At 37.4% G+C, this 144,179-nt stretch overlaps 3 protein-coding genes and 1 non-coding gene across 8 annotated transcripts in view; 1 reads left to right on the top strand and 3 right to left on the bottom strand.

The window, feature by feature from the left end:
* Positions 1–16,227: 16,227 nt before the first annotated feature.
* Positions 16,228–16,334, bottom strand: LOC124075671 (U6 spliceosomal RNA). The gene has a single exon (XR_006846125.1). It is a non-coding gene; the product is annotated as a U6 spliceosomal RNA (small nuclear RNA).
* Positions 16,335–57,587: 41,253 nt separating this feature from the next.
* Cstf2 (cleavage stimulation factor subunit 2) lies at positions 57,588–81,885 on the top strand. 4 transcript variants are annotated; one of them, XM_058571260.1, is made up of 15 exons: positions 57,591–57,754; positions 59,031–59,109; positions 59,468–59,637; positions 60,230–60,366; positions 60,837–60,956; positions 61,251–61,388; positions 64,022–64,145; positions 69,114–69,173; positions 71,760–71,819; positions 72,467–72,608; positions 73,941–74,116; positions 74,386–74,678; positions 78,448–78,543; positions 79,331–79,456; positions 81,678–81,885. In XM_058571260.1, the coding sequence occupies exons 1-14, from the start codon at positions 57,697–57,699 to the stop codon at positions 79,451–79,453; spliced, it is 1,776 nt and encodes a 591-aa protein (XP_058427243.1). In that variant the 5' UTR covers positions 57,591–57,696; the 3' UTR covers positions 79,454–79,456; positions 81,678–81,885. The 4 variants fall into 4 exon arrangements, with proteins under 4 accessions (XP_058427244.1, XP_058427243.1, XP_046275154.1 ...); XM_058571261.1 differs by lacking the exon at positions 61,251–61,388 and having other exon boundaries at positions 57,588–57,754; XM_046419198.2 differs by lacking the exon at positions 71,760–71,819 and having other exon boundaries at positions 57,594–57,754.
* Positions 81,886–84,375: 2,490 nt separating this feature from the next.
* Positions 84,376–100,515, bottom strand: Nox1 (NADPH oxidase 1; the record flags this gene model as incomplete). The annotated part of the gene is made up of 13 exons (XM_046419199.2): positions 84,376–84,935; positions 87,130–87,254; positions 87,426–87,572; positions 88,001–88,163; positions 88,377–88,612; positions 89,403–89,495; positions 91,802–91,934; positions 92,019–92,200; positions 92,304–92,452; positions 92,761–92,845; positions 93,236–93,346; positions 98,202–98,297; positions 100,444–100,515. Coding segments are annotated over 13 exons (1,719 nt in total), but the record flags the coding sequence as incomplete, so codon positions are not given.
* Positions 100,516–140,381: 39,866 nt separating this feature from the next.
* Positions 140,382–144,179, bottom strand: part of Xkrx (XK related X-linked) — a 13,229-nt gene continuing 9,431 nt past the window's right edge. For both annotated transcript variants that reach the window (XM_046419163.2, XM_058571264.1), the window contains one exon: positions 140,382–141,990. In XM_046419163.2, coding sequence (XP_046275119.1) covers positions 141,245–141,990 — 746 coding nt within the window. In that variant the 3' untranslated portion in view covers positions 140,382–141,244. The remainder of the gene's footprint in view (positions 141,991–144,179) is intronic.

The following is a 144,179-nucleotide window of genomic DNA, read 5'->3' as shown; positions in this document are numbered from 1 at the left end:
AATTAGAAGATAGTGAAGGCATCGATAAATTTCTTAAGTCATATGATCTGCCCAGATTGAGTCAGGAGGATATAGACAACCTAAACAGACCAATATCAATTGAGGAAATAGAAGAAACCATCAAAAGACTACCAACTAAGAAAAGCCCAGGACCGGATGGGTATACAGCAGAGTTTTACAAAACCTTTAAAGAGGAACTAATACCAATACTTTTCAAGCTACTTCAGGAAATAGAAAAAGAGGGAGAACGTCCAAATTCTTCTATGAGGCCAACATCACCCTGATACCTAAACCAGACAAAGACACTTCAAAGAAAGAAAACTTCAGACCAATATCTCTAATGAACCTAGATGCAAAAATCCTCAATAAAATTCTGGCAAATCGGATACAAAAACATATCAAAAAAATTGTGCACCATGATCAAGTAGGATTCATCCCTGGGATGCAAGCCTGGTTCAATATACGGAAATCAATAAATGTTATTCACCACATCAATAGACTTAAAAATAAGAACCATATGATCATCTCGATAGATGCGGAAAAAGCATTCGACAAAGTACAGCATCCCTTTATGTTCAAAACTCTAGAAAAACTAGGGATAACAGGAACATACCTCAATATTGTAAAAGCAATCTATGCTAAGCCTCAGGCTAGCATCATTCTGAATGGAGAAAAATTGAAGGCATTCCCTCTAAAATCTGGAACAAGACAGGGATGCCCTCTCTCTCCACTTCTGTTCAACATAGTTCTCGAAACACTGGCCAGAGCAATTAGACAGACGAAAGAAATTAAAGGCATAAAAATAGGAAAAGAAGAAATTAAATTATCACTATTTGCAGATGATATGATTCTATACCTAGCAGACCCAAAAGGGTCTACAAAGAAACTATTAGAGCTAATAAATGAATTCAGCAAAGTGGCAGGATATAAAATCAACACGCATAAATCAAAGGCATTCCTGTATATCAGCGACAAATCCTCTGAAATGGAAATGAGGACAACCACTCCATTCACAATATCTTCAAAAAAAATAAAATACTTGGGAATCAACCTAACAAAAGAGGTGAAAGACTTATACAATGAAAACTACAGAACCCTAAAGAGAGAAATAGAAGAAGATCTTAGAAGATGGAAAAATATACCCTGTTCATGGATAGGCAGAACCAACATCATCAAAATGGCGATATTACCAAAAGTTCTTTATAGGTTTAATGCAATGCCAATCAAAATCCCAACGGCATTTCTTGTAGAAATAGATAAAGTAATCATGAAATTCATATGGAAAAATAAAAGACCCAGAATAGCAAAAACAACTCTAAGCAGGAAGTGTGAATCAGGCAGTATAGCTATACGAGACTTCAAACTATACTACAGAGCAATAGTAACAAAAACAGCATGGTACTGGTACCAAAACAGGCGGGTGGACCAATGGTACAGAATAGAGGACACTTAAACCAATCCACAAAATTACAACTATCTTATATTTGATAAAGGGTCTAAAAGTATGCAATGGAGGAAGGATAGCATCTTCAACAAATGGTGCTGGAAGAACTGGAAATCCATATGCAACAAAATGAAACTGAATCCCTTTCTCTCGCCATGCACCAAAGTTAACTCAAAATGGATCAAGGGGCTTGATATCAAATCAGAGACATGGCATCTGATAGAAGAAAAAGTTGGCTACGATGTACATACTGTGGGGGCATGCTCCAAATTCCTCAATAGGACACCCATAGCACAAGAGTTAATAACTAGAATCAACAAATGGGACTTACTCAAACTAAAAAGTTTTTTCTCAGCAAAAGAAACAATAAGAGAGGTAAATAGGGAGCCTACATCCTGGGAACAAATCTTTACTCCTCACACTTCAGATAGAGCCCTAATATCTAGAGTATACAAAGAACTCAAAAAATTAAACAATAAGATAACAAATAACCCAATCAACAAATGGGCCAAGGACCTGAACAGACACTTCTCAGAGGAGGACATACAATCAATCAACAAGTACATGAAAAAATGCTCACCATCTCTAGCAGTCAGAGAAATGCAAATCAAAACCACTCTAAGATACCATCTCACTCCAGTAAGATTGGCAGCCATTATGAAGTCAAACAACAACAAGAGCTGGCGAGGATGTGGGGAAAAAGGTACACTTGTACATTGCTGGTGGGACTGCAAATTGGTGCGGCCAATTTGGAAAGCAGTCTCGAGATTTCTTGGAAAGCTGGGAATGGAACCACCATTTGACCCAGCTATTGCCCTTCTTGGACTATTCCCTAAAGACCTAAAAAGAGCATACTACAGGGACACTGCTACATCGATGTTCATAGCAGCACAATTCACAATAGCAAGACTGTGGAACCAACCTAGATGCCCTTCAATAGACGAATGGATAAAAAAAAGTGGCATTTATACACAATGGAGTATTACTCTGCATTAAAAAATGACAAAATCATAGAATTTGCAGGGAAATGGATGGCATTAGAGCAGATTATGCTAAGTGAAGCTAGCCAATCCCTACAAAACAAATGCCAAATGTCTTCTTTGATATAAGGAGAGTAACTAAGAACAGAGTAGGGACGAAGAGCATGAGAAGAAGATTAACATTAAACAGGGATGAGAGGTGGGAGGGAAAGGGAGAGAGAAGGGAAATTGCATGGAAATGGAAGGAGACCCTCAGGGTTATACAAAATTACATACAAGAGGAAGTGAGGGGAAAGGGAAAAAAAACAAGGGGGAGAAATGAATTACAGTAGATGGGGTAGAGAGAGAAGAGGGGAGGGGAGGGGAGGGGAGGGGGGATAGTAGAGGATAGGAAAGGCAGCAGAATACAACAGACACTAGTATGGCAATATGTAAATCAGTGGATGTGTAACCGATGTGATTCTGCAATCTGTATACGGGGTAAAAATGGGAGTTCATAACCCACTTGAATCAAAGTGTGAAATATGATATATCAAGAACTATGTAATGTTTTGAACAACCAACAATAAAAATTTTAAAAAAAGAATAAAATGGTGGAGGATGAGGAGCCTTTGATCCATAGTATGAAACTACAGCTGCTCTGCATTCAGTTGCTTAATGTAGGTAGAAGTTACCAATGGAATTTAGGAATAGTGGTAGACCCAGCTACTGAAGAATTGGTTCATTGGATGTACAAGGAAATATAAAATAATAAGAAGCATGCTAAATACAGTTCTGTGTTTATTGCTATTTGTAATAGCTTAAACGGAAGTACTGGATTGGACCTTGAGGCTGGACTGAGCTCAGATATTGGACTGATTGAGCTCAGGCCACCAGCCTCAATGCCATCCATGAAGGGGTAAGTTATGCTAGAGCAACAGAAAGTACTTCTAAGACCTTTGGTCACAAAGAAGATAGTTAATTTGGAAAAGGGCAAAACCAAAAACTATGAAAAATAGAAGGTACTATGTGAAGAAATTATCTCATTTGGTGAATCAGTATCATCAGCTCCCTGAGAACCTTTTACAAAAATGAATTGAGAGTAATTAATTTTAAGAGCAATACCTTTTTTTAAAAAATGGTGCAGAGTGAAAGAGCATGTTTGGGTTGATATGTCACCCCTGGCTCACAGTGGAACAATCACAAATGGCTGTATGTGATACTGACACACAGAACATTGTTCCTGAAGAAACATTCAGCCTGTTGGAATGGATGAAAGCCACTGCCAGATCTGTTTTCTCTGAAATAGGGAACTCAACCTGACTCAACCTATAAATGCCAAATAAAACACTCCAAATGAAGCAGCTGATATGCTTCCTATGCAAGCCACACAGGACTGGCTTTATGATGACCAGGATCTTCACCCACTAAATATGCCTGTTGCCAAGGTTATGGTAAATGCTATGGTTAAGGACAGGTTCTTTAATATGGACTTCCCATATAACCTTACTGCTGCAAAATGGGAAGACAGTTCAAAGAAGCCTTTAACTTTACTGTCTTAGCTACCTCTCATGGGTCTTACAGATGCTAATAAAAGCATTTGGTGGGGCTGGAATAAATCTCAGTGGTAGAGTATTACCTAACATGCATAAGTCTCTGGGTTTAATTCCCAACTCTGCAAAGGCAAATAAACAAACAAACAAACAAACATGAGGTTAATTAACAAGAGAATGCAGAAAACCAAACTGGAGTCACATGACTCATCCTAAGAAGATGGAAATTTTAAAACAGTTACCAAGAAATAAGGTGAATAAAGAAAGCAAGATAGGGTGAAACAAAAAGAAAAAAGGAGTCACAGGACTCATCCCAGCAGAATGGAATAATCTTTAGATGATTATTAAGAAATAGGATTAGTATAGTAGAAGTTTGTGGAGTTAAAACAGTTAGTACTACTGAAGTTTCAGTGGACCAAAGGGAGCACCTGCTAGTCTTCCAACATTAAAGGGTTCCAAAGAAGTTTGCTGCATCTACCCCAGTTTAGAGAAATTTAAAAATTCAAAAGCCAAAGATTAGAATGAGAAATCTGATCTAAAATTTCCTGGGGCAATAGCCAAGCAAATCAATCAAAATTTTAAAAATTTAGGACTGGGGTTGTGGCTCAGTGGTAGAGCACTTGCCTAGCATGTGAGAGGCCCTGAATTCGATCCTAAGCACCACATAAAAATAAAGAGATAAAATAAACGTAATGTGTCCAACTACAACTAAAAAATAAATAATTTTGAAAAATTTAAAGAGCCAGTGAAGCCAGATTTAAAGTTAGGTAGTCAGTGTAGTTAGGGAAATCGGGTCTAATATGGAGTAAGATCCAAAATGGAGGCCATGTTGAGAATGAATTCTGGGAAAAGCAGAACAATTCTTGGAATGTTAATGAAGTCCCAGGGAAAAGCAGGACAACTCATGTTAATGTCCCCAAGGCCCAGAGCCCATCCCAAAGAAATGTTAATGAAACAGCTCCCAGCAAACTTGAAGATGCTGACCCAAAAGTCCTTCCTGACCAGATTACTCCTTTGACCCACCTGTGCCCCACCCTTAACAGAACAAAGGACAGGAATGTGACAGGAATGCAAGAAGACTTTAGCTATACAAAGGGGAGACAACCATTCTTCCATGGATTCCATCTCTTGGGTCTCCTTCTTCCTCCGGGAGAAGTCTTTTCTGCTGTCCTTTAATAAACTTCTACTTTCCACTCTGACCTTGTCTCCATGTGCTTATCTGGTGTTATACATCAACATTGGGGAAGCAAGGACTCAGCAGTCAACAGCAGTAACACCAGGATCCCTTGGCTAAATCCCTGATGGGGACCCAAAGCCTTTTATGCAACAGAGGACATACTGGCTGGTCATGTTAGCACATACCTGTAATCTGCAACTGGGGAGGCTAAGGCAGAAGGACGGTAAGTTCAAGGCTAGCCTCAGCAACTTAGGGAGACTGCATCTCAAAATTAAAATTAAAAACATAAAAAGGACTGTCAATCTAGCTCAGTGGTAAGACATCTTTGGGTTCAATCCAAAGTACAAAAGAGAGAGAGAACACAAGTTCTAGAGGTGGGGTAATACCTGGAACTAGAACATAAAAATATAAGAGTTGATAGGATTATGAGAGTTTGAATGCTAAACAGGCTTTTTGTAAAGGAGTTGTATCTCTTTTACCTAAATATTTTATCAATGGATTTTATGTCTGACTGTGGAACATCATTTCCCTTACCAGTATTGTAAACCATGAGCATGTTATCACTTCCCACCCTCTTCATTGTTTTGTTAAGAGAACAATTAGCATAAGATTTACTCTCAGCAAATTTTTAGGCATAATATGCAGAATTGTTAAGGATAAGCACTGTGTTAAACAGAGATCTCTAGGACTTATTCATCTTTTGTAACTGAAACCTTTTCAACTTTGACTATCACCTTCCCATTTCCTTTTCTCCTTAGCCTCTGACAACCACCATTCTACTATCTGCCTTTGAGTTTGAATATTTTAGATTCCTTATAAGTGGTATCATGTAGTATTTGTCCTTCTATGTCTAGATTATTTCACTTAGCATAATGACCTCCATGTTTATCCTTGTGTTACAAGATTCCCTTTTTTAAGGCTAAATAATGTCATTTAGGTTGCTTCCATGTCTTGGCTATTCTAAACAATGCTCCAAGGATGAATATAAGAGCACACATATCTCTTCCAGATCCTTATTTCAATTTCTTTGGCTATATACCCACAAATGGGATTGCTAAAACAATCTAGAAATTCTGTTTTCATTTTTTTTAGGAAACTCCATTTTGTTCTCTATAGTGTTTGCATTAGTTTACAGACCCCTAACAGTGTGCAGGGTTCCCTTTTCTGTACATCCTCATCAGCAATTGTTATCTTTTATTGTTGTTATTGTTCTGTAATAGCCATCTTAACAGGTGTGAGGTGATACTTCAAGGTAGTGTTGATTTGTATTTCCCTGATGATTAGTGACTTCTTCATAGATGAATTGACCATGTGTATGTTTTATTTGGAGAAATGTCTTTTGTTCCTTTGCCTATTTTAAAAATCAGGTTATTTGGAGTTTGCTATTGAGTTGTAGGAGTTTCTTACATATTTTGGATATTAACCCTTTATCAGATTGTTATAGTTTGGATATAATGTGTCCTCCAAAAGCTCCTGTGTTAATGATGGAATGTCCAGAGGTAAAGTCATTGGATTGTGAGAGCCGTCACCTAATCAGTCCATCCTAGTTTGATTGGACTGACTGGGTGGTAACTTTAGGGAGATGGTGTATGGAGTCTCTGGGGACATGTCCTGAAAGGGTTCATCCTCCCTGTAGCCCCTTCCCCACTTCTATTTCTGCTTATTGAATAGTCTTGAATGGAGTAGCTCTCCTCCTTTACACCCTTCCACATGATGTGCCACTTCACCTTGGATCCAGAGCAATGAATTGGCCCACCATGGACTGAATCTCTGATAAGTAAACCAAAATAAACTTTTCCTCTTCTAAGTTGTTCTTGTTGGGTGTTTTGGTCATTGCAATGCAAAGATAACTAATACACAGATGTACAGTTTGGAAATATTTTCTCCCATTCTATAGGTTGCCATTTTACTCTGTGAATGCTTCTTTTGCTATACATATTTTTAGTTTGATAGAGTCCTACTTTTTTTTGCTTTTTGTTGTCTTATATCAGTATCTTATCCAAGAAATCATTGACAAGACTAATGTCAAGAAGAATTTTCCCCCTATGTTGTATTCTAGGATTTTTTATAGTGTTAGGTCTTACATTCAAGTTTTTAGTTTATTTTTGTGTATGTGTAAGATAAGTGTTCAATTTCATTCTTCTGCATGCAGATATGGTATTTTTCCAACACTACATATTGAAGATGTGTTTGTACCTGTTTTGTCACTCAAAGCCATATCTATTCTTTGTGCAAGGGAAGATCTCTCTCTCTCTCTCTCTCTCTCTCTCCCTCCCTCCCTCCCTCCCCCTCTCTCTCCCTCCCTCCCTCTCTCTCCCCAACACAAAGGATGTACAAAGTTCTATAAGTCACCACAAAATCAGAAAGTGATGTTCATTCATTTATATTCCTATTGGAACCTAAATTATAACATTGGTAGCTACCAGAAGCAAGAAAATGAGAGTGATAAAAATGTATAGTTTGCCAACATAAAATATGCATAGCTATCACAGTGTCCAATTGTTGAGAAACTAGGCAGTAACCCCTCATCTCCTTCCCTGACACATACAGAATATCAGACCACCTCTGCATATAATCCTTTTAATAAACACCCCTGGGGCAGTTGCTACACAAACAGGTATTGAGCTTTCTTTGTATTAACAGTGTTATCTGCTCCAAATCCAAGGAGAGTTAGACCCAACATCACATGAATTAGAGAGGAAAAATAACTGACCCGAGAGAGAGCTTATACCCCAATAGAGTCAGAGGACCTCATCAATCTTTATTGACCAAAAACACAGGAAGCATATAAAGAAATGAGTCCTAAGGATGTTGAACAAGAGGAAAGAAATAATTCACTTGATAGGAGTAAATTCATTGACATAGGTACATTCATCCAGAATTCAAAATTTAATTTTCGAGGACTAGAGTATATTTTAATTGTCTGTTAAACTGGCTAAACAAAACCTGTACTCAGTGATGGTCTGCAGTTACTGAAGTCAAAAGTTCTGAACTTTTCTGATTTCCTATGGAATGAATACAAAAGTTTTGGGAAATGTATATAATAGAATGTATCAACGTACAAATTGCTTAGCTATACCCTAACCAAGCCTCCTAGGAACACAGTAGTTTTGAAAACTACTAATCATTAAGGAAATGCTAATCAAAACCACAATGAGATATCACCTTACTCTTGTTAAAATGGATAATATCAAAAAGAGTAAACATAATTGCTGGCAACAATGTCAGCAATTCTAAAAAAGAAAAAAAGAGAACCATTACACAGTGTTGGTGGTAATGTAAATCAGAATTATGGAAAACAGTATGGAATTTCTCAATAACTGAGGGAAATGAAGTCAGCATATAAAATAGATACCTGAATATCTATCTTTACTGCAGCACTGTTCATAATAGCCTAGTTATAGAATCAGACTAGATGTCCATCAATAGATGAATGGATAAAGAAAATGTGGTATATGTACACATGGAATGTTCTTCAGCCATAAAGAAGAATAAAATTATGGCATTTGCAGAAAAATTAATAGAACTGGAAATCATCTTGTTAAAATAAGCCAGACACAGAAATACAAATACCACGTTTTTTTCATATTTGTAAACTTAAATAAATGAATAAATAAATAAGGCCTGAAGCCAGGCACAGTTGCGCATGCCTGTACTCCAAGTGGCTTGGGAGGCTGAGGCAGGAGGTTTGTGAGTTCAAAGTCAGTCTCAGCAATTTAGCGAGGCACTTAGCAACTCAGCAAGATTCTGTCTCTAATAAAATACAAGAAACAAGATCTGGGGATGTGGCTCAGTGGTTAAGCACCCCTGGGTTCAATCTCCAGAACCAAATAAACAAACAATAGGACTGAAAGTACAGGAGGAAATATTAGGAAAGAGCAATGAAATGAAGGAAGGGAGAGAGAGGGGCAAGCGAGAAAGGATAGTTGGGAGGGTGCATGTGATGAAAACACTATACATGCATGTATGGAAATGTCATAGTGAAACCCATCAATTTGTACAATTAATATCAGTTAATATTTATAATTTTTAAGTTATATAAATATTAATAAACTATTTATTTTCATCTTAAAAAAGACTAAAGATAACAAGTGTCGGTAATTATGTAGAGAAAATTATTGCACACTGTTGGTGGGAATGTAAATTAGTATAGCCATTATAAAAAAACAGTGTGGTGGTTTCTCAAAAAATTAAAAATAAAACTACCATATGGTCCAGCAACTCCACTACTCAGTATATATCTAAAGGAAATAAAAATCAACATGTTGAAGAGACTTCTGCACTCCCATGTTCATTGCAACACTCTTCACTACAATCAAGAAATGGAAAACAACATAAGTGTTCATCAACTGATGGATAAATAAAATATGGTACATATATACAACATTATATGATTTGGCCATAAAAAAGTGAAATCCTGTCATTTTCAACATAGATGGAACTGGAGAACATTATGCCATGCGAAATAAGACAGGCACAGAAAAATAAGTACCATATAATCTAACTTACATATGGATTCTAAAAAGAAATTAATCTCATAGAAGTTGAGAATTAAATGATAGTTACCAGAGTCTAGGGAAAATAAGGAGGAGGGATTGAGAAAGGTTGACCAGTGGGTACTAAGTTACATTTAGATAGAAGCAATAAGCTCTGGGTAATATTGCACAGTAGGGTGACTATAGATAACAATTATATATACTTCAAAAAGCTAGAAAGTTTTAACCCTGAAGAAATGATAAATGTTTGCATATATAAATGTTTAACCTGGCTTAAATATTATGTAATGCATACATGTTTCAAACACTACGTGGCATCCCATTAATATATAAAACTTTTATGTTTTTGTATATGAGTATAAAAAGAGCAAATTAAAATATTTTAAATTGTTATATTTAAAGTAACATGCACATGCACACACACACATACACACACACACACACACACACACCTGTCCCAGAAATTGTAGGATTGAATGAGTATCTAGGGAAAATGGAGGTTTAGAGGTTATTCAGAACATATAAGAAGTAATGTGCTGTGTGTAAGTTACAAAATGATTGATGCTTCAATTCCACACTCCAAATGTCCCACAAGAATCTCCTGTGCCTCACTCTAATAAGAAATATACAAAAAAGATAATTCTAGAAAATGAATTTCAGCATAATTTACAAACTAATTTACAAAGCCACCAGAGATGATAACATGAATCTAATCATGAAGAAATATTAGAATAATCTAATTTTGGAAACAATATACAAAATAATTATAATCTTCAAAAGTTTCAAGATCATAAAATTTAGGGAACTAACTTTTGACTGAGGAACCATTTCACACTAAAAAAGAATAAAATGACATTATAATTCAATTCAGTATGTAATTCTGTCCCGAATGCTTTTGCTATGAAAGATAATTGGCAGAATTTGAATGGGGTTTGATGATTAGATAGTAATGATATATCAGTATTAATTTCTCAATAGTGATGGTTTCCTTGTAGTTTTATAGGATAATATCCCTTTTGTAAGAAATACCTATATATATATATATATATATATATATATATATATATATATATATATATGGGGAAATGGATACCTAGGTATTTGATAGTGAGTAGGTACAGATTAGCAAAATATGTCTGAAGAGTCCTGAAAAACAACTTGTCTGTTCTTGCCATTTTTCTATTTATATTCTGTTCCTTTATGATTGCTTTAATTTTTTCATTAGTAAAAAAATATGCATTGGTAAGGGGAGCACCTATATTCTTGAAGAGTACAGTGGCCATACTCTGAAGGTCAGAGATGATGAGGTTAATATTGCACAGTAGAGTGACTACAAAGGAATTGGGTTCCCTGACAAAGGAATTGGGTTCCCTGATCCCAAATGGGAAAAAAATGGATTCCCAAAGTAGTCACTGGCTGGTAGACAAGATTGGAACCAACACCACATTAAATACATAGAGAGAGAATGTTAATCTGGGTGTTTCATTCCACAAGAATCTGTGGCAATGGTTAATTGATCATAAGATCTCTAGAAATAAAATATATGATTAGTCATATTGACACATTTCAATAGTCAATTTTAGGCATGGACATTCCTGTATTAAGGGATAACCCAATAGCTGATATAGCATTATTTTTCAGGTTATTTCCAGAAAAGAGATTGTCATTTGAATCAGTGGACTATTAAAAATCTACCCTCATCCAGATATGGGTAGATGCCATCCAATTGGCTGAGAGCCTGGCTAGAACAAAAAGACATAGGAAACATGAATTTACACTCTTTCACATGCTCTTTCACACTCTCTCTCTCTATCTGTAACTTATGGAAATGTAATACCTATATTCTCAGACTGTTGGGCATAGTAACTCAAGCTTTTCTGGCCTTTGGACTTTACAACTTATACTGATAGACCCCAGATTCTTGGGTCTTTGGCCTCTATCTATCTGTCTATCTGGCCTATTGGTTCTCTTACTCTGGAGGACCTTTGATCAAGGGAAGGACCTTACAGTGTAGCCATTAGGTATGTACCAAATCTTCCCTTGAAGGTCTTGGGGCAATTTATCAAGAAAATTGTACTAGGGAAAGAGAACTATTCAGACCTCCTAGAAACTATTAGAAAATAGCTCTGAATATATGCTGATCCCTAAACACCTACCAGAATAGGGTCCTGTGGAATATAGATTATAGAGCCTTTGTCTGAATATGTCTTAAAGCAGGACTAAGGACACATCCTATGGTTATTTCTCAAGAATAATCATCTGTTGTAGGAATAAACTTATTTTTTAATTGGCATAATTCCAAAATGAGAAATAGGGATGAAGTTCAGTGGTAGACCTCTTGCCTAGTATGTGTGAGACTTAGGTTTGATCCCCAACACCACAAGAAGAAAAAAAGAATTTCCAAATTAATTATCTGATCCATAGTGTGAGGGAAAGTATTATAGGAAAATTTAAGAGGAAAACCCTGCAACTGACCTACCCCTGCTATGATAGCCAATCAAAAACCATATTCTGTCCCTGGGGCACCTTCAGAAATCAATGCCTTATCAAAAATTCAGAGGTGCTCTAAAGGCAATTTCTATCAAATCCCTGTTTAATTCACTTACTTGGGCACTGCCAGCCAGAAGGTTTATGAAAAATTAGAGTGAGTAATCACAAACTTGATTGAATGATACCAGTTCCAGCTGGCTTTCTATATGTGGCATCTCCGTTAGTACACAGTTATTGAAATGAAAAAATGCATTCTTTTCTGTTTTAATTAATAAGCAAAATTCAGAGACAGACTATATTGACAGAGTTGGGACAATAGGATAATAGTATACCTTTATTATTTCCTCATTTCTACATCAGGTCTTCTGATCACTATCATAGTCCAGAGGATATTTGATTTTCTTGATATCCCAAAAAGCATCACATTGGTTCATTACATCGATGCTAATGTGGTAAGTGAATTCTGCAAACAGGAAATAGCAAGCACCTTAAATACATTAGTAAGTCATATGTATGCCAGGGAATAGGCAAAGTTCAATGGCTTGCCATATTGCTGAAGTCTGTAAGAGGTCAAATGGTATGGGATATGTGTGCATATTACTTACGAGATATAAGTCCCTGCATTTATACATTTATACATGTGTGCATATTACTTATGAGATACAAATCCCTGCATTTATACAATCCATGAGGAAAAAGGACAAAATACTTGGCAAGACTCTTTGGATTTTGAAGGTAACTCTATCACAAACTGATATGTCACTTAGGTTTTATGACTGAACAGACCCAATGCTACTCAAAAGTCATGTTGAGACACTGGGGTTGTAACTAAGTAGTAGAATGCTTGCCTAGCATGTGTGAGGCACTGGGTTCAATCCTCAGCACCACATTAAAAATTAATTAATTAAAGACATTTTTTAAAAGCACTATACTTTTTTAAACAAATCATTTCTATTGCAGGCAAAGAAACCATACAAATCCCCTGGTGTTGTGTTTTGGATATAAGGTGACTCCCAAGAGCTCCTGTGTTAATACAGGAATGTTCAGATGTGAAATTATTAGATTTTGAGTGTTGTAACCTAATTAATCCATCCTAGTTTGAATGGATAACTTGGTGGTAACTGTAGGCAGGTGAGGCATGGCTGGGGGAGGTAGGTCACTAAGGACATGTCCTTGGGGATATCTTGTTCCCCTGGTTCCTACTTCACTCTTTCTGCCTCCTAGCCACCATGAGCTGAGTAGATTTCTTTTGCCAAACCCTTCTGCCATGCCCATCTACCATGATGTTCTGCCTTACTTCAGGCCCATAGCAATGGAATCAGCTGACTATGGACTAAACCTCTGATACCATGAGCCCAAAATAAACTTTTCCTCCTCTAAATGTTCTTGTCAGGTATTTTGGTCACAACAACAAAATCTGACTAATACACATGGAAAAACCCAATAGGAAATCATGTGAAGATCACTATGGTTCATGGGTAAGAACATGCTTTCTCCTCTGTTGATAACCTTTCTCCATCTGAGAAATGGCTACTGATTTACTACTTGGTCCTGATAGAGACTGAACACCTGATCATGGGGCACAAAGTAACTATACAGCACAAATTTGTTTTCATGAACTGAATGGTACTTGATCCAAGAAACCATAAAATTGCTCACACAAAGAAGTGTTTTATTAAAGATGAAAGTAGAGAAAGAACTGGTAAAGATCATTTTTAAATAATCATTTGAAGTCCCTGGAAATTTTCCTAAGGGCAAACAACAAATGCAGAAATATTTCTTCAAGAAAATCTATTAACACTCAGTAAGAACAAGAATCTATTGCAGGTCAGTCAAACCCATTTCCTCCTTCCCTATCTCCCAGAAGGGTTAGTTGAAGTTCCATTCCAGAAGAATGTGGTCAAGAAGGTCTTTCTCACTTCTAAACTCCAAATCAAATGTTACCATATCTCATTGGGAAATGCAGGTCACCAGGATTTTTCATCTTCTCTTTCTCCAAGTTAAAGAAACTAAATTTCTGATGAATACCACTGAGAGATTGAGGATCCTTTTTTTTTTTCACCTCACAGAAGCCTATGTCAGTGTGGCAGGCCTAGTGTATTGGAGCCCCAATTGTCCTTGCTGTAGGAGGCTACATGGCAGGAAAAGCAAGTTGATATGATCAGAAGCTACTGCATGCACCCAGTAAACAGAGAATGGTTCAGAGATTTTTACTAGGGGAAGAGAGGCAGCCTATATGAACAAAGAGCTCCAAACCTCTCCCCATAGGAACTGATGTTATTTGAAACAGCATGTGGGAAAGTTCAAGCCTAAGAGTACTCTCAGAAACAATAGTTATTTTGGCAATAAGCAGTTAAGCAGAAGTGTTAATTCCATGCAAACAACAAGATAAAGTGTAGACCAGCCAATTTACCAGCTTGAACCAAGGATAGATAAAGCTACAATTAGATATCCCAGGGATCAGAAAAAACTTCAAATATCAAATACTGTCCCTGAAAGAGGCTCAAATTAATTGGATTAGGTCATGAAGTAAATTACATAAACCAAAAATTAGAGCAGCCTAACAACTGGGTTTGATATCAACAGATGTATTGAGCTCACAAGATAGACCAGAGAGACTGGCATTTAAAGACAAACCTGCTGAAATCACTGTCTTTCCAGAGAGATGGTGGTGTACTCAAGACTACACCTTCTGATCAGCAACATCAAAGGTTTCATACTGCACAGAAAAACATTTCACTAAAATAGTCTAGTCAAGCTAATCAACAACTAAACAAGTAAGCAACAAAGAGAAGCCACAGATATAATGGGAAATGAGTATCCAGACTTAGTATAATGTATTACCTAAAATTGAAACAGCCTGAAGTTGGGGCCTCTTCTATAACTGAGAATAGATTCCTCATATTGAGAGAAAATGCTGGCAACTGTGCCCTCTGACCTTAGTGATACAAATAAAACAGAATGAAGCTGGGTGAAATGGCACACACCTATAATCCCAGCTACATGGAAGGATATTTTTTAAGCAAAAAGTTTCTGCTACCTTCCTTCAAAGCTGGCTTTGAATAAAATATATTTTCCTACAAATTTTTAACATTTTTATTTATTCTTTTTAGTTATATATGACAGTAGAATTAATTTCCATATAATTGTACAAGCATGGGATATATCTTATTCTAGTTAGGACCCCATCCTTTTTTTTAACTTTATTTTATTTACTTATATGTGGTGCTAAGGATCCAACCCAGAGCCTCACACATATTAGGTGAGCGCTCTATCACTAAGCCACAACCCCAGCCCATGCACCCCATTCTTATGGATGTACATGATGGTAGGATTCACTATGATGTATTGATATAAGTGCATAGGAAATTATTTTGGATTCATTTCACTGTCCTTCCTTTTCCCATCCCTTCTGCCTTCCCTTCATTCCCCTTTGTCTAATCTACTGCATATCTATTCTTCCCCTCTCCTCTTTATTGTGGGTTAGCTTTCACATATCAGAGAAAACATTCAACCTTTGGTTTTGAGAGACTGGCTTATTTAACTTAGTATGATAATCTCTAGGTCCATCCATTTACTTGTAAATGTCATAAAGTCATTCTTCTTTATGGCTGAATAATAATCCCTTGTATATATGTACCATAATTTCTTTATCCATTCATCTGTTGAAGGGAATATAGGTTGATTCCATAGCTTGGCTATCATGTATTGAGCTTCTATAAACATGTGGCTGTGTCACTAAAGTTTACTCTTTTGGGTATAGACCAAGAAGTGGGATACTTGGGTCAAATAGTGGTTCCATTCCAGATTTTCTGAGGAATCCCCAAACTGCTTTCCAGAGTGGTTGCACCAATCTGCAGTCCCACCAGCAATTTATGAATGTACCTTCTTCCCCACATCCTCACCAACACTTATTGTTACTTGTATTCTTGATAATTGCCACTCTGACTAGAGTGACATGAAATATCAGTGTATTTTTGTTTTGTTTTTAAATATGGAATGCTTCGTGGGGCTAGGGTTATAGCTCAGCAGCAGAGCACTTGCCTCGCACATGTAAGGCACTGGGTTCGATCCTCAGCATCACATAAAAAATAAAATAAAGTAAAAAAAGAATACGGAATCTTTCATGAATGTGTATGTCATCCTTGCACAGTGACCATGCAAATATTCTCTGTATCATTCTGATTTTAGTATATGTGCTGTCAAAGTGAGAACTCAGTGTAGTTTTAATTTGCATTTCTTTAATTGCTAGAGATGTTGGACATTTTTCATATATTTATTGGCCATATTTCTTCTTCTGAGAAGTGCCCACTCAGTTCCTTTGCCCACTTATTGGTTGGATAATCTCATGATGTTTTTCATAGAAATAGAGAAAGCAATCATGAAATTTATCTGGAAAAATAAGAGGCCCAGAATTGCCAAGGCAATCCTTAACAAGAAAAATGAAGGAGGAGGCATCATAATACCAGACTAGTATAATTTAAGAATTATACTACAGAGCTATAGTAACAAAAACAACATGGTATTGGCACGAAAATAGGCAAGAAGACCAATGGAACAGAATAGAGACAAACCCCTAGACAAACCCACAAAAATATAGTTACCTTATACTTGACAAAGGCACCAAACACATGTATTGGAGAAAAGATAGCCTCTTCAACAAATGGTGCTAGGAAAACTGGAAATCCATATGTAGTAGAATGAACTTTAACTCCTATCTCTCACCTAGCACAAAACTTAACTCAAAGTAAATCAAAGACCTAGAAATTAGACCAGAAACCCTGCACATACTAGAAGAAAATGTAGGCCAAACATTCCAACGTTATCAACTCAGGAACCAAATTCCTCAACAAGACTCCTAAAACGTAAGAAGTAAAATCAAGAATCAATAAATGAGATGACACAAAACTAAAAAGCTTCTTCACAGCAAAGGAAACAATAAAGAATATGAAGAGAGAGCATAGAGAATGGGAGAAAATTTTTGCCACCTACACCTCAGATAGGTCATTAATTTCTAGGATATATATAGAGAACTTGAAAAATTGAACACCAAAAGTAACCCAATCAATAAATGGGCAAGGAACTTAACAAACACTTCACAGAAGATATACAATCAATCAACAAACATATGAAAATAGTGTTCAACATCTCTAGCAATTAGAGAAATGAAAATCAAAACTACTCTAAGATTTCATCTCACTCCAGTCACAATGGCAATAATCAAGAATACAAGTAATAATAAGTGTTGACAAGGATGTGGGGGAAAAAGTACACTCATACATTGCTAGTGGGACTGTAAATTGATGCAACCACTCTGGAAAGCAGTACAGAGATTCGTCAGAAAACTTGGAATGGAATCACCATTTGACCAAGCTATCCCACTCCTTGATTTGTACCCAAAGGACTTAAAATCAGCCTACTACATTGATGCAGCCACATCAATGTTTATAGCAGCTCAATTCACAATAGCTAAACTGTGGGACCAACCTAGATATCCTTCAACAAATGAAAGGATAAATAAAATGTGGTATATATATATATATATATATATATATATATATATATATCCAATGGAATATTACTCAGCCTTAACGAAGAATGAAATTATGGCATTTGCAGGTTAATTGATGGAGCTGGAGAATATTGTGCTAAGCAAAATAAGCCAATCCCAGAAAACCAAAGGCCGAATGTTTTCTCTGTTAAGTGGATGCTGATCCATAATGGTGGGGGATAGGGAAGAATGTAGGAACATTGGATTGGTCAGAGGGGAGGGAGGGAAGATGTGAGGGTGGGAAGGATGGTGGAATGAGACAGACATTATTACCCCATATACATGTATGATAATATGACCGGTGTGAACTCTTTACATATGTATAGCCAGAGGAAGGAGAAGTTGTGCGCCATTTGTGTACAATGTGTCAAAATGCATTCTATTGTAATGTGAAATTAATTAGAACAATTTTTTAAAACAAACTTTGGGGGGAAAAGGGCAAATTTTCTTTCCCCTGTGCATGTAGGAATATGTGACAAATCTATTATGTATAATACACCAATAAAAAAAATTAAAAATAAATTAAGGAAAAAAGAACAAAAAGAGAGAGCCTACAGAATGGGAGAAAATCTTTGCCATCTACGTCTCAGATAGAGCATTAGTTTTCAGGATATATAAAGAATTCACAAAACACCAAACAAATAACCCAATAAATAAATGGGCTAAGGAACTGAACAGATACGTCTTACAAATTTGACTCTTAATATTTGTGGAGCAGTAAGCAGTATAGCCTAGAGTCTTCCCTTGTGCCACCCAGTAACAAAATATCCAGTTTTCAATAAAAAAATCATGAGACATACAAAAAAAACCAAAGAAAAGTGACCCATATACAGGAAAAAAAGCAGGAAAGAAACTTCTTAGAAAGTGACCACATGTTGTATTTAACAGAATAAAACTTTGAAGTTAGCATTATGAATATGTTTAAAGAACAGAAAGGAATCATGCTTAAAGAAATGAGGTATGATGAAAACATGGCATCAAATAGAGAATCATAAAAAAGATTCAAGTAAAAATTCTAGAGTCAAATATACAATAGGCCCTGGGTCAAATCCCCAGCTCCACCAAAAAAAAAAAAGTGCAATAGCCTAAATAAATAGTTCACCAGAGGTGCTCAACAATAGTTTTATATGACAAAAAGAATCAGAAAACTTGAAGACAGATTGATCTTAGGGAATCTCCAAGTGAACTTTAAATGAAAATGCACTCAGAGCAAATTCCAAGTGAGTTTCAGTAAATTCCACATATGATAACTTAAAAATCGCTCGTATCAAGACACATCGTGGTAAAAACACTGAATGTGAAAAACAAAAGAAAATCTTGCAAGAAAAAACCAATTTAACAGACACATTGGAAACCAAAAGATTATCAGCTGACTTTTCATACAAAACAATGAAAGCCAAAAGTGTAAAAGATAACATGTTCAAAGTGCTGAATGAAAAATATCTGTCAACCAAGAATCATATCTTAGTACAATTATCCTTCAAATGAATAGGAAATACATTCCAAGATAAAGAAAACTGAGAATTCATTTCCAGCAAGCACATCTTATAAGAAATATTAAAGTAAGTACAGTAAGCTGAAAGCCAGTGACCCCAGATGCACCCAAAAAAATTACTGATGAAGGCAACTATGCAATTATAAAAGATAATATAAATAATAATTTCTTCTCCTATCTTACCTATTAAAAAGCAACTATAGGGTGGGGGTTGTGGCTCTGTGGTAGAGGGCTTGCCTAGCATGCGTGAGGCACTGGGTTCGATCCCCAGCACCACATAAAAATTAAAAAAAAAAAAAAAAACAAATAAAGGTATTGCGTCCATCCACAACTAAAAAAAAATTTTTTTAAAAAGCAACTATATAAAACAATTTGCATATAATTATATTGTTGATCTATTATGCACAGTAATGCAACATATATGATAACAGCCTAAGGAGGTGGGTAGGAGAGAAGCTGCTCTGGAGTAAGGAAATAACACTAGATTATAACTGAAATCCACAGGAACAAGTGAAGACAACCAGAAATCACAAATAAGAAGGTTAATATCACAAATTTTATAAATACATATTTATTCTTTCTTTTCTCAGCTTCTTTAATAAACACAAAACTATGTAAACTAATAAATATAACAATGTCCTCTTGGGTTTGTAACATGAATGTAATATAACAACAACAGCATAAAAAGGGAGAAAAGGAAACAGAGCTATATAGGAGCAATGTATCAATATCTCACTTGAACTAAATTAGTATAAATCTAAGTGGATTCTGATAGATTAAAGTGTATGTGTTAAGTCATAGAGCAACACTGAGAAAACATCCCCAAAACATAGTAAAAATTATTAAAGGAACTAAAATGTCACATTAGACATATTCACACAATGTGAAAGAAAGCAATAAAAAAGTAGTACAGTAACAAAAACACAAACTTGAAGAACACAAAATTTCAAGTGGCAGATAAAATCCAAATATATCAATCATAAGAGTAAATATGGATAGAATAAACAATCTAATCAAAAGGCAGTATTGTCAAACTGGACAAAAATAGGTTCAACTACATGCTTTGTAGAGGGGACATTCTTTAGATTCAAAGATATATATAGCTTGAAAGTAAGTAATGGAAAAAGATGATATCATTCAAACAGCAACCTTGTGAAAGCTGGAGTAATGATACTAATACCAGAAAAAAGCAGACTTTAAACAAACAAAAACATCTCTAGGGGGAAAGAGGACCATTTTACAATAATCAAATGATCAATCCACCAGGAAAAGACAATAATTATAAACATATGTGGATGTAACTAAATTAGATAAAGCCAAATCTGATAGCAATGAAAGGATAAATGCACAATTAAATGATAAAGACTTCAATAACTCAGCACAAATAATGGAACTTAAACTAAAAATAGATGGATTATGGGCTGGGGATATAGCTCAGTTAGTACAGTGCTTGCCTCACATGCACAAGACCCAGGTTCAATCCACAGTATCATGCAAAAAAAGAAAAGAAAAGAAAAGATGAATTATAATTGTTGAACACTATAATATCCTACTTTCAAAAATGGGTAAAACTAGACAAAAGCTCAACAAGAAAACAGAACACTTGAACACTATAAACCACCTAGATCCAACAGATATCTATATAACACTGTATCCAACAACAGCAGAATACATATTCACCTCAAGTACACATAGAATATTCTCTAGGATAGACCATATTCTAGGCCATAAAACAACCCTCAGTGAATTTAAAGGAATTGAAATCTTAAAAATATGTTCTTTAATTTTAAAAAAGAGTAACACAATAACAGAATAAATGTGTAAAATTATCAAATATGTGCAAATTAAACAATATAATCTTAATTATTGAAAGAAAGAATTATAAAGGAAATTAGAAAATGCTTTAAGATAAAAGAAATGAAAAGACACATTATGCCAAATTTATGGGATACAGCTAAAGTAGTTCATGGGGGAAAATTTATAGTGTAAATGTATCCACTAAAAAAAGAAAATCAAACCAGTATCATAATGCATCCATATTAAGACACTGGAAAAAGAAAGAATATTAAATATAAAGAAAATAGAAGAGACTAAATAAAGATTACATGGAAATAAATGACATACAGAATAGAAAAACAATTAAAAATGAAGAAAAAGGTAATTTTTGGAAAGACTGATAAAATTGATAGATATTTAACTAAAGTGATCAAGACAAAAATTTAAGAGACTCAAATTTGTAAAACCAGGAACTACAGGTGTGCAATGGTGCACACCTGCAATCCCAGTGACTCCAGAGGCTAAGGCAGAAAGATTGCAAGTTTGAGGCCAGCCTCAGCAACTTAGACCCTGTCTCAAAAAAAAAAAAAAAAAACTGGGGATGTGACTCAGTGGTAAAGTGCCCGTGGGTTCAATCTCCAATACCAAAAAATAAAAATAAAATATAAAAATCAGGAACTATAGAGGGGAAAAAATCACTGCTGATGTGATAAAAATAAAAAGAATTAGAGAATATTATAAAAAACTCTCTGCCAATAAACTAGAAGAAATGAACAAATTCATAGTAAGATGACTACCAAAACTAACTCAAAAAAAACTTGAAAATCTGAATAGCACATTAAGACATTAAGTCAGAATTTAAAACTAGCCATAGAGAAAAACCCAAGTCCAGATAGCTTCATTGGTAAATTCCACCAAAAATTTAAAGAAGGATTAATATAAATTATTTGCAATATCTCCTTAAAAATAAAAGGAGAGAATAATTTGTAACTCATTCTTTCTGACCAGTATTATCCTAATACCAAAGCCAAACAAATTTTTGCAGAAAATGAAAAATGATAAACCATTATCACTAGTGAATACAGATACAAAATTCCTCAACAAAATACTAGCACATGAATCCAGCTAGATAGAAAAGAATTATACACCATGACCAAGTAATACAAGGTTAGTTTAACATCAGAAAAGTAATTAATGCAATATTGTACCAACAGAAGTAAAGCACAAAAACTGTATGATCAGGATGACAGATGCAGAAAAGGGATTTGACAGAATTTATCCCCCCTTCATGAAGCACTCAACAAATTAGGAATAGAAGGGAATTTCCTCAACCTGATAAAGAATATCTATGAAAACCCACAGCTAACATCCTGCTTAATGATGAAAATTTAAGAATGAAATTATGGCATTTGCAAGTAAATGGATGGAAATGGAGAATATCATGCTAAACGAACTAAGCCAAACTCAGAAACTCAAATGTCAAATGTTTACTCTCATATGCAGAAGCTAGAGTAAAATAAAGGAAAGAGTGGGAGAATGATAAGATTACATAAAGAACCAATCATATCCAAACTAATAGAAAAATGAAAGGAAGTCTAGTAGAGTAGAAGAAGGAGAATGGGAGAGGGAAGGGAAGACAGGAGAGAAAAGTCAGGACCATGAACTGAAATCAATTTCCATGCATGTATGACTCTATTGGGATGAACACAACTACGATGTATAATGATAAAACTCTAATAAAACAAAAAGAAAAATTAGATGTTTCCCTGGTAAGATTGGGACAAGACAGGATATCTGTATCTGTATGTGCCACTTCTACTCAAAATGTACTGGAGCTGTAGCCAGAAAATTAGGTTTGACAAATAAAAAAAGAAACATGTTTTGAAACAAACAATCTCTATTCATAATGGTATGATCTTATATAGAAAAAAAATTTAAGAAATCAAAAAATAGCACTTATAAGTGAATTCAACAAGATTGCAAAATACAAGAGACCAATATGTAAGGATAAATTATTTCAACACATTAGCAGTGAATGATGCAAAAATGGAGAAAATAAAAAAGAGAAGAAAACAATTCTATCTATAAAAGCAACAAAAATAAATATTTCGGGATCGATTTAACAAAAGAAATATAAAACCTATTCTCTAAAAACCATAAAATATTATGAAAAGAAATTAAGGAATTCTCTAAATAATTGGAAACATATCTGTGGTAGGGAAAATAATATATGTGGTAGGCCTCTGTATTATTTGAATATGATTTGAATGTGTCCCCCAAGGTTTCCTGTATTGTAAGCTTTGTCCCTAGTATGTCAGGTGGTGGAATCTTTATTAAAGATGAGGCCTACAGATATATCGTTAAAGCCTTACAGGAACTGCCCTTGGAAAGGACTAAAGTAGCTCTCATGGAACCCCTGAGATCTTACAAAAGGGGGTTATTACAAGCATGAGCCCAACTCCTGAATCAGTCTCTGCCTTCCTGTCTGGCAAGTTCATCTCTTCCTCTTGCACAAACTTAACCATCCATCATGAGGTCCTCACCAGAGCTGAGGTGATGCCAGTGTGGTGCCCTTGAATCTCCAGAACAAGATAAAACAAACTCTTTTCTTTATAAAGTTAGCCTACCCTAGATGTTATGGTTTGGATATGGAATGCCCCCCAAATTTTCTTATGTTCAAAGGTGGAGGTATGGGGAAGTGATTAGATCATGAGGGCTCTGACCTCATTGGTGGAATAATCCATTGACAGCTGAATGTACTTCTGGGAGGTGGGACCTAGTTGGATGAAGTAGTCCCTGAGGGTATGGCCTGGACTATGTTCATAGCCCTGGCCCCTTTCTCTCTCCTCTTCCTTCCCTTCACTCCCCTCCCCTCCCCTCCCCTCCCTTCCTTTCCATTTCCTCTCTCTCTCTCTCTCCTTCCAGGCTGCCATGAGCTGCTTTCCTCCACCACATACTTCCACCATAATGTCTCTGCCTTAGAGCCAGAAGACCATGGACTAAATCCTCTGAAACTATGAGTCAAAATGAACTTCTCCTCCACTTGTTATTCTTGCCAGTTATTTTGGCTGCAGCAACAAAAAGCTGACTAACACACCAGCAATGAAATGGTAATTAATACAACACAGTAATTTGAAATGTACTAATACAACCCCTAAAGATGTCCACACCTCAATTTCAAAATCCTGTAAATATGATGCCATACATAAAAATGGAACACTATAGATAGGAATAAGTTAAGAAATTTTGAGATGGGAAAATTGTTCTGGATATCTGAGTGGACCAAATATGATCACAAGGTGTCTTTATAAGAGGGAAGCAGAAGTGTAAGAGTCAGACAGAGGAATTAGAAGATGCTACACTTCTGGCTTGAAGAATGGAGTAAGGCCCATGAGCAATGAACCATGAGGAGTGGAAGCATCTTCTAATAGCTAGAAAAGGCAAAGTAATGGATTATTCCCCATCATGTTTTCAGCCCAGTGAAACCCATTTTAAACTTTCTGAACTGCAATACTCTACAATAACAAATTGTGGTTATTTTATGTCACTATATTTTGGAATTGTGTTATATCAGCAACAGCACACAGATGCAACAACCCATGTTCATGGATCAGCAGACTTAATTTTGTTAATATAGCAACTTTCCAAATTTAATTCAATCTCTGTCAAATTTTCCAGGTATCTTCTCGGAAGAAACCAACAAGCTGACTCTAAAATTCATATGGAAATACAATGAACCCAAAATATCCAAAATAATATTGGAAAAGAACAAAGTTGAGGACTCACATTTCCAGGTTTTAAAACTCACTACAAACCTACAGAATCAAGACAGTATGGTACTGGTGTAAAGACAAGCATATAGATTAATGGAGACCAAAAAAATTCAATGGAAAAACAACAATCCTTCTGACAAATGATGCTAGTACAATTGCATATCTGTATGAAAAACATTAAATGAGGTTTTTGACTGACCGCAGCTCATTCAGCCATAGAACAGGTAATTTCAGGCTGCAATTCGCCTGCGGCTTGCAGACAGATTGCTAGGGTTCAGCGCCTGGGTGCTTCTTAAAATCTGATCTTATCGGAGCGAACACCGAGCGCGGGGCGGCTGAGTTCCGGCTCCCGGAACCGTCCCGGAACCGCCCTGGCTCAGGGCTGCGGAGCCTGCGGAGGCTGCTTCTTGGACCCTGCTACTATCAGAGCAAACACCAAGCACTAAGCAGCCGAATTCCGGCTCCCGGAACTGAGCCCGCGGGGACTGCTTCTTGGAGCTTACACTTATAGGAGCTTACACCGAGCACGGAGCGGCCGAGTTCCGGCTCCCGGAACTTCCCTGGACTGGGGCTAGGAGCCCGCGGAAACTGCGTCTCGGTCCGGGTCCTGCTGAGGGCCGGTCAGGACTCACCCGTTGCTTGGGTTGCCCGGCAAGGGGAACGAAATGCTGCCATTCGCATAGGATACCAACATGGCAGAGATCTGATGGCAGCAGAAAGCGGTGGAGGAGAGATCTTCATCAATACCAGCGGTGACATAAGCAGTTGGTCTCCTGGTAAGGGGGGTGAGGCTCAGTCACCCAAGTCTCCTCAATTTGTCCTCGAGCCAGAGGGAAGGAGCCGGGCCGCCGCCAGCCCCCGGAGCAGGCCCAGCGGCTCGCCAGCGTGGTGACCGCGTGACCCCAATTGGAGAGGGGGCGGAGCGGAGCCGCCACCCACACCCGCCAGGTGGGCAGACCCACGACCCAGTAGTACATGGGCGTGGTAGGAGGGGCAGGGCAGAGCCGCCCTTCGCGCTTGCAAGGTAAACAGACCTGTGACAGCCTGGCGGGTCAGGCCCAGTGGCCTGCCAGTGTGGTACACACGTCACCCCAACTCGAGTAGGGGCACAGCAGATCCTTCTCCCACGCCCGGATCAGGCCCTGCTGGTGTGGTGGTCAGGTGACCCCAATTGGAGTGGGGGCGGAGCGGAACCGCCACCCGTGCCCGCAGGGTGAGCAGACCAGTGATCAACCTGCAGATCAGGCCCAGGGGTCCGCAGGCGTGGTAGGAGGGGCAGGGCAGATCCGCCGCCCGCGCCTTCAAGGTAGGCAGACCTACAACAGACCAGCGGATCAGGCCCAGGAGCCTGCCGGTGTGGTACAAACACCACCCTAATTGGAGTAGTGACAGAGCAGAGTGGCCTCCCTTGCCAGGAACAGGCCCAGCGTCCTGCAGGCGGGGTAGTCACGACACCCCAATTGGAGTAGGGGCAGAGCAGAGCCTCCACCCGTGCCCGAAAGGTGGGCAGATCTGCGACCGACCAGCGGGACAGGCCCAGTGGCCTGCTGGTACGACAGACACGTCACCCCATTTGGAGTAGGGGCAGAGTAGAGCTGCCGCCCGCGCCTGCAGGGTAGGCAAACCTGCAACCGACCGGCGGATCAGGCCCGGTGGCCTGCCGGCGTGGTACACTCATCACCCCAATTGGAGTAGGGGCAGAACAGAGCCACCACCAGCTCCCAGAACAGGCCCAGTGACCTGCTGGCGTGGTAGCCACGACACCCCAATTGGAATAAGGAGAGAGCAGAGCCGCCGCTCGCACCTGCAGGAAAGATACGCAAGCAGTATGAAAAGACAAGGAAAGAAAGGACCACAAGCAATGCAGGTCAACGCAACTTTAGAAGAGGTAACAGCTGCAGCAGATGGAATGTCAGATAAAGAATTCAGGATATACATGCTTCAGATGATCTGGAGTATCAAAGAAGACATTAAACAGCAAAATCAGACAATGAAAGATCACTTCGACAACGAATTACGCAAACAAATCCAGGAAGCAAAGGATCAACTATACAGGGAGATATAGGTTATAAAAAACAAGCAATCAGAAATCCTAGAAATGCAGGAAGCAATAAACCAACTTAAAAACTCAATGGAGAATACTACCAGCAGAGTAGAACACTTAGAAGATAGAACATCAGACAATGAAGACAAAGCATTTCAACTGGAAAAGAACATAGACAGCTCAGCAAGACTGTTAAGAAACCATGAGCAGAACATCCAAGAAATATGGGATAACATTAAGAGACCAAACTTAAGAGTCATTGGGATACAGGAAGGTACAGAGCTCCAAACCAAAGGAATGAGCAGTCTATTCAATGAAATAATACAAGAAAACTTCCCAGACTTGAAGAATGAGACAGAATCCCAAATCCTAGAAGCCTACAGGACGCTGAATGTGCAAAATCATAAGAGATCCACACCTAGACACATTATAATGAAGATGCCCAACATACAGAATAAGGAGAGAATTTTAAAAGCTACAAGAGAAAGGAAGCAGATTACATTTAGGGGTAAGCCAATCAGGATAACAGCTGATCTTTCAACACAGACTCTGAAAGCTAGAAGATCCTGGAATAACATATTTCAAACACTGAAAGAAAATGGGTTCCAACCAAGAATTGTGTATCCAGCGAAATTAAGCTTCAGGATGGAGAATGAAATTAAAACCTTCCACGATAAACAAAAGTTTAAAGAATTCGCAGCTAGAAAACCATCTCTTCAAAACATCCTCGCCAAAGCATTACAGGAAGAGGAAATGGAAAATAACAATGAAAACCAACAGTGGGAGGTAGGACAGTAAAGGGGGGGGGGAAATAATCAAAGAGGAAAACAAACAATGTTTAGTAACAGAAATAAACAAATATGGCTGGAAGAACAACCCATATCTCAATAATAACCCTAAATGTTAATGGCTTAAACTCACCAATTAAGAGACACAGGCTAGTAGAATGGATCACAAAACAAGACCCAACAATATGCTGCCTACAGGAGATGCATTTGATAGGAAAAGACATACATAGGCTGAAGGTGAAAGGTTGGGAAAAATCATATCACTCATATGGACTTCGGAAACAAGCAGGAGTGTCCATACTCATATCAAATAAAATAGATTTCAAGCCAAAGTTAATCAAAAGAGATAAAGAGGGGCACTACATACTGCTTAAGGGAACCATACACCAACAAGACATAACAATCATAAATATTTATGCCCCAAACAATGGTGCAGCTATGTTCATCAAACAAACTCTTCTCAAGTTCAAGAGTCTAATAGACCACCACACCATAATCATGGGAGACTTCAACACACCTCTCTCGCCACTGGACAGATCTTCCAAACAAAAGTTGAATAAGGAAACTATAGAACTCAATAACACTATTAATAACCTAGACCTAATTGACATATATAGAGTATACCACCCAACATCAAGCAGTTACACTTTTTTCTCAGCAGCACATGGATCCTTCTCAAAAATAGATCATATATTATGTCACAGGGCAACTCTTAGACAATATAAAGGAGTAGAGATAATACCATGCATCTTATCTGATCATAATGGAATGAAACTGAAAATCAACGATAAAAGAAGGAAGGAAAAAGCATACATCACTTGGAGAATGAACAATAGGTTACTGAATGATCAATGGGTTATAGAAGACATCAAGGAAGAAATTTAAAAATTCTTAGAGATAAATGAAAACACAGACACAACATATCGGAATCTATGGGACACATTGAAAGCAGTTCTAAGAGGAAAATTCATTGCTTGGAGTTCATTCCTTAAAAAAAGAAAAAACCAACAAATAAATGATCTCATACTTCATCTCAAAATCCTAGAAAAAGAAGAGCAAAACAACAGCAAAAGAAGTAGAAGGCAAGAAATAATTAAAATCAGAGCTGAAATTAATGAAATCGAAACAAAAGAAACAATTGAAAAATTTGACAAAACTAAAAGTTGGTTCTTTGAAAAAATAAACAAAATCGACAGACCCTTAGCCATGCTAGCGAAGAGAAGAAGAGAGAGAACTCAAATTACTAGCATACGGGATGAAAAAGGCAATATCACAACAGACACTTCAGAAATACAGAAGATAATCAAAAACTATTTTGAATCCTTATACTCCAATAAATTAGAAGATAGTAAAGGCATAGATAAATTTCTTAAGTCATATGATCTGCCCAGATTGAGTCAGGAGGATATAGAAAACCTAAACAGACCAATATCAATTGAGGAAACAGAAGAAACCATAAAAAGACTACCAACTAAGAAAAGCCCAGGTCCGGATGGGTATACAGCAGAATTTTACAAAACCTTTAAAGAAGAACTAATACCAATACTTTTCAAGCTACTTCAGGAAATAGAAAAGGAGGGAGAACTTCCAAATTCATTCTATGAGGCCAACATCACCCTGATACCTAAACCAGACAAAGACACTTCAAAGAAAACTAGAGACCAATATGTCTAATGAACCTAGATGCAAAAATCCTCAATAAAATTCTGGCGAATCGGATACAAAAACATATCAAAAAAATTGTACACCATGATCAAGTAGGATTCATCCCTGGGATGCAAGGCTGGTTCAATATACGGAAATCAATAAATGTTATTCACCACATCAATAGACTTAAAAATAAGAACCATATGATCATCTCGATAGATGCGGAAAAAGCATTCGACAAAGTACAGCATCCCTTTATGTTCAAAACTCTAGAAAAACTAGGGATAACAGGAACATACCTCAATATTGGAAAAGCAATCTATGCTAAGCCTCAGGCTAGCATCATTCTGAATGGAGAAAAACTGAAGGCATTCCCTCTAAAATCTGGAACAAGACAGGGATGCCCTCTCTCTCCACTTCTCTTCAGCATAGTTCTCGAAACACTGGCCAGAACAATTAGACAGACGAAAGAAATTAAAGGCATAAAAATAGGAAAAGAAGAAATTAAATTATCACTATTTGCAGATGATATGATTCTATATCTAGCAGACCCAAAAGGCTCTACAAAGAAACTATTAGAGCTAATAAATGAATTCAGCAAAGTGGCAGGATTTAAAATCAACACGCATAAATCAAAGGCATTCCTGTATATCAGCGACAAATCCTCTGAAATGGAAATGAGGACAACCACTCCATTCAAAATATCTTCAAAAAAAATAAAATACTTGGGAATCAACCCCTAACAAAAGAGGTGAAAGACTTATACAATGAAAACTACAGAACCCTAAAGAGAGAAATAGAAGAAGATCTTAGAAGATGGAAAAATATACCCTGTTCATGGATAGGCAGAACTAACATCATCAAAATGGCGATATTACCAAAAGTTCTCTATAGGTTTAATGCAATGCCAATCAAAATCCCAACGGCATTTCTTGTAGAAATAGAGAAAGCAATCATGAAATTCATATGGAAAAATAAAAGACCCAGAATAGCAAAAACAATGCTAAGCAAGAAGTGTGAATCAGGCGGTATAGCGATACCAGACTTCAAACTATACTACAGAGCAATAGTAACAAAAACAGCATGGTACTGGTACCAAAACAGGCGGGTGGACCAATGGTACAGAATAGAGGACACAGAAACCAATCCACAAAACTACAACTATCTTATATTTGATAAAGGGGCTAAAAGCATGCAATGGAGGAAGGATAGCATCTTCAACAAATGGTGCTGGGAAAACTGGAAATCCATATGCAACAAAATGAAACTGAATCCCTTTCTCTCTCCATGCACAAAAGTGAATTCAAAATGGATCAAGGAGCTTGATATCAAATCAGAGACGCGCCGTCTGATAGAAGAAAAAGTTGGCTACGATCTATATTCGGTGGGGTTGGGCTCCAAATTCCTCAATAGGACACCCATAGCACAAAAGTTAATAACTAGAATCAACAAATGGGACTTACTCAAACTAAAAAGTTTTTTCTCAGCAAAAGAAACAATAAGAGAGGTAAATAGGGAGCCTACATCCTGGGAACAAATCTTTACTCCTCACACTTCAGATAGAGCCCTAATATCCAGAGTATACAAAGAACTGAAAAAATTAGACAATAAGAGAACAAACAACCCAATCAACAAATGGGCCAAGGACCTGAACAGACACTTCTCAGAGGAGGACATACAGTCAATCAACAAGTACATGAAAAAATGCTCAACATCTCTAGCTGTCAGGGAAATGCAAATCAAAACCACCCTAAGATACCATCTCACTCCAGTAAGATTGGCAGCCATTATGAAGTCAAACAACAACAAGTGCTGGCGAGGATGTGGGGAAAAGGGTACACTTGTACATTGCTGGTGGGACTGCAGATTGGTGCAGCCAATTTGGAAAGCAGTATGGAGATTTCTTGGAAAGCTGGGAATGGAGCCACCATTTGACCCAGCTATTCCCCTTCTTGGTCTATTCCCTAAAGACCTAAAAAGAGCATGCTACAGGGACACTGCTACATCGATGTTCATAGCAGCACAGTTCACAATAGCAAGTCTGTGGAACCAACCTAGATGCCCTTCAATAGACGAATGGATAAAAAAAATGTGGCATTTATACACAATGGAGTATTACTCTGCATTAAAAAATGACAAAATCATAGAATTTACAGGGAAATGGATGGCATTAGAGCAGATTATGCTAAGTGAAGCTAGCCAATCCCTAAAAAACAAATGCCAAATGTCTTCTTTGATATAAGGAAAGTAACTAAGAACAGAGTAGGGACGAAGAACAGGAGAAGAAGATTAACATTTAACAGGGATGAGAGGTGGGAGGGAAAGGGAGAGAGAAGGGAAATTGCACGGTAATGGAAGGAGACCCTCAGGGTTATACAGTGGAGGGGGTAGAGAGAGAGGAGGGGAGGGGAGGGGAGAGGTGGGCAGGGGGGAGGGTGGATGATGGGAAAGGCAGCGGAGCACAACAGACACTAGTATGGCAATTTGTAAATCAATGGATGTGTAACTGATGTGAATCTGCAATCTGTGTATGGGGTGAAGGTGGGAGTTCATAACCCACTTGAATCAAAGTGTGGAATATGATATGTCAAGAAATTTGTAATGTTTTGAACAACCCACAATAAAAAATTAAAAAAAAGAAAGAAAAACATTAAATGAAACCCCACACATTAATAAAATTTAGTCAAATTAGTCAAATATATATATAAATGCTGAAACACTTAAACGCATCAAAGGCAACATAAAAGATAAATCTTACCTCTAGATCAGGTCATGGTTTCTATACATGACACCAAAGCACAAGCAACAAAAAATAATAAATAAATTAGAATCCATCAAATTTTAATTGTGCTTCAAGAAAGGGGAAAGACAACATATTTAATTATTGTATTATTCAGTTCTCAAATTTCCATCTGGTTCTGATGAATAGTTTCTGTTATCATGAATCATTGCCCTGATTCTGTTTTGCTGGCTGGCTGTGCTCTCTTTTAATTCATATTGAGCGTCCTTATGATGGTCATTTTAAATTATTTATCTGGTAATTCATATATCTCTGTTCCTTTAGAGTCAGTTTCCAGATACTTAGTTTGTTCTTTTAATGGTCCTATCTCCCTCTTCTTTTTTATGCCTCATTATCTTCTGTTGGGACTTCAGCATTCAAAAATCAGTCACTTCTCAGTCTTTGGAGTCTGATCTCATGCAGGGAGGATTTTCTCCAGTCTGTCTGGAGATTCTGGAAACTTCTCAAGCTTTTCCAAGGGATCCATTGTCTCTGATTTGCATGTAATCTAATTCAAGAGATTTGCTGTTTTGTACTCACGTGCTCACCTGGTGTCCATCTTTAGTTCTGCAGCCTCTCTGCTGGCCTAATAAACTGCAGCGCTGCACCTCCACCTAGTGTCTATGTGTGGTACTGCTTACCCCAGGTTCATATTGATCCTTGTTTATAGCAGCCCCCAACATGGCTTATCATTTTTGCCAGCACTCAGCTTTAGGTAAGACAGAAACTAGTACCTCTGGCAACCCCTGAAAAGGTCAGAATGTTGGATGTATGTTCCATTTTTCTCCTTCCCTGCTTAGGAAGAACTAGAGAGTTGAGTGTTTTCTCCCAGTTGCACCTGCTTATCTAGAAGGGGCTCCCCGTGAGTGTCACAATTTTCTCTCAGGTTTCAATGTGTTTGGCTCTCTGTTGGCCTGGGATGCAGGGACCTGTTAACTGGCTTTTTAAAGGTAATTGATCCATGTATTGTTATTTTGGGAGAAGTAAGATCTGGTGCTTCCTATTCTGCCATCTTGCTGTCACACCTCTGAATCCAACTTTCTCTTTTTTAATGGATTTCTTGAGTTATAATTCAAATATTTGGGGCTGGGGTTGTGGCTCAGCCATATTGTGCTCACCTAGCAAGTGTGGGACACTGGGATCGATCCTCAGCACCACATAAAAATAAAATAAAGGTATTGTGTCCAACTACAATTAATACATTAAAAATTCAAATATCATGCAATCCATCCTTTAAGGTATATAATTAAATAATTTTTCAAATATTCATAGATATGTGCAACTACCATCACAGTAAATTTTAGGACATTTTCTTCACTTCAAACAGAAACTATACCATTTAATTATCATTCCCTTTTCATCCCTATCCTTAAACAACCATTAATTTACCTTCTGTTTCTATAGATTTCTCTATCCAGGACATTTCTTTTTTATTATTTGTTCTTTTTAGTTATACATGACAGTAGAATGTATTTTGACATATCATACATACATGGAGTATCAATTCCCATTTTTGTGGAGTTACACAGGTCATGAATTCATATATGAACAAAGGAGAGTTATGTTCAATTCATTCTACTGTCTTTCCCATTCCCGTCCCCTCTCTCCCCCCTCCCGTGTTTCCCCCTATCCAACCCACTGAACCTCCACTCCTCCACCCCGGAACACACACACCTATTGTGAATCAGCATCACAGAGAACATTTGGCCTTTGGTTTGCGGGGATGGGCTTATTTGACTTAGCGTGATAGCCTCTAGTTCCATCCATTTACCTGCAAATGCCACAATCTCATTCTTCTATATGGCTGAGTAATATTCCATTGTGTATATATATTTTCTTTATCCATTCATCTATTGAAGGGCACCTAGGTTGATTCCATAACTTAGCTATTGTGAATGGAGCTGCTATGAACATTGATGTGGCTGTGTCAGCGTAGTATGCTGAATTTAAGTCCTTTGGGTACAAACCAAGGAGTGGTATAGCTGGGTCAAATGGTGGTTCCATTCCAAATTTTCTGAGGAATCTCTATATTGCTTTCCAGAGTGGTTGACCAATTTTCAGTCCCATCAGCAATATATGAGTGCACCATTTCCCCCACATCCTCACCAACATTTATTGTTGTTTGTATTCTTGATAATTGCCATTCTGATTGGAGTAAGATGAAATCTCACTTTGTAGTTTTGATTTGCATTTCTCTAAGTGCTAGTGATGTTGAACATTTTTTATATATTTATTGATAATTTGTATTTCTTCTCCTAATAAGTGTCTGTTCAGTTCCTTTACCCATTTATTGACTGGATTGTTTGTTTGTTTGTTTGTTTTTGGTGTTAAGTTTTTTGAGTTCTTTATATATCCTGGAGATTAATGCTCTATCTGAGGTACAAGTGGCAAAGATTTTCTCCCATTCTGTAGCCTGTTTACATTCTTGATTGCTTCCTTTGCTATGAAGAAGCTTTTTATTTTGTTACTATCCCATTTATTAATTCTTGATTTACTTCTTATGCTTTAAGAGTCTTGCTGAGGAATTCAATTCCTAATCTGGCATGATGGAGAGTTGGGCCTATTTTATCTTCTAATAAGTGCACTGTCTCTGGTCTAAGACCTAGGTCCTTGATCCACTTTGAGTTGAGTTTTGTGCAGGGTGAGAGAAAGGGATCTAATTTCATTTTGTTACATATGGATTTCTAGTTTTCCCAGCACCATTTGTTGAAAAGGCTAGCTATCTTTTCACCAATGAATGTTTATGGAGCCTTTGTCTAGTATGAGATAACCATATTTATATGGGTTTCTCTGTGCCTTCTATTTTGTACCATTGGTCTATGTGTCTGTTTTGGTGCCAAAATCATGCTGTTTTTGTTACAACAGTTCTGTAGTATAATTTAAGTTGTGGTATTATGATACCTCCTGCTTCACTTTTCTTGTTGAAGATTGCTTTGGCTATTCTGGGCCTCTTGATTTTTCAAATGAATTTCGTGACTGCCTTTTCTATTTCTGTGAAGAACATCATGGAAACCTTAATAGGATTTGCATTAAATCTGTATAGTGCTTTTGTAGTATGGCCATTTTGATGATATTAATTCTGCCTATCCAGGAACATAGGAGATCTTTCCATCTTCTAAGGTCTTCTGCAATTTCTTTCTTTAGTGTTCTGTAGATTTCATTGTAGAGGTCTTTCATCTCTTTTGTTAGATTTTGTTTTATTTTCTTTGAGGCTATTGTGAATGGAATAGCTTTCTTAATTTCTCTTTCAGAGGATTCATCACTTATGTACAAGAATGCAATTGATTTATGGGTGTTAATTTTATATCTTGCTACTTTGCTGAATTCATTTATGAGTTCTAGAAGTTTTCTGTTGGAGTTTTTTGAGTCTTCTAAATATAGAATTATGTTGTTGGCAAATAGTGACAGTTTGAGTTCTTTTCCAAGTCATATCCCTTTAATTCCTTTCATCTGTCTAATTGCTCTGGCTAGAGTTTCAAAGACTATGTTGAATAGAAGTGGTGATAGAGGTCATCCCTGTCTTGTTACAGTTTTTAGGGGGAATCCTTCCAATTTTTTTTTCCATTTAGAATGATGTTGGCCATGGGTTTAGTGAATATAGCTTTTACAATGTTGAGGTATGTTCTTTCTATCCCTTGATTTTCTAGTGTTTTGAACATGAATGGATGCTATATTTTGTCAAATGCTTTTTCTATCCAGGACATTTAATATAAATGGAATTATATAAGACATTGTCTTTTTTACTATCTTATATTACTTAGCATATGTTTTCAAGAATCATTCATGTTGTTTTATATATATATATATATATATATATATATATATATATATATATATAATTTAATTATTTATGGCCAAATAATACATTCTATGATTATACCACATATAAAGAAAGCAAATACATAAATGTCTTTTATGTAATTAAATGCAACAACAGTCAACAAAATATTAACAAATTGAGAGGCTGGGGTTGTGGCTCAGTGGTAGAGAGCTTGTCTGGCATGTGTGAGATGCTAGGTTTAATTCTCATCACTGCATATAAATAAGTAAAATAAAGGTCCACTGACAACTAAAAAAATTAAAATAATAAATAAATAAATAAAAATATTAACAAATTTAAACCAGTACTGTATAAAAAGAAATGTATACCAAAACCAATTTCTTCAAAGTATGTAGAGCTGATCCAATATTTGAAAACCAGTCTTTGTAATTCATTATGTTAACAGCCTAAAGAAAAAAATCATATGATATCAATTCATTCTGAAAAACACTTGATGATTCAATACCCATGTGTAAATCTTAGTAAATCTGTTTTTAAAGTCTCAGGAAAAAAGTCTTAGCAAGCTAAGAATAGAACTGTTACCTTGTTGAAGAATTTTGTATTTATATTCATAAGGAATATGGTCTGTAGATTTTAATGTTTTTATTAATGCATTATAGTTATACATAATAACAGGATTCATTTTGATATATTCATGCAGCCATAGAGTTTAATTTGCTCCACTTCAATATCCAGTATTTCCATTTTCCCTCCTCTGTTCCCTCCCCATGTTCCCATTCCTCTACTGATCTTCCTTCTATGTGTTTATTTTTAAGTGGATATTTTGTAGATATACATAAAGGTGAATAATCACAATGATATATTCATATATGTACACAGCATAATTTGGTCAATTTTATTCCATCATTCATCCCTTTTCCTGTCTCTTCTCCCTCTCCTTCCATTTCCTTCCTCTACTCCATTGATCTCTCCTCTATTTTCATGGTGTCACCTTCCTTTTTCCCTTATTTTGTTCTAGCTTCCACGTATGAAAGAAAACATTTGACCCTTAACTTTCTGAGTCTTAAATATTTCACTTAGCATAATGTTCTTCAGTTCCATCCATTTACCAGAACATTTCATAATTTTATTCTTCTTTATGGATGAGTGAACTTCATTGTTCCTATATAATACGGTTTCTTTATTCATTCATCTGCTCATAGGCAACTCAGCTGTTTCCATAACCTGGTTATCGTGAAATATGCTGTTATAAATATTAATAAGCCTTATCATTATAGTATGCTGAGTTCAGTTCCTTTGGATAAATGCCAAGGAGTGGTATAGCTGGGTCGTATGATGGTTCCATTCCTAGTCTTCTGAGAAATCTCCATATTGCCTTCCAAAGTGGTTGTTCTAATTTGCAGTCCCACCAACAGTGTACAAGTGTGCCTTTTTCACATCCTCACCAGCATATGTTAGTATTTGTATTCTTGATGGTTAATCTAGAGTGAAATAAAATCTCAGTGTAGTTTTGATTTGCATTTCTCTGACTACTAGGGGTGCTGAATATTTTTATCTTATATTTATTTGCCATTTGTAATTATTTTTTTGAGAAATGTCTGTTTAGTTCTTTTGCCCATTTATCAGTTGGGCTATTTGTCTTTATTTTTCTTGGGGAGTGTTCTTTGAGTTCTTTATATATTCTAGATATTAATTCTCTGTGGGAGGAGTAGCTGGCAAATATTTTCTGCCATTCAGTAGGCTTTCTCTTCACCTTTTTTTTATTTTCTGTACAGATGCTTTTTAATTTGATGCCATCCCACTTACTGATTCTTGGTTTTATTTCTTGTACTTTGGGAGTCTTGCTAAGGAAGTTGGTGCCTATGCCAATATGTTAAAGTATTGACCCTATGTTTTCTTCGAGTAGTTGCAGTGTTTCTGGCCTAATTTCTAGATCTTTGATCTACTTTGATTTGACTTTTGTGCAAGGAAATAGGGATATAGTTTCATTCTTCTACCTATGAATATTTATTTCTCCCAGCACCACTTGTGAAAAAGGATAACTTTTACCCAATATGTGTTTTTCACACCTTCATCAAGTATCAGATGACAGTATCTATGTGGGTTTTGTCTCTGCATCTTCTATTCCATTACATTATTCTTCATGTCTATTTTGATGCAAATACTGTGCTGTTTTGTTACTATAGTTCTGTAGTATAATTTGAGATCAGGTATTGGGATGCCTCCTACATTGCTCTTCATGCAAGAGTCATATTTATATTTGAGGTGTTCCCCAAAAGCTCATGTGTGAGAAAATGCAAGAAGCTTAGAGGTAAAATGATTGGGTTATGAGAGCCTTACCCAATCAGTGAACTAATCCCCCTGAGAATGATTAACTGAGTGGTAACTATAGGCAGGTAGGTTGTAGCTGGAGGATGTAAGGCAGTGGGGGCATGCCTTTGGGGCACCATTCCACCATTTGTCCCTGGTGAGTGAAGTCTCCCCCACCCCCGTGCCATCTTCCCAACTGCTTTCCTCCACCACACTCTTCCACCATGATGTTCTGCCTCATCTCAGACCTTGAGGACTGGAGTTAGCCATTTATGGACTGAGACCTCTGAAACGTGAGCCCCCAAATAATCTTTTCCTTCTCTAATTATTCTTTATCAGTTCTTTTGGTCACAGCAGCAAAAATGCTGACTAAAAGAGAAATTGGTACCAAGAAGTGGGTCATTTCTGTGACTAATCTGACCATGTAGTTTAGAAACTTTTGGAGCTTTTTGGAATTTGTGGGAGGAATTTTGTAAATTTGGTGATGTGAGCTGGAAGAGCTTTAGATTGTTGTAAGCAGAGGTTAATGGGTAATTCTAGAGGGAGCTCAGAAGACCAGAATGCCAATAAGACAGTCGACAGTGAAGATGGGACTCATGAGGTTTCAGAGGAGAAGAAAGACTCTATTGGAAATTGAACTAGAAGCTATTCCTGTTGTGTTCTGGCTAAGAAGTTGTTTGCATTTTTCCCATATTCTGAGACTTTCTGTGAGGTTGAATTTAAAAATGATGAACTAATTAATCTGGTAAAAAAATTTCTAGGTGTACAGCATTCAGGCAGTGGCATAGATATTGCTGGTTGTTTCTAGCCAAGTTTATTGTGATAATCAGGAGCAGAAAGACTTGGAAAACGTGCAATTTAATTAGAGTAAACTGTGGCTAAGGAAAGCGTGGTTGTTAAAAACATTGCAACCACTAAAGAAACACTAAAGGTTTTACCCAGAGACAATAAGAAAGATGGATGGAGGGCATCCTCCATGGATGGAATTGGCAAGACCACACTCATCTCAGTTTCAAGGGAACCAATTAGAAAAATTCCTCTGATTAGAAACCAATGGGGCACCACATTTGCACAGAGGGGCCTAGGAGGTTGTTTCACCATACTCAGCCAACCAGGCACTTGGAGTTGCCACAGCCATGGTCCCTGAAGGCTTGGCTACTGCTCAAGATGGCAGTGCAAACCTTGGAGGCGACCATGTGGTGCTGTTTCTGCAGGATTTCAGGATGCTTGAGTTAGGGGGTCATGGAGGCTTACACTGGGATTTCAAAGGAAGACCTAGGAGGCCAGGCAAAGTGTAACAGGGTCAGAAGCCTTGTGAGAAGGCCCTGATAGGGGATGTGAGGAGGTAGCTGAAACTACAGTGGAGAGACCTTAGATTTTAAAAAGCCAGTACCGTGGAACATCTGCCAAGGAAAGCTGCAAAAACTGAGAGGCCATGTGGACTGCAACCAGCAAGGCAAAGGTGTGGATCTATAAGCCCTTTGGATAGTACATCACATTGCCATGTGCACAAGATGCTGGATTGTTGAGAGCCACAGCTGAGTTGGGATGGCGCCTAGCATTTTGCCAGTACTTTTGAGTTCTCGCGGAGTTCCCGTTGAGTTCCGGTTGAGCTCTCGCGGGGATTCCTGAAGTTCTGGTGGTGGGAGTTCCGGTTGGTGTGTGGTGTGGCTGGAGGAGCCGCGTGGGTGGAGTTTGGGAGAGTTCCCGGGGAGTGTGCGTGGAATGCTGTGGGAGTTCGGAAATAAAGTTTGTTCCTGCTTGAGTGGCTCGTGATTTGTGCCCAGCCAGACTGCGGCACTGGATATGAAACTACAGGACTTGTTTGCCCAGGTGGATTTTGATCTTGCTTTGGTCCCATCCCTTCTTTCTATGCCCCAATTTCTCTCTTTTAGACTGAAAATGTTTACTATGTACCTTTATATATTGGATACATGTACCTTGTTTTTTATTTTTACAGGAGCTCACTCTGAGTGTTTGCTTTGAGTCTCAGAGGAGACTTTGGATGTGGACTTTTAGGTTTCTTGGAACTGTTGAGACTATGGGGACTATTGAAAATGGACCAAAAGTATTTTGCATTATGAGATAATCATGAGCTTTTGGTGTTCAAGGGAAGAATGTTATGATTTAGGTCTGAAGTATCCCACAAAAGCTCACTTGTGAAATAATGCAAGCTTAGAGGTGAAATGATTGGTTTCTGAGAGCCTTAATCCAAGCAGCAAATTCATCCCATGATAAGGTGGTAACTGTAGACAGGTAGAACTAGAAAAAAAAGTCCTAAAATTCATATGGAAGAATAAAAGATCCAAAATAACTAAAGAAATGCTTAGTGTTTTAGGCAGCTGTTCACAGCTGTAACCAAAAGACCTGATAAGAACAATTGAAGGAGGAAAATTTATTTGGGGACTGATGGTTTCAGAGTTCTCAGTCCATAGATGGGTGCTTCCATTACTCTAGGCCAGAGGTGAGACAAAATATCATGGTGGAAGAGTGTAGCAGAAGAAAGAAGCTCATAACATGAAACCAGGAAGTAGAGACAGAGACTCCTCTCACCACTGACAAAATATATACCTCCAAAGCATGCCCCCAACGACCCACCTCCTCCAAACATACCCCACCTGCCTACAGTTATCACTCAGTTAATCCACATCAGTGGTTTAATGTGCTTATTAGATTAAGGTTCTAATAACCTGATCATTTCACCTCTAAGCTTTCTTGCATTGTCTCACACACAAGATTTGGAGGGACACCTCATATCTAAACCATACCATATACCCTTGCAATATGTTATAAAAGCACTTGGTGTAATGCTTCCATCTTTGTGCTTTTGGGGCAATATTGACTTAAATATTCAGAGTCTTTTGTGGTTCCTTTGGATTTTAGGATTTTTTTCTATTTCTGTGGAAAAAGTCATTAGAATTTGGTAGGGGTCACATTGAGACTGTAAATTCACTGGTTAATATGGATACATTTTTGTGGTGCAAGATATTGAACACAGGGCCTCATAAATGTTCCGTAAGTGTTTTACCACTGGGCCACACCCTCAGCTCAATGTGGACATTCTATCAATTTTATATGCATGTTCTTACTAATCCAGAAAAAAAAAAATCTAGGGACAGGCCAAATAACCACCATAATTTGAAGTAGGGATAAGTATAATTGATCTTTTGAGATACTATCAACAGCTATAATGTGATATGAAAATATCTTTGCTCTGTGTTAGTGACAAAGTTGCTGTTTTTGTTAAAAAGACTGTGACACGTTGACTATATTTAGTTGGAAATTGATCAAAATAAAGATGTATTTTCCCACTAAAGTCCATAAGTTAACCTGAATTCTATCCATAAAACTCAAGGTTAAAAAACATTACAACAGAGAGTTCATTCATAAGTAAAAGGGAGTTGGGGTTGTGGCTTAGTGGTAGAGTACTTGCCTCATATGTGTGAGGCACTGGGTTCAATTCCCAGCACCACATATAAGCAAATGAATAAAATAAAGGTACATCAACAACTAAAAAAATATTTTAAAAAATTAGTAAAAGGTGTGTAGGAAAAAATATTTAATTGGTGAAATCATGTTCCAAGTATGTAGAATAAGTGGCTGGTGGTGTAACTGAGTGGAAGAACTGTGCTTAACATGAACAAGGCCCTGAGCTCAGTCCCCATCACTCCACCAAAACAAAGTAAAATGGCTAGGAATATTATACAGGTGCCTCCACCCTTGCCTGAATAGCATATAAAAATTTGACAAGTCAACCCATGTCTCAGCTTCCTTTGGAGTGCCATCTAGGTCTCAGATACTGTGCGGCCCTATGCCCAACCATGTGGTTTACACCTGCCAAATGGTCACCCATAATAATAAATGTTGTGTTTAGCCAGAACAAGTTGGGGCAATTTGTAAGACAGCAAAAATAACTAATATGTGGAGGATTTTCTTGACCCAACCAGAAGTTAGGATGATCTGTTACCATAAAATTAAGCTATTTCAGGTGAAACTTTCATGAAAAGAACTTATAGGAGTTCATAAAAATCAGGGAGCATGTACTTGACCCGGTTCATAAGAAGAAACTATATGACTGTTTTTGTCCCTCATTGCTATTAATTGTATGCATCATAAAATTTAGTTTGATAAAATAATGAAGGTAATTACTTTCATTTCAATATTCTACATAGTAAGAAGGTTGTGGAAGAAGTAATGTATAACCCTCACCAACTTCTAATCTTCAGAATCTATCCAAATTTATCAAAACTGAGTTTTGGTAAAGGCATTTGTGAAGGTTTGCAAGGCACTAGATAACCTGACCTATATAACTCTCTGAACTCCTTCCTAACAACCTATTATCACTTCTCTACAACAAAACTGGTATTATTCCTTTACTAGATATCCAAACAACAAAGTACCACAGACTAAGTAGTTTAAACAACGAAAATGTGTTGACTCATATATCCCTCAAACATCCTGAGGGATGTGAGAAAGAATCTGTTCCAGATCCATCTCCTAGCTTTTGGTGGTTTGCTGTCAATCTTTTGCATTCCCTTGGCTTGTAGAAGTCTCTGTCTTCATTTTTGCATGGTGCTCTCCCAGTGTGCATGTCTGTATTCAAATGTTCCCCTTTTATAAGAATACTCAGCAGAGAATCCTGGGACAAGATACAGTCTAATGCTATACCCCCAGTGATATACCTTCCTCAGCAATTTCCACCTTCCCACACAGTCACCACCCAGTAAAGCATTCAAATTATTAATCCATCAAATGGATTAACCCCACTGAGGAGGTTATCGCTGTCATCATAGCCTAAAAGTCCCACCTCTGAACCTTGTTATATTGGGAATCATGCTGCAATCATAAGCTTTTGAGGGCATTCTAGATCCAAACTTTGCCCTAGACCCTCAAATGTCATGGCAATCTCAAACTGAAAACTACATTAAGTCCATATCCAAGAGTTCCCATATTTTAACAGTTCCAGCATTGCTCAAAAGTCCAAGTCCAAAGTCTCCTACAAGACTCAAAGCAAAGTCCTAGTTGTGATCTCCAGTATAAATCAAAAGTTACATGCTTCCAAAATACAATGGCACAGAGTAAGCACTGCCATTCCAAAAGGGAGGAATTGGGGCAAAGAAAAAAAATGGGACCAAAGCAAGACAGAAAATCAGCCAGGCAGGCGTGCCCTGTAGCTATTGGTCCAGCATCCAGGACACAAGGTGATCAAATGAGGTGTGGGCTTTGGCAGCCCTTCCCCTTTGGCTTTGCTGGCTGAAGCCCCCATGGCTTCTTCTTTAGCCTGGCTCTGCTCACTTCTTGTAGCTTTCCCTGGCTGACAGTTCACATTCCTGACATCTCTTAACTTGTGTAATCTGCATTGCAGCTTCACTTTTATTCTCACAATTTCACACATCACCCCTCCAGGGGCTGCTGTAGGGATCCTAATCCTTATACATTTCACCTGACTTCTCAGGCCTTTCTTTCAAATCTGAGTGAAAGCTTCAGTGACACCCTAACCACAGAATTCTGCATTCTGGCATAATCAGCACGACATAGAAAATGTCAGGGTCTGCCACCAGCTCAAGCAGTAGCTTGGCCCCCTTGAACAACTACTATAGTATACACACAGCAAAACTCCCCTTCTCAGTATCAATTTTTTTTTGTACCAGGGATTGAACCCAGAAGAGCTTTAGCACTGAGCTATTTTTATTTTTTATTTTGATGTAGGGTCTCACTAAGTTGCGTAGGGCCTCACTAAGTTGCTGAGTCTGACTTTGAACTTGCAATCCTTCTGCCTCAGTCTCCTGAGCTGCTGGGATTGCAGGCATGTGCCACGTCACCCATCATCAATTTTGTGTCAGTCAGCTTTGCATTGCTGTGACTAAAATACCTGAGAAAAACAACTTAGGGAGGAAAAGTTTATTTTAGGATCATGGATTCAGAGGTCTCAGTTTATGGATGGCTGACTCCATTGCTGTGGACCTGAGTCAGATGAGAAAAACAACTTAGGGAGGAAAAGTTTATCTTAGGATCATGGTTTCAGAGGTCTCAGTTTATGGATGGCTGACTCCATTGCTATGGACCTTATGAGATGAGGCAGAACAACATGGTAGAAGGGCATGGTAGAGGAAAGCTGTCCAGCTCACAGCAGCCAGGAGAGGAAGAGGCTGGGGACTAGATAAACCCTTCCCTGACATGCCCAAGTGACCTACTTCTTCCAACTAAGTCCCACCTCCAAATAGTTCATTCAGCTACTAATGGATTAATCCAACAAATGGATTAATTCACTGATGAGGTCACTGATGAGCTCTAATTATTGCCTATAAGCTCCACCTCCAAACCTTGCTGTATTGGGGACTTGCTTTCAACACATGAGCTTGGGAGCATTCCATATACAATCTATAATACATCTCATATGTCACTTCCTTGAAGAGGCCTTCACTGACCACCCCATTTTATGTGTCTCTCTCAGAATGTAAGTTTCATGGTGACATCTTATTTACTTCTGTGTCAGTCCATAACCAATGTCTGTTTCAGTTCAAATATTTAATAAATGTTTATTACATGTACAATTATGTATTAACCAAAGAAGATAAATGAACACAGATCATACAAGCTTTGTAAATACTTACATGATATACTTCTGTAGATATATATATATATATATATATATACTATTATATAAATTTATTGATTTTATGATATTGCTACTTCAATAAAATTTAAATTCCATGAAAAGTTAAAGAATAAACATTTCTTGAATGAACAGTGATTGAATGCTCACTTTGTTCTCTGACTGAGTCTCTGGAAAGTACAATAGAATCAAGTTTTCCCTGAGGGAAATGGTGCTTATCTAAAACTCCTGAAGATACCCATTTCTCTCCTCCTTTGAATAAATCAATCTTATCTAAGGGACCAATTATAAAACAATAAAATAATTTTACTCCTTTCTCCAAAACTTACCTGTTTTCACTCTACTTGTACTACTAGGAAACCACCTGGCAGCAGCAGAAATAGGATCAACGGGAGAGAGATCAGTTCCAAGAAGAGATATGTTTTCAGGCTTTACTCAAAGATTGTCCATCACCTGCTGTCTCTTCTGCCTTGCTAGTTCTTTACAGGTCCAGGAAGCACACATCAGTGGGCCTGACTCGACTACTTATTAGGAAAAAAGAGAATCCCTTCCATTGAATCAACAGACTCAGAAAAGGCCAAGGAACTAAGAGGACTTCCATCTAAGATTTTAAAATGTAAGACCTTGAAACAAAGCAATGGCTATATTTTGTCCCTCATAAGTTTTTTTTTGTTTTTAAAAAATTTTCCACTTTGAGTTCTGGCCTGCCTGAGAATAGAGAGGTGAAACCTAAACACCTCCTAGCTCCAGACTGTAGGACCTATGACAGGTGCTAAGATAAATTGATATCTTTTTTTAAACATTTTTTAGTTGTCAATGGACCTTTATTTTGTTTATTTATATGTGGTGCTGGGAATCGAACCCAGTGCCTCACACATACTAAGCAAGCACTCTGCCTCTGAGCCACAACTCCAGCCCTAAATTTATCTTTACAAAGTCTCTTGGCATTTTTTCATTGGTGTTTGTTTTCCCATCTCCTTTACAATCAAAAGAGGCTTCTAAATGACATCTTTGATGTTTAACTAACTAAAATTGGGCCTTTCCTGTAATAAAATTGGAGGGATTGTTTGTGAAGATTCAGGCAAGGTCGGGAGGAAAGTTGATTTTAAAAAATCCCTCCCTTTAAAGGTAGGGAGGAAGTTTGATGTTTAAGACCTACTTCCCTTAAAAGGCAAATCTTCTTCGCTGGGTACAGTAGAGCATGCCTGTTATCCCAGCTACTTGGGAGGCTGAGGCAGGTGGATAACAAGTTCAATGTCAGCCTTGGCTGCTTAGCAAAAAAATGTCTCAAACAATAAAAAGGCTTGGGATATAGTGCAGTTGTAGAATATTGTTGGGTCCAATCCCCAGTACAAAAAGATAAAAAAGACAAATCTTCTAAATAAAGGGAAAAAGGAACTTAAACCATTTTTTTGAGATCAGTTCCCAACTTTCTTCCATTGAGTCTCCCCCAACCTGTTTAAGTCAGTGGTTTTAAGTCCTTGTGGGTTGTGGACCCCTTAGAGCAATGCACATAAATCACCTGGTAATCCTGTTGAAATGACAATTCTAAGTCAGTGGTTCTGGGGAGAGAATTGGGGTGAATCAAATGGGTCTTTACTCTTCCCCCTTTAGGCACTTACTTTGGCTTCAGTCCATTTCCCAATGCCCAACTCACTCCTCTTCTGCTGTTTTTCAGAGTGCTCTGCTGCAGCACCCTATTCTAACTACCTTTTTTGCCAGTGCATCTGTTACAGATCTTTATGGTTTTGCCTCACCTTCAAATTGACCTCTCCTAGCTTCCTTTCTCTCTAGACATGCTCTGTGTGAAAATATGAGAATGGGCTGATGAATTACTTCCCCCTCTCTCTCCTGGACAAAAGAACAACTCCTCACCCCTTCACCACCACAAGGTAACAATCAGGAGTTGAGGAACAGAGACAGAGCTTGTCAGCACTAGAGCTGAAAGTAAAAGGATGCCATCAAGTCAAATAGAGGTCAGGAAAAAGCAAGATGGTGAAGGAACAGAAAAAATATAGAGAAGAGAGGGAAAGGAATCCATAGAAAGGAGAGAGGAAATCCACCTCAAAATATGCCCCATTTTTTCTTGTAGTATGTTGAGTTGTTTCTGTTTTTTAAGTTACAGGGCACATTCTAGGGCTGTGGTGAGGAATATATACAATTAGCATCTTATAGTAACAAAAAATAAGGAATTGCTCAAACAACCAAAATTATGGGGGCAGGCCATAGGGACACAGAAGCCAAACTGAAAGAACTCCCAATGATGTCTGAATAGTACATTATAGTTTTGTTATGTAATATTTTACTTTTTCATTTTTGTTTTCTTTTTAATTTTTTCCTTTTTTTCTTTTTTTTCTTTTTTTTAACTCTCTGTATATATATTTTCCTCTCACTTATCTGTTTCCCCAGAGTCTCTTTCTCTCTTTTCTCCTGCTAAGAGTCAAATTCTTTTGATTTCTCTTTCACACTTCTTATGATCTAATACCACTATATTCTCACCTCATACCTAATGAACATCACATCCTACACCACCCCTGTTCTTTGTCTACCATTAGAAATGGTAGATCCTTTTGCAAACCTACTGTTTATATTGTAGACAATAATTGAGCACATAATTTCTGTTTATTGTGACAAAACTGTAAATGTCTTAATAGGTGCTATTTGGTTTAAGGCTGCATATTGTTTGCACTGGGTGCTGTTAATATTGATCTCCCCCTTAAAGGTGAGGTATTGGAAACCTACAGGGGCACTATAAGTCTATAGGGTAGAAACAGTTATACCTCAGATCCACAATGCTAGATGGGAAGACACACAACAACATGAAAAAACAAGAGAATAAAGTGTCCCAAACAAACCAAGATGCTACAATAATACATTGACAGTAGAAGAAATGCCAGAGAAGGACTTCAGAATGTGCATACTTAAACTGATCTGCAAAGTAAAGAATGATGTAATGGAACAAATACAGGTAGCAAAATATCAATTCAATAAAGAGAGATTCTGAAAAAAAAAAACAAACAGAAATCCTTGAAATGAAGGAAACAGTAAACCAAATTAAAAATTTAATAGACAGCATCATCAAAAGACTAAATCACTTGGAAGACAGAGCCTCAGACAACAAAGACAAAATATATAATCTTGAAAATATAGGTGACCACACAGTGAAGATGGTAAGAAACCATGAACCAAATATCCAGGAATTATGGGATAACATGAAAAGACCAAATGTAATATTTATTGGGATAGAGGAAGGCATAGAGATACAAACAAAAGGAATTCACAATGTCTTCAATGAAATAATGTCAGAAAATTTCCCAACCCTGAAGAATAAAATGAAAAATCAAATATAAGAGGCTAACAGGACACCAAATGTACAAAATTACAACAGATCCACACCAAGTCACATTATAATGAAAATGCCTGGGATACAGAATAAGGATACAATTTTAAAAGCTGCAAGAGAAAAGTACCAGATTAAATATAGGGGAAACCTCAAAACTAGGAGGTCCTGGAACAACATATTTCAATCTCTGAAAGAAAATGAATGCTAATCAAGAATCTATTATCCAGCAAAATTAAGCTTCATATTTGATGACAAAATAAAAACTTTCCATGATAAACAAAAGTTAAAAGACTTCACAGTTAGAAAGCCTGCACTACAGAACATGCTTTGCAAAATACACCTTGAGGAGGAAATGGGGGGGGGGGGAACCAGCAAAGGGAGGAATTACACTAAAGGAAAGGACAATCAAAGAAGAAACTAAGTCCAGTTAAAAACCAAAAATAAACTAAAATGACCAGGAATACAAATCATATCTCAATAATAACCCTGAATGTTAATGGCCTAAATTCATCAATCAAAAGACATAGACTGGCAGATTGGATATTTAAAAAGACCCAACAATATGCTGCCTTCAAGAGACTCATCTCACAGGAAAAGACATCCACAGACTAGAGGTGAAAGCATGGGGGCAAAAACATATCACTTGCATAGACTGTGTAAACAAGCAGGAGTTTCCCTCCTCATATCAGATAAAGTGGACTTCAAGCCAAAGTTAGTCAGAAGGGATAAAGAAGGACATTTCATACTGCTTACAGGAATCATACATCAAGAAGACATAACAATCATAAATATTTATGCCCCAAACAATGGAATATCTATATACATCAAACAAACCCTTCTCAATTTCTAGAATCAAATAGATCATGACACAATAATAATGAGTGACTTTAACACAGCTCTCTTATCACTGGATAGATCTTCCAAACAAAAACTAAACAAAGAATTATAGAACACAATAATACAATCAATAATTTAGACTTAATAGGCATATATAGAATATTTCATCCATCAACAAAAGAATACACTTTCTTCTCAGCAGCACATGATCCTTCTCTAAAATAGACCATATGTAATGCAACAAAGCAACTCTTAGCAAATACAGAAAAATGGAGATACTACTCTGCATTCTACCAGATCATAATGAAATGAAATTAGAAATCAATGACAAAATAAAAAATAGAAGCTATTCCAACACCCAGAGACTAAAAAATACACTATTGAATTACAAATGGATAATAGAAGAAATCAGGGATGAACTAAAGAAATACATAGAGGTAAATGAGGATAGTGATACAACATATCAAAATCTCTGGGACACCATGAAGGCACTGCTAAGAGGAAAGTTCATTGCATTGAGCTCATTCATTAAAAGAATAAAAAGTCAAGATATAAATGACCTAACATTACATCTCACAACCCTAGGGAAAAAAGAACAAATCAACACCAGAGTAGTAAACGACAGGAAATAATTAAAATTAGAGCTGAAATCAATAAAATTGAAACAAAAGAAACAATTCAAAAAGTGAACAAAATGAAAAATTGATTCTTTGAAAAAAATAAATAAATTGATAAACCCTTAGCCACACTAACAAAGAGAAAGAAAGACAAAACTCAAATTACTAAAATTCATGATGAAAAAAAGAACTATCACAGTGGACACTATTGAAATACAAAAGATAATTAGAAACTATTTTGAAAATTTATACTCCAGTAAAATAGAAAATCTCAAAGACATCAACAAATTTTAGATACATATGATCTACCCAAACTGAATCAGGAGGACAACATAATTTAAACAGATCAATTTCAAGTAATGAAATAAAAGAAGCCATCAAAAGCCTACCAACCAAGAAAATCCCAGGACCAGATGATTTCTCACCAGAGTTCTACAAGACCTTCAAAGAAGACCTAATATCAATTCTCCTCAAATTATTCCATGAAATAGAAAAGGAGGACACCCTTCCAAACTCATTATATGAGGCTAGTATCACCCTTGATACCAAAACCAGACAAAACACATCAACGAAAGAAAACTTCAGACCAATATCCCTGATGACTATAAATACAAAAATTCTCAGTAAAATTCTGGAAAATCACATATAAAACCATATTTAAAAGATAGTGCAGGGTCTGGAGTTGTGGCTCAGCAATAGGCACTTCCCTAGCACGCATGAGGCACTAGATTGTATCCTTGGTACTACATAAAAATAAAATAAAAGTCATTGTGTCCACCTACAACTAAAAAAATTTTTTTCTTTCTTTTTTTATTTATTTCTTACATACATGACAATAGTGGAGTGCATTATATTCATAATTATCCATTCACAGCACAAGTTGCTGTAACTCTGTATATAAAGTATGTTCATACCAAATTATGCCATTATACATGAGCACTCTTATTTTTTGCATACATATAATACACCTTTATACCACCATTGATAAACGTTGACACCAAATTCACATCTTCATACATGTATTTTGTATAATGATGACCCTCTCCTTCCACCATCCTAGCTATTCCCCTTCTCTCTCCCTTTCCCTCCCACCCCTATTCCCTAGCTAGAGGTAATTTTCCTCCCATGCTCTCCCTCCCTACCCCACATTGAGTCACCCCCTTATATCAGAGAAAATATTCGGCATTTGTTTTTTTTGAGATTGGCTAACTTCACTTAGCATAATCTTCTCTAATGCCATCCATTTCACTGCAAATGCTTAAAAAAAGATAGTGCACCATGATCAAGTGGGGTTCATTCCAGGGATGCAAAGTTGGTTTGACATATGGAAATCAATAAACGTAATTCATCACATCAATACACTTAAAGACAAGAATCAGATGATCATCTCAACAGATGCAGGAGAAGGGCTGGGATGTAGCTCAGTGGCAAAGTATCTGCCTTGCATTCGCAAAGCTCTGGGTTTGACCCCCAGTTCCAACAAAGACCAAAAAAAAAATAGAACCCCACCCAAAAAAAATAAGATAAAAAATAGATGCAGAAAAAGCATTTGACAAAATACAGCAAACCTTCATGTTCAAAACTCTAGAAAAACTAGGGATATTAGGAACATACCTCAACATTGTAAAAGCTATCTACACTAAGTTCAAGGCCAACATCATTCTAAATGAAGAAAAAATGAAAGCATTCCCTCTAAAAACTGGAACAAGACAGATATGCTCTCTTTCACCACTTCTATTTAACAAAGTTCTGGAAACTCTAGCCAAAGAAATTATATGGATGAAAGAAATTAAACAGATATGAATATAAAAAGAAGAACTCAAACTATCACTATTTACTGAAGACATGATTCTATATTTAGAGGTCCAAAAATTTCACCAGAAAACTTCTAGAACTAATAAATTCAGAAAAGTAGGATGATATAAAATCAATACCCATAAATCAAATTCATTTCTATACATCAGTGATGAATTCTATGAAAGAGAAATTAGAAAAACTACCCCCACTCACAATAGCCTCAAAAATAAAATGTTTGGGAATCAATCTAACAAAAGAGGTGAAATACCTCTACAATGAAAACTATAGAATACTAAAGAAAGACATTGAAGAAGACCTTAGAAAATGGAAAGATCACCCATGTTCTCAGACAGGCAGAATTAATATTATCAAAATGGCCATACTACCAAAACATTATACAGATTTAATGTAATTTCTATTAAAATCCCAATGGCATTCCTTATTGAAATAGAAAAAAGCAATCATTAAATTCATTTGGAAAAAATTAAGAGACCTAGAATAGCCAAAGCAATCCTTAGCAAGAAGAGTGAAACAGGAGGCATAACAATACCAGCCCTTAACCTATACTACAGAGCAACAGTAACAAAAATAGCATGGTATTGGCACCAAAATAGACATGTAGACCAATGGTACAGAATAGAAGATAGAGAGACAAACCCACATATATACAGTTATCTTATAATAAACAAAGGCACCAAAAACATACATTGGAGAAAAGATAGCCTTTCCAACAATGGTGCTGGGAAAACTGGAAATCCATATGTAGCAAAATGAAATTAAATCCCTCTCTCTCACCCTGCACAAAACTCAACTCAAAGTGGATCAACAACCTAGGAATTAAACCAGATATCCTGCACCTAATAAAAGACCAAGTAGGCCCAAAACTTCATCATGTCAGATTAGGCCCCGACTTCCTTAACAAGACTCCTAGAGCACAAGAAATAAAATCAGGAATCAATAAATGGGATGGATTCAAACTAAAACCTTCTTCTCAGCAAAAGAAAACAATAATGTGAAGAGCGAGCCTACCAAATGGGAGAGAATTTTTACCACATGCACATCAGATAGAGCACTAATCTCCAGGATATATAAAGAGTTCAAAAAACTTAACACCAAAAAAACATAAAGCCCAATAAATTAATGGGCTAAGGAACTGAGCAGACACTTCACAGAAGATATACAATTGATCAACAAACATATGAAAAAATGTTCAACATCTCTAGCAATTAGAGAAATGCAAATCAAAACTACTCTAGGATTTCATCTCACTCCAATCAGAATGGCAATTATCAAGAATACAACCAACAATAAACATTGGTGAGGTTGTACATTGCTGGTGGGACTGCAAATTGGTGCAAGCACTCTGGAAAAGAGTATGGAGATTCTTTAGAAAACTTGGAATGTTTTGACCCGCTCCTTGGTTTATTCCCAAAGCACTTGAAATCAGCATACTACAGTGACACAGCCACATCAATGTTTATAGCAGCTCTATTCACAATAGTTAAACTATGGAATCAACCAACTTAGATGCCCTTTAACAGATGAATGGATAAAGAAAATATAGCATATATATATATATATATATATATATATATATATATATTCATAATGGAATATTACTCAGCCTTAAATAAGAGTGAAATTATGGCATTTGCAGGTAAATGGGTTGAGTTGGAGAATATCATGCTAAGTGAAATAAGCCAATCCCAGAAAACCAAAGGCAAAATGTTTTCTCTTTTATGAGGTTGCTGATCCATAATTGGGCGGGGGAGCAAAAGAAGAAGGGAGGATCTTTGGATTGGGCAGAGAGAAGTAAGGGGAGGGGAGGAAGTATACAGGTGTGAAGGATGGTGGAATGAGATGGACATTATTATCCTATGTACATGTATGATTACACAAACAGTGTGACTGCAACACATACAGCCAGAGAAATGAGAAGTTGTGCTCCATTTGTGTACAATGAGTTGAAATGCATTCTGCTGTCATATGTAACTAATTAAAACAAATTAAATTTTTTTAAAATAAATAACAAATATTGGCAGAGACATCAACAAATTGGAACTTTTTGCACTGAACAGTGAAAAATAGTACAGTCACTTTTGAAAATGGTATGACAGTTCCTCAAAAATTAAAACATAAAATTACCATATGATCCAGCAGTTGTACTTCTGGATATAAACACAAAAGAATTCAAAGTAGAAACTCAAAGTACACCCATGTTCGTAGCACCTTTAATCACAATAAGTAGAAGTTGAACAAACAATGGATAAAATATATGGTACATACATATAATGAAATATTATTCAGTCTTTAAAAATAAATAAATTTGGACACATACTACAACATAGACAAACTTTGAAGACATGCTCAGTGAAATAAGTCAACCATAAAAGGACAAATATTGTATGATTCCACTTATATGAGGTACCTAGAGTAATCAAATTCACAGAAACAGAAGAATGGTGGTTTCCAGGAGGTAGGAGGAAGGAATGGAGAGTTAGTATTTAATGGGTATAGAGTTTCATTTTGGGTCAATTTTTTTAAGGTTTTAGAGATGGATGATGGTGACAGGTGCACAACCTTGTGAATGTACCTCATTCCTAAAAATGGTTAAAACGGTAAATTTTAAATTTGTGGGTGCATTTTACCACAATAAAAAAGATAGTCCTACTAAAACTATCTCAAAGGTTTTGCAAGAATCAAATTCGATCCATGTAGATAAGACTTAATCTATACATCCTGTCACAAATGTTAGCTCTTAGTCATTATCACTCTCTTTTCCCCAACCGGATAACATTATCCACATGCTCTACCTAGCCATGCTTAACAAGCAGCATGCTGTTGGAGTTTGAGTGCTATCTGGTGATATTTACCTTCATTTTGCTAAACCCTGGATGCTATGTCCTAGGTAACAATATCCCAGAGTTCTGGTTCTGAAGCAGAACAAAATCATATACTCTACACTTTTCCCAAAAATGGTAATAAAATACCTTGAGTCATTTGCAGTTTCTTGGTTATACTTGACAATAGATACAGTAGTAAAGCAGCCTCTGGCACCAGAGCAACCTGTTTAAACCATGCCTTAGCTGCTTGTTGTGGGGCAAAAAAAAAAAAAAAAAAAGGTACTTAAACTTCTTTAAATGTGTTAATCAGCAAAATAGTAGTGGTAGGCAGAAGTTGAGATGGCCTCCAAGAGCCAGGCACAGTGGTGCAAACCTGTAATACCAGCAGCTTGGGAGGCTGAGACAGGAAGATAGCAAGTTCAAAGTCAGAGTCAGCAACAGTGAGGCACTAAGCAACTCAGTGAGACCTTATCTCTAAATTAAATACAAAATAGGGCTGGGGATGTGGCTCAGTGCCCCTGAGTTCAATCCCCAGTACTGAGAGGGGGGGGGGAGCTCCAAGATTTCCTGACCCCCTGATGTATTTGCATGCATAATTCCAAAGATCTCACATGATTATAATGGATTTTACTCTCATAATTTGGTTGATCTCAACACAGGAAGATTATCTGGGCAGGCCTGACCTAAACACAAAAGCCCTTTAAATACAGAATACAGGGTTGATATGTACCTCAATGGTAAAGCACTTGCCTAGCATGTACAAAGCCCCCGGTTCAGTCCCTAGCACCACAAAAAACTAAATAAAATAAAATAAATAAAAGATTACTCCCCAGTTGGTTACAGAAAAGGAAGCCAGAGATTCAAAGCATAAGGTTTCAATGCGCCATTGGTGGTTCTGAGATACAGTAGTAGCAGTCTGCATACAAGGACAGAGAGAACCTTCTAGGAGCTGAGAAACACTCCCCCTGAAAATAATCAGCAAGGAAACAAGAACCCCAGTTCCATGATTACAAAGAACCAAATTCTGCCAATATATATGAGGTTGTAAGCTAATTCTTTCTTCAGAGATTCCAGATAAGAGTCCAACACCCTGATTCTAGATGAGACCCTAAGCAGAGAACCAACCAAGTCTTCTGACTAGAACCCAGACTTCCGATCTAAAGAAGGTAAACTAATAAATGAATGGTGTTATAAGCCACTAAGTTTGTAGAACTACATTACAGAGCCATAGAAAACATATAATGATGCTGGGTGCAGTGGCACACACCTGTAATCCCAGTGGCTGGAGAGGCTAACGCAGGAGGATCACAAGTTCAAAGCCAGCCTCAGCAACAGCGTGGCACTAAGCAACTCAGTGAGACCCTTTCTCTAAATAAAAGTACAAAAAAGGGCTGAGGATGTGGCTCAGTAGTTGAGTGCCCCTGAGTTCAATCCCAGTCCAAAAAAAAAAAAAATCTAATACAATGAGGGTAGGACAAATGCTCAGTAATTTTTTTAATTGGGATCAGTTGTAAGCTGGTTAAAATACAGATTTTTTCCATGCAAAAGCTGGCAAAGCAAGAAGGCCTTCAGATCCAAGGTCCATTTGATCTAGTATGGCTTGATATTAACAGTGTTTTTCAAGGGGAGAGAACATTATTTGCATTTGATGGGGTTAAGAGGCTCATTAAGTAGGATCTGCCCTGATCTTCCAGTCCACTTACCATCTCTGGAGAAGAGTTCCCAGTAAGAGTGCTCATCAGTTCATTGCAACAACCCAAAACACCCTTCCAAACAAGGGAGCTGGACTGAGAACATTGAGAATTGCTGTAAGGGAAGTTTCCTTAAATGTGGTTGTCCTGGGCTGGGGTTTTGGCTCAGAGGTAGAGCACTAGCCTAGCATGTGTGAAGCACTGGGTTCAATCCTCAGCACCACATAAAATAAAATAAAATAAAAATAACTACGGTTGTCCTAAATTTTACCATAAAAAATGTAGTTGTCCTAAATTTTACCATAAAGCTATCTCAGTAATTGCAATGCTACCAAATTGCTTGAATCTAAGAATCACCAGGGGCACCTATTTAAAACAAGGACTCCCAAGTTTCTTGCCTGGAATCATTCCACAAAACTCAGGTGGAACCATGCAGAAATCTCTAATTTTAATTAAACACCTCAGGTGAACCTTCTGTTCATCCAAGCTTAGAAAATACTAAGTTAGAAATATACTTAGCCATACATACATTTAGCAAAACACACACACACACACACACTGGAACAGTGACTCACACCAAAACTCTTTGAAGTCATGCCTTTTATAGAAATGTAAATCTCATACTGGACAATTCTATTATACAAGATGTTCTCTAGGTCCCACAGCAATTGTAAATGGTACTCAAGTCATGAAAATGGGAGTCCTCTTCCAAAACTTTCTTCACCAGAATTACTCCTTGAAATGATATGCTCCATGGTGTAAAGCAGCACTTAAGTTTTTCAAAATATTTCTCACATTTGAAGCAAGAGCTTATATACACTCTTTTAATATGTCTGCTATTTTTAAAACGTCAGTGCCTCAAATTCTGTACCTATTTTACTATCTCTGGCTTTCTCTTTTCGGAGAGCAAAATATAACTCTCTAAGCAAAAAGATGCTTCCCTTTCTTTACGGTCTTGTAGATTTTCCACAATATCATTGAGGGAGTTAGACTAGCCTTCATCTTCTATGTTTTTCCCTTTTCATTATCAATTATCTTTTTTCCTCCTCTATCTAACCCAGTTCTCATTAGGTATTCTACTCTGGATTTCCTCCAACCCCCGCAGTTACCCAGATTGGTAACTACAGCAGTATGCCATATCCCAAAAAGATGGATGGGCACCAAAGTATGATAACACCAGTCAATAATGTTTTCTGTTCTATTTCCAAACCCTGCCTTCTAATGTGGTCTCCTGCAGCGCTCCACCACTACAAACCCCAGGAACCCACAGGCCACATGAGAAATACAGGGGTCTGTTCTCTCTCAGCATCCCCATCTCCTCACTAATGTTGGCGCAGACATTTGTGCCATGCTCCTTCTCAAAATTCTCTTGGCTAGCGCAATGTTCATCTCACTCCGTAGTCACAACTTCTGCAAAATAATAGGACGAGCGCTTCTAGGGCACACGCCTCTGGGCGGACCGAGCATTACCCTCCACCAATAGGACGAAACTAAAATGAAAGTGTCAAGGATAAAAATGACTTCTCTGTTACCAAGGCAAAGCTGCTGCCTCTCTATTTATTATGGCCGACTAATACTTGCGTCAGCCAAACAAAAAACGAATAATAACAAAATTCTGCAGACCGAAAGCCTTCAAATTCGCCTAGACCCGCCCAAATCCCGTTTGGAACGGAGTTATTCACAGAACGCAGCCAAGCCCTACAGAAGGTTAGTCCTTTCGAGCAATTACGCCAGCCTGAGGCTGACAAAATGACGTCAGGGGCGTGGCTCTGCGTCCGCTTCATTCAGGCGCTTCCGGTTCACGCGTGGTACGGAAGCGTGGTCGGCGCTCGGCTCACGCGCTGTACGGAAGTGTGTTTAGGCGCACCGGAAGCCACCGGAAGAGAGCGATGGCGGGTTTGACTGTGAGAGACCCTGCGGTGGATCGTTCTCTACGTTCTGTATTCGGTGAGAGGAATTCGGTGGAACCAAGCATCTGGGAGGGACAGAAAGAGGCAGGGGAGCAGCAAAGAACCCTGCACCTCCCACCTCCTGGATCGCTACGAAAGCCGGCATTGGGTCGGGCTTGCAGGGCTCTCTGCCTATCCAGTGGGGGGTCAACCTGATGGACCCGTGAGCAAAAAGATGCTTTTACTATCTCTGGCTTTCTCTTTTCGGAGAGCAAAATATAACTCTCTAAGCAAAAAGATGCTTCCCTTTCTTTACGGTCTTGTAGATTTTCCACAATATCATTAAGGGAGTTAGACTAGCCTTCATCTTCTATGTTTTTCCCTTTTCATTATCAATTATTTTTTAGAAGCAGGCACATGGCAAAAGCGCCTCAGTGTTCTGTATTCTAGAATGGAGATACCAGAAAATAGAGTATATGCGGAGAGTATAGATTCCTGAGCCCACTTCCCGCCCTTTAATCAGGACTTAAATCCTTTGCTTTTTACCCATAACATTTTAGTTCATCCATAGTTCTAACGGCCACCTGGCATCTTGAGGAGGATTGCAAATGAATAAATGAATGATTAAGACTTTGTCCGAGGAATCTTAAAGAGGATTAAAACTATTCTGAGTAATATTTTCTGCTGGAATAAGTTAATTTTAAAAAATACTTGTGGTGGGCTGGTGCTGTGGCTCAGTGGTAGAGTGCTTGCCTAGCATGTGTGAGGTACTGGGTTCAATCCTCAGCACCACATAAAAATAAACAAATAAAATACAGGCATTCTGTCCATCTACAACTACAATTTTTTTTTTTTTTTTTAAATACGTGTGGTGATTTTAAAGCACCTTTTGAAAAGTTCATGACAAAACAGTTCAGAATAATTTCCTCCACTCTATTCATGGTTATTCTCCTGTAAGTGTGTGTACGTGTAGATATAGGGACATTATGTACCTGTTTTAACATAATGTGTTTTTAGTAGTCACTGTTAAAAGTTGAAGACCTTCAGGTACATACCAGTCCTTAAGTATTTATTTTTGTCAAAGTTAAGGAATATCTAACACTGTTAGATCTGTTGGAGAACTCCTTGGGAGTATCTACACTTTTTGTATTTAGTTTCAGTGGTTTATTTCCCTTGTTAAGAGGTCTGAAGAAACACATGGAAGTGCATTTTTGGAGAACACTATTTTGAGCCAGTTGTTTTATATTCAGTGAAAGTAGAAACTCTACTGTTTACTTTCTCATTAAATATCTAGGCTACAAACTCAGAATTTTAATATGCTATCTGTTCCTTAGTGGGTAACATTCCTTATGAAGCTACTGAAGAGCAATTGAAGGACATCTTTTCTGAGGTTGGACCTGTTGTTAGTTTCAGGTGAGATCCTCTTCTTCTTGGTGGGAGAGTCTTATAAACCACCACAAATTTGGCCTTTAGTAATAATGGCAAGGGTTTTTTTTTTTTTTTTTTCTTTTTACTGGTAATTTTCACATGCATTTTATTTTTGTTAGCAACTTTATTGAGACATAATTTAGGTACCATATAATCCACATTCATTCTTACCTAAAAGATATGGATTTTCTTTTTTTATTTCAACTGTTTTAAATATACTTCAATGATGCAGTCTGTTATAAAGCTGTTTATCTTACAAAGGGCCATATTAAAGCATGGCAGTATTAGCAAGAACCCTGTATGTGTGTAGCATTTGTGCCTGATACTTGGTTTTGCTCTCCAGATTGGTATATGATAGAGAGACAGGAAAACCAAAGGGTTATGGCTTCTGTGAATACCAAGACCAAGAGACGGCACTTAGTGCTATGCGGAACCTGAATGGGCGTGAATTCAGTGGGAGAGCACTTCGAGTGGACAATGCTGCCAGTGAAAAGAACAAAGAAGAGCTGAAGAGTGAGTATAATCCCAGGATGTATGCATTATGAATTAATACATATGTGGCAATAAAATTTTTTCCACTTATGATGTTTTAGAATATGCTAAAATGGTTAGCCACACAGCTTTGTTTGACCAGCCTGAGGTACTTGAATTAGGAAAGTACATATCTTTGAGAAACAAGGTAAAGTTGACTTTAGAAATCCTTCTGTTAATTTCCAGTTAAAGATGAATTCAGGTCCACCAAGATAATAATTGTGCTGTGTCATTACTCCTGTGACCATGTATGTTGTCAGATCTGTAACTGGTAGGGGTACTAAGGCTTTTTTTTTTTTTTTTTTTTTGGCTTTTTTATCTCTTTAAACCTTTTTTTCTTTTGAAAGAGGTCAGTATGCCTGATTCCTTAACATTGACCATCTAAGTGATCATGGTCCCAGCTGTCTGTCCTCTGAGAACATAGAGAATATAGACGAGATTTTTAAATCATTTATTTCTCAGCTCCAGAGAATTTATCTATTGGTTCTTGTAGCAACCATGGAAAATAAAAATAAATACTTAAAATGATTTAGCTGTTTTTCCCCTAACTTTCTTGTACTTTCTTCCTGATCAGGCCTTGGCACTGGTGCCCCTGTCATTGAATCACCTTATGGAGAGACCATTAGTCCTGAGGATGCCCCTGAGTCTATCAGCAAAGCAGTTGCCAGTCTTCCACCAGAGCAGATGTTTGAGCTGATGAAACAAATGAAGGTGGGAAGAAACATTAGGTTATGAATAAAGCAGTTCACCTCAGATTTTTAAGGAGTTAATTGAAATTTAATGGAAATAGTTTCGGAGCTCAAATAGAATTTGTATGTAGATACAATTTTATGCATCTTCAATATGCCATGTGTGAACAATATACTTTACATTTTGTACAGAGAGCTTTCTATTTATACAAAAACACCTACTCAAACAATCCAGCTTGTTTTTTGTAGCCCCCGTAGATATCAGATATAGATATTAAAAATACAGCTTTATCCTAAATGATAGTATTATGGTATTTGAAATGCCTCTTCCTGCCATTGCTAAGATTTTTGTGTGCCATATAAAAACAAATGATAACTTAAAGAGCCCCTTGAGTATTACATTTGTCAGATGTAATACACAAGCTCTAAATCACCATCGATTTCTAAGTAATTAAGTATTGAACTTAATAATGAATCTGCTTATCTTCTCAGCTCTGTGTCCAGAATAGTCCCCAGGAAGCACGGAACATGTTGCTTCAGAACCCTCAGCTGGCTTATGCTTTGCTGCAAGCACAGGTAGTGATGAGAATTGTGGACCCAGAGATTGCCTTGGTGAGTGCTTCTGATTCTTTTATAGAAATGATAGGGTAGGTCTGGGGAATATAGCTTAGTGGTAGAGGGTGAGTTTAGCATGCATGAGGCCCTGGATTTGATCCCCAGCACTGCAAAAGAAAGAAAGAAGGCTGGGGATGTGGCTCAGTGCTTAAGCAGCCCTGGGTTCAATCCCTGGTACCAAAAAGAAGAAAAGAAAGAAAAATTAATGGCATGATAAACCTTGAGTGGGGTAGGGACTGCCTGATTGCTTTATTAAACAGACAGCTCATAGGTTTGTCTTTTCATTTTTAGAAAATTCTGCATCGCCAGACAAATATCCCAACGCTGATTACAGGCAACCCTCAGCCAGTCCATGGTGCTGGTCCTGGCTCAGGATCCAATGTGTCAATGAACCAGCAGAATCCTCAGGCCCCTCAGGCCCAGACTTTGGTAGGGCTTTGTGCCTGTCCCTTTATTTTATCTGTCTTAGAATCTCATTTTTTTTAGGAGAATATATTGAAAGAAGAATGGTCAGAAACCAGAGATGATAATTTTAACTTCCAGACATAAAAGCAGTTTCCAGGTTGCAGAAGCACATGGCATCTGACTGAATATAGATTTGGTTCCAAGTTTGTAAAACAAAGTGATTTTTCCTGTATGCCCTTTTCTTATAAGCTAACTTACAAGAAATGTGTATATGCATGCCTGGCTTTGTGGTTGGCACTTTGTTTTTCCATATGCATTATCTCAATTAGTCCTCATAACAGTTGCATAAGGTAGGCACTCATATTTAAATCTCTCTTTTTACTGATGAAAAAAGTAAAACTTTCTAACCATGATACAATACCCTGAACCCATACGAAATTGATAACGTTTAAAAACTGAAAAAAATCTGTATTGAGGAAGAGAAGTAAACATCAAATACAAATGACAAAATAGAGGAAGAATTTGCCAAACATAATGGACAAGAGGCAGATTACTTGATTAAAGTTCATAATTGTGTTAAAAAATGTTCATTGCCACATTATACTAGTGAAAATTGGTAATATCCTAAATGTACATCTCTGTAAGAATGAAAAATATGTGGTATATTTATCCCATGGAATACTTTAAGCAGTTAAACTACATATTATAACATGAATGACTTTCAAGAACTTAAATCCATGTGGCATTAAGATGAACTAGAGCTGGGCATGATGATGTACACCTATAATCCCAGTGGCTCTGGAGGCTGAGGCAGGAGGATTGCCAATCAAAGCCAGCCTCAGCAACTTAGCAAGGCACTAAGCACTTCGGCAAGACCCTATCTCTAAATAAAATACAAAAAATGCCTGGGGATGTGGCTCAGTGGTTAAGAGCTCCTGGGTTCAATCCCTGTTACAAAAAAAATTAACTAGAACATGTGGTATTAACATAGATAACTCAAAAACATAACAGTATAAAAGTGAAACTAAGTTAATGTGGAATGTGGAAACATTTCCAGCATGTGGGATATATGTGTCTGCATAAATCCCAAAAATACATTGAGTGAGATTCAAAGAACATATTCAGAATATAATGATTCATATAAAATTTTTAAAAATCTATGAGAATTCTTAGTGATTATCTAATGAGATGGGGATCTTGGGTATATTGGGGAAGATCATATAGATTTTCTTAGTATATATAATTTATTTCCTAAGATGAGTGGTTATAGCTATAATTTTTCATAATAAACCAAAAAGGACTCATGAATTAGTGAGAAAATTGCAAATAATTCAGTAAGAAAATGGGCAGTGGACATAAACAGTTCACAAAACAGAAATCTAAATACATAAAAGTGTCTAATCTAAAAATAAGGTAAATGTAAATAGAAACTACAGAAAGGTACTCTTTTTCACCTATCAGATTGACAGAGGTAAACAACCTAGATGTGTCCTTCAAAGTTACAGTGCAGGGGATGGCAAAGAATTAATGTAAATGACTAGATAGCAAACATGTTTGACTTTATAGGCCATAGACTTTCTGTCACAACTACCATAATAGTATGAAATCAGCCAAAGACAGTATGTAAACAAGTGTATGTTGTTGTGTTTCAGTAAAACTTTATTTATAAAACCAGTTAGCCATATTTGGCCCATGAGTCATAGTTGACCAGCCCCTTCTCTAAATAAATAAATATTTTTTCAGAGATGGGAAGGAAACGAACTAAGACTAAGGTTAAATGGTCAAAAAATAGAATTGTATGTGGCGAATGCAGGTTCTATACTTGGTCCTTTCTGACCTCGTAGCCTGTTTTCTCCTAACTACCTCGCTACATGGTTTCCTGTCTTCTGTTTTAGACTTTTGTTTTCTAATTGCTTATGTGATTTTGTTTTTTATAACTTCACTTTTATTCTTACTGAGTTCTTTCTGTTTCAAAGGAGGACTCAGTTCTCTAGGGAATTCATGGCAAAAAATCATATTCCTCCCCCCTGCCCCCAAACAAGAATTTTGTTTAAGGACAAGAGTAAACTTGGTCAAATGAAAATTATTTTCACTGGTTTTAAAAATATTTTTAGCTGTAGATTGACATGATACCTTTATTTTAATTATTTATTTTTATGTGGTGCTGAGGATCAAGCCCAGTGCTTCCCATGTGCTAGGCAAGCACTCTACCACTGAGCTATAGCCCCAGGCCTATTTTCACTTTTAAAAAGTGGACTACCAGCAGTTGCTTTTAAAAAAAAGTCCCAGCCCCTTCTTTGTCTTCATGGGTTCAAGACACTTTTTTATTGTAACTCTTACTGGTAGGCCCCAGTGATGAAATCAAGAATAGTTGCTATATGCTTCCTTGCCACACAGATAACTTGTCAATCTCTGCAGCAAGGGTATGTTCCATTTTAACTGTATTCACATAACAAAACTCATGGCACATATCATAACTTGCTTCTATGGAATTGAAAGTGTACAAAAAATATAATGTCACACAAGACATGCTATATAAAAAGGATGTTTGATAGACTATTTAGGCCACCAATTTGAAGAGGTCTTTAAGATTGTAGACTTAAAAGTATTGAATCTGTATAGAGGCATGTACCTACTTTGATTTCTCTCTTGTTCAGGGTGGAATGCATGTCAATGGTGCTCCTCCTCTGATGCAAGCTTCTATGCAAGGTGGAGTTTCAGCACCAGGACAGATGCCAACTGCTGTAACAGGACCTGGCCCTGGTTCCTTAGCTCCTGGAGGTAAGTCTCTAGACTTCACCATCTTGTTACCTTGCTAAAGTTTTGTCTTACTGGGGCTGGGGTTGTAGTTCAGTGGTAGAGCGCTTGCCTAGCACATACGAGGCCCTGGGTTCAATCCTCAGCACCACAGAAAAATAAAATAAAGGTATTATGTCCAATTACACCTAAAAAATAAATACTTTTAAAAAAAGTTTTGTCTTACTAAGTGCTGCAATATAACCAATTATTTGATAACAGAATCATGATATCACACACACACACCCCAAACCCCACAACCCCCCCCCACACACACACACTGGGGTTTGAACCCAGAGTCTCGCACATGCCTAGGCAAGCTCTCTACCTCTAAGCTACACTCCCAGCCTTAGGGGATTTCTTATATACAAATTCTACATTTGACTATGAGAGCAGGGAAGGGGCTACAAAAGTAGAAAGTACACTAAAACATCCAAAGTAAGAAGGAGAAAATGGAATGAATGGAAACAAATTCAAGGTGGCGAAAATAGAGAAAAGGAAAGACATTGTAAAGTAAATAATGAATGTAGAATAAGATGGAAGGAATAAGAAGTAGTGTAGTAGTATGGTCTTATTCTGTCAAATACAAATGGACTGAATTCTCTCATTAAAGCCCAAAAACTTTTAGATTAGGTTCAACTCATAAAGAAAACAGGCATAAAATACATTCAAACCAAATAACAAAAAGAAGAAAGAAAATATAAGGGCTGGAAAGGTAGTTTAGTGGTAGAGCACTTGCCTAGTGTGTGTGATGCCGGGTTTGATCCTCAATACTGGAAAAGAAAGAAGTCTTGAAATGACTCATTCAGTGAAGCACAAAGATTGGCAGTTGATAGAGTATGGCTGTTACACTTGTAACTTCATTATTTAACAATTGCAACTAAAGACATTGAATGAAATAGTGATTCCCCACATGGAAACATATGAACACATAATGTTTCATCAGTAAAATTTTTTATTAATTTTTTTGTTGTAAATAGACATAATACCATTGCTTTATTTATTTTTATGTGGTACTGAGGATCGAATCCAGTGCCGCACATGTGCTATGCAAGTGCTGTACCACTGAGCCATAACCCCAGCCCTCAGTAAATTTTTTTAGGCAAGTAAATTTGTTATCTAATCTGGGATTGATTGACTGCAATAGTATTCCTAGTGAACTGTTTAAATCTAAGTGAACTGAGTTGACAAGGAATGGGAAAAGATTTTTAAAGAAGTTTTAGCAAACTCAAAATTTTTATTTATCTACTGTATCCTAATGCAGTTGTAGTTAGATTTTATTTCTGTGAAAGTAATGGGATCTGTATCTTACACATCTTTTAGTTATAGGTATCTAAATTACCTTAAAATATCACCAAAATTTAGGAATGTGGTGCTACTGCACATAAATGTTTGCAGTCTCAAGTGGGTTATGAACTCCCATTTTTTACCCCAAATACAAGTTGCAGAATCACATCGGTTACACATCCACATTTTTACATAATACCATGATATGTCATGAGCTGTGTAATGTTTTGAACAACCAATAAAAAAAAAAAAAAGATATTGTGTCCACCTAAAGCTAAAAAATAAATATTTAAAAAAGAGAAAAAAAAAAAAAGTTTGCAGTCTAAGAAATAATTTCACTACCAAGAGTTTGGCAACACTTAGACTAATCTATACTTTGTTTAGTGAGACAGGTAAATTGATCACATTCTTGGGTTATCACAGCAATGTCAGATGGCTCTAGAAATTTCTAAATGTCTGCTCTCTGTTTCTGTAGTTAACTTTATCATGAAGGGTTTACCATTGTGTTATAGATCAGCACCATTTGTGGACCACACTTAGAGTAGCATTGTTCTGTTAGACAAAAAAAAAAAAAAATATATATATATATATATATATATATATATATATATATATATATATACTGCTTATTGAGAAATTAAATAATAAGCTTTTCTTAATACATAGAGACTTATTTCTTTTAACTACAAAAATACACTTCCTACTCCAAATGACCATAGAATCATTTTTTTATTCTTTTTTAAAATTTATTTATTTATTGTGGTGCTTGGGATTGAATCCAGGAGTGCTTCACCCACTGCCCTTTGTGGGGTTTTGTTTGTTTGTTTGTTTGTTTAGTTTGAGGTAAGGTCCCACTAAGTTGCTGGGGATGTGATCCTCCTGCCTCAGCCTCCCAGGCAACTGGGAGTAGAGGCATGTGACACCACACCCACCTTGAAGAATGCTTTTGTTTGTTTTCTTTTGTTTTTTAAAAGAGCATGTATTTAGCCACAAAGAAAGACCTTAACAAATTTGAAGTGGAGAATTTACAGACCACATTCTCTAATTATAATTTAATAAAATTAGAAACAAATAATTAAAAGGTTACTGAGGAAAATCTTAACTTACAAATTAAGGAACATACTGTTCCTGAATTAAAGAAGAAATAAAAAGAAATTTATAAATCATCTAAAGGAAAACAAAGTTATCTATATATACTTCATATAAAAAGCACAGAAATTGTAAACACAGTGCTTAAAGGAAAATTAATATCCTTAAATGCCTACATTATTAAAAAATACAGAGATTCTAAGTACTAGTTAGGAATTTTTTTAAAAAGACACCAAGAAGAGATTAATAAAGATAAAAGTCGAATGTAAATGTTAAATAATTAAAATTTCACATGGTGTTTTTTATGAATTTGTAGCCTTTATAATTTTGAACTTATTAAAACTTTGTGAAGATTTTTGAGATACCCTATACAGAGCTCTTTGGTAATCAATGAGAAGTGGGGAAACAACCTACAACCTAGTAGAAAAGTAGACAAAGTAAATGTGTAGGAAAAAAATGCGTAGAAAAGAAGCACAAATGGCCAACAAAAAACCAGATTTATTTATAGTTAAAAGATTACAAATTAGGGGCTGGGGATGTGGCTCAAGCGGTAGCGTGCTCACCTGGCATGCATGCAGCCCAGGTTCAATCCTCAGCACCACATACAAACAAAGATGTTGTGTCTGCCGAAAACTAAAATAAATAAATAAATATTAAAAAATTCTCTCTCTCTCTCTTAAAAAAAAAAAAGATTACAAATTAACACTGAGATTGCCCTTAAACCCATCTGACTAGCAAATGTCAAATAGAGAAGACACTTAATTTTGGTGGAGAAAGTGGTACTTATACATTGATGGTAGAACTGTAAAGTTTTTCAGCCTTTTAAGAAAGTAGTCTAACATTAAAAATTAATACACATTTTGACAGATCAATTCCACTTCTGGGAATCAAACCCATATAAATAAAAGCACCATTATGTGATAATGCATAATATGAGAAATTATGTCCTTAATTCCTCCTACTATCACTTTTCTCATATGCTAAATCTTTGTGTTGTTTTAGACATTGGTCTGGATAGAAGGAATAGTATAGAATTTTATGTCTCCAAGGGAGCTTTGAAATCATTTAGACCAACTTGGATGTCTGTTAGAATAACCTGATTGCACTTATAAAACATAGATTGCTAGTCCTCACCTCCACACTCTAATTCAATAGCTCTGAGGTGAAAAACCCAGAATTTGCCCTCTAACAAATTTTCTGGTGATGCTGAATGCTGATGCTGGTCTGTGTACCACATTCTGTGAACCAATGTTTGGACCATCTCATTCATTTTATAGATAAGGAAGCCTAGGAATGTGTTGATTTTATCAAATTGTTTGTTCAAAATCAATTTAATTGCAAGGGCAGGACTGGCACCCAGGTTTTCAAGTTCTTAATCCATAACTCTTTGGTGCTTGACATGCTAAATGAATAGGGGTGTGTGATGTGTTCTTGCTATTTTAGGGGGAAGTATTAATGAACTGCAAACATAAACTTGTCTTTTGTCCCCACTCACAGCATATATGCTCCTTTGAGAAAAAGAGGATTATTGTTAGGTTGAAGGGAACCGAAAAGGACTTGGGGTACATGATTATTCTTTGTGTAAGAGTCATTATACTCCAACTAATTAGAGTAGATTTTTGGTTCTTGACCCTATTAGACCCAGTGTCTGCTTATCATAACATATTTTGCAATGATTTTGCAATCCTGAAATGAAATGCACAGATGATGTGACTTATGTAACATGATTTCTATAATATTAAAGAAAAGTAAAAGGCAGGTACACTAGAAAACAAAATGTAGTAGTCAGATGATTGCACCTATGCCATGAATGTAAAAACTTAAAATGTAGATAGATATAAGCATGGTTTTTTGGTTTGCTTTTTTTTTGGGGGGGGGGGTGGCAACTCAGAATGCCAAAAGGACTATTGACATTGGTAATATAACTTTCTGAAATAGTGAAAACTTATAATAAAATTCTGAAAATAAATTGTCGTACTCATAATTTACTCAGTAATTTCATTTCTGAAAAATTCACATATATATTTCTATGGCTCTAGGTCCAGGTAGCTATAAACAGTTTTTAATTTGTGTGAATGGTCAGTGAGACATTTAGAAGATTTATAAGACACAGGGTAATTCTCCATTTTGTGGGACTATCTCAAACATTGCAGGAAATCTAGTATCCCTGGCCCCTTCTCACTCAATACCAACTGTGTCCCCCAAAAAATCTTTGTCACAACTGAAATAGTATACCCACACATTTACAGAATGCCCCAGGAAGAGTGCTGCCTCCCATGAAAGGAGGTCTATAGGTAAGTGGCACTGTTTTCCTGTATTACAGAAGAGCTTTTTGCAACAGCTTTGGAACTAATGAGATGAAGCATTCTAACTGAACTCACCTTTCTGTCACTGAAGCAGGAAGTATACTAACTCCATCTTCTGTCTTGCTGCATTGTTGAGTGTTAGTTTTCCTCTTCCTTTGTAGGTTTCTCCTCGTAAGGCAGAATGAGAAAATTTGTAAACTCAGCCACTATTCTAATTTTTTTCCACTGTGCTAATTTGTGGTTTCCTATCCTGCCCTTTTTCTTCTACCAGGAATGCAGGCCCAGGTTGGAATGCCAGGAAGTGGACCTGTGTCCATAGAACGGGGACAAGGTAAATAAATATTAATGCCTGATTATATGGACTGGCCTTAGAAATGTTCCATATCTGCACTCTCTAATATGGCAACTGCTCATCACCAGTAGCTATTTAAATATTAAGTTAATTGAAATTAAGTAAAATTTAAAATTCAGTTTCTTAATCACCCTAGTCACATTCCAAGTACACAGTAGCTGCATGTAGCCAGTGGATACTGCATGGGACATTGCAGATATAGAACATTTCTATCATAGAAACTTATAGTGAGCATTACTAATCTGGACTTTCTACCCAGTAAGTCAGAACCCAACTCTACAAACATCATCAATTCTTAATAGTGTAATGAGTTTCCTAGTAATCTAATGAGTCCACTGACATGTTCTTTCTCCCTCTATGGGTGTCTGTTGAATTAGTAAAGAATTTTAATAGCAAACATAATATATGACTGAGTAGGTAGAAGACTAGATTTAAACCCCAGAGCAAACTGGAAGGGGGTTATAGGTCTATAAAGACTACTTGAGAAGTGTCCATTATACTGCAGCAGGAACACTGATATCCACATTATTTCTCCATGTTACTGGAATTTGAAGAATAAAATGCAGCAGCTCAGTTGAAAACAAAGTTTAGGAGGAGAGAGGATTTAGAAAAGAGAAGGAACTGAGGGCATACTATATTTTGGGTACTTTGATTTTCATAAACATCCTTGTGAGTTGGGTGGCAGCATCTGAGTTTTACAGGTGAAGGGATGGAAATCAGAGTTTTAAAACTTAGGACAAGCTAAGTAAATGCTGATTTCTAGGTATTATGGACCAGATTTAGTACTCTCTTCTGCTGTTCCAATTAGTAAGTGTCAGAGCTAAGATTGAGAAATATCTGACATCAAATATCTGTCCTTTTTCTTTCATCTTATACTGCCTCTATTAAATATTTTTCACTATATTCTACTCTTATTCATTGGGTCACTGTGATGGGTAAAGATTGCTTTGTTCCGGCATAGAGAATCTTTAAGTTTTTTTCTTCTGAGCACGTGGTCTTTTAAAAAACAAAATGGTAAGATTCAAGCAAGTGGTTTGTTTGCTGGCATTGGTGGTTAAATTGATATAACTAATAATTTTTTTCATTAGATGCCATGTCTAACAGCAAATGAACTCCTGACCAAATGTTAAATCTTTTTTCTAAGCATCTCATGCTTTTGTGCTATTGTGTCTTCCCACCTCACCACTGTCTGTGGAGCATGTATGTACCCCAAGGTATTTTTGCAATAATGAGAAGGGATTAGGGCTTCAGTCAGACTTACACCTTTCCCCAAGCTATTAATCAATCAATCAGGCTTTAGCTGTTTAATACATACTTCCACATGACATGCCATCCTGTTACAATTATCTTCATCTTTCTGGTAAAAAATTAACATAAGGAAATGACTCACATTTTAAAGATATTTCAAGGATATCTTCATGAAGAGACAGAGTGAGATGAGCTTTCTTTTATAGTTTCCTTCAGTGCCCAGCAGAGGAAGCAAGAATCTTATTTGTGTCCAGATTGTCTCACTTTTTTTTTTTTTTTTTTGTAATCCATGCTGCTTCTACACATTTGTAGTGGTGAAAGGAAAAACAGATATTTGAGATGATACTTCTTCCTTTCCTACCATCTTTGTTTAGTGTTGGTTGGTACTCATCTCATTAGTCTTTGCTGTTGTCATGATGTTTATTATCAAAAACTTGCTGTAGCAGATCATTTCATATAGGGTGGTATTCTCTTTCCTCATCTAAAATTCATGCACTGCAATTTCCCCATTTGATAATATTTTAATAGCAAAAGTTTTTGTGCTTGAAGATATGACAAAAATAGTACTACCCACTTCTGTTATAGCTTCTCCAGAATAAATCTTGCCTTCCAGATTCTTTCATGTTTTACTTCTGAAAATATGTTTATGTTCTTTATGTTCTATGTTGCTTAACTAGAGGTTCAAAGCTATCCTTTTTATATTTTGTTTTGTTCTGGGTTAATCTTTTTTCTTTCTTTCTTTCTTTTTTTTTTCTTTTGTAATAGTGCCATAAGGAATGAGGGGAAATAGGGAATAGTAGGAGGAAGGAAAAATTGAAAATCACTGGTTATTCCTAACCAGATAAAACCCAGTGACCCTAGGCTGGAGATGTTGCTCAAGTGGTACCACGCTCGCCTGGCATGCATGCGGCCCGGGTTCGATCCTCAGCATACAAACAAAGATGTTGTATCTGCCGAAAACTAAAAAAAAAATAAATATTAAAAAATTCTCTCTCTCTCTCTCTCTCTCTCTCTCTTAAAAAAACAAAAAAAAAAAAAAAACAAAAAAAAAAACCCAGTGACCCTTGGGTTTCCCTTTGGGAAGCTATCTGGTCAAAATGGTACTGTATAACATACCCAGAGGAACTAGTGTAGTTTAGGAAGATTTTGTAGCTTGGGGCAAGGCAAGTTAATAAACTCTTGGCTTTTTAACTTATATGTGTAGATCTTTAGTCTGCTTTTATGTATGTATGTTTGTGTGTGTGTGTGTGCACTCGCATGCACGCAAGCTATTTTAAGTGTCTGCTCTTTCTCCTTTTGAACTTACTGCTCACGTAGGAACCCTACAGCACTCGCCCGTGGGACCCGCCGGGCCTGCATCAATTGAGCGAGTTCAAGGTACCCATTGTATCTGCGGGTTTCCTTTTGCTTGTGGTGTTCAGGGTGGGACGTTAAGAGGAAAAGAGCTGCTTCGCAGCCATCCTCACGTTCAGAACCCAAAAGGGTAGTGTTTTTGGGTTTTTGTTTTTCTTAATTTTTTCCTGTTGAGGCCACAAGCCTAAGATTGACCTCTTCACACAGGGCAGAGAACATGGATGATATGGGCATCTGTCCGAGGCTGTACTCCCTCCCTACTGGTGTCAGGAGGCTTGGATGGAATAGCAGTCTGTAAGGAGACAGCAGGTTCTTGCAGAGCCATGGCAGTGTTCACATATGCCAAGACCCTACCTCTCTTTTGTGACTCTGGTCCTTGAACTAAGATTGATTAGAAGGAAAACCAGGAGCATAAGTTTCTTCAGGTTGCAGTGCTAGTCCTTGGCAGGTTGCTCCCCAGTTTGCTCTTTATATAATTCCATCCATACCTCTGACATGGCACAGATTCTGCCTACACCCTGCTTCTGTTCTTGAACTGCAAGAGGATTCTGCTGTGGTGAGGTTTCACCCACTCTAAGGTGTCTGAATTATGTTGTCAGTGGTATATAGAGTCATTTCTTGTTTCCTTATGTGTCTTTCACAGCAGTAACTCCCGTTTGTTTCCCTGTCAGTGCCGATGCAAGACCCCAGGGCAGCTATGCAGCGGGGATCCTTGCCTGCCAATGTCCCAACTCCTCGAGGTTTGTTAGGAGATGCTCCAAATGACCCACGGGGTGGCACTTTACTCTCTGTAACTGGAGAAGTAGAGCCTCGGTAAGTGTTGACATAGAAAAAAACAAATATGAAGTCAGGATTTCTCCTTGCTTTGAGAACAAACTCTTTCCACATCAGTTGTACTTGTTTGCCCACTTCAAAAGATAAATATTCATGGCCACTGTCCAAGACTAAGCACCTATCCTCAGGCAAAACTGTAGTTGAGTATGTCTTTTTGAACTAATCATGACTATTTTATATTCAAAAATTGAAAATCCTAGTACACATACCTGAGCAAGGAAAACTTGTGGTGGTAGTAGTAATATTATTAACAATAATAATAGTAGTTGCTGTTAATAGGGATCATACTTATGACTCTGCTCTGAGTACTTCACTTAGGTCATCTCATTAAGCCCACACAACCCAAGCTGGGGATGTGTAGCTTAGTTGTAGAGCAGGTGCTTAGCATGCACAAGGCCCTGGGTTCATTTCTCATCCCTGCAATTAAATAATCCACATAACCCTAGAAGATTAATATGTTTAGTCCCATTGTATAGATGAAGAAAACAAGGCATACTGGTTTTTCTTTTAAGGAGATGATATTTAAAACTACAAAGAGTGTTTTATTTTTATTTTTTTAGAAACTTAAAGTTTCATGTTGATGCTTCCATGTTGAAAGACTTTTTTTGATTTAAAACCTTTTGGGACTTACATCCTTGGCCTTGATGACTTGAAAAACTTCCCCCAAATTTTGAAGATTTAGAACTCATTTTCCTGATTATCTGCTTTCAGTAGCAGGAATGGGAATGTTTAATGAGCTAATGGTAGGATAAGCATTTGGGGTAGTGTTTTTTTTAACATATTTGTAAGTACTTGTGGAAATGTGTAGTTGACTAAAACCATATGTAGTTACAAAAGCCACTTTTGTAGTTCAGAGTATACAGGTTTTGTGTGAATTTAGCTTATTGTATTAAATTGCCCTTAGCTTAAAATAAGGATTAAAATTGCATTTAAAGAGATCACTGAGTGTTACTGTTTGTGAAACTGAACTTTTTGATTCCACTTACAAATAGTATCTATAAATCAGTACCTGGGAAAATTTTACTTTCTTAACCTATTGATACAAGGAATAAAGTATAAAAAATTAAACAGAAAAGTAAATGTGCCCAATATGACACAGCTCATAAATGATATTGCCTAGATTTGAACTGTAGGTCTTAATTCAGAACCTGTGTTCTTAAGCACTGTGTTAACATTATTCGTTATGCATATAATGAATAGCCACTAAGGTTTGCATCGGTTCTTTGTTGAATATTTACTTATTGGTCTTCTATTGACACTTTACTGTTGTTGTTATGTTTTGTTTTGAAATTAATTTCTTTCCATCTCTAGAGGTTACCTGGGACCTCCTCATCAGGGTCCTCCCATGCACCATGTTCCCGGCCATGAAGGTCGTGGACCACCCCCACATGAGATGAGAGGAGGGCCATTAGCTGAGCCCAGACCTCTAATGGCAGAGCCAAGAGGACCCATGCTAGATCAGAGGGGTCCACCCTTGGATGGCAGAGGTAAGGGGAGATAACATCACAAAGCCAACTGTTGGTCATAGATTGATAAAGAACTCAGCTGTCTCTGTCTCTAATCTGGGATAAAGATTGCTGGGGCAATAGGGTTGGCAAGCATCTTTAAGGCTTACCAGCAAATCTGAGAAACTAGAGGGAGACAGCAGTCTCAGTTAAGGGGAGACATGAGTAGGGGAATAGATTTCTATCTTTTCTTGAATAGTTTTTACAATACAGGTGAATAACTGCACATTGATTTTCTTACAACTTTGTAGGTGGAAGAGACCCCCGAGGAATAGATGCACGAGGGATGGAGGCCCGAGCATTGGAAGCAAGAGGATTAGATGCTAGAGGATTGGAGGCCCGTGCCATGGAAGCTCGTGCCATGGAGGCCCGCGCCATGGAGGCCCGCGCCATGGAGGCTCGTGCCATGGAAGTCCGGGGAATGGAGGCCAGGGGCATGGATACCAGGGGCCCAGTGCCTGGCCCTAGAGGACCTATGCCTAGTGGAATCCAGGGTCCCAATCCAATGAACATGGGAGGGGTTGGCCCCCAGGGATCCAGACAGGTATGCATAATGCTTCTAGCATCTGTGTGAAATCTTGATCTATTCAGAATTGGTTATTGAGCCTGATTATTACTGCCTTCTGGCTTGAACTTTTCCTTAGCTTGTTAGAAAGGGAAGACTAGGATCTCCCTCTATTTTGTCTGTTAGGCAAGTGATTTTTCTGGCCACCAGAATGTAATCCAAAAGAACAACCTTGTCCTACCATTCAATAACTATTCATTTATAGTAGAGACCCTGAAAATTTAGGAGTCAGAGAACACTTCATTGGGGGTGCAAACCAACATCATATATAAGGCTTTTTCCAAAAGATGCTTGCCTGAATCTCAGCCCAGGTCTAACTCTCAACATGTCTACTAGTAGGATCTGGGCCTTGGATGACTTGAAAAACCTTCCCCAAATTCTGATATGCAACCCTGACCAAGAACCACTGGGTTAAAGCATATGAAGAGCAGTGGTGATTTACTTATCTTCAGTTTGCAGAAACCTGTGTTAATTATTGTCATCACATAGCCCAAATAAATGGGCAATGCAGTAGCAAAGGCAATTCACTAATGATCACCTTAAAATCTGTAGAACTGAAATCTGTCTCTTCTTTATTTGACTCTCCAGGTGTGTGTATGGTACTCCACAGTTATCTCTTTCCTCCCTTTTCATTCACATTTGATTGTGGGCAAGTGGTATATGTGTATCTTCCCTGAGTTTTTATATGCTATTTGCCTATAGCACCTGTACCTTTCTTTTTCTTCTTTCTTTGTATTTCTCTCTTTCCTCTTTCATATGTTTAAATGTCTTCCTCCATGTCTGTGTGTGAGAGAAAAAGAAGGAAAATATTAGAGCCAGAATAAACACAACTTCATGTAGTTCTCTCATTTTATAGGTTTGAAAACTGAGACCCAGAAATTCAGGTGACTTTATAAATTCACATAACTAAAAAATGGTAAAGAATAGAGCCTACTGGGGCTTTTTGCTGTTGTTGTTGCTGTTTTTTTGGTTTTGTTTTTGTTTTTTGGTACCAGGGATTGAACTCAGGGGCACTCTACCACTGAGCCACATCCCCTGCCCTATTTTGTATTTTATTTAGGGACAGGGTCTCACTGAGTTAGTTAGCGCTTCACTTTTGCTGAGGCTGGGTTTGAACTCTCAATCCTCCTGCCTCAGCCTCCCGAGCCCCTGGGGTTATAGGCGTGCACCACTGTGCCCAGCTGAGCCCACTGTTTTTTCCACTCCATTACTGTGTTCTGTATCTACACATTGGTATATCTGTATATGTGTGGCTATCTTATCTACACTTCTTTAATTTGAAATAAAATTTGTTTTCCTAATCTGTGGAGAATAAACGTATTCTATTGTTTTTCAAGTTTTGCTTTTAAATGGGCCTTGATTTTTATTGTTCACTGTATAGTCAGTAGCCTCATAATAGAATTATTTTTATGCATTCATTCAACTATTATCTATTGAGCACCTACTATGTATGAAAGTTAGGTACTAAGGATATAGCAGTGTGAACAACAAAGTCCGTACCCCCATAGAGCTTATGTACTAGCTAGGGAGACAGTCAACAAATAACTACATAATGTACTTATTTATGTAGTTCTGCTGATAATTCTATAAAGATATTGAAAAAAACGGGTTGAAAGACCATTTCTGAGTAACATCTTTTTCTTTTCCACTAGTACTTCAACTCATTATTCTGGAATACTAGGTTTTTTTGTTTTTATTTTTGTTATGTTTTGTAATGCTAGGTATCAAACACAGGGCTTTGTATACACAAGGCAGTGTTCTACCACTAAGCTATATACCCCAGCTCAATGTAGTTTGTATTAACAGAGTCAATGAAACCATTTAGATCCAAGGTAGAGGCATTTTTATAAAGCATCTTCAAACTTAAAAAAAAAATATTTTCACTTATAAATAAATATATGGAATACATTGACTTATCTATGAGATATACATTAAGAACCTCATCTCCTTTCCTATGCCTCTCTTGCTTGTGATAATTGCTTTTATTAGAATGTTTAAGTAGCTTTCCAGAAAATATGAATGTAGATTTTTATTTTCTTCTTTTCACTGTTTGTACTTTGTTTTTGTTTTTTTTACCTATGTCCTTAGTTTGTTATTTTAAATCAGATTTCAAAAAATTAATTCCAGTCCATCCAGTTGGAAACCTTTGGGTAAAAGTCTTATTGTTACTGGGATAATTAAATAAGTTACCATCCAAAGAAGGGCGTGTTTGAGAGTTAAAGAGAGAACTATTAATAAATTACTCTGAGATGAAAGCTTAAATTGGGACTGCCTTAGGCAAATGAAGACATGTGGTCATCTTGCCTAGTACTTATCTGCCTAAAACGGGTAACCCTATAATCTTAAAATGGCCATTATTAAGTGGTTACTTCAAATTGAAGTACCTCAAATTGTTATTAATAAGTGTTGCTAAGTTTTAGAAAGATTATACTTGTAGATGTTTCAGATCTATAGAAATCATTTACATTCAGACACTCTCTGGATTCAGTATTAATAAAGAACAGAACAATGATAATATTTTAAGAGTCTATACAAACCTGTACTGGTGCTTCTTCCACCCATTATCTGGCAAATGAGTTATGCATGTATGTGAATGTTCCAGATGCTAGAACTGTTCACTAAATTTTAAAACTATTTGAATGAAAAACTATAAGGTATAGTTCATGCTTTCTTTCTAATTAAACAAAATATAAAAAACAGGGTATAATAAAGTATTATTTTTAATCATTTGTTTACTCAAGGTCATCATTAAATAGACCCATTATTTTACATAGTTAAGCCTGGGTGGTTTCTGGTCTCTTTCACTGTCGTCACCTGGCTCTTCACATTGATGCCATAAATTTGCTCCTAACAGTTGTTTATCTATATTTTTTTATGTTTTGCTGCTTCTAATATGCTGGGGAAGCAGGTAATGAGTTTATTAACAATCTGTGTTTAATAAGACTACTTAAACTCTGGGTGAATGCCTGAATGTGAACATAAATTCTGGTATAGGGCCCATCTGATAGTTACACTAGGTCCTCAGAGGCCTTTTCCCTGGGTTCTGATAATCTTCCAAAGGATTGAACTCACTAAAGATCTTAAATACCGATAAGTTTGCTATATTTTTTACTTTGTTCTTTTACTCAGGTCAGTTATATTTCTTGGTCTCTGTTGAGCAGGACAGCATATGCAGCATGTTCTCTATGGAACTCTGTAAAAAGCAATTGTTGGTCTAATAGCAGGCTTTCTCCCAGAGACCTCTCCATCTCCTTTGTGCCTCTCTGACATGATTGTCTTTCCCTTACTTGTGGGATAGGGCCCTTTGGGACGAACTACCTATGTCTGATTGAACCAGAGGTAGGCAGTAGCCCTGTGAATGTAGTTTCCCCAGTGGACCAGCACACATTGTCTCTAGATTCTGTTGGCTTTCATTTGTTTCCACTGAGCACTAGTTTGCAGAATACTAACAGTTTTTCCTCTGCTTATTTGGCTGAATTTTGCTTAGTCTGATGGTATCCAATTGTGCTCTGTGATATTTGTTGATGATGCTAGAGCTATTGTAAGTAAGTATGTGTAACTTGCTAGTTGATTTCTGGCTAAGCCCTGCCTTCTGCCATTGCTAGTAGTAGAAACTGATTCAGAGTCATTTGTTTTTATTCCTATCAGTAGAGATATCCTAATTTTTCACACTGCCATTTCTGTATTTGGGTTCCCTATATGGCAGGAATTCTAAAAACAAATCTCTTCTCTCTCTCTGTGCACGTAGGTCCCAGTCATGCAAGGAGCAAGCATGCAAGGTGGAACCCAGCCTGGTGGCTTTAGTCCTGGGCAGAACCAGGTCACACCACAGGATCATGAGAAGGTAAGCAACACAGTCTGACTTCTCCTTATGCACAAATCTAGTCTTTTTGATTCCTCTTTTCACAGTTACCGTGTGGTGATCCTGGGTCTTCAAAGTCCCTTTGGAGGTGATGTTTACCCTAACTTAGAACTCTTTTATGACTTATTGACTGAAAATTTGTGGACCTGGTTCTAAAGTTTTTAAGTGTATATAAATAGCAGCTTATCTTACATTTCAGACTCATCTACCAATAGCAGATTGTGCATGTGTGCGCACGTGTGTGTGTGTGTGTGTATGTGTGTGTATGTGTAGGCCACATTGAACTGGAAATCCAAACCCTGTTCTTCCTCCCCTTTCTACTTCATCCTTAAAATCAATAGCAGACTCCTCACAAGTGTATCTTTTTGTTTTTTATATTTGGTCATTGTGGAAAGCTCATGTCTAATGGAAAAGCTAAAACATTTGAATAGGAAAGACTTTCAAAATAGAATTAAAAACTGAAGAATTCCCAGGGCTCATAGATACCATCTTAGCATGCAGCAACTTTGAGTTCATGAAGGTGTCTCTTTTGAATTATCTAATCTTAGGTATTTTAATTTGTACTTGTTCTTTTCATTGTGCCTTTTCTCACTGATTTTTTTTTTTCCTTTTTGGCCCACTGTTTGTTTTCTGTGTGTTAAAGATCTTCCCTTTTTCCATTTGCTTCATATTCCACGACAGTAGCTTTTTGGACAGAAGCTGGTGATTTTTTTGTTGTTGTTTTTTAGTTGCCATGACTGAAACTCACTACCTTCTTTCCTCTACACAGGCTGCTTTAATTATGCAAGTTCTTCAACTTACTGCAGACCAGATTGCCATGCTTCCTCCTGAGCAAAGGCAGAGTATTCTGATCTTAAAGGAACAAATACAGAAATCCACTGGAGCACCTTAAAAGGTGAGCAAAAACTTAATCCCACCCAAGCAGGATTAGCTCCTTGTATATTTGGAGTGTGTGCTTTCAAACTTAACCAGAAAGTGTTCTCTCTGGAACCCTAAGTCCTCTTAACTATACTCTCCTTACCCTTTAGTAGTCAGTGCTGTGGGGAAAGAGTAAGACTATTGAACATTACTCAATTTTTGAATTGTTTAGAATATTTTTGAACCTTTCCAAATGAAAAAAAGTAATATATGATCAGTTTAACAAAATTAAATCAGATCGAGAAGTGTAGAAAGTTAAAGGTACAAAGCCCTGCTTCCTCAATATCATTCCCCAAACAGAAACTCTTAATATAGCTTTGTGTGTATCCTTCCAAAATCAGTTGTATTATTTCATTTTAAACTATGCCTTCAAAATGAAGGAAATATAAAACAGTTAAATAAAATGTAGAACTAGCCAGGACAGTGGCACATGCCTGTAATTCCAGCAGCTCAGGAGGCTGAGACAGGAGGATCACAAATTCAAAGCCAGCCTTAGTAAAAAGTGAGGCACTAAACAACTCAGACCCTGTCTCTAAAATAAAATACAAAAAAATAGGACTGGGGATGTGGCTCAGTGGTTGAGTGCCACTGAGTTTCATCCTTGGTATACCCCCCCACACACCCTCAAAAAAATGTTGAACTATTTTAGTTTCTAGCATTCTATTTAGTTTCTAATGAGTATTTTGGTATTAAAATATTACTGTACATTTAAGGTAATAAATGTCCACTAGCACCATCAGTTCTATACATTTTGGACATTGCTGTACACTATCACCCTTATTTTTCTTGCTCATCAATTAGGTAAAGAAGGTTCAGGTAAACTGCCTCATAAATGATCATGTGACCTAACCTGATATACAAGTATTGGTTTTGTGGGGGGTTTTTTTCCCCTATATCTTTGTATCTTATATAAACGATTCTATTTCCAAAATAATTTAAAGATCTCATCGTCTCAGTATCTGCTGGGATATCTCCTTTAGAATTTCTGCTTTTACCCCATTTGTATTGTAATTTCTATCCATATATTATCATACAGTAGTGAACCCATTTATAATAATTAATAGTTTTATTAAATATATATTTTAATCCACATTTGTAATATCTTTTTAACATCTAAATAAACTGTAATAGGAGGTTATCATGTATAGCTGTCTAAATTTTTGGTATGACCAGCACTGTAACTTTTTTTCCATATACTGCAGACATTCTATTTTCTTCAGTGAAAACAGACTCTATTATATTCAGAGGAATTTACTTTTATAATTTACTTATGGCAAAGAAGGTATTCTCGGCAATGTGAGAAAATTGTCATTTTTGGCTAGTCAAGGTAGAAATATTTCTGGAAGTTCTTTCTTTGTGTATTCTTGCTGATGAGATATCTAATTTAAAGCCTTGCACATTAAACACAGGGCAATTTTTGTCTGTTTTTTAACTTTTGAAATAATAATAGATTCACAGAGGTTAGAAAAAGAGTGCCAAGAGCCTTGTGTACCAGCTTCCCCCAATGGTAACATCCTATCTTTTTGCTTTTAGTCAAAACCAAGAAATTGATATTGGTACATTACTTTGAACTAGACTATAAACCTTATGCAGTTTTTTTAAAACCACAGTAATTTGTGCCCATGTGTGTATAACTGCAGCTGTGCAATTTTATGTTGGCAAGGTTTTGATATCTGTGCAAAATGTGGCCAGAGCATTAGCTATCCTTTCATCCTATACCTAGCTTTGGTGATCTCTCTGTGCTGTCCCTAATAGCCTTCTATATTATTATTGTTAGAGATAAGCAATTCTCAATCAGGGACAGTTTTGCCCCTGAATGGGCATTCTGGCAATGTCTTTAGATATTTTGGTTGTCAAATTTTAGGGAGTATTGTATGCCACTGGCATTCAGTGTGGGTAGAGACCAGAGATGCTCCTGACCATCCCATAATGCATAGGATATTTTCCTCACCTGCTAATATCAGAGAGTACTCTGGCACAAAATGTCAATATAGTGCTGAGGTTAAGAGACCCTGCTAAAAAGGATGATTGCTTTGGGAAGTGGGAAGCAGGAAACAAACACCCAGAAATTCTGCCCTGGGAATTTGATCTCATGCATATTGTCCTTCCCCCTAGCCTTTTTTTGGTTTTTTCCTAATGTTTGGGGAAGAGAACTTTGTCTCCACTTCTAATGGCTTTCTCCCGATTTTTTCTTTCAGGTTTTTAAAAATACCTGGCAACAAATGTGGAAATTAATTCCATGATTTTGTTGAAATGTTGAAAAAAGGTGACTTCTGCATCCTAACCCTTGAATGACTCAATTTGGTGCCAGGTGGAGGACTCCCATCACCTTCTCTCAGAACAAAATCAGTTCATTTTGTCTTAGTTTGTATATTTTCTGTGACTTGAAATAAACTTTGAACACAATTTTAGTACACTGCAAGTTGATATACATTACCTTTTTGCTTTTAAAAAGCTGATCACCAAGGGTGAAACCTTAGATATGTTTTCTACCCTTACTGCAGCATTGTACTTTATGTTATATTGTCATAACTGTTTTTTTACTTTAGATTAATAACCATTTATTCTTCTTTATGATATTTGAGGATTTCTCAGAAGCATTGTTTTCTGGAACTTAGTTTTTGTTTCATTTGCTTCCAGCAAGAATAAGGCTTTGCCCTTTGAAAACTTTCTAGAACTTCTGAAATTCCTGGGAGAGAATAGCATGTGCATGGAGCTATAAAATGATCAGGAGGCCAACAAAGCAAAGGTCCTACAACAACTATATATTTAGTTTAGAAGAATGCAAATATAAAAATGCAATTTTTTTTGTCAGTAGCAGTTCTTAACATGCATAGTTTGGAGTTACAACAAAGATTGTGTTGACACTAGCTGGAGTGTGTGTGTCAGCAACACAAGGGATTGTTGACATTTACTTGTGTGTTCTAAAACTCTTCAGTCTAGGTAGTCAACTTTAAAAGTTTAAAAAGTCAATAGCTTTTCACATGTTCAGGATAAATTAAAAACTGAACAGAAAACAAATGAACAAAATACATTTCATCCTATTTTCCAGGAAATCACTGACCTGCAGTCCTACCCTGTAACCAAATTATTCTGGGAACTTAAAACATAGAAACCCCTAAAACTTTTACATTCTTCTCAATGATTTTAAGAGGACCAAATGTATAACACAAGCAGTCAGATTGCCCTTTAGGTCTGCCCTTGCTTGCTTCCTTGCAGATAAGTATGAACATAATTAGTGCCACTAGCTCTAACTTATGGGTCTCTCCTTGCCTGGTATTCTCTCTCTTATAATGGCAATGAGGAGGGACATGGTTTCTCTCCATCAGGCCAACCTTGAGAGGTTAAGTGTTGCCTTAATAATTAGTAAAGTTCTACTGGAACTACTTTTGACCCTATTTATATTCTCAGAATCCTATCCTCTGGGTTAGGATTATGGTCAGGTGAATTAAAAGTCTGGCATAGGCTTAAAGAATGTAATAGCATATTGCTTACAGGTCAAGCAAAAGAGTGCAAAGATAATCAACTTCATGAGAGACATTAAAATTGAGGGATTTTCTACTCTGATATATAAACACTTACAATGAAAATTTGCTGGATGTTTCATATTTCAACCTCACAATACAGCCGAGGAGATTTCTGGGTATCCTGCTCATCCCAAATTCAGCTTGAATGTTAGTTGTGCATAGAGTTTATTGTTTTCATTAACTTTTCTGCCTATTTCCATGAATATTTAGTCCTTGATGTGTTGGTTTTGGCAGCTGTCATCTCTTGAAGTGTCATTATATTTAGACATTGAGACCAAAAGTGAAACATTTCTTGTTAAGAACTCAGGTTTCAAATCAAGGTCATTGAAGATGAAATTATTTAGTAAGCAGTTATCAGGAAGCATATCTTCACGTTCCATTGTTCATGTTCCCAAATCCTTATTAATCTTAGACAGCTGAAATTCAGATGAACAAATTGGCAACAGTAGTGGCATTTCAATTTAGCCCTACAGAAACATTCATTGGTATATTTTACTGATGAATAACAATTTAGCTACCAAGACCTATTATGTTCAGACTAGTGACTGAAAAAAACAATCATTAATTCAAGCCATGGAGGTTCCTGGTAGTTAGAAACAACCTTTTGTTCATTCTTGATCAGTTAATGGTAGAAAAATAGGTGCTGTAGTGCTAATTTAGTAGAAACATTCTTATAAATCTATAATGAGTTGAATTGTCTTTGAGCACAATGAAGTGTGTATTTTTCCCCTCTTTGAGAGCCTGGGGCTCCTTTCCTCCTGGTTATTCACTGTGACAACTAACATCCCATAGCCAGTTGTGGTCATTGTACACTAAGTTGGGTAGATAGGAGAAGTAACATTTCGGTAGGAGAAAGAAAGGCATTTTGCTTGTGTCATTAGGTGAATGATTCTTTTGTGAAAAGTAAGTAGGAGCCAAAAAATTTTTATCAAAATTATAAATTCTTTATTTTTACATTAGATGTTAATAAACATCCCTTAATAAAAATGGGGATAAAGAGCTTCTGCTGACTAAGTCATCCATGATGGTGATCAAGTTTTCCCAATTATTTCCTAAATACAACAATACAAAATAATAATATAGCTAAATGAATTTATTATAATTCAACTATTATGTTTCAATGATGATTCACATTTTCAAAATTTTCTTTCCCAAATGGAAAGCCCAGAAAAAGTAACAGACAGATTCATTAAGCAAAAAAGAAAATCCTTCATTTTTGACCAGCAAAAATAAAAGTATAAGTTGTTCACACTGGATAAGATCATATTTAAAGTAACAATGTACCTAGTCGGCATTATATGGGGATGGGGTTCTTGGTAATTTTATGTTCATTGTTATTTATGGTTATTATGTTTTGTCATTAATTCAATAAATTTTTATTTAAAAAGTCACCCTACTTAGAAATCTTCTGTAAGGGCAGGAGGGAGGGGGGATTATGAACTAAAGTCCAGGAGATGGAAACACTTGGAATTAAAGTCACCTGGAGTTAAATAGTGTAACTGACAACCACCAAAGCTCTGCCATCAAGCTTTGCCATGGTCTTGGCTTTCTAGGATTGACAATTTCCCAAGAAAGGATCCATGTGCTTTGCAATTATTGACTTCTCAAGTTCTTAGATTGGTGAAGCTCAAGTATTAACAAAGTTAAATGCATTTCTTTTAATGACAGCGAGTCGAGTCAAGTCAAGGCTTGAGAGGTACAGTATTATCATGAAGTGGCTGAACAAACCTGACCAGATGAAGTAAGTTGTTGAAAATCCAAAAGAGGGACAAAATGCAAACTACTGTGTTTACTCCTATAGTTCAGAAATTTTCTTGATTGAAGTAGAATTGAACCTTCCGAGGATCCAGACTGGAGTATCGGTGACAACATTTGCGCAGGCTCTTTGCCAAAGTCAGAGGACCACATAGAAAAACCCCCACCACAGACCTATACAAATAGAACAAAGTCTGTTGATATAAAAAGGAGAAATGGCCTTCTACTACTCCCATCAACACTGAACAAAAATTCCATCATTGACTCCCACATTCTTCACGGTAAGTGTTTTTAACCTTTTCGATTTGCAAGTCCCTCATGTGCTCTCAATCCAGATCACTCTCAGCACTGAGCCATTTCATTGAGAACACAACACCGAAGAAATATACAACACATCAGTAAGACTGGAGCCAATCTACCTCAGTTCAAATCTCACCTCTGACATTTAACCCACCTTCATAACTTAAGGCAAGTTGCTTAACATCTCTCTCTGTGTTTTAGCTTCCCTTCTGTAAAATGGGAATAAAAATAATACCTACCCCATAGGTTTGTTTTGAGAATTAAATGAAAACATACAATTAAAAAAATGCCTAGCACACAGCAAGTGCATATGTGTTAGCTGACATTAAAGCCGTCCACTGTGAACTTATCCCCACCTCAAAATTTCTCACACTAAAGAGGAGATGTTCTTGCCAAAGCTAACTTTTCCAATTGTGCTCTGGGTCTCACCTGCCTTCTCTCTTTTTAAATCTAATTATGGTGCGATTCACATACCATAAAATTCACCCTTTTGAAGTGTGCATTTAGTGCTTTTTAGTATAGCCACAAAGTTGTGAAACCATCACCAACTAATTCCAAAACATTTTCATTATCCCCAAAGGAAACCCCATCCACATTAGCTAGTCACTCTCCATTTCTTCCCAATCACAATCTCTCTACCCTAATCTACAATCTCTATTTAGATCTGCCTATTCTAAACATTTCCTATAAGTAGAATGATACAATAAGTGGCTTTTTATGTCTTCTTTCATTCAGTATAAGGTTTTCAAGCTTCATCCATGTGGTAGCATGTGTCAATATGTCTTTCATTTTTATAGCTAAATTATATTTCCATTATGTGGATGTACATCTGTTAATGGACACAGGTAGTTTCCACTTTTAGGTTATTATGAATAATGTTGCTATGTATACTCATGCATAGGTTTTTGTGTGTGCATACATTTTCATTTCTCTTGGATATATATACCAAGGAATGGAATTACTGGCTCATATTGAAACTGTTAACACTCTGAGGATTTGCCAAAGAGTTTTTCCCAAGTGCTACAATCTTATTCATTCTCACGGCTTTAACTGTGTTCAACTCAAACAACATGATAATTAGTATAATCTCATTTGCTTGTATGCTGCTGTTTTACAATTTACAGAGCAATTTTCATATATTGTCTCATTTAATCTTCACAACAATCCTGCAAGTGAGTACAGTAGGTATTTATTTATATAACCCCCATATTACAGATAAAGAATCTGAAGATCAGAGGGTTTTCTATCTCCAGGTCCCAGAGCTGGAAAGTATCAAAACCAATATTAGGACCCAGGATCATCCAAATCCAAATAACTAAGGGCTCTTGCCACTCCTTTCACAAGGTCTTTCCCAAGCACTTCGTGTTTTTAAACCATAGGTGTCCATGCACTTGTTTCAAGGAATACATCATTCTACTTTGAATTGATTGTATGCATCTCTTATTCAAATGTGTGCTCCTTGAGAGCAAGAACCATACCCTATTTCTCTTTCAACTTCCAAAGTTCCTGTAATAGTGAATGTTGAGTTTATAGAAAGTAACCAATAATGTTTGTGCAATTGAATTGATCTCACCTGCCAACTTGTTCAGGGAGTTTACCTACCATGACCAACTTCATCTCCTTCCCATTGGAATGGCTGGTTTCATAGCACTAGGTTTTCCTGTATGCTCTAACATGATTCAAAACCCTCCAAAAAGACTGAGATTAGTTGAACTAGATAATACATTCCAAACCCTTGTTTCTGTAGAAACACCACCAAAAAAAAAAAAAACACATTTAAATTGCTCCAGTTTTCTGTTTTATTTGGTGAACTGAGAACTGAGCCTCTTTGTCTCACTGTTTGAATGGAGGCTTTCTGGGGCAGCAGCATCTTCTCATCAATTACAAGATCACGACTCTTATTTTGCTAAAACCCCAGATAAAATTTCCTCAGTTTTAAACAAGAGTCTAGGATAGTTCAAATAGTTTCTACCCCAGAAATCTTTTCCCAAGAGTGTTCAACATGCTGTAGTACCTTTCCTAAATTCTAACTCCACAAACTCAATTAACTAAAGGAAAATATACCTACTTGGGGTGGGTGGTAGCTATTGTAGAAAACTCATTGTCCCACATTGGTCTCCCAAAGGAGGTTTTCTGTTTCAATCCTGTCAGGATGTCAGTAGCCTTGTCAAAGTTTAATGCCGCATGACCAGCCTGAAGTCAGAAATAAGAAGTTAAAAAAAAAAAATCCTCATAACTGCCTTCAGTCACTTTTAAGCTTGAGTGTGAGGGTGAAGGCAGGTAGGAAATAATTATTTCTAATCTATCTTTTGTCTGACATTCATCTACACTTAACATGGGAATTAGTGTATTGTTTGAACTCACAATGTTGCTGTTCCATCCAGTGAGGAAAAGACGGTAGTTTAAAAAACCCACTTTGCCTGATTCTTCCATCTCCTGTTCCAGGGAAGTCAGTAGGTCCTTGAACCAGGCAAAAGCACCTGTTTCCCTGCAGATCCAGTAGAAATAAATCTGGAATCAGCAAAAGAGACCACAGCATTATTAAGTGCCCTTTACAATGTATTTTGTGTGATGGGATTATACACATGCACACACTATGTTTGTTGATTAAGTCTAAGGGTGATCTGACAAATCATGTATACAAAGTGGAAGACCTTAGGCATCATGAATGTCAAAACTCCTGACAATTTCCCTAATGGAAATAGCCCTCCAAGGTCATCTTTCGTTTGGGATTATTTTAAACGCCAGATTGAAAAGAAGACCATTCTTTTCTATTGAAACTGGAAGTAGATGCCTTGGCAGAGAGAAGTGATTGCTCACTCTATTTATAAACTCTCTAAAGAAAGTTTACTCCCTTATCATCTGTGAAGACCTTAGCCTATGAGGGCACTAGAACTGTCAGGCACAGGCTACATAAAAAGTGATATGCTGGAGGGTACCTTTTGTGTTTTGAGTTTGTGGTCTGAATGCTGCAATTTGAACCAGATGGATTTCAAGATGGAAGCAAAGGGGGTGACCCCAATTCCTGCCCCAACCAGCACAGCCACTTCATACTGAAAAACATCCTCACTGGCTGTGCCAAAGGGACCATCCACCTCAATCCTACAAGAAGGGAGAAGACAACATTCAAGTGAAGTTTCACCTCCTCTCCCAACCTCAAACATCCTCCCACAACAACAGCTCCCACAGCTGACTTCTGCCTATTTGTTTCAATCACAATTCATCTTACCAGAGCAGAGCTTCAGTAAGGAATTGTTTCCTCTCTTCTGCCAGTCTATATCCTAGTCTGAGTCTCTGCTGATTTCAGAGACCTACCTGGGAATTAGTGAATTCTGTTGTTCAAACGTCCTTATGAGATTTTCTGTCCAATCCCCTGCTGCTCGGATATGAATGGAGAAGAAATCTTCTTCTGGAGCAGAGGTCAGAGTAAAGGGATGCCACTCCAGGAAAGAGATTGAGGGGCAATTAACAAAGATGTACTGTCCCACTTCCATGCTAAAGCCACGCTTTTTCATCTGCAATTCCAAAACTTTGGATGGGTGCATAACAACCTGTGAAGGAAGCACATAGACCAAAGGAGACAAACTCAAATGGTGACAAAGGCAGGCATTTAAAGTAGATGAGCAAAGCTGGAGGGCTGATGACAATGGTAAACTGAGACCAAGTCTTTTCTAAAGGGGGCAGCAGCAGCTACTTAGCTCCAGAGAATGCTTGCACCATGGAACTGTGACTCAGTGTTACTGGGTTTTCTGATTCCACAAGAGAAGTAAAAAAAAAAAAAAAAAAAATGCCTCTTTTTTTAAAATGTTAAAGCCTCCATCCAGAGTTTTAAATAACAGCAACCAGTTCAATGTTTCTTTTTTCACAATGCTAGGGATCAAACCCAGGGCTGTGCACATGCTAGGGAGGTGCACCTCTGAGCTACACCTCCAGCTCCAAGTTAATTTTTAAACAAACATTTTTAGGCCAAACAATATATATCTGAATGGGAGAGGGAGTGTATCTCAGTGGTAAAATGCTTGCCTAGCATGTTCAAGGTCCTGGCTTCAATCCCCAGGAGTAGATACACACACACACACACACACACACACACACACATCTCCACTGGCTAGATCTTCCCAGGCCACCTGTTTGCATCCTCTGACACAGACCCATCCTGGTGGTTTCTGGCAAATTCCTCTTCCCCTCTTTCCCATAGTTCTGTGCAGCACTAGAAAAACACATATTGCCTCCACGTGTTCTTTTTTATTCCTTTCAGTGTGACATGACCATTTAGTTCTATGCTCAGAATACCACATTTATCACAGCAAGATGAATGTGCATATTTATTTATTTATTTACCTTGGTGATCACAACCTTCTGCTGGGATCGATAAAACCGGAGAAACCTTTCAAAGATATATAGAACAACTGGTGCAAGGGTCCACTTCCAAGACTGCACAGGGAGATTAAAGAATGAGATTCCCTTTTAATCTCTCATTTAGAACTTTCTTTGTGTAGCAGTTCATTGCTTCATTCAGTAAATATTTGTCAAGCTATTGATGTGTATCATTACTAAGCCACTAATTTTACCAAATCCTGAAGACAGAAGTAGAAATGAATATACTGCAATAGTTTTGTTTGCTAATCTCTTACTCATAAAATAGTCCATTCTTTGAAAATTTGCATTTCTGATAGGAAGCAAAAGCAACAGTAATAAAATACATGGTACTATATGTATATATATTTATATTCTTAAATAATATAAAATTTGATTTCGAAAATCTAAAACTATCTTCCAGGACAACTTATCCAATCTGAAAAACCAATAGAAATGGTAAATGTGAAATAGAAGCAAATTATTTAAAACAAAACAAACAAAAAAGGGAAAATATTGGCTGATGTTTTGGGTAACAATATATAAAGCTTGATATTAATTCACTCTTTTGTCAGGTGTTCAAAACATTTAGCATAATCATGATTTTTAAAATTATTTAAATTATAAATTATAAATTTAATTTAATAATTAAATTATAATTATTAGCACATATTACTTGTTTAAAATAATATTTTTCTTTGTGACATTTTGTAATACATATTATATAATTTGTATCCACCTTCCCTATCATCCTGCCTTACTCATGCCCACCCTTCTTCTTTCCCTTCCCTAAAATCCCCCTTCTACTTTCATGTCATCTTTTGGTAGTTTGTTTTTATCTTGTCTACATATATATTTTTTAAAGCAGACTTTCTATCCCCCAAGATCTTCTCAAGATAGCAGATAACTTCAATATGCACAGGATCTACTAAAAATATATTTCCTAGTAATACTAAGTCATGTCCCTTCTTGCACAATTGGTCAAGTATGATATATTGGAGCTATGTAGAATGAGGTTTCTTATGCTGTTGCAGGTCAATAACTTCCTTGGATATCTCTGGGGAAGGAAGTAACAGAGATCTGGCTAGTGTTAGAGTAGACATTATACAATTTAGTGTTATTTGTTATTTGAGAAAAATCCCCAGCTGTATTCAGAATACATGAAAAAAACATACTTAAGGAATGGGTAGTAACAATGTGATAAAAGTATTGGCCTCAGAAATAGAGAAATGTTGGGCTGGGGATGTGGCTCAAGTGGTAGCACGCTCGCCTAGCATGCACAGGGCGCTGGGTTCGATCCTCATCACCACATAAAAATAAAATAAAGATGCTGTATCCACCGAAAACTAAAAAATAAATATTAAAAAATTCTCTCTCTCTCTCTTAAAAAAAAGAAATAGAGAAATGAATATTAACAAGATAGCATTTTAGTCTCTCAAACTTTGAGCAATAATTCCCAGAATTAACTAGGATTCAGGGAAATGGGCGTGCTCCCACATATAGCTAATGGGGGTACAAATTAGCAGCATCTTCCCAGAAAGCAATCTGGCAGTACATCTCAACAGTTTCAGAAGCATTCCTTCTCTTTGACCTAGGAATTTCACTTCTAGGAAATGGAGATAAAGAAATAATTAAGGTATGCACAGAGTACATGGCACACTTATGGCCCCAATATTTACTACCTTCCTTTTTCTTTCCTTCCTTCCTGCCTTCCTTCCTTCCTTCCTTTCTTTCTTTGTTGTGCTAGGGATCAAACTCAGGGCCTTGCACATGTTAGGCAAACACTCTTCCACCAAACTATATCCCCAGTCAAGAACTCAGTTTCTTAGTCATCCACTGTCTAGCAGTTTCCAAGCATAACACCAAAGAAAACCTACTTCAATAATGCTTTTTTTTTTTCACAAGAAAATTTGATTGGGATTTCATAGCTGAGTTTTTGGATGGTACAACTGTCAAAACTCTGTAAAGCCTAGGCTTGAATTTAATCTTTTGGAATCCTAGTCCTTTTGTCCCCAAATGGAGACAAAAGAAGTACCTACCCCAGAGGTTATTGCTATATATAAATAAGATTAATCAATATTATGCTGCAAGGCTGAGACATGGTAAAAAGTATCAATAATGTGGACCAACATTATTACCTTTATAGGGGGTCATACAATATGCAATGACTTTTAGTCCTTCTTTTTCAATATTCCCTATTAATTGGCATTTTACCAGTGATGCTGGAAGTTCCTTGAAGATAGAAATCTTGTAGGTATCCTTTATAGGACCCAGCACATGGCTGAGCTAATAATGATGATAATAACAATAATAAGAGTAATATTAACAATTATAATAGTAACAGCACATGACAAGAGGCTGTCCTTGTCCATAAGGGTTCTTACCTCAGGGGGATGTCCCTCAAATTGTGGCTCCTTGCAGTCAGGGTCATGATCATCCCACTTTTCAAAAGACTGTGCACACTTATGGGGATGATTCTCATTCATGCTCTTCTCTGTTTGACCCCGGACAATTCCACTGAAACAAAGAAAGACAGTTTAAGGTAAAGAATTATGCAAGGTTGAGAGCTGGAACCTGAGAATGAGGGTTTGAAGACCTTACCCCATGCCATGAATCCATAAACAGATGATATAGATGATAAATAGGTGGTGTGTATACCAGAAGAGCTCAAAATAATTCCTCCGAATAAACTCCATAGATGAAGTTACCATGAGAATCAAGGCTATGGTGATGATCACTCCAGAGAGACCAGCAATAGTGGTGAATGTCACATACAAGACTGTCTGTGAACGGAGAAATGTCAGCCTGACATGATGTCCAACAAGGATATTTTGGCCTTCCTGCTCATGACCAGATCCCAGAGGCTTTGCCATTGAGTCAACTCACCATGTCTGGCGACTGTATGGGATTTAGCCAAAAACCCCCCTCTTTGTCATGATGTAGGCTGGAGAGAACAGAGGCAAGGGATATAGTTGTGACATGTTGGCTTCTGCTGTAGCGTTCAAAGTTAAACAGGTGTGCAATGATGTGGATAGCTAAAAAGAAAGAAATGTCTCAGGAACATTATGGCAGGCACAACTCACTAAAATAGGAGAATCCTACATAAAATGCTAGTAGAATTTTGAGTCCATAGAAGGTGACCTGTAATGCAGGGAGATCAAAGATCTTATACCTAATCACTTCCCAAAGGAATAGAATATAAGCTCCAGGGATATAGGCCTAGAACACTGCATGAAAAATAGTCCCAGGTGCTCAATATTTTTTGAATGTTTATATGCATGGGTAAATGAAACTAAACTCTGAATACCCTTGAATTTTCAGTTTCATGGTTTTACTGAGTTACCTGTGAATATGCAGATCATATATGCCACCAGCTTATGGAAGGTGAGGTTGTGATCCAATGACTTTCTCAGTGTGCGACTGCAAAACTACAAATATAAAGTGATCATGGTCAGGTGTCACCATCCTGCCTTATGAAATTCACTAACCTATAGCCAACTTGTCTTAGATATAGCATGCCAATCAATACCCACCCATCCTTACCTACACCCTTAGTCACCAAAAGAGACCACTAACATCAAGGATATCAGGGTCTCTTTCTTTCTTTTTTTTTAAGAGAGAGAGAGAGAGAGAGAGAGAATTTTAATATTTATTTTTTAGTTTTCAGCAGACACAGCATCTTTGTTTGTATGTGGTACTGAGGATCGAACCCAGGCCGCACGCATGCCAGGCGAGCGCACTACTGCTTGAGCCACATCCCCAGCCCCAGGGTCTCTTTCTTTAATGTGAAAGTTGACCTAGTTGTAGCTAGGACTCACGGAGCAGGATCCTCTCAAGAAGGACAGCAAATTGCGACACACAGGAATCAGGATCAGCATGCTGTTAAAATTCAAGCAGAAAGCAGAGGCTCGGGCCACAGCCAACGCTGTCTAGAGTAGAGAAGAAAAGAGTCAGACTGCTGCTTCATGTTACCATCTAACAGGTGAGCAATGACCCAATCCACTTGTCTGAGATCTGCAAATGGACAGAGGTGCAGCTGCTTCCCCTCTCTCTCAGTAACTAGCACCATCAGGCCAGTCTCTATTTGTAAAAGGCAGAAAATGTGCTGAACTTAACACTGAATTGAGAAATTCCCATGAGAGTGGTTTAGAAATATATTTTTTTAAATATTTATTTTGTTAGTTGTAGGTGGAAACAATTATTATTTCATTTTTATGTGGTGCCTCACGCATGCTAAGCGAGCTCTCTACCACAGAGCCACAACCCCAGCCCAGAAATATTTAACTATACGTGAATTAACATGAAAGAGAACAGGATTTAATGATTCCATGTTAGCAAATACATTCCATGGATATAATATTTTGAATAAGTATTTCTGTTTAATACACTTAATTATGATTTTATTATTTTTCATTCATAAGACAGTCTTGAGGATCATATACACTATTTTTCATACTGGGATGGAATCCAGGGGTACTTAATTACTGAGCCTCTTTTATTTTTTTATTTTGGGTCAGGATCTCAGTAAGTTGCTTAGGGCCTCACTAATTTGCTGAGGCTGGCCTCAAACTTGTGATCTTCCCAGCCTCAGCCTCCCAAGTTGCTGGTATTATAGGTGTGCACCACCACTCCTGGCTCATATATAATTTTATATGCATTTTAAATAAAGCCCATATTTAAAGTTATAATTACAGATGGTGACTATTTTATTCTCTTTTCTGTATTTTCTAATGTTGACATTACAAGCATATAATTGATAATAATAATTAAAAATTTAATCACATATTTAAGATATATTTAAATTGATTAAATTGATTAAAGCTTAAGCAAGATTAGCAAACTCCTTGGAGTAAAATTCTTAAACTTAGGTAGAGATTTAAGAATGGATAACTTTCTTTTTGGGGGTGGGGACAGTGCTGGGGATTAAACCCAGGGCCTTGCACATATTAGCAAGCACTCTACTACTGAGCTATAACCTCAATTCTGAGAAGGGAGAACTTCTAAAAGCAGAACTTCAAGCTGAATTCCTAAGGTGTCCAGGTGTCATAAATCAAGAACAACCTGATATAACAGTAGAAGCTTCTGGAAAAGGAGACAAGAAGTCAGTGATCTACAGAAGTTTTTTAGCCCAGCAACAGGCCTAATTAGGTATAGACTAGATAGAATATGCTCAACTTCATGGCAGCTAAGCTTCACTACTCAACTCTGTGCCACTGGTTTCTAAGTCTGTGTCATTTACTTGAGACTGTAGGCTATAGAGTATGACAATCTTGTAGTAGTAGTGGAGATGGTGGCAGCAGCCAGGCATTTCTTGTTGCACAACAGTTGACTGGCCAGCCTTACATGTATGTCTGTCAAAGACTTGCTAAAAATACAAGTATGAGTTAGAGTTAAAAATTTCTCAGTCATTTCCTAATTATATTTAAGGTACAAACGATCTTTCCATACAACCTAAACCCAGAACAATGTGACATCAGTTTGATAAGTGAGGTTGAGATTTGCCTAGGGTCCATAATGGCTTATAATGTAGGCAGTGCAATGAACAAGAGCTGCCCTACTGTTTTCCATTTCTGGCTCTTCCATATGACCTGTGTTTTCTCTCTCTGCTGAGTCACACTCTGTTTTAGGTGGAGACAGCCTGTTCCATTTCAGAGTAAATTTTCTCTGTTCATCTCAGATATCCTGCATTTCCACATTGGTTCCTGCAGCTTGCTTATTTGAGTCACAGAGGTTTCTTAAAGCTAAAATTGGCAAGTAAATTGAAAATGTAGGACTATAATTTCACAGCTCCATATTCTGGGGCAGCTATCTATATGGAATGAATTCTTTTTAGAGAAAATGTTTTTTTCCCTCCATTGCAGCACATTGAAATATCCCAATGTATATTCATTTCTCTATATCAACTCTCACTGATGTTATAACTGAAATTCCGCTATCATTAATGCCTCATTGACTATGTATTTAGACTCCTTCCTCTGCTACTTATTTTCTCTGGTTCTTAGTGAATTAAATTGCCTTCTGTGTTATCCCAAGGTGAGCATGAATTTAAGAAATGCCCTATGGAATCAATAAATCAATTATGACACATTAATGCGATGAACTGTTACCCTCTTCAAAGGCTGAGAACTACCTGCAGTAGTATAGCGGCAGTAAATGTTTTAACAACCAGCTTTTTTGGAGGGTGGCGGGGACATTCCCAATTTCCAGCATTTGCCTATTGTGATGATGTAACTACTCCCACTAGAGCAGAATTCAAGACACCAGCTTGATATCACCGAACATCACTGCATGCAGAGTTGGGAAGAGATTCACACAACTCAATATTGCAAGTTAGTTTGAGCTGGTTCCAGGTCTCACATGGAAAGATATCTGAGATACATTAAGCATGGGAAGCATTTTGAGTTAAGATCTACAATATGGTCCCTTTTTTGATTTAAAAAATAGCCTATCTTTGTTTATCAAAACTCATAGCATGGTCAAGTGCAGTGGTACACAACTGTAATCCCAGTGGCTCGGGAGGCTGAGGCAGGAGGATCGTGAGTTCAAAGCCAGCCTCAGCAAAAGCGAGGAGCTAAGCAACTCAGTGAGATCCTGTCTCTAAATAAAATACAAAATAGGGCTAGGGATGTGGCTCCGTAGTCAAGTGCCCCTGTGTTCAATCCCCGGTACCAAAAAAAAAAAAAAAAAAAAAAAAAAACTCATAACATGGCCAGGGGTGGTGGCACATGCCTGAAATCCCAGCAGCTTGGGAGGCTGAGGCAGGAGGATTGCAAAGTCAAAGCCAGCCTCAGCAATTTAGTGAGGTCCTAAACAACTTAGAGAGACCCTGTCTCTTAAAAAATGAAAAAAAAAATTATAGCACAACAAAAAAGCGAATTTCATTCTTTGGAAATTAAAAGCAAAAGTACCTACCTTAAAAACAAAAACAAAACCTATGTGATGCATTTGTGAGTGTATGTCAGCATATCTATACACACACCAAACTATTAATGGTGGTTATCTCTGGGGAGAGGGATTAGAGGGGAATTTTCACATTTTATTTATACTTCTGTGTGGCTTGGTCTCATTGAAAGTAGTATTATTTATAATTAATTTATTTTTAAAAAAAGGCTTTCAAAATAAAATGTCCACAGGATATCAGTATGATTCATTTTTATGCTGCTGATTTTTTGTCATGAAGTAATCAAGTTCTTAATAACTAGTCACATTTATTGCATCATACTCTTAATAAAAAGCTATTTTTAAAACAAATTAACACTTCCTTTCGAATTTTAGTTTCTAAACAGGGATGAGGGATGAACATTTAAAATTAAAAACAGCAGGGTGAAATAAGCCATGAACAGAACATTCAAATCCGTTGTGATCTCAAATGGATCCTTTGATTATGGAGAGAAAAGGATTTTTTAAAAGGACAAGCTGTCTTTAAATATGTACATTGAGTGGGCCTTTGTGTAAAGCTATTGAAAAAAAAGCACTTTTGGGATGAAAGTGATTCAACCAAATCCCTAAACTGTTACTGCATAATAGAGATGGCAATCAAATTTGTTGTTCTAAACTGGTAGGGTCCAGGTGCATTAGCTTGGGAAAAAAAACAGCCTCACCTCCATATTTCCTCCACACTAAGTGCCAACCCACCTCCTCCCTCTTCCATATTTAATATGCTACTTTCCCAGTCTGCTCCATTTGGTACCTTAACCTGATCCACCTTTCTGCAAGCCTAGGGTTCTGCACCACCCATCTCCCAGGCCCCATATCCCTTCTGTTTGATAGCAAGGTGACATTAATCCACAGGAGTGGTTTTCAAATGTCTTTCTTTCTTCCTTTTTCTTTCTTTTCTTTCTTTCTCTCTTTCTTTCATTCATTCTTCCTCTCTCTCTCTCTCTCTCTCTCTCTCTCTCTCTCTCTCTCTCCTTCTCTACCTTCTTCCTTTGTTTCCAAATTCTTTCTTAAAATAATAATCAGGCATCTGTAAGACAGGTAAAGGCTGCTCTGACTGAAGTAAAGGCAAGAGTCAGGAACACTGCCCAGTTAGACTTCCTCTCACACCTTATAGGAGCACCTGAGTTTCTGGAACCAGTTTGAAAACCACTGCCTAATAGTTTTCTCTATTGCATGTTTTCTTTATACATCCTATGGAGTGTGCCCTAGACAGGGTTTTCAGATTTACTAATAAAAATTAGAGGCCAAGTGTGGTGACATATGCCTATAATCCCAGCAGCTCGGGAGGCTGAGGCAGGAGGATTGTGAGTTCATAAGCAAGCCCCAGCAACTTAGTGAGGCCCTAAGCACCTCAGCAATACTCTGTTTCTAAATAAAATATTAAAAAGAGCTGGAGATGTGACTCAGGGATTAATTGCCCCTGGTTCAATACCTGGCACCAATTAATTAATTAATTAATTATAGGCTATCCAGCTAAATTTGAATTTAAGAAATAAAAATAAATATTTTTGTATACCTATACTCCATGTGATATTTGGAACATACTTATATAAAAAATGATTCCTTGTTTTTCTGAAATTCATATTTAGGTGGGCATCCTATATTTTTTCTGGCAATCCTAGCCCTAGAAGAAATCAGAGCATTGGGTCACAAAGGAGCCAGAATCATATACCATGTATATTTACATCCATATCTACATATTTCAGGTGTGGTGGCACATGTCTGTAATCCCAGCTACTTAGGCTGAGGCAGAAGGATTTCAAGTTCAAGGCCAGCCTGGGCAAGTTAGTGAAACCCCCATCTAAAACAAATAATGATTTATCACATCACAACTGTGATACTCACCCCAAGAATTTCTCTTGTGTAGTAGTATTTGTCATCCTTCTCATATTTCAGGAAGGTATGTACAAACAGGAAAACATTCAGTCCCAACCAAGCAACCTACAGGAAGAAAAAAGAAGCAAGGAAAACAGTGGGATTTGGAAAGAAGTAGATAAGGTATAGGAAGTAGTGTCCCCATTTTGATTTCTTTGTGTTTATCTGTTTTTGTTTTAAATGTGTAAAATCCTGCAAGTATCTAATCTATTTTCAGAGTAAGGTAACACTTTGAGACATGCATTAGACACTAATGATCAGGGTCAGCAATCTAAGGTCCATGAACTAAATCTGGTTTGTTACTTGTTTTGCACAACCTGCAAGCTCAAATTTTTGTTTTCATTTTTTACTTTTTTTTTTAAATTTTTTGCATTGCTGAGGATTGAATCCAGGTCCATGTGCATGCCAGGCAAATACTCTACCATTGACTGTTTTGACAGTTCTAAACAGTTAAAAATAGAAAAAGAAGAAGAATATTTCATGACATGAAAATTTTATGAAATTCAAATTTTAGTGACCATAAATAAAGTGGTATTGGCACTAAGCCACACCTATTCAATTCTGTAATGTTTATGGCTGTTTTTGTGATAGGATGGCAAAGTTGAATAGCTGGGACAGAAGCCATGTGGCTCACAAAGCCTAAAATATATACTATCTAGATTTTTACTGAAACATTTGCCAATTCTTGGACTAGAGCTTTCAAACTATTGCACCTAAAAAATGGCAATAAGTGAATAAGTGAATTTCTGAAGAAACAAAGAATAAATTTAGCATCTATAACAATACGCATCTGAAAAGGGCTAATCCATTCCCAGATGGCCCTGCCTCTTTAATTACACCCTGACATACATTTTCCTGTTTTTAGATTGTGAGTCTTTTTTAAAATTAACCTATTGTTACTTCTACTCATTTTAGCCCTTAATACTGCTTTTGCCTGTCCAAAGCTCTGACTTCATTGGCTAAGAGGGCAATTTGGAACCCACTGCTCATTGCCTTAGACACCAACCAATTGAGCTGTAGCCCAGGTTTGGAAGTGCTGGTCTGTAATTCAACAGGTCTCTACGGTACTGGGATGCCTCTAGAATATATTCTTGGCATCAGGATGGATAAGAACCATCTCAGCCTACAGATAAAAGGCCTTTAGCCTAGGGCATAGTTATTTCAGATTCACTGGATCTGGACCACTTGCAGACCTCTAGCAGAAAAGCATAGTGATTCCAAGTGTGATATTGGAATCATACTCCAATTTCTAACACCACCACTTACTAGCTCTATGATTTAAGCTCTGCGATTTAAGTTCTCTGAACATCAATTTCTTCACCCATAAAAATGAGGATAAGCCAGGCACAGTGTCACATGCCTGTGTAATCCCAGCAGCTGGGGATACTGAGACAGGAAGATCTCAAGTTCAAAGCCAGCCTCAGCAACAGCAAGGAGCTAAGCAACTCAGTGAGACCCTGTCTCTAAATAAAATACAAAATAGGACTGGGGATGTGGCTCAGTGGTTGAGTGCCCCTGAGTTCAATCCCTGGTACAAAAAAATGAGGAAAACAGGGCTGGGCATGGTGGAGCACAGCAGTAAGCCCAACAGCTGGGGAGGCTGAAGCAGGAAGATTGCAAGTTCAAAGCCAGCCTCAGCAATTTAGTGAGATTCTGTCTCAAAATAAAAAATAAAAATTGCTGGGGATGTAGCTCAGTGGTAAAGCATACCTGGGCTCAATCCCCAGTATCAAAAAAAAAAAGATTTCACCTCATTTACCTTTTTTAGTGTAGTTACTAGAAAAATTAGCAATTACATGAGTGGGTCGCAATATAGTTTTAGTGGGAACTGCTGGGTCAAGATGATCTCTAAGATCACTTCCCTCTCAAACATTTAATTATTTTATGAAATATTGATGACAGTAATATGAAAAGGAGAGAAACCAAATGCTCCATGGCAACAGACAGAAGTGAGATGGTAGAGAAAAATAAATCAGAGAATGAAAACAAATTGAAATTCCAAGTATGGCAACATGAACAATTGCCTATATGTTTTTTGTCTCTGTTCTCTCATCTGGCCTAGAGTTCAAGTTTCTAAATGATAACTGTCTTGATGAGCCAAATAATTGCCATAGACTCTTTCACTTTTGAATAATTTTACAAATATTAACAAACTAGATGTCTCCTGTTTTAACTAACATTCTGAACTAATAGGAAGTGAAACATCACTTACCAGAAACAAAACTGCCAACCAGTGGTTAACCACCCAGTTCCCCATTGTCAAGAAGTGGTTTGGAGTCTCTCTAGGTGCAGAGCAGATTCAGAAATCTGGATTCTGAAGAGGTTCTTCAGGGTTGGGACCTCTGTCCAGTTCTGAGTCTCTTGAGCCTTTAAGATATGAATAGTGCACACCTACCCAGAAATGACTAAATGTATTCTGCCTTCCTCCTTTGGAAGGAACTATGTTATCAGCTTAGGTAGACCAGCCCTACATAGGAGAACCACAGGGGTTTTCCCTGTTAGGGATTTTACACCTTCAGGAAATAGCAGTCTTCTTGGGTGAAAATATTCTTGCTCATCATCTTATCAACATGACCTAATGTGAAGCATTACCTTCCTTGATAAGAGATTTGCTATGGTTTCTCATGAGAAAAAATAATTAGGCTGGGATTATACTCAGATTACCTCAGGAGAAGCAGGGAAGGAAGTGTGTGTTTCAAAGAAGCTGCTTTGAGTTGAGCTTTTGGTAGAATTCTCCTATTTGCCAGCTGTCAGTTGGGCCTCAGCTTGGCTAGCTCAGAAATTTCAGTATACCAGTTTCTATGGAGGATGATCCATGATTGATGGATATGATAATTGCTCTGAGGAAAACTTGACTGGCTGAAAGGACAAACCGAATAAGAGAAAAAATAACAGTATAAATGTACACCTTGGTTCAAAACAGGGACAAGGCATTCAAAACAAGGGAGATATTTGTCTTCTAGTGTGATAGATTAGCTAGAGTTGTGTTTTCAGCTCTGGGCATATATTTTTTTCTTTTTTTTTAAATGGTGAAATACACATGGTGGGCTGGGGATGTGGCTCAAGCGGTAGCGCACTCGCCTGGCATGTGTGTGGCCCGGGTTCGATCCTCAGCACCACATACAAACAAAGATGTTGTGTCTACTGAAAACTAAAAAAAAATAAATATTAAAATTCTCTCTCTCTCTAAGAAAAAGAAAGAAATACACAGGAAGTGTATATAAAGCATATATATGTACTTTAAATAATAATTTTAAGGAATGAACTTAGAAAACTTGGAATGGAACCACCATTTGACCCAGCTATCCCATTCCTTGGTCCATACCCAAAGGACTTAAAAATCATCATACTATAGTAACACAGCCCCATCAGTGTTTATAGCAGCTCAATTCACAATAGCTAAACTGTGGAACCAACCTAGATGTCTTTCAATAGATGAATGGATAAAGAAACTGTGGTATATATACACAATGGAATATTACTCAGCATGAAAAGAGAATAAAATTATGACATTTGCAGGTAAATGGATGGAGTTGGAGAATATGCTAAACAAAGTAAGTCAATCCCAAAACACCAAAGGCTGAATGTTCTCTCTGATAAGTGGATGCTGATCCATAATGGGGGGGGGGCATGGGAAAAATTGAGGAACTTTGGTAAAGGGGAGGGAGGGGGGGAGGAGTATGGGGTCAGGAAAGATGGTGGAATGATTTGGTCATTATTATCCAAAGTACATGTGTGAAGACACGAATTGGTATGAATATACTTTTATTACCCTAGGTACATGTATGATTGCACATATGGTGTGATGCTACGTTGTGTACAACCAGAGAAATGAAAAGTTTCGCTGCAATTGTATACAATGAATCAAAATGCATTCTGCTGTCATATATACTTAATTATAATTAATTAATTAATTTTTAAAAATAATTTTAAGGAATGAATATTTATGTTCTCACCACCAGGTTTTCCAGTGTTTTAAAGAGCCCAGTGTGAGCTCGGTGTAATGGTGCACACCTGTTATCCCAGCTACTAGGAAGGCTGAGGCAGGAGGAGCCAGCCTCCAGTAACTTAGCAATGCCCTAAGCAACTTGGAGAGACCCTGTCTCAGAAAAATAAAGAGGGCTTGGGATTTGCTCAGTGGTTAAGCGTTCAATCCTTTGTGAAAGAAAAAATGGGAGAGAGAGAGAGAGAGAAAGATCAATGTGTCCCTCTTCTTTGCCTCTCCCTCCCCCATCAGAAGCAACCTAAACTTTGAGTTAATAATTCCCTTTCTTTTATTTATAGTTTTACTAGCTATAAACGCATCTTTAAACAATACTGTTTAATTTTTCCTGTTTTGAACTTTTTGTAAGTGGAATTCCACTTACAAAAATGTTTGTATGTTTGTGATTTGTTTCTTTCAACATTCTTTTTTTTGAGATTCATACATGTTGGCACATGTAGTTGCAGTTCATTTACATTGCTATTTAAAATGTCACTGCATGAATATACCTTAATTTATTTATTCATTCTACTACTGAAAGGTATGACGATGGAATAATGTTGATTGAATGACACATTTGTGATATAGTTTGTGTAAGGTATATACCTAGGGGTGGAATTCTCGGGTCCTGAGATTTGCACATGTGCAACTTTATCATATAATGCCAAAGTCTGTTCCAAAGTGTTCACAAAAATGAACACTCCGATGAGTTTTGGATGAGAGTTGCACTTCCTGCACATGCTTACCAACACATGGTATTTTCTATATTGTATTAGTTTTATTTACTTTTTACTTTTTTTGTTTTTGTTGTATATGTACACAATACCTTTATTTTATTTATTTATTTTTCTCTGGTGCTGAGGACAGAACCCAGTGCCTCACACATGCTAAGCAAGTGCTCTACCACCAAGCTACAAGCCCAGCCCAAGATCTTATTAGTTTTATAGCAGGCCTAAATACTATTTTATTATTATTTTAAATTGCATTTCCCTGATTACGAATGGGTATCTTTCATTTCAACTACTGGCCATTTGAATTTTTTTCTTTTAATAAATGCCTTTCTAGTTTATGACCTTTATTTCTATTGGTCTAGTCCATAACCTAGAAAAGGGACTTATTTTTTTTTTTTTGGTTTTTGGAAATTTTATTCATATTACATTGAATCTGAAAATAGGTTTGGGGGAAATTGACATGTTCATAGTAGTATTGTGTCCTCAGTTCCATGGTCATGGTACCTAGAACCTTCATTTATTTAGAAGTCTTTCATGTCTTTAATGTTTTATAGCTTTCTGTGTAGAGCTTTTATTTATTTATTTTTATTATTTTTTTTTAATTTTTTATTGTGGGTTGTTCAAAACATTACAAATTTCTTGACATATCATATTCCACACTTTGATTCAAGTGGGTTATGAACTCCCACCTTCACCCCATACACAGATTGCAGAATCACATCAGTTACACATCCATTGATTTACATATTGCCATACTAGTGTCTGTTGTGCTCCGCTGCCTTTCCCATCCTCCACCCTCCCCCCTCCCCACCTCTCCCCTCCCCTCCCCTCCCCTCCTCTCTCTCTACCCCCTCCACTGTATAACCCTGAGGGTCTCCTTCCATTACCATGCAATTTCCCTTCTCTCTCCCTTTCCCTCCCACCTCTCATCCCTGTTAAATGTTAATCTTCTTCTCCTGCTCTTCGTCCCTACTCTGATCTTAGTTACTCTCCTTATATCAAAGAAGACATTTGGCATTTGTTTTTTAGGGATTGGCTAGCTTCACTTAGCATAATCTGCTCTAATGACATCCATTTCCCTGTAAATTCTATGATTTTGTCATTTTTTAATGCAGAGTAATACTCCATTGTGTATAAATGCCACATTTTTTTTATCCATTAGTCTATTGAAGGGCATCTAGGTTGGTTCCACAGTCTTGCTATTGTGAACTGTGCTGCTATGAACATCGATGTAGCAGTGTCCCTGTAGCATGCTCTTTTTAGGTCTTTAGGGAATAGACCAAGAAGGGGAATAACTGGGTCAAATGGTCAAATGGGTCAAATAAATGCCTTTCTAGTTTATGACCTTTATTTCTATTGGTCTAGTCCATAACCTAGAAAAGGGACTTATTAAAAGAGAAAACATGGGCTGGGTTTATGGCTCAGTGGCAGAGCGCTTGCCTAGCACATGTGAGGCACTGGGTTCGATCCTCAGCACTACATAAAAATAAATAAAAGTACTGTGTCTATCTACAACTAAAAAATTTATTTAAAAAGAGAAAACATAACCTTTAGTGGTTATTTTTATGACTTTTCTTTTCACTTTTAATACTATTTTAATAAATGGAAGTTCTTAGTTTTAATATACTCCAATTACCAATATTTCTCTTTATCTATGACATATACTTTGTGTCTTGTTTCAGAAATTCATTACTATCCAGAGATCAAGATAGTATCTTATATTTTATTCTAAACTTTTTTATTTTTGATTTTTCACATTTATGTTTTGAATTCACCTGGGTTTTTTATGTATGATGTGAAAGTTTCAATGTACTATTTTTCACATGGAAAAACTAATCATCTCAGCACTATTTTTGAAAAGTACACTTTCTTCATTAATGTAAAATGTCATTTCTATCACATATCCAATGTCCATATACATGTAATCTTATTTTTGAGCTCTCTTTTCAGTTCTCTCGTGCCACTGCCTTAGTTCATATTAATTACTATGGTTTTATAATAAATCTTAATATCTGAATCAACATATTTTCCCACCTTGCTCTTTGAGAGTTCCTTGGATATTCTTGGCTTTTTGTTCTTTCCTGTAATTTTAATTCCTAAATACTGTGTATATTTTTATGCAATTTTAAATCCTATATTTTTACTTTAATTGGGCTGTTATATAAAGATGCAACTGGTTTTTATATATTGATTTTTGTTTCCAGCAACATGTCTAAACTCATTTGTCAATTCTAACAATATTTCTATACTTAAACTTTAGGATTTTCTATAACCACAGTCATAGTTTTGGCTCTAATCATGGTTTTCTTCCTTCCCTATTCTTCCACCTTTTATTTGTTCTTCTTGGGTTACTGGGTTGCTGGATTCAGTATAAAGTCTAGTACAATGTTGAACAAAGACAGTAATAGTGATCCCTTATCTAATTGTCAATCTCAAAGAGGATTCGTTCTTCTACCTTTAAGTAGAATGTTACCATATGGGTTTGTATAGATACCCAACTACAAATTCTTACTTTACTTTGTGTTAATCACAAAAGAGAATATCAAAAAAATAAAATAAATCATAGCATATTTTTAACAATTTTATTACAGTACAAATTATATTCCCTAAACTTCTTTCATTGTAAAAGTACAGCTCAATGTACAACACATTTTGTAGTTATTTTTAAAAGCTGGAAAAATCCCTTTAATATCACAAACCCTATAAAATAACATTTCATTAGCTACCTAACACACCTACAGCATAGTGTCACACAATGCTGAATGAAATTGACACAGCAAGTGATAGGAGCATTTCTGGAAGCCATTCTTACACTAAAGTAGCTAGAAATCAGTTAACTATACAAAGAAATGTCAGAGAACCATACAGGGTATATTCTCCTAAACCCAAACTAAATATACCACCAACCCAACTTCCTTCAGCTGTCTTCTGAAATGCTTGTGACCATTCCAGGATCACTAGATGTGAAGGGAAGTGTAACAGGGAATTTAGTGTGGAAAGAGGCAGTCATTTTAACCACTTGTCATGAAAACATCTTACTTTTGAAAATTTTATTAAAACACATGTTATGGCAAAGACCATACCTTTTAAAAGAAACTAAAGTTTTTCTGTGGGAGGGTGACCAGGATGGTATAGTGATTTAAAAGCATCTGTATTAGAAAGAGTTAAATATTTGGGAGAATTTGGCCTGGAGGAAAGATTTGTCATGGATAAATGACAAATGACAAATCATGGACACTTTTTCAGAGGTTTAGATTGTGTTGTATGTGGACCCAAGGAATCTACTTAAGAATTGAGGCTCTACAATATCAAGCCCATTCAAACAGAAGCATGGGAAGAAGAAGGCATCTATGACCAAACTCTCAGGTTTCATTGGGGAGGTAATGGCCAGCCAAGACAATTCACTCAGCCAACCCAGCAGTTTTACCAAATTCCACAAGCTCAGGAATAATAAGAGAAGAGTCTTTGTGAAGAAAGGACTGAAACATCCAGGTCAAAATCTGCTGATACACCATCTACTTTCTCTGCAGATTAAGATGCAGCCATGGTGGATATTTTGATTTAGAAAGAAAAAGCAGATTTTTAGGGGGGAAAATTTCAGCCTATAAAGAATGGGGGGAAATACTGAGCTAAATGACACAACTAACTTTTACAAGTGAAAGGAAGAATTATTTTTCTTCTGCCATCAATAAAACCATTGTGCTATTATATTAAAAAAATAACAGATGCTCTAAAGTAACATATTTTGTTCAATATAAAACAATTTTCTAAAACAGATGTTCAAAGAAGTAAAGATAGGGACTTTCCTCTTACTGGAGATGTCCAAGGAAAAATGGACAATCCCTTGCTAGCTTAGAGTAGAAATATCATCACCAAATGGACAATTAAATATCTTTTACGTATACTCCAACCTTGAGATCCTGTAATTCATAAGAGAATGACATATAATCCACATGAAACTTTATACTTTATCTAAATGATTATAAATACCATGCTGAAATGGATCTTTATGTCTGTGGATAGGGGCCCCCATTCCCAATATCAGAGTACTAGAAAGTCAATTGATAAGATGGTGAGCATGGAATTTGAACTAAGACAATCAGATGATCATAATGGAAAACTGCTACTAAGTGACTGCAGCAGGATCAGTTGAGCCTTTTCAAAATAAGATTATACCAGTTACTTCAAATAAAATATTCATGCCTCAAATCTAGACACACCAAAATGTTTTACTGTCAACTCTCTTTTGTATAAATTCTGTAAGAATTGCTTTCCTTCTGTTAGTTTCAGACATATAATAGTCTCCCTCCACCCTGTGTTGTTTCACCTGACTGTCTTAGTGTTTGCATTTCCCAGGTTTATAGATTATTTGACATTGATTAAATTTGAGGTTGACTGCTTCCTGGAGATATGTAGGGAGTATTTAAATGTCATCAGTAACTTATCCACAGTCATAACATAGGCTGCAGTATTTTTTGAAAGACTTCCTATAGACGGTTGATCCCACCCATGGTAGATGAATTCTTGTAAGTTGTAAACAAAGAGCCCTTCCCTGACTAACCTGTACTATCTTCTTCCTGATCACTTGTCTTGGTTGTCATTTGTCCTAAACTTACCTTTGCAGTTACAATTCTTGTACACCTCTTCCAGGAATTAATATGTAACAGATGGTATTGAATTACTTTTCAGTTTAAACATGTGCTTAAGACACCAAAAACAATTTTTTAAAAAAAAAATTAAAGGAATTTGATAGATGGCATTTTTTAAAGAAAATTTTAAGTAGTCATGATGTAAAAAAAAGTGGTATTTCAATGTATTTATTTTATTGTTTAATTGGAATTCATAGAAGATGGTGTTGGGAAGACATTTTTTTTCCTTTTAGATCTTAGAGCCTTTAAAGGTATTAATTTGGCCTTGATCACAGTGTCCAAAGTGAAACGTCTCATAAAATAAGAGTGATTAATGCATGCGGTATCATTTAAAATCAATTATTTTCAGTATCATCAAACTAGCTAGTCTTAAAGACAACACAATATGATGGAGCTGGGTTTGGCCTCCAGCTCCCCACTTCTTACTAATGCTGCCTTGGAAAAGTCTAACTCTTCTAGATTTCAGTTCCTTCATCTGTAACTTAGTGTACTGGATGGATAAAATATCCAAATAGCAACCTATATTTTCATTGGTTCTTTTTGGTTATACATGACAGCAGAATCTATTTTGATATAATTATACAAGCATGGAATATATCTCCCTCTAGCTAGAGTCCCATTCTTATGTATGTACATGGTGGTGGAATTCATTGTGTAGTTTTCATATATAAACATGGAGAAATTATGTCAGATTCACTTCACTGTCTTTCTTTTATTTACCCCCTCCCTTCCCTCCATTCCCCATTGTTTAACCTACTGCAATTCTATTTTTCCCCACACTGACCCCCTTAGTGTGGTTTAACTTCCATATATCAGAGAAAACATTAGACCTTAGGATTTGAAGGACTGGATTATTTCAGTAAGCAAAATAGTCTCCAGATCCATCCATTGCTGGCAAATGTCATAAAGTCATTCTTCTACATCACCATAGTATGCAAGGTTTTAAATCCTTTAGGTATAGAACAAGGAGTGGGATAGCTGGGTCAAATGGTGGTTCCATTCCAAGTTTTTTTGAGGAATCTCCATAGTGTTTCCAGAGTGATTTGACCAATTTGCAGTCCCATCAGCAATATATGAGTGAATCTTTTTCCCCACATCCTTGCCAATATTGGCCTATATTGACAGGCAGAAGTCAGAGTGGTTGTAATGAAAAGGTAGTGAGGCAGTATGGTATAGCGGTAACATTCATCTTCTATGAATTTGAATTTAAAATAATTATAAACAATAAAATAAGTACAATAAAATACAACTTTTTTCCTAATTTTTAACATGGCAAGGGGGAATGAAGATCAGAAATAGATTCCGGAACCATTCTACCTAGGTTTGAAATCTACCTCATTATACTTACCTGCAAAATAAGTTGTTGTGGTAATTAAATGAGTTAAAACATGTACAGCAAATAGAGCAGTACCTGACATATAAAAAGCACTCCATAGCTGTTTGCTGTGATGATGATGACAATGACAGTAATCTCTACAAAAATATAAGCAGAGGAGCTGGACTCAGTGGCACTTGTCTGTAATTCCATCCACTCAGGAGGTTGAGGCAGGAGAATCGCAAATTCCAAGACAGCCCCACCAACTTAGTGAGGTGCTATCTCAAAATTCAAAAACAAAAAGTTTTGGGATGTTGTCCAGTGGTAGAGTACCCCTAAATTCAATTCCCAGAGCAACAACAACAATAATAATAATAGGAAGAAGAAAAAGAACAAGAAGAGGAACCAAACCCAATGTTTCTCTTTTACAGTTGAAAAAAGAAACAGAAACCATAGGTCAGAGACCATAGGGAGCTGGGGTTGTGGCTCAATGGTAGAGCACTTGCCTAGTATGTGTGAGGCCCTGAGTTCAATTCTCGGCACTGCATATAAATAAATAAAAAATAAAGATCCATCAATAGCTTATATATATATATATATATATATATATATATATATATATATATATTTTTTTTTTTTCTTTTTTTAAGAGAGACCAGAATTACATAAGCTGTAAGATTATGGAATTTTCATCATTCTCTTAAATCTGTCGATCACTTGTTTTCTCCAGAGTTTAGCAGATAAATCTTAAAAGAGTTTGTGTATTTGGCTTCAATGGCAACCAAGAAAGTGTGCAGGTGGAGAAACTGTCTCATTCTGAAGTTAGGCTTGGACAGTTACTAAAAGGAGAGAAAACAGGTTGTGCCCTGTAGCTGGAAAGAATATAGAACATGGGAAATGGCCCTAGACTTGGAAAGGGGCCTGTGGACTCAGTAGTAGAAATATACATGTGGTTCTGTCTTTCCTACTTCCCTCACAGAGCTGTGTTAAGCATCAAATGAGTTAATGTGTACAACAGTGCTTTTTAACACTTAGCAGTGTTACAGACACATCACTTGAATAGCACTGAGTACTTTCAGGTTACAACTCCTACACTGAAAATCTGCACTCAAAAGTGTGTATGTAAAGCTGGATATGGTGGCACACTCCTGTAATCCTAGCGACTCAGAAGGCTGAAGCAGAAGGATTGCAAGTTCGAAGCCAGACTCAGCAAACTAGCAAGGCCCTGAGCAACTTGGTAAGAATCTATCTCAAAATAAAAATAAATAAATAAATAGTGGTAAAGTGCCCCTGGGTTCAATCCCCAGTACCCCCCTGAAAAAGTGTGTATATAAGGCTTATTTAGCCCCCAAACAAAATTCAGGTCTCGCCTCTTGCCCCCCAGTATGGAGGATCAAACCCAGGGCCTTTCTCATGTTAAGCAAGTGCTCTATAACCAAACTGTATCCCCAACCCTTTTTTTTCCGGTGGACACAACATCTTTATTTTATTTTTATGTGGTGCTGAGGATCGAACCCAGCGCCCTGTGCATGCCAGGCAAGCACGTTACCGCTTGAGCCACATCCCCAGCCCCAGCCCCAACCCTTTTAATATTTTATTTTGAGACAGTCTCCCTAAGTTGTCCAGGTTGCCTTTGAACTTGTGATTCTCCTGTTTCAGCCTCTAGAGTAACTGAAATCACAGGTGTGGGCCACCATGCCCTGCTGGTCTCACCCATTCTAATTGATTGAGCAAGTTCCACCTCTTCCAGGAAGCTTTCTCTGACCATCTCAGTAATCATACCACACCCTCTTCTAATTTTCATAGCAAGAGTTCCTCTTAACTCTTCTGCAGCCTTTGAAATCTTCTGTTATTTACCTTTTTCTGAATGAGTCCTTTATCATCCACATTGCCCCTTAAGACAGAACACAAAGCTCTCTATGTACATTAGTTGTTCAATAAACATTTGACACGTTGTGGTGTGGTAAGCAGAACTATGTTTCTCCCAAAATGTCCACATCCTAAATCCTGGAACCTGTAATAATGTGACCTTTGGCAAAAGGGAATATAGGTTGCAGGTGGAATTAGGGTGAGTAATCAGCTGTCCTCAAACTAGGGAGCTTATTGTGGGTTACATGAATAGACCTAACAAAATCACAAGAATCTTGAAAAAATAAAAAAGGGAGGCAGGAAAGGTCAGAGTAATGTGAAATCAGAACACAACCTGCTGGTGCTAACTCTGAAGATAGAGAAAGGAATCCAGGAGCCAAGGAATATAGGTATTCTCTAAAAACTGGAAAAGGAAAGGATATCGATTCTCCCCTAGAACCTCCAGGAAGAAATACAGCCTGCCAACACCTTGAGTTTACCCCCAGTGAAATCCATTACAGACATCTGACATCCAGAATTGTAAGAAAATAAATTTATGTCATTTTGAGTCACCAATTTTGTAGTAATTTGTTATAGGAGCAATAGAAAACTAATACAGGTGATAAGAGAGGACTTTGCTGCAACCATATTTACTGCCTCCAAACTTCTGGCTTCATCTGGGACAGTAGACAAAGCTGCAATTTGACAGAGCTGAAGACTGATATCTACAACCTCTACTATGAACATGCTTGAAAATCAGGATGTATTAAATTATGGGCCTTTTAAATAAGGAAATGCAACTGCTTTTTAAAAACATTTCCCTTCTAATTCAGTCCCCTCTAGTTTCCTCCCCTTCTCTCTCCCCCCTGTTCACTTCTCTCTACTCTACTGATCTTTCTTCTATTTACTTATAGTTTTTTTTTTAAAAAAACTAGTATCTTGTGGATGTACATGATGGTGAGATTCACTGTGGTATATTCATATATCATAGTAAAGTTAGGTCAGATTCATTCCACTGTCTTTCCCTATCCCATCCCTCCTGCATTCCCTTCCTTCCCCTTTGTCTACTCCACTGATTTTTCTTCTATTTTTTTATCTCCCACTTTTTTATTAGCTTCCACATATCAGAGAAAACATTCAACCTTTGACTTTTTGGGACTAATAGTGGGATTCATTATGCTACATTCATAAATGAACATAATTTGCTCCATCTCCTTCCCAATGCCTTTTCTTTCCCTCCTCTTTTCCTTCTCCAGCATCCATTTGCTCTACTGATCTCCCTTCTTTTGTTATTATTATTAATTAGTGAATTATCATTATATATATATATACACACACACACACACACACACACACACACACACACACACACACACACACTGGTTTGGAGCTCTTTACCATGGGTCATCAAGGTCTCTTGATTAAACAAACAAATCAAAAAAAAAAAAAAAAAACAGAAGAATTGTGCTATGGATAGAGAGGAGGTGCCCTGAAACTCAGAAAAGACTTGGAGTAGGGAAGAGGAAAAAGAATCACTGGATGGATTAGGGAAAAGGGTTCCAGGTGCTCTAGGGCTCACTCCTAGAATGCCATCCTCACACCTATTAAATGTAGTAAAAGAAGAGTCATGTTAAAGGACAACAGCTGTACCCAGGACCCCTACTTCCTGGTCCTCCAATCAGCACATGAACAAAAACATGACTATTCTGCTTCAGCTCTTTATGAGTTAATCATTCTGTGGGAGGGAGCAAAGCCTGGACTTTGATAAGGTTTTTATTGTGGTAAAATACACATAAAATACATCATTTTTATCATTTAAAAGTGTACAATTTGTGATATGTAGTACATTCACAATGCTGTGCATTTATTGCCAGTATCTGCTTGTAAAACAATTTCATCAACATGAATGGAAAACCCATACCCATCAAGAAATTGGTCCCTTACAAGCGTGGTGGTACACGACTATAATGTCAGTGGCGTGGGAGGCGGAGGTGGGAGGATCACCAAGTTCAAAGCCAGCCTCAAAACTTAATGAGGCCCTAAGCAACTCAGCAAAATAACAGACAAAAAGGGCTAGGGATATGGCTCAGTGGTTAAGTGCCCCTGAGTTCAATCCCTGGAGGAAGGAAGGAAGGAAGGAAGGAAGGAAGGAAGGAAGGAAGGAAGGAAGGGAGGGAGGGAGGGAGGGAGGGAGGGAGGGAAAAGAAATCACTCCCCATTCCCACCTCCCTAGCAACTGTTTTTAGCTTTCTGCTCTGAATGGATTTGTCCATTCTGGGCATTTCATGTAAATGGAATCATATAATATATAATCACATATGACCTTTTATGTCTGGTTTCTTTCCTTTAGCATTAGGTATTCAAGGTTCATCCATGTTGTAGCATGTATCAGAACTTCTTTTTCTATTATGAATAATATTACTTTCTATGGATATACCAAATTTTGTTTATTCATCCATTTATGGCACATTTGGGGTCTTCCATTTATTAACTATTATGAATAGTTCTGCTATTAACATTTATACATGTTTTTGTTGGAATACTTTTTCAGTTCTTTTGGGTATATACCTAGGAGTGAAACTGATAGGTTATATGGTAATTCTGTTTAATTTATTGAGGATATGCCAAACCATTTTCCATAGTGGTTGCACCATTTTATTTACAAAAAGATTTTGCTCTATCACTAACCACCTAGCCCATGCAGATGTATTTCTACAATATCAACAAATGCCCATTGTTGGGGGCGATACTCCTCCTTAGGTCTCTTTGCTCCTAAAAATCTTGATGGCTATGCCAAGAAATGCAAGGCCCTAAACCACGTTTTACTCAAGCCATTTCTCAAGTTCAATTTTCAGTTAGCAGCCTTGAGAGATGAGGTAATATCTCCACACAAACAGTGGGCTTGCTGTAAATCAGTGAATCCCTCAAGCTGAGTGTATCTCTGCCACAAAGCAAAACTATTCTATGTGTAGCATCCACCTGGCCCTCCTTTACCCTGAGGACATCTCCCCTATGGGATTTGAAAGGCAGGAGAAACCAGTTCAAATCAACTTGAAGTTCATGCTACTTGCTGTGCTATGGGTAATAGATTCCTTAATCTTTGACCCAGGAGTCTTATGTCTTTGCCAGGATTCATGACACAAGTAGTTTCACTTCCTAGCTTAAAAGTAAGGTAGAAACCCCAGACCCTTCAGCTCTTAATACTTATAAGTCTTCAATGTCTATCAGGGTTGTGAAGATGAGCTTCCACATCTGTTCTAGAGGGGCTTGAGAACTAAGCAAGCTTAAATGCCAGGACTGGGAAACAGCAATATGGTCTTTAAAAATGTCTTTCCAGACAGGCATGGTGGTGCATGCTTGTAATCCCAGCAGTTCAGGAGGCTGAAGCAGGAGGATGGCGAGTTCAAAGCTAGCCTCAGCAACAGTGAGGTGCTAAGCAACTCAGTGAAACCCTGTCTGTAAATAAAATACAATAAAAGGTCTATAGATGTGCCTCAGTGGTTAAGTGCCCCTGGGTCCAATAGCCAGTACTCACCCCTCAAAAAATTTGTTTTCATTGTTGGGTGCAGAGCAGGCTGAACTGTGTTGTCTGCAGGGCAGGCTGAACAGATGTTGGCTGCAAGATAGCCCACACACTCAAATCCCCCTCTATCTAGTCCTTTATCCCCTGTTTGTGTCAAGTCCCGCTCAAGGCTGAGCACTCAACCCCCCTTGGGCCAACAAGGCAGCTTGCAGACTCAGAGGCCCCATTAGATTTGGGCTATAAAAACTCCCTCCTGCCAGGCCCCCCTCTCTCTTGCTCTTTCTCTCTTGCTCTCTCTCTCTTGCTCTTTATCTTTCTTACGCGCGCTCTCTGTCTCTCTCTTGCTCTTGCTCTCTCCCTGTTCATCTCTTTTCTCTCTCTTTCCTTCTTTCCTTTCTCTTTGTTGCACTGCTGCAATAAAGATCTTTTGGTTGCTCCGAGTGTTGTGGTCACTTTCCTTTCATTCATGAATTGTTATTTGATTATCTACAATTTATTTTTCTGTACAATTATTAATAATATCTTGTTTTATTACCTAACATTGCAAATAGTACTTTTAATTTCATTTTTTGTTTGTCACCTACATAGGATTTTATTGATATATATACTTTATTTCTAGGAACCTAGTTCATTTCTCCTTTTTGTTAGGGGGTGGTGCATACCAACTATAGAACCACATCCCCAGCACTATTTTGTATTTTATTTAGAGACAGGGTCTCACTTGTTGCTCAGTACCTGACTTTTGCTGAGGCTGGCTTTGAACTTGTGATCCTCCTGCCTCAGCCTCACAAGCCACTGGGATTACTATGTGTTCACCACATGCTCAATACTCAATTCTCCTTATAACTTAACTGAACTTTCTTTTGAACTGTACAATATGAAAATTAACTGAAGTTCATGGTCATTTTGTTAAAAATTATCATTAATGCAGACTACACAATATATTTTTTAAGTTTATGAAGCAAAAACAGAAGAAAAGAAGTCCTAGGTGATAAAAAGTAGGGGATCTAACAAACTATGGTATATGATCTTTTGATGACTTGTATTTTTCATAGAGAATTGAATTTTACATTGAATAAATATTAGATTATTAATAAATTACTTAATAAATAAACAAATAACTATTGGATACCTGTTCCATACAAGGTGTGAAGAAGTCAAACATGAATACAACATAGACTTTTCATTTGAGGAGCTCACAGTACATAGCAGGAGGGATGTAATGATCTCTAGTGTTCTCTTTGTACAGAAGCCACTGGATTTATGTCCACCATTCAGTTGTCCCTTTAGAATTCAGTGTTTTTTCCTTTATTGTTATTTATTTGCTCACTATGACTCTAAAAACAGAAACCAACTCAACATACTGCAAGAAAAAATGGGGCATATTTTGAGGTGGATTTCCTCTCTCCTTTCTATGGATTCCTTTCCCTCTCTTCTCTATATTTTTTCTGTTCCTTCACCATCTTGCTTTTTCCTGACCTCTATTTGACTTGATGGCATCCTTTTACTTTCAGCTCTAGTGCTGACAAGCTCTGTCTCTGTTCCTCAACTCCTGATTGTTACCTTGTGGTGGTGAAGGGGTGAGGAGTTGTTCTTTTGTCCAGGAGAGAGAGGGGGAAGTAATTCATCAGCCCATTCTCATATTTTCACACAGAGCATGTCTAGAGAGAAAGGAAGCTAGGAGAGGTCAATTTGAAGGTGAGGCAAAACCATAAAGATCTGTAACAGATGCACTGGCAAAAAAGGTAGTTAGAATAGGGTGCTGCAGCAGAGCACTCTGAAAAACAGCAGAAGAGGAGTGAGTTGGGCATTGGGAAATGGACTGAAGCCAAAGTAAGTGCCTAAAGGGGGAAGAGTAAAGACCCATTTGATTCACCCCAATTCTCTCCCCAGAACTACTGACTTAGAATTGTCATTTCAACAGGATTACCAGGTGATTTATGTGCATTGCTCTAAGGGGTCCACAACCCACAAGGACTTAAAACCACTGACTTAAACAGGTTGGGGGAGACTCAATGGAAGAAAGTTGGGAACTGATCTCAAAAAAATGGTTTAAGTTCCTTTTTCCCTTTATTTAGAAGATTTGTCTTTTTTATCTTTTTGTACTGGGGATTGGACCCAACAATATTCTACAACTGCACTATATCCCAAGCCTTTTTATTGTTTGAGACATTTTTTTGCTAAGCAGCCAAGGCTGACATTGAACTTGTTATCCACCTGCCTCAGCCTCCCAAGTAGCTGGGATAACAGGCATGTTCCACTGTACCCAGCTAAAAAGATTTGCCTTTGAAGGGAAGTAGGTCTTAAACATCAAAGTTCCTCCCTACCTTTAAAGGGAGGGAATTTTTAAATCAACTTTCCTCCCCACCTTGCTTGAATCTTCACAAACAATACCTCCAATTTTATTACAGGAAAGGACCAATTTTAGTTAGATAAACATCAAAGATGTCGGTTAGAAGTTTTGATTGTAAAGGAGATAGGAAAACAAACACCAATGAAAAAATGCCAAGAGACTTTGTAAAGATAAATTTAGGGCTGGAGTTGTGGCTCAGAGGCAGAGTGCTTGCCTAGTACACGTGAGGCACTGGGTTTGATTCTCAGCACCACATATAAATAAATAAAATAAAGGTCCATTGACAACTAAAAAATGTTTAAAAAAAAGATATCAATTTATCTTAGCACCTGTCATAGGTCCTACAGTCTGGAGCTGGGAGGTCTTTAGGTTTAACCCCCCTATTTTCAGGCAGGCTAGAACTCAAAGTGGACAATTCTTTAAAAACAAAAAAAAAAAACTTATGAGGGACAAAATATAACCATTGCTTTGTTTCAAGGGCTTACATTTTAAAATCTTAGATGGAAGTCCTCTTAGTTCCTTGGCCTTTTCTGAGTCTGTTGATTCAATGGAAGGGATTCTCTTTTTTCCTAATAAGTAGTCGAGTCAGGCCCACTGATGTGTGTCTCCTGGACCTGTAAAGAACTAGCAAGGCAGAAGAGACAGCAGGTGATGGACAATCTTTGAGTAAAGCCTGAAAACATATCTCTTCTTGGAACTGATCTCTCTCCCGTTGATCCTATTTCTGCTGCTGCCAGGTGGTTTCCTAGTAGTACAAGTAGAGTGAAAACAGGTAAGTTTTGGAGAAAGGATTAAAATTATTTTATTGTTTTATAATTGGTCCCTTAGATAAGATTGATTTATTCAAAGGGGGAGAGAAATGGGTATCTTCAGGAGTTTTAGATAAGCAACATTTCCCTCAGGGAAAACTTGATTCTATTGTACTTTCCAGAGACTCAGTCAGAGAACAAAGTGAGCATTCAATCACTGTTCATTCAAGAAATGTTTGTTCTTTAACTTTTCATGGAATTTAAATTTTATTGAAGTAGCAATATTATAATATCAATATATTTATATAATAGTATATATATATATATATATATATATATATATACACAGGAGTATATCATGTAAGTATTTACAAAGCTTGTATGATCTGTGTTCATTTATCTTCTTTGGTTAATACATAATTGTACACGAAATAAACATTTATTAAATATTTGAACTGAAACAGACACTGGTTATGGACTGACACAGAAGTAAATAAGATGTCACCATGAAACTTACATTCTGAGAGAGACACATAAAATGGGGTGATCAGTGAAGGCCTCTTCAAGGAAGTGACATATGAGATGTATTATAGATTGTATATGGAATGCTCCCAAGCTCATGTGTTGGAAGTATGGCCCCCAATACAGCAAGGTCTGGAGGTGGAGCTTGTAGACAATAATTAGAGCTCTGACCTCATCAGTGAATTAATCCATTTGTTGGATTAATCTATTAGTAGCTGAATGGACTATTTGGAGGTGAGACTTAGTTGGAGGAAGTAGGTCACTTGGGCATGTCAGAGAAAGGTTTATCTAGTCCCCAGCCTCTTCCTCTCCTGGCTGCTGTGAGCTGGAAAGCTTTCCTCTACCATGCCCTTCTACCATGTTGTTCTGCCTCATCTCAGAAGGTCCAGAGCAATGGAGTCAGCCATCCATAAACTGAGACATCTGAAACCATGATCCTAAGATAAACTTTTCCTCTCTAAATTGTTTTTCTCAGGTGTTTTGGTCACAGAAATGCAAAGCTCACTGACACAAAAATTGATGCTGGGCGAGGTGACACATGCCTGCAATCCCAGCAGCTCAGGAGACTGAGGCAGGAGGATTGCAAGTTCAAAGGCAGACTCAGCAACTTAGTGAAGCCCTAAGCAACTTAGTAAGACCCTACCTCAAAATAAAAAATAAAAAGTGTTGGGGATTTGGTTCAGTGGCCAAGAGCCCCTGAGTTCAATCCCCAGTACCCCCCCCCCATTTTTTTTTTTAAAAAACTGCCATGTGGTCCAACTATCCTATGTCTCAGTCCACATTCAAAAGAAATTAAATCAGGATGCTGAAGTGAAAACTGTACTCCCATGTTTATTGTACCATTATTCACAAAAGCCAAGATATAAAATCAAGCTAAGTGTCCATCAACAGATGAATGAATAAAGAAAATAAACATATTGAAATACTATTTAGCCTTTAAAAAGAAGGAAATCCTGTCATATTTGTGAAAATTACAATTAAAATAACATTGAAAGAGCCTTCAAAATGGAGTTGGAAGGCCATCAAGGGAAAAGAACTTAATGTGTTCAGCTGCTGCCTAGGAATGTGAACTTCAGTAACCTTCTGACTGTAGGCATCTAAAAAATTTCATTGTATTGTACCCAGAGTCTTAAGATGTGTAATGAGAGGTTCTCAGACTCTTGTTTTATGAACATTTTTACTAAGTATATACATACATTATTTTCTTTATCTTCTATCAATTGCATAGCCCCTGCCATACAGCACCTATATTTCTCAATTTTAATAGAAGTACACTATAAAGGAATTTTTATAGTTTTGTACTGTTCCCACTTTCTCTGCCTTCTTTGGAACATTTATTCGGGACTATTTGAACCTGATTCTCCTGAATTGCAATTCCTAACACCCCAAGTAAAGTCCTTTTTTGTTGTTGTTTTTGGTTTTGTTTTTATTTCTGCATTTTCCGAGTTTAGATTGATGAACATTGTGACAATATGGATGAACCTGGAGGAGATTATGTTCAGTGAAATAAGCTAGACACAGAAGGACAAATATTGCATGTTCTCATTTACATGTGGAAACCTAAAAGATTGAATTCACAGAAGCAGAAAGTAAAATGGTGATTACCAGGGGCTGGAGTACAGAAAATGAGGAAATATTAGTCAAAGCTACAAGTTTCAGTTTAAAAGGATGAATAGATTTTGGAGACCTATTGTGCAGTGTGGTGCTATAGTTAATAATGTATTACATACTTGAAATTTCTAAAAGAATTGATCTTAAATATTTCACCATAAAAAAATATATGTGAGGGGGCTGGGGTCATGGCTCAGTGGTAGAGTGCTTGCCTAGCACATGTGAGGGGCTGGGTTCAATCCTCAGCACCACATAAAAATAAATAAATAAAATAAAGGAATTGTGTTTTATATATATATATATATATATATATATATATATATATATATATATATATATATATATATATAAATAAAATGAATGTTAACTAGCTTAACTTGATCATTTCACAATGTATACATATATCAAAGCTTTACATTCTACACTATAAATATATACAATTATGTTGATTATACTTTAATGAAGCTGGGGAGGGAAAAGAAACACATGTTAATATGCATAAATTATATCTTTAATATTTTGATGACTATTTTAACACAACCAGTTTTCATTGTAATCCTACATGTTTTATTTCATGTATTAAAAAAATGACTCTGTAAACAGTTCACCAATTGGCCAAAGGAACCCATGGCACAAGGAAAGTTTTGTTTGTTTGAAGGTGTTTTGTGGGTTTTATTTTAATATTTTAGCTTTGCATTAATAAGTAATTTTTGTAAGTTTTGTGTTTTCTGTTGCAAGCCTGTTTCCTAAACTGTTATACACACATGTGTATTCATGAGTACATATTTCTTTTTTTGAAAATGTTGTATTTTTAAAAAATATATTTTTTATTGGCAGATGGACACAAGATCTTTATTTTACTTATTTTTATGTGGTGCTGAGGATCAAACCCAGTGCCTCACATGTGCTAGGTGTGTGAGCCACAAGCCAAGCCCATGTTGGATTTTTTAAATTTATTTTTTATGTTTTTATTAGTGTATTATAGTTATGCATAAAAGTGGAATTTAATGTGATACATTCATATACACATATAACATAATTTGGTCAATTTCTTTCCACAGTTCTTTCCCTTTCTCATCCCTCCTCCCTCTGCCTCAGTCCTTCTTTTATACCACTATTCTCTGTTCTATATTCATGAGATCTCCTTTTTTTATTCATTTTTTTTTTCTTTCTAGAGTTTGCATATGAGAGAAAACATTTGATCTTTGACTTTCTGAGTCTGGCTTATGGCACTTGGCATGATGTTCTCCAATTTCATAAGCAAATACCATAATTTCATTCTTCTTTATGGCTGAGTAGAATACCATTGTGTGTATATATACCACATTTTCTTTATCGACTTGTCTGTTGATTGGCACATGGGCTAGTTTCATAACATTCTTGGCTATTATGAATTGTGCTACTATAAACATTAGTATGCATATATCAGTATAGTATGCTGGTTTTAGTTCTTTTCAATGAATACCAAGAGTGGTATCACTGAATCATATGTTTGGTCCATTCCTAGTCTTTGGAAAAATCTTCATACTGCTTTCCAAAGTGGTTGTCTTAATTTGCAGTTCCACCAACAATGCATGAGTATACTTTTTTCTCCCTATCTTCTTCATTATTTATTGTTGCTTGTATTCTTGATGACTGCCATTCTAAGTGAAATAGAATCTCAGTATAGTTTTGATTTGCATTTCCCTAATTGCTAAGGATGTTGAGCATTTTTTCATATATTTGTTGGGCATTTGCATTTCTTCTTTTGAGAAATGTTTATTTGGTTCTTTTGCCCATTTATCAATTAGTTATTTGGAGTTTGGGTGTTAAGTGTTTTGGTTTCTTTATATATTCTTGATTTTAATCCCCTGTTGGAAGAGTAGCTGGCAAGATTTTCTCCCATTCTCAAGCTCTCTCCACAACCTTAATTGTTTCCTTTGCTATGCAAGAAGCTTTTTAATTTAAAGCTGTTCCACTTTTTTTTTTTTTTTGGTACCAGAGATTGAACTCAGAGTGCTTTACCACTGGGCCACACTCCCAGCCCTTTTTATATTTTATTTTAGAGACAGAGTCTCGCTACATTGCTTAGGGCCTCACTAAGTTGCTGAGGCTGGCTTTGAACTTGGCAATCCTCCTGCCTCAGCCTCTGGTGATGCTGGGATACAAGCGTGCTGTTCCACTTATTGATTCTATGTTTGATTTTTTTAAGAGTATTGTTAAAGAAGTAGGTGCCTGCACCAACATGTTGGAGTGTTGACCTTATGTTTTCTTCTACCAGTTGTAGTGGCACAAGGAAAGTTCATGAACTCTTGATTTAGTGCAGGTTCAGATAGGAAAATGTAAATACCCTAGGGTATAACTACCTTCATGATGTAAACACCTGACTATGGTCTTCAAATGCTAACTAATCACTGCTGAATATGTATTTCTTTTTAGTATAACTTATATGTTAACTAGAACTGTAAAAAATTGTTTATCAATATGAATAAACATTACTTTTTCTTCAAAATACATGCCTAATGCACCCCTTATTCTTACCTCTACTGCCCCCACCCTGCACTAATTTTTCAAAATACCATTTTGTAGACAGATACAATATTTCATTAAATAATTGATTCTTTGAATCCAAGATGTCATGGGTTATAAGATCCAACACCAAAAAAAAAAAAAAAAAAAAAAAAAGAAAAGAAAAATTGCTGCCAATTCAAACTGACATATTATTATGGTAAAATTCTCCCCAAATTCAGAGGTAATACAAAGTGAAAAAAGTAGATGAAATAAAGTATATCACAAAGAATTGATATCAAAGTGCTTTGAAGTAAATTATAGACAATATAAAATACTGTGCATATACAATATAACATGGTAAGGAGTGTGTGTTTTGTTTTCTTCACTTATGAAGTCAGAAGTTTATTTCTCAGGGCTGCCAACCTGCCACAAGATGGCGAAAGCTCCAAGGAAACATAGGGAGAGGCAGTGACTGGAAGTAAAGGCAAACACGTAGGTGAAACATCAATAACAAAAACAATGATGGGTCTGTCATTTGGGAGCTTCCAATAGGTTTATTTCAAAGCTGATAATAATAATAAACAGAAAAGAAAGTACCTTAGGAGAGCATAAAGATGGACATTTAACATTCCAGTTTGTCTTGTGTGTTCTGGGCTCTGATTTCCAGACAGAGTGCATGGGCAACTAAACATGGTTGGTGGACTCATTGGCAATCAAGGCTGTTTAATGTTTCAGAACTTTCCTCAGCCCCTCACAGCCAGGCTTGATAAGTGGTTCATAACAAGACAAGGCTAGCCACAAATTTTTCCTGATTACTATAAGGCAATGTATTTATTTTTGGCACAGAATATGTAATAGGGAAAATAATAGGATGCAAGTTCTGGTATATTTCTGTAGGATGAGTAGTGAGAGAGGTGAAGTCTCTCTCGTGCCATAAAGGAGTTACCACAAGAGATCCACAATGACTCTGTGGAGAAATATTAAGAGCCCTGGACTCTAATATATTGCTGCTTAGCATGCAAAATGGTGAAGGAGAATTTGTCAATATCTAGAAAATTACATATGCACACACTTTACTTCCTGGAAACTACTCCAAAAACATACTGAAAAAATGCAAAATGATATATGCCCTTTGCTGTTCTTCATTGACATTATTTATAATGTAGCCACACAATGAAGTAATACATGATTAAAAAAGGAATGAAGACAATCTTTGTATACTGACATGGATGGTCTTCAGGATAATATAAATGAAAAAAGGCAAGGTAGAAAACAGTTTTTATAGTGTGCTATCTTTTGTGTACAAAAGGAGAGAAATACACACACCTGTGTGTATATGTGTGTATGCATATTTGCTTATATTTTTCAATAGCAGAATGAGCTTTCTTATATATCTCCTCCATCTTCTCTGGAATTTTGTTCTTTATATAGTGAGAGAGCTGTTGCTTGTAAGCAACTTTATCTTCTTCCACCAGGGAATGCATATAATCTGCAAAGTTATGATCCATGAAGTGCTTCCAATACACTTTTGCATTAAATTACTTGCTTTCAGAATCATAACCAGGAAATCATTTGGTACTCTGAGGGATAGACAAGCCTCTATCCACTGCTCCTGTCAGAGCTCCAAAAGTTTTATTGCCAATGGTAAATCTCTCAAGGCCTGCATCCAAACAGCAAGTAAAAGAACGAGGATGATCATCAATGCTTTCCACATTGTATTTATCTCTGGTTACCTCCTCTTGGCCTTCACAGAAATTGCCCATGACAACTTACTGAAAAGACTGATCCAGCAGCAGGCCCATACAAGATGCTGTAGCATAATCTGTCAAGCCAATATTCGTGCCATATTTTTAAAAAATATTTATTTTTAAGTTTTAGGTGGACACAATATCTTTATTTTACATTTATGTGGTGCTGAGGATTGAACCCAGTGCCTCATGCCTGCTAGGCGAGCACTCTATCACTGAGCCACAACCCCAGCCCCTGATGCCATATTTTGATAGGTGGTATGCATAAGGTGCACACACTATCATATCCCCTTCTGTACAGTCATTAGCAATATGACAAGTGATATCTCTATTAGTAAATGAATTACCATCTTGTATTCATGTATGTTGTACTATTCTTATCCTAGATCACTGAGGTTTTCACTGTGATCAAAAGATTCAACAAGAACAACTTAGAGGAGGGTAAGTTATTTTGGCTCACAATTTCAGAGGTTTAGTCCATGGTCAGCCAAGTTCATTGCTCTGGGCCCAAGATGAGGCAAATCATCATGGTGGAAGAGCATGGCAGAGAAGTGCTGCTTACCCCAGGGCAGCCAGGAATCAGAGAATGCAGCATGGGGGAGGGCAGGGAATGCCACAGGGAAGATGGACCCTTTCGTAGCACACCCGCAATGATCCACCTCCTGCAGTCACATACCACCTGCCTATGGGTATGACTCAGTACATTCAAACTAGGATGGACTGATTAGGTTCCAGCTCTTACAATCCAATCATTTCACTTCTAAATATTCCTGCATTAACACAGGAGCTTTGGAGGGAAACATCATATCCAAACCATAACAATCACCAAAGTTTCCAAATTCAGTAATCAATTTAATCCTCTCATCTTCTTATAAATTTGACTTCGTATTTCTTAAAGTAGGCCTTATTCTTAATAACTTTAACAATCCCCGTCTACAGAACATACATATGTATGTTCTTGACAAAGACCTGCAGGCCCAGTAGTGGTACAGAGGGAAAAATATATTTCTTATTGTTAAAACATGTTCTTCCTAGCTCTTTTCCTTAAAAAGCCTGGAAACAATGACAACCTAACAGCAATAAAATGCTCTTAGGACCCAGGTTTTGGTCTTAAAACTTTTTTTCCACTGAGAAAGAGCCAAAGTTCTTTGAAAAAATGGCTATACAGGTCTGCAGCAGTAAACATACAAGATGAGCCTGGGAGATCTTGTAGCAGAAAGCAAGAAACTATCAAAGATTACTGGGTTTCTATCAAAAGAAACAAAAGGAGCCAATTTAAAGTTGATTTAACTGATCAGTCATATGACAATTTGTGCAAAAAAATGGACACCTAGTTTTAGTTCTTGCATGTTAAGAATGACATTCCCACCCTTACAAAAAATAAAAAGCTGGAGGTCACTAAAAATGGTGGAGAAGAGAATTCCAGGGTTCCTTCTCTCCACAAAGGAAACTAGTAAACTGGCAAATTATCACAATCCATTTTCACAAGAGAGAGCCTACAGAATGGGAAAAAAATCTACCTCACATACCTCAAATAGAGCACTAATCTCCAGGATATATAAAGAACTCAAAAACTTAACACCAAAAAAACAAACAACCCAATCAATAAATGGGCTAAGGAGCTAGAACAGACACTTCTCAGAAGAAGATATACAATTGAACAATAAATATATGAAAAAAGGTTCAACATCTCTAACAATTAGAGAAATGCAAATCAAAACTAAGATTTCATCTCACTCCTGTCAGAATGGCAATCATCAAGAATACAAGCAATAATAAGTGTTGGTGAGGATGTGGGGGTAAAGGTATACTCATACATTGCTGGTGGGACTGCAAATTGGTGCAACCACTCTGGAAAACAGTATGGAGATTCCTCAGAACACTTAGAATGAAACCACCATTTGACCCAGCTATCCCATTCCTCATTTTATATCCTAAAGGACTTAAATTCAGCTTACTCCAGTGATGTAACCACATCAATGTTTATAGCAGCTCAATTCGCAATAGCTAAACTATGGAACCAACAATGGAATATTACTCAGCCTTAAAGAAGAATGAAATTATGGCATTGGCAGGTAAAAGAATGGAGCTGTAGAATATCATGCTAAGTGAAGTAAGCCAAACCCTAAAAACCAAAGACCAAATATTTTCTCTGATAAGTGAATACTGATCAATAATTGGGGTGGGTAGGGAAGAATGAAGGAATTTTGGATTGGGCAGAAGGGAGGTGAGGGGAGGGGAATGTGGGAGTAGGAAATATGGTGGAATGAGACAGACATTATTACCCTATATACTTATATGATTACACTACCAGTGTGACTCTGCACCATGCACAGCCAGAGGAATGAGAAGTTGTGCTCCATTTCTGTACAATGTGTCAAAATGCATTCTACTGTCATGTATAACTAATTAGAACAATTTTTTTTAAATGAGGGGAAAAAAGAGTCCATTTTCACAGAACTCTGGAATCTAGTTTAAAAAAGAAAAAAACAACTAAAGTCAATGAAGGGAAAGCTTAATGAAGAAAGAAGCTGTTGCCTTGCATGCTCACTGTCTCTCACTACCAGAGCAATGGCAGCTATAAAGATGGTAGCTCCCACTCTCGGTGCAGGTTTCTTGTGCCAGAGGAAACCAACACAGACCTTACTTTCAAAGAATTGTGTGTGTGCATTTTTACCTGTCTGGTGGTTCCCTGAAGAAAGGGTACAAGGTTTTATCTTTTACTCAGCTGACTCTAAACATTCCAAGGGCAGGATTTCAAGGCAAAAGTATTGGTTGCAGCAGCCTGTAACAAGAGACAGTTAACAGTTGTTAAGATAGACTAAAAGGCTTGGGAAGGAAGAGACTTGGAAAAGAGATACATGGAGGAATAAGGCATTTTAAAAGCTCCCACCTAAATGAAGGATATGAAAAGGCCATGCACATACCCACTGCAGAATGCATCATGCTCTGTAACAGCCTGAAAGCACCTTAAGCTTTTGCTACTGGTTGACAAGAGAGTGATGACTAAGGCACAGTTGTAAGCGGCCTGCCTAAGCATTGAAGGACTAATCCCCCACCAAAAAAACAGACAATACATATTTATAACTCACAAAACTGATAAAACAGAAAAAAATGAAACATTTATCCTGACTTTTCTGTATACATTGTGATTCAGAGTAAGCAAATAGCTAATGAGAATTTCCTATTTATAGAAGGATTGGAACTAATAAATGCAAAAGAACTGCTCACATTAGAAAAATCACCATTTTACACTTTCTTATTGAAATAACAGATCTATAGAGGGGTTATTAGATAAAAAGTTGAGCCAGCCATGGCTATGCATGCCTGGAATTCCAACACCTTGGGAGGCTGAAGCAGGAGGATTGTGAGTTCAAGGTCAGCCTCAGCAACTCAGCAAGACCCTGTCTCAAAATAAAATATCTAAAAGGGCTGGAGATGTGGCTAAGTGGTTAAGTGCCCCTGGGTTCAATCTCCAGTACCAAAAACAAACAAACAAAAAAATAAATGAAAAGTCGATGGGAATCTTTAAATAGGGAGATAAGCTGGTATCACCTGAACCTACTAATGAATGTTAGCATTAATCAAAATGAGATAGGCAGACAAAATGCACCTCCTCATGCACTGTGGTAGGAAGTACATGGCACCATTTACTAGGTATCCTTGCCTAAAAATTGACCATGAACCTAATCAAATCTCTAGATCTCACTACTGATTATTAGGAAATACAAGGGACAAAGGGTAAGTTAAACAATATCACCAAGAAGCAATTGACCAAATATAGTGCATCCAACAGTCAACAGAAAAAAAAATGACCCAATTTCTTCAACAAATCAGTGACATAGAAAAGGAAAGATATGAGATAGGAATTTGGGCATACAGGAAAATAAAGATATACTGAGTCACAAAAAAGAAGCACCCATGAGCTTTTGGAATGCAAGAAATGCCCATGAAACTGAAATGAAAAACAAGCAACTCCTGAGCAACCCAGCCTATGTCTTACCTACAAAATGTAACATGATACAAGGGCAATGCACAAGTGCTAGAAAAACTGGTGTGAAATTGTGTGACTCCACCCAGACTCCTCCTCTAGTCCACCCTGAGCTACTTTACCTTTATAAATACTAACACCCCAAACAAATGGGTTGCTGTCTCTCTCTCTGGAGATGGGCTGCTTTCTCCTTTGAAAATGTGTTTCTTGCTTTACCCACAAAGGCTTCTCTCCCTTGAGATAACCCACATCCTCCTTTGAATGTGTATCTTCTTCCCTACATAAGTCTATGTCTTTGAAGGGCACCTGCTGAAATTCTCCTGAGTTGAAATGCCCACCTCCAAGAATTCCTCCTGTGACAGATGGACTACTATAGAATAAGAGAGAACTAAGAAACATTATCAATTGTTAACAGTTTGGCTCTAAAATGTTTCCCAAAAGCTCATGTGTTGAAGGTTTGGTCCCCAATGCAACAGTGTTCAGAGGTGGGACCCTTCAGAGGTGATTGGATCCTGAGGGCTCTGACCTCATCAATGAATTAATCCATTTATTGATTCATAATTTGATGGGTTTTGGGGGGAGAAACTTTGTTATAAAAGTGAACTCTCTGCTTTCCAGCTGCCATGAGGTGTGCAGCTTTTCTCTGCTGCATGCTTCTGCCATGATGCACTGCCTTGTCAGAGACATAAAAATAGAGACAATGGAATAAAACCTCTGAAATCATGACCCAAAATAAATCTTTCCTCCTTAAAATTTTATTGTCTCAGGTATTTTGTCACAGCAACACAAAGCTGGCTAACAAATAAATCATCTGCAATCAGTAGACCTTGTTTGGATCCTGATTTGAATAAACTATAAAAAAAGACATCTTGAAAACAATTATGAATTGAATATGGGCTGAGAATTAAGAAATTATTGCTAACTTTGGTCAACATGATGGCAGTATGATTTTTAAAACAAACTTATCAGTTACAGATGTATACCAAAGTAATTTCTGTGAAATTTTCTTTAAAATCCTCCAGTCAGGTGAAAAGAAAAGGCCGACTGAAGAATAGATGAAATAATATTGGCAAAGTGATAATTATAGAAGCTGTGATGGTACATGGAGGTTCATTATATTATTCTTTCTTCTTTTATGTATACTTGATCATTTTTATAGTAAAAAGATAGAAAAAAAAATGCCTGTAATCCCAGCGGCTCAGAAGGCTGAGACAGGAAGATCATAAGTTCAAAGCCAGCCTCAGCAACAGTGAGGGGCTAAACAACTCAGTGAGACCCTATCTTTAAATAAAATACAAAATAGGGCTGGGACTGTGGCTCAGTGGTTCAGTGCCCCTGAGTTCAATCCCCAGTATAAAAAAAAGATAGAAAAATAAATCTGGAATAGGAATATGAAGCCTGCATTCTGTTCTTTAATTTGCCCTTAATTAATGGCCAAGTCATTTCATTACAGTAGCTCAACTCCCTCCTCAGGAACACAGACATAATAACAAGTTAAAATTCATTGTGTCTATTATTAGTCTGGAGTTCTACCAAGTAGTGTACAAGAATAAAGGAAATGGATATATTTTATCTATATGCCTGCTTATTCTTGAAGCATCAGAGTGGGACAGGAGGACCAACAGGAGAAGAAACTGTGCTTTTGGAAATATAGAATATTATGAAAGAAGAAAATCATCACCTCTAATTCTACTACACAGCAATAACAAATTAAAATCTCAGTGTACATTTATACAACTTCCAGACATTGTCTATAAATACAACATATACATGCCTTTTTAAAAAAAATAAAATTTGGACCACATCATGTGTGTTCTTTTGGTAGCCCAGTTTGTGTGAGTGAGTGTATGTGTATACTATTATATCCCATGGGTAATCACACTAAAGTACATGAAAGCATTATAGATATGTCAACATGACCTAGTTTCATTTTCTTCCCACAGCTGTTTCATTAACTACAATCAGTCTTTTAATGAATATGTACCACATGTGCCAAAGGAATAGTCATCTCTGGTTGGAACTCTTGCAGCTGGTCTCCTGATTTCTCATTTTACCCTCCTCTAATTCATCCTTCGCACAAACACCAAAGTGATCTTTCTGAAATAGTCCTAACAAGTCACTCCTCTACTTAAAAATGTTCAGTGCAAGAGGTTCTTTATTGTGTGCTCCTATTTATTTGACAGTCTCAAAAAGAAAAAAAAAACTAAAAAGAAAGAAGAAACAAACAAAGACAAAACAACAGGAACTGAGATTGGTGGTTGCCAGTGATTAGCGGGTATGGAGTAGATATGACTATAAATGGATAGCACAAGAAATTCTATGGGGTATTAGAATTGTTCTGTAATTTGATTGTAGTGGTGGTAATATAAATATATTCATGTGTTAAATTTCATAGAACTGTATATTATCCCAAAATGTCAATTTTTCTGTATGAGAAGTTTTTAAAGTCATTGATGCTTCTCCCATTGCTTACAAATTCAAATTCAGGATTCTTAGCCAATACATTTAAGGCCCTCTGTGTTTCGCCCATCTCTCAGTCTAATTTTCCAACCTCATCTCTAACTGTGCCTCATCCCTAAAACGCATTCTAACCACACTGTAACTACTTGATGTTCAGTGAATATATTGTCATGATCTTTGACACCTTTGTCTGCCAAAAATGTACCCCACTTACCCCCACCAATAGAAATCCTATTTATTCTTCAAGTCTTAGTTCAAATCTTAATCCAATGTGTACCTCTCTTCACCTACTCAGGCAGAATTGAATCTCTTTCTGCAGTGCTTCCCCAGTACTTTGCTTACATCTTATTGCCTGACAGTGCCCCCAATGACTAGGCAATAAAACCCCAAACCTCACTTAAGAAGTATTCACTAAAGCCAAACATTTGCATTCCTTCTGTTCATGTCTCAGTACCCAATGGTTTCTAGCCAGGCTACACCCAGAGACTTTAGATTTGTCCTGTTATTTACTTCCCCTCTTTTAAACCTCAGTTTTCAACTTCATTTTTTAAAAATGTTTAGTTGTAGATGGACACAATACCTTTATTTGTTTATTTTTCTATGTGGTGCTGAGGCTGGAACCCAGTGCCTCACATGTGCTACGCAAACGCTCTACCACTGAGCCACAACCCCAACCTCTCAACTTCTCCTTTTTTTTATATATATCAGAGATTGAACCCAGGGATGCTTAACCACTGAGCCGCATCTCCAGCCCTTTTTGTATTTTATTTAGAGACAGGTGCTGCAGTCTGGCTGGGCACAATTCAGGAGCCACTTGTCAAAAGAAATGAACTTTATTTTTAGAACACACCGCACCACACAGCTCTTCAGGAATTCCCTCAGAGCCCAACTGCCACCACGGGCTTCCCACAAGCCTCTCAAACTCCCCCCCCCCCCCCCGCTCTTGAGGCCGATTGGCTGGGTCGAGTGGGCGGAGCCAAAAAAGTCCCCCAATGAGCAGCTCCGAGGTCTGAAAGGGCGGGGAAACAGCCCAATGAGCATCACCGAAGAGGAGCCGATCAGTTGGCAGCTAGAAGTTTGCTGGGGCCGCTGTGAGCCAATCATCAGCTGGCAGCTGGAAGTTTGCTGGCAGCTGGAAGTTTGCTGGGGCCCCTTCGGCTGTGGCTCTCAACAGACAGGGTCTCACTGAGTTGCACAGGGACTCGCTAAATTTCTGAAGCTGGCTTTGAACTGCTGATCCTCCTGCCTCAGCCTCCCTAGCCACTGGGATTACAGGCATGTGGCATCGCGCCTGGCTCAACTTCATTCTTTAATTAAACAAACTCCTGGTTTTCTGCTGCAGCACTGAATTCCTGTCTTTATCCTCTAAGCACATGATTTTCCATGCCACTCCCAGTGAAGTTCTAGTTTTCTGACCTGGCTATGCCTATTCAATCTGACTTTCTTATATGAGAGACAGAGAAGCCTTGTCTAGCAGGTGTGGGTACCTTGGGATTGAGATGAGGAGGAGGAATGTCTCATTGGCAAGTGAGACAATCCAATACAGAAGAGCAAGTTGAGGAGCGAAGTGAGACAGGTAGAGGTTGGAAAAAGAGAAGCAGAGCCAATTGGTTCAGTAAAGCAAGAAAGAATGGGGCCCAAAACCAAGAATATGAGCATAGGGAAGGCAGGAAATCCCTAGAGCAGGCTAAGCCATAGGTTGGTTTGGGTAATGTTTTGTGGAAACCAAAGTACAAAAACTGGCTGTCAAATGCAGAAGATGCCAAGAGACCAATGAGAGAGGCAGATGAAGCCAGAATTGTACAAAATGCAATTTATTAGGAACTCATGGACAGAAGTGTGTTCTGAGCAGCAGCAAGAGAAAAAGATCCCTGTACCTTGTATCAGGAGGAAGGGGTGTGAATACTAAGCTATACAAAGATGGACCACAATCAACTGGAATTTACCTGATCTTTATCAGAAACTATTTAAATCTTCAGTTAAGGAACAGTTCGGGCATTGATGCCAGGCAAAAAATGCTCAGATGACTGTTTTGACAACCTTGTTTCTCCTATAGGGTTTATAATGCAATCCAGGGTCACCTGGCAGGCAACATAGCAGTTTCAACCAAGATGGCTGTTTTCATGTCAAGCTGGATCAGGATCCCTTTAGGTAAATATTAGAAACAAAGGCATTTTGCCTGTTCCCTTCTGTGTGTGTGTCATGTGTAAATGGACCTGCTCCCATTTGAAGAGCAAAAGATGAAAAACATATACTGACTTCAGTACTACCCAGTCCAGATCATGAGTCCCAACATCTATGGGAGGGAGCATGGTAAAATGGAAAGATTATGAGCTATGAAATCAGAAAGTTCAGGGTTTAAATTAGGGTACTTTGCCTTAGTAATTGTGTGACCTTGGGCAAGTCAGTCTCGGGTTTAATTTCTTCATCTGAAAAACAGAGATTGATAGCATCTATTTCACAAGATCATTGTGATAATAAAATCAAACTATATAACTGATTCAACATGGACCTTGGTAAGCACTCAACAGATAACCCTCTTCCTTCAAGGGCACCTACCATAACTTGCCGTATATTTCTATTTAGTTATATGAAGCATGTTTATCTCTCTCCTGCCAAATTTTAAACCTGTTGAAGACACATCTGATTGTTTTCATTACATTTTTACTTTTTAAAGTAATATATTTTTCTGACTATAAGTATCAGGTAAAGTTATACAAAGTCCAAATATTGCAAAATACTTAATACAGAAGAAATCTCCAATAATCTCCCCTACCTCCCCAAAATGAGATCTGAAGTTTAGAAAATTTTCCTTCAACTCCTTCCACCCATATTGTTGCTGTTTTACAAAAATAGAAGCATTGTTAAACTTGATTCTCAAGAAGCAAAGAAAGAATGTTTCACACAAATTGAGTGTGCATCTGTCAAGGTTTTATTTAACTCATTGAGGAAGAAACCAGCAGGAGAGCAAAGTCAATTCAAAAGGGGATATGAAAACTGGTATTTTTACATATAGTCAATTTAAAAAGGAACTCTAAAATAAGACTGATAAGTTAGAATCAAAACTGATTAATGTCCTATAGGGCAATTAGAACCAAAACATGACTTTTTTTTTGTACCAGGGATAGAACTCAGGGGCACTTATATTTTGAGACAGGATCTCACTAAGTTACTGAGGCTGGCTTTGAACTCACAATCCTCCTGCCTCAGATTCCTGAGTTGCTGGGATTGCAGGCATGCACCACCATACCCGTCTTCATGGCACTTTTTTAAAACTTACTTAACACAGTTTAACTATATGGTTTTCTTTCTATAAAGATGCATTTAAAATAATAGTTTTAGAGCTGAAACAGTCCTATTGATTCACATGTGGACACTACCACAATTAATTATTTCATTCAAGAATGTTATGCTATAGGGTTTTTTGTTTTTTTTTTTTTTTTGGTACCAGGGATTGAACTCAGGGGCACTCGACCATTGAACCACATCCCCAGACCTATTTTGTATTTTTTACTTAAAGACAGGGTCTCAATGAGTTGCTTAGTACCTCGCTGTTGCTAGGGCTGGCTTTGAACTCCTGATCCTTCTGAGCCACTGAGATTACAGGAGGCTGAGTCTCAGCCTCCTGAGCTACTGTGATTACAGGCATGTGCCACCACAGCCAGCTTTTTGTTTTGTACCGGGGATTGAACCCAGGGGCACTTTACCACTGAGCCACACCCCAGCCCATTTCTATATTTTATTTAGAGACAGGGTCTTACTGAGTTGCTTAGGGCATCGCTAAGCTGCTGAGGCTGGCTTTGAACTTGAGCTCCTACTGTCTCAGCCGCCTGAGCCACTGGGATTATGCAGTGCATCACCATGCCTGGCATGCTGCAGGTTTTTAAAAAGACTTCTATTTTAGAGCGACTCTAGGTTCACAACAAAATTGAAATGAAGGTACAGAGATTTCCAGTATACCCCTGACCCCACACATGCATAGCTTCCCCATTATCAAGATGTCTCACTAGAGTGGTCATTTGTTACAAATGATGAATGAGCTTATATCAATACATCATTATAATCCAATGTTCATAGTTTACATTAGGGTTCACTCATGGTATACATTCTATGGATTTGGACAAAATTTTAATGATATGTATCCACCACTGTGGTATCATATAGAATATTTGTACTGTCAAAAAAACACAACAAGGGCTGGGGATATGGCTCAGTTGATAGAGTGCTTGCCTTGCATGCACAAGGCCCTGGGTTCAATCCCCAGCACCACACACACACACACACACACACACACACACAACACAAAATACCCTTTGTGCTCCACTTATTAATCCTTTCCCCTTCCCTTCCCCTTGCCCTAATGGTGTCTTTTTTGTTTTGTTTTGTTTGTGTCAGGGATTGAACACAGGGGTGCTCAATCACTGAGCCATATCCTCAGGCCTTTTTTTAGTATTTTATTTAGAGACAGGGTCTTGCTGATCTGCTTAGGGCCTAATTTGCTGAGGCTGGCTTTGAACTTGTAATCCTCCTGCCTCAGCCTCCCAAGCTGCTGGGTTTACAGGTGTGCCTCACCATGCCCAGCTAATGATGTCTTCTTTAGGTGGGTAGAAATTAGTATCACTGCATGTTATCAGTTTTACAGAATTATAAAATGACTGGACCCTAATCGATTATGCTAAATCACAGTTTACTGTAGATGTAGAGAGTCAGATGACTCTCAGCATGTTAGAAAATGTCTTAATATGACCTTAAAGCATCAAGTAATCATCTTGCATACTAGCTTTTGGTGCCTTTGTAACAAATTAGCACAAAGTGGGTAGCTTAAAACAACATACATTTATTTTCTTGTGGTTCTGGAGGTTAGATGTTGGATATCAGTTTCATGGAGCTGAAATCAATATGTAAGCAGGGCCACACCCCTTCTGAAGGCTCTAAGGGAGACTATTTCCTTGCTTTTTGCAGTTTCTAGAATTGCATTCTTGCATTCCTTGGTTTGTGTCCTCCTCCTCCATTGTTAAAGCCAATAGCAGCTAGGTGTGGTGGCACACTCCTGTAATCTCAGTGGCTTGGGAGGCTGAGGCAAGAGGATCGCTAGTTCAAAGCCAGCCTCAGCAACGGCAAGGCGCTAAGCAACTCAGTGAGACCCTGTCTCTAAATAAAATACAAAATAGGGCTGAGGATGGGACTCAATGGTCAAGTGCCCTGAGTTCAATCCCCAGTACCTAATCCAAAAAGCCAACTGCAAATCTTCTTCAAATCTATCAGCCTTCATCTTCATATCAGCTTCTCTCTTATAAGGACCCTAATGACTACATCAAGCATAACTAGGCAACTTATTTCAAGGTCAACTGATTAGCAACCCTAATTCCCCTAGCCATGTAACATAACATTCACATGTTAAAAGGAATAGGATATCAATATCACCAGGGGTATTGGTGGGGTCATATTCTTCCTATCACACCCTTGTTTCCAAATTTGAATGATTCTTTATAACCTCATCTTTTGTTTTATTCAACTTGGATATTGTCACTTATCCTTTCACTCTGAACATGCTGTATACATCGACTCCTCCTCTTCTTCCTCCTCTTCCTCTCCTTCTCCTTCTCCACTGGGGATTGAACCCAGAAGTGGTGCTTAACCCCTGAGCCACACACCCAGCCCTTTTTAAAAATTTTATTTAGAGACAGAGTCTTGCCAAGTTGCTTAGGTCCTAAATTGCTAAGGCTGGCATTGAACTCATAATCCTCCTGCCTCAGCCTCCTAAGGTGTAGGATTTACCCCACTCTTCTTAATGGATAGATAGCATTCCAATAATGGAATTGCCAGAGTTTAATCATGTCCCCATAGATGAAAATTTATTACCAATTTTCACCATTATAAATAGTGGTGCAATGAACATCCCTGTACATCTCTCTTTGTACAATCAACCATATTTCCATAGGAAAAAAAAATCAAAGAGTTTAAAATTCTGATACAAAATGTACATACATTTTGACAAATCCTTATTCAAAAAATGTGTGGCAATATTCTACACTCATAGCAATAGAGAGTGCCTGTTTTTCTCCAACATTACTTATGCCATGTATTTGGGATTAATTTTTTAGTCTTTTGACATCTATATAGCACTTTATAATAGCCACATTGCTTTTCCTGGTGCATACACAGACACACACAAAGCTTAATGATGTTTGGTGAATTGGAGGTTAGAGCAATACAAATTCATGTGAACACGTCATAAGCCTTGTCCTAAGCAATGATGTCTTTGGAACAGATAATGTGTATAAATGTGCCTTGTATATTACAAAGTGCTGTTCCAATGTTATTTTCATGCATGGAATGTGGTTTTTTCACACTTAGTTTTCATATATTACACAGGTTGAACTCACTACTTTTGTTTCACATTGTATATGCTTTGTTGTTAAGGCCCACAACATACTTTGACCATGTCCCCCACAAGCTTTAAGGTTTAAAGTGTGTGACTAACTGTGCCAGTCCTTCAGGAGGAAAGACATAAGATTATGGACATATGTGTTCTCTAATGATAGTAAAAATAGCACAATTGCAAAAGCTTCAAAGAATTAGTATTCCCTCTTGGATAGGCAAGTATTTTGGAGAGTTCATAGTCACCTATGTATTTAAGGATTTCTTAGAGACAGAGCTTCATGGCTTTAGATGGACCATTCTGGTGGGCATCCTACCCTATGTATCTACCCTGCCTCCACCCTGGGAAGTGACAATAAACTATGCAACACTAAGGACTACACCCTTATGAGTTGTGTGGGGACTAGTTGAGGGCACTGAAAGTTGACCTAAGTCCTTAGGACTATGATAGCAGAAAGAGGGTCATTATTCTTCAGCATCCATTTCCCCTGGCCTGCTCTAGAACAAGGAGTCAGCTTCTCAATGGAGTAAGAACAGTGTTGGCAAGAGGAAGTGTAAAAGAAAGGGGTTAGGAACTTCCCTGATGGATTGTTTCCGGGGTCAAAGTTCATACAAGCCTGAGTATAAATTGCTTCCTAGTTTTCTTCCCATGAAAAGTTTGAAGGTATGTTTAAGAACAAAATGAAACGAAGTCTGAAATTAGAAAGGAAATGTGCTCCTTTACCATACTCTCTCACACCTCCTTAATACTAACCTACAAATGCATGGAAGCATGTGCTCAGTTTCATCCCAGGCTTCTAAGAACTTGTGCCTTCTCTTTTTACTGTGAATTGAGGGTTATTCTCTGATAAGAAGTGTTTGTGGGAAAAAATGTTTGGCACAAACCCATTCATAGCTCAGAAAATACTCCTGAAACCAGGAACATATTAAAATAATTTCACAAAGACCAAAGAGGACTCAAGAGGCTTGGGTCATAGTTAAGACTAAGTTCTGGAACCTATGAGCCTAAGACTGAATCCTGGCTCTGATACTAGCTGTGACCTTGGGCAGATCACATGAATTTTCTTTTTTTAATATATTTATTAGTTGTTGATGGATCTTTATTTTATTTATTTATATTCAGTGCTGAGGATCAAACCCAGTGCCTCACACATGCTAGGTAAGTGCTCTACCACTGAACAACAACCCCAGCCCAGGTCACTTGACTTTTCCATGCCTTATATTCTTCACCTGTAAAGTGGAAGATGATAAAGATGATAACAATAGCTTCATCAGGTTGCTTGTAAGAATTGAACAAAGTAATGTGTATAAAGGACCTATGACAGACAAAAAGTGCCCAGAAATACAAGCTATTATTCAATTCTCCCACAGTACCTCCCAGTTCATTCCCCAAAATCTTTAAAGTATTTGTGGAGCAAAGAAATTGACAACTATTAGTTCATTTATATTTCCCTAACAGGATATTTTACTCACACTTAGCCTATCAAATTCCCAAAAATGAGAATATGTGTTGTTACAATAGCCTAGTTCCTTTCCTCAGACTTCCACGATTCTGCTTCCTTCTCCAGAAACCATTTATTGACCCCATCTCTGCCTCCTCTTTTACTCAGTAAGACTTATCCCCACACATGTCCCCTGTGCTGCTGTAAGATTTCAGAGGATCAAAAAGAGATTTGTCAATTAAAGATGTGTTTGCCATGGAAGATGGTACTTCCCCTGCCCACCACCTTATGTTCCACAATTCCTTTCTGTGTATCTGGAAGATTTCTGTGGAACAGAAAAGCCACCACCTATAAGAGGTTCTGAGGGTTCATTTGCATAATGTATCACTAGAGTCTCCTCCTTGGGTGAGGACAGCAAGTTTTTCAGGTTGGAAACTACTCCACACCCTCTCCCTAAACTCTCTACATTCCTACCACATTAAGTCACTGCAGCTGGAGGACATGGGGGAGAAAATTTTGCTTTGTCCAGTACTGAAGAACACTTTTCTGCCCTGTGCATCTTCTCTTTATCTGTAATTGATCTGCCTGACTCCATGTGTGCATATGTGTATGTGTGTGTGCGTCTTTCTCTCTGTTTCCATAGTAGCCTCCTCTTAACTAGCTGATTCACTTGGCTTTTATGGACCAAATTATTGTTCCATGCTGGTTCTGCTCTAAATCAAGGGCATGTTAACAATTGAGGAGAAATTCTTGTTTGAATTCCAAAGAGGCAGTGTGTTCTTCTAGAGATCTGATGGATTCTTTCTTTCAAGTTCACCTCAAATAACAGAAGTCAGTGTGAGCTTTATAGGACAATCAGCTTAGTCTCTTCATCATGAAAAATGGAATGAGGGAACTGGGTTTGTAAAAGAAAATCTCTGTTGCTCCAAAGTAAGTCCCTATATCTCCTCCAAATTAAGTAGCCAATTCTTTTAACTCCAAACAGTTGCTGAAGTTAGGAAAACCACACTAGCCATGCCAGGAAATAGGATAATTCTGGTTAACAGCCTTGCTACTTAGAAGAGGGAGCTCCCTCAATATATTGAATGCCCTAACACTGGATAAGAAGAGGGGAAATTGTTATATGCATGCATGAATATATAACAACAAATCCCACCACTATGTACAACTATAATGCACAAATAAAAATGAAAAACATAGCTGGCATGGTGGCACACGCCTGTAATCCCGGAGGTTCAGGAGGCTGAGATAGGAGGATCCCAAGTTCAAAGCCAGCCTCAGAAATGGTGAGGTGGTAAGCAACTCGGTGAGACCCTGTCTCTAATCAAAATAGGGCTGGGGATGTGGCTCAGTACTCAAGTGCCCCTGAGTTCAATCCCTGGTACCAAATAAATAAGTAAATAGGAGGGGAAATAACACACAAAAAAAATATTTTTGACTTCTTTTTAAAAATTAGAGCTTTATAGTTACACATAGTAGTTGGATTCATCCCAACAAACCATGCACGGAATTCAAATTCAGTTCATGATCCTTCCCTTTCCCTCCTTCCCTCCCTCCCCTCCCTTGTTCTTCTTTCTCTACTCTATTAGACTTCCTTACACTCATCTATTTATACTTGACTGGTTCTTTTTACTTATATATACAGGTGAAATTCCCTGTGGTATATTCATATATGCACATAACATGATTTTTTAAGAATTCATTCCGCATTGCCTCCCCTTTCCCATCCTTCCACTGTACCTCTGGATCTCTTTCTTCTACATTACTGGCCTTCCCTTTACAAAGATAAATTTCTTAGCATAATCCCAAGAGTAAAAGTGGATAGGGATGGAAAAGTTTAGGTCAGATTGTTTATAAATTATTGAAGCATTGGGGGTGGCCACAACTATACATAGTACTAGGAGGACTACTCACTTTCCTGGTCTGTGGAGAAAAAACATTCCTTAGATAATTATTGGAATACTTGGTCACAATAGGAAGTGGTCATAGTAACCTCAATTCCTTGGTTACTTTAGAGGCATCCAGCTTACATTCCCACCATGAGATGTAAACATGAAAGGTAAACATTGAGATACATGAGAAAGGGAGGTATGAATTCATTCACTGGTTCTGAGAATGGTCAGAGGGGTTGAGAAACCCATATTCCTTGTTAGAAAGTAAAGTCCTGCAAACAAAAACAAGTACCAGTGGTAATTTAATGTTATCTGGTTTCCCTTCTCTATGTTCACTCTACTTTGGAGTGTTAGCCACCCATCCCAACCCCAAGCAACATGAAGGTGATAACCCAGCCATTGTTACTTTCTCTTTCTCCTGTCCTAAAATGCAAACCACAGATCAATGAAATACCCAGGACAGTAGCAGACACAAAGAAGTCTTCATTTCTTTCATATAGAGAAACAGTTTCAATTACATTTCAGATTCCCTGAGGCCTACATCAAACAGTAAAATGACAAGAGCACAGAAAAGCTGGGTTAGAGGGAATCCCTGTTAATGAGGCAATAAGTAAGAGATTTCACTCAACCATTCCACTTGACAAACTGGATGCCCAAGCAGGTTCCTGAGAAAAGAGTCATTCTGGCTTACATCCTGAAGGAACCCTACCCTGCACTCCCTCCTCAAGGTGTACCTATGAAAGGCCACTTCAAATGACCTGTGAATGGCCATTAGTAAAATCCTAATAGAGATCTAATACATCGGGGGAGCAGCACTTTTAACGGTAGGGCTTTTCTTCTTGGTCAGAGCTTCTCATTGGAGTTAAAAGATTCTAGTCACATTCATATCTGTAGGTTCCACAATAGTCAGAGGGTTTCCTGAGAGGAATCCATAGCTAGTAAGCTGCCACATAATCTGTTCAGCAGGATATATTCTAGTGAGATTCTGAGTCTTCAGCACCTTTTGGGCAAACTCTTTTGCCCCAAGCAAACAAGCAGACCTGCAAAGTCACAGAGAGCCTAAGGTGCTTAGAGGTCAGTTATCTCAACTGACCTGGGTAGAAGGGGTGTGGACAATATTTCTGACTATTCCACTCCTGGTTTCCAAACATAGCAGTAAATCTCCAAGAAGTAAAACCTATTTGGGGGTCACTCTTCTGATAGACTTACCAGAATACTCAAGAAAATGTTCTGTTGAGTACTCATCCATGAGCCTCACCTTCTCCTTCAATTTCAGAGTTGATCTTGGCAACCCCCAAACCATCCCATGATTCCCAGAAGATAGAATCAGACAATGCTTTGTCTTGTTTCAGCCTCAAAGCTTGGCTCTGAGTTCTCAGCCCTTCGGTGATGGTGCCGATGGCAGCAGACACAGTGGAGGTAGTCTACTACGTTATGGGTGAAGAGTGAGCGCAATGGGTGCAAGTACTGGAAGAAAAGTAGCATGAAACCAATGGAAATCAGATAAGCAATAATAAGCTGCAGGGCAATCAAGGAATGACAGTAATTCAGCAACACTTTGACTCCCCAAAACTTAAAAACCAAGACCATGACCACATTCTCTACCAACCTCGCACTATAGTGCAGGCCCATATGTCCCCAGTTTTGACCTTTGTCAACAAGATCTCTGTCTGCCAACCTCAACTGCAAAGCTGACCAGCAAGAGAAGTTAATGCCAGCATAGAGGATGGTGACTGAAATCAGCACCACCAGGGTGCCAACACGGCTGAAATTTTTCTCAATATTATTGGGCATCTGGGCACCACTCCTCCAGAACCTAACCCAAGGCTCAAAAAGGATGATCAAGAAGTTGAGCACTAAGAAGGGCACAGCCTTCAACTTCAAGGTGGCCGAGAAGAGCACCAGAATCATGAGGCGGGAAGTGATCTCCAATGTCCTCCAGATGGTGATGCAAAGGACTTCTAGTGGCCCAAGGCGAATCTTGTAGTCATCATACTTGATCTGGATAGCCAACATATTGCAGAGGGTAGCCCCATAGGTTACAGACATCAGGGAAAAGACCATTAGCACAGCTGTAAAAATAAAACAAAACAAGGAACGGGGGAGGGGGGGGAGAGGCAAGCAGTCAATGTTGGTATAAAACCTGTACTCAGACCCAGAGGTCCAGAGATGATAGGTAGGACTTCAGAGCCTCACCTAAGAGTAAATTAATGTATGATAACAGCTATGCAAACAAATAACATGCACCTGAATAGACATGTTTGCAAAGAAGACCAAATGGCCAAGAGATACATGAAAAGGTGTTCAATATCACTAATCATCAGGGAAAAGCAAATCAAAATCAAAGTGAGGGCTGGGAGTGTAGCTCAGTATAAACATATACTGTAATACATTAATAATCATAAATGTACAAACTAAGCTTTTTTAAAAAGAGTAGGTCTTAAAACACTGAGAAGTCACTAATATAAGAAAAGGACATATAAAGGTTCCAGGTAGGACTATCTAACAGAGCAGGCTTCTGAGCAAAAACTGTATGAGGGAAATAAATAAATAAATAAACTTTCTGAAAAAAAAATCCAAGCTTAGGAGACTCAGAGAATGTATTTTCTAATTGAAGTCCCTTCTTTGATGTATATTTTCTTCAAGGAGCAAATCTTCTTTGTGCGGACTTCTAGAATATTTAACTCCAGTTGCATGTGTCAAAAAGTATACTAAATATTTCATGAGGGCAGAGGAGATCATATCTATTTTATCCACTACTGTATCCTCAGAGCCTAACATACTGACTAGAACATGGTTGATGCACAATAAATGTGTGTGGAATTAATGAAGAATTTTGAGTTTAGAGAAGCAGTATAAAATACCTAGAAGTCCTTGGTTCAGCTGTGTATGAGCTTGTGAAATCATTGAATATCTATGTTCCTCAGTTTCCCAATTCATGAGATAGTCTAGAGTTGCTTGTATTTGTCATCAGCAATGCCAATTCATCACTCCTATTTGTTAGTATACATTAGGAATCTCTGAACTTCCAGTAGAGTGGTTCAAAAACATTAAAACTCTGTTTCCCAGTCCATGGCATCCATAGCACTAGATGTTAAAGTAGGGGCCAAGAAAGGCAGAATGCTCCCTAACCTTCCTTAACTATAGACCATACAGGTGGCCCTCTGCTTATCTTTTTTTTTTTTTTGGTTAAAGTATACTGATTACTGGGATGCAGGGGTGAGGGGCGGGGTTTAGTGCTCTCAAGAAAAGTGGAAGGTTCAAGGAGTATTCCCCCAAAAGAAAATCTGTAGTTTTCTCTTCCTATAAAAATAATGGATCCAGAGAAACTTGAGCCATAGTATATCAAGTTAATCTTCAAGAAAAGTGAAGCCTTCCCCATGAAAATACAAAAGAAAATACAGCTTTCATTTCTAAGAATTTTCTTCAACTAATAAGTAGTGTTGGAATCTTAAAGAATAGAGTGGGAGACTCTCGAAGTGGCTACTCTTAAATTTCTTCTTTTTTTGTACTGGAGATTAACCACTGAGCAACACTGCCCCCCTTTTATATTTTATATTGAGATAGGGTCTTACTAAGTTGCTTAGGGCCTCACTGAATTGCTGAGGCTGGCTTCACACTTGCGATCCTCCTGCCCCAGCCGCCCAAACTGCCAGGATTACAGACATGTGCCACTGAGCCCAACCTAGTACTTTTGTATTTCTAAACCACTCTCATTCCTATCCTCAGGAAATGATACTCTTTGTGGACATGGGAACATCAGCTATACATTGAGCCAAGTGTCAAGTGTCTAATGCCTTCTCTTAAATTAGAACTCATTTATTGAAAGTAGTACAATAGAAGGAAGGAAACCTGATGCTTCCAATAAATGGAAAAACATTTTCCATATGTCTCCCTACAAATAGATTCATGCCATAAGAGATCAAAATGCTGCTATAGTTAGAAACATAGGCTCTGGAGGCACACATCCTGAATTTCCATCCAATCTTTGCCATCTACTACTTATAAGACCTTGGGGAATTTTCTTAACCTCTCAGAGTCTGTTTCCTCATTCATAAGAAGGGGTTAATAATAACCTTGAAGAACTGTTTTGAAGATGAAATGAAATAATTACATGTAAATTGCTTAGAGAAATGCCTGAAACCTAATAAAAGCTATCTGCTAGTTTCTGTCTTTCTACTCTCTCCACCCCCCACCCCCCCACCATTTAAAATTTATAGTATGTACATTTACTTTACCAGTGCTCTGTCCTTGCACTTAA

Source organism: Marmota monax, unplaced genomic scaffold (assembly GCF_021218885.2).
Source record: "Marmota monax isolate L192 unplaced genomic scaffold, Marmota_monax_Labrador192_F-V1.1 WCK01_AAM20220418_F8-fsc00206, whole genome shotgun sequence".
Classification (NCBI taxonomy): domain Eukaryota; kingdom Metazoa; phylum Chordata; class Mammalia; order Rodentia; family Sciuridae; genus Marmota; species Marmota monax.
Note: the sequence above shows the minus strand (reverse complement) of the source record. Positions and strands in the feature narration are given on the sequence as shown.

Bases quoted from the DNA above. Each gene is read 5' to 3' on its own strand.
- Cstf2 (XM_058571260.1), top strand. From the start codon at position 57,697: ATGGCGGGTTTGACTGTGAGAGACCCTGCGGTGGATCGTTCTCTACGT. The intron at 60,367-60,836 runs GTGGGAAGAAAC...TTATCTTCTCAG, and splicing joins AGCTGATGAAACAAATGAAG to CTCTGTGTCCAGAATAGTCC. The intron at 78,544-79,330 runs GTAAGCAACACA...TCCTCTACACAG, and splicing joins CACCACAGGATCATGAGAAG to GCTGCTTTAATTATGCAAGT.